Raw genomic sequence first — 125708 nt, forward strand, 5'->3', positions numbered from 1 at the left:
ATGCCTAAGTGCTGTGATAACTATAATTGCTTCTTGAGACAGTTGCAAAAATTTAATAGTAGCTGCTATTTGCCATCCAGAATGTGCATTCACTTTCTCTAGGATGATTTAAGCTGGAAGAAGTGAACTTGTCATCCTTATCAAAATTATCAGCTTGCATTACTTTCCATAAAGATAATTATTTCAACTCAGCTAAGGCATTTCTATGTTTTAGCCCTGAAGTACTTCATGGCCTCCAAAGAGTTGCTTGATGTTGGCCTCAGGGATTTTACAAGGATGAAAACGGGTATTTAGTGTTGTTAGCTTTTTCTTAAAGGATAGTAGTTTTGCTGTGGGTACCTATGACTGTATTTAATTGAGGGAGAAAATGCTTGAAAATGTACAGTTGGCTTCAGCTCTGTGATGTCTGAGACATGGAAGAATGAATCACCAGGGTGGAAGAATTGCTTGCTGTTTTTTTTTTTTCCCCTTGATAGTCCCAGCTTGGTGGCAGGCTGGAACCTGCAAATTTATAGCTTCAAACCAGCTCTGGATACATGGTTACCATTTGGATTCCTCGTTTGCTTGCAGATCAGACTGCAGGCCTGGCATGCTATGTGTGGGCTGCTGTAGATACAGAGGCAGAGCCATTCATGGATTCTGAACTGGTTTTCTGCCCTCTCCCTTGGTTCACTTACAGAAATACAGACTTATTTTCTGGTGGGGAATTTCATCACTCTAAGACTTTTGACAATTTGTCTCTAGCAAATTTAAAATCAGAATAATTTTGGTTAGAAAAGATCTTTAAGATCATCAAGTCCAACTGTTAACCTATGACTGCCAAGTCCACCAGTAATTTTGGAGTAAATAAATAGTAAAAAATGCTGATGAGGCCAAAGATCATAATAAAATTCTCCTGGAAATAGTGAAACCAGATTCTGAAGGACAAAGACTGATGTGCCTATGAATGGATATGGGTGAGTAGGAAGCTGCTGAGCACACGATCTGTCAGACTGACCAGAATTGCTTCATTGTCTCTTCTTATTCCCCTCCTTGTTGGTATCCATCTGTTGTCTCTTGTCTTAGCATATTAATTTAGTCTTGCAATTGCATCCCATCATCAAAGGGAAAAAAAAAAGAAAAAGAAAAGGCTTTTAAAATAAATGAGTGTTAGAATTTAACCCTATCCACAAAACACTCCACTCCCATTTCTATCACTCAGCTCTGGTCCTCAGTCCCACTCCAGGCTTTGCTGCTCTGCCAGACAGATACACTGCCCTGTATTTCTCACTACACTTGTTCACGCTCCTACCACCTTGCTCCTGTCCCCTCAGCCCACATGTCTCATGTCACTCACTGTGCACTGTCTTGAGGACTTCTGAGCAGAGCTCGGGGCCTGTGGTGTGTTTTTTGTTCATGGAGGTCTCCTCAAGCTGTCAGTGTGCTCCTGTTGAAGGGAAGATGGTAGAAAAGGGTTTATTTTGCATAATCAGTGACTAGACATCTAGTGTTTTCCTGCCCTTCTCTCTCTTGATATGCTTCTCCTCATTCAGTCTTGTGACCTCCCACAACCCACACAGTAGTCTCTCCCCTGGGAGCCTCCCAGGTGCCTTGCCTCTGAGGCAAGTTCACCTCATGAAGACACTCTCCTTGGTCTCTTCCAGGTTTCATGGGTGGAAGGAGATAGGAGTTGGTCACCTTTATCCATCTAGGCTTGGTGGAATTAACCTGCCCTCATAATGACACTCTCTGGATGGCTTTCACAGTGCTAAGGAAGAGGAGTGCACAGAAGGGAATGAGCAGTTGTCCCTCTGCCAAACTATCTTAAGGACTTTGGTGACTGATTTTCCTCAAGGAAAATCATGCTCTCAGAGAGTAGAGGACTGGTTGACTTGCTTGTACTGTGGGGACTTGAAGGGTCACATTATGCACAGAGGCTCTCAGGTGTTGCACAGAGGTATGAAAGGATGGAGATGCTGGCTCTGGGAGACTTGTTGGTGGGTTGAGAGGCTCCAGGCCCTGCTGCTTGAGTAATTTGGACTACATGTGCCCTGATCATCCTAGAAGGATCTGAGACTCTTGAGATGCCTTACTTCTCATTGCTTCTAGCTGGGAGGCTTCAGAGTGGGCTATTCAATCTAGTCAAGGTTTGTGGTGTTGGGGTTTGGCCTCAGAAGTGCTGCTGGGGATTGTGTTGTTACAGGGTGGACCTGTTCTCAGGTACCAGCTCCCTAAAGGGCCTATGCTCATACTTTAGCTGTGTCATTGCACTGCAGTATACTCTAGACCCTGATTTATGAAAGCCCTTAAAGCTGAGTCTGAGCACTCTGAATTAGACTTTCCTACCTCACACAATTGTTCTGAGGGGAAATAATAATATTCAGGGTATATTTGATCCTGGAGGGGAATGGAGTGGGCATGGAGTTGGGGAAGAAAACTAACACAAGGTGCAAAGAGTATTTCTGAGATAGATACTGAAAGTGCTTCTGTAAAGAAAACCTGGAGTAACAGTTTGGTTGTGGATTACTTTGTGTCTTTCATTGTTAATTTTCACAGGGGATTATCTCTACATTAGAAGAAAACACCAAATTAATTGTTCAATATAGAAGGTAGAGAATGTCTCTACTTGTAAAAGGTCCAAAAAGGTTCAGTGTGCAACAGGTGAGGGATGACCAACAGTTAAGGCTATGGTTTTGAGCAGTAGATGCTGAAATGATCATATTGCTCCTGCATGCAGCATGCTCCCCAGGATGGAGAAGGGCTGGTATTGGTGGGAGTGAAGTGCCTATACATAGTGCTAATGCAGAAACTGTTAAACTCTGGTGGAGATAGAGTTGGGATTAAAGCTGGGATAGGCAATGGCTGCACTGCCACCAGGGGTCTGGCAGGACAAAGGTGAATGTTTCACACATAGTCCCCAAGCTGTGACCATCTCTGGGCCCAGATTTATTTTCAAACAGTTGAAACTCAGGCTGTTCCTGTGGCATAATTTGTCCTAAAAATAGCTTCCAGCTTCACCCTGGTGATAACAGGCCACCATCTTGTTCTGTAGAATCTACGGATATGCCAGGACTGTCAGGACCTGGGCCCTGTTTATGTGACTGTTGGGAATAAAATGAGAAAAGAGATTGAAGGGGTACTTAAAGCAAACATTTAGTCCCTGATATCAACAGAGATGAAAGTTCATCAGCTTAAATTAAGCATGAATTAGAACAATGCAAAATAAGTGCATTTTGGGGGAAAGAAATGAAGAGCTGACAAGGCAAGATAAACCTAAAGTGGCAGGTAACCACCTTATGAGAGTCTGGTTCTGTATGGTCCTCTTAATTTTGAATTAGCCTATTATTTGCAAAACCAATTATAACTTAAGAAACTGAGGGGGGGGGGGGGGGGGTACCAGATAAAGATTTAAATTAAGGATGTATGACTTTTACAAAAAATGCTGGGTCTAAGTTCCTGTTACGTGCAAAATATTTTAACTCATTTGCCTATTCCTGCTTCTATCTGTCTGACAGCTATGGAGCTGATAACTACACTGTTTTTTGACAAAAAGCTTAAGTATAAGCAAGTAGTGTGGATAAGACATGCAGCCATGTTGTTTGCTGAAATATCTCGAGCAAGTGTGTGGTCTCACATGCACACAGGTGGGCCAGCTGCAGGCATGGGCTGAGAGGGATGATTCCTATTGAGGCAGGATGCTCTGGGCAGGACCTGCCACTATAAGAGCAGACTGGTACCAGCCACTTGAGCAGTAAGCCCTGGCAGCCTCTGCCTCCTTGCACCGCAGACAGAGTGAAGCAGCCTGGCTGGTGTGTCTGGCAGGAGCAGGTCTGATGATATTTGGTTCTTCTGTCTCCCTGGGCATGGTGTGTCCCACCACCAACTGTTGCTACCCTGCCTCAACACAGTGGCAGATCCCGCAGGGTTAGTGGCTCAGGCTTGGCTCAGATTTTCACAGCTGATGTGTGTATCTGATTTCCTGCCAGGGAAGAAGAGGTTTTCTCTCTTTAAAATACAGTATTTTCTGGTCTTGCCGCAACTAATATACAAGGCCTTTTGTCTTGTGTGTCAACACTGAGTTTTGCTTGTGCTGCTGGGCAATTTTGAACTAGCTCTGAACCTGTCTTCATAGGCACACACATGCACGCTTGTACTTATGCAACACCCATTAACAGGAAAGAACACTCAGTAGAAACACATACACACACAGAGCCATATGGACACATGCTCGTTAATTGAAACCAGGCCCATGTACTGAATCTCTTTGTTAGCATCCAAATCCTGCCCACCCTGCCAGTACTTATGAGATGCAAGACTGGATCACTTCCATTGTCTGTCACTTAAAAGCTGAAAATTATTTTGTTGGCCCCTGGCCTTTGCTCCCATATTCTTTGAGAAACAGCATTGATGTTTTGTTTGAATTTTCATGTGGATATGTTTACATTTTGTAAAGCACGTTACATGTAAGCTATAGCTAATGTTGACTCCTATGCATATGGTTAGCTCAGGCACGCAAATAACTTAAGTTGTCAGATCCAGCTTAAGTCAACAGAAACACAGTGAACTCCACAGGAGGGATTTTTTTCTTATAATGCACACACTAGAAAACAGTATTTTGATGATAAAAAAAAATTGATTTGAGGAACAATTTGAGTAACTGGGAAATGTCCCCATTAAGTTTGGTGTGAAACTAAATTAATTGCTTTGGCATCCCAAACGATTCAGCCTGATCTTTAAATACAAGAACACATGGTGTTTCAACACAGGACCATGCCTGACTGAACAGGCACGGCTGGAGCAGCTTTTGGGAGAGGTCAGAGCTCAGTAGCAGTAAGGACTGCAGAGTGCAAAGTCTTTACCTTAGTGAAGGGAATGAGATGGAGGTCTCCAGGCTGGAGACAGAGGTATCTTCGCGTTAAGGGCGTCAAGTGCTGTCAGGACAGCTCAGAGGCAGTGCCTGCCCCTGCCACAGCTTTCTGTGTGATGTTGCAGGGGCAGTCAAATCCCTGTGGCCATTCACTGAGGCTAAGTTTGTGTTTGCCATTTTACCCTCTTGTCAAATGAGAAAAGTATCTTTTGTGGCCACACATTATCATAAGATCTCCCTACAGTGAGTAGATCCCCGCATGCTGTGTAGTGCTCTATGGTCAGAAGATGCAGCTGAGTCTCGTGTCATGTACATATACATCTCTTGGTCATGACTTGGATGTGTAAAATTCTGCCCTGGATGCCAGGATTCCAGCAGTGTCTCTGGTGAGCAGTGCACAACCTTCAAACAGACCAAAGTCTAGCTTTTCTTCTTGAGATTTTTCCAAGAGTTTTGGTCTGCCTGTCTCTGCTAGAAGTGCCTTTCTTTGAAGGGGGCAGGGAACTGCAGTAACCAAGAGCGGTGTGAGCAAGCCAAGTTTGGCAAAATCTTTGTCTGGCAAAGGAGAGAGTCCTGAGCATGGAGTCTTGGGAAGGCTGGGCTGGCAGGGAAAACTTACTTGCAGGTATTTTAAGTCAGCCAGTTGAATCCATGCTCTGCACCAATGTTGCAGATCGTAATTTTCCTGAGGACTTTGTATTTTAAAACACACTGTATGTATTTGTTCTGTCTTCCCTCTAAAAGACGATCAGGAAGATCTGCCAGTGATTTACTGTGCCCATACTGGAGGGAGGGGAAGCAGATCATTAAGCCTCGAATACAGCCTGCCATCTGGATGGGCTCACTGTGCAAGAAGGCGTAAAGTTGGGATGCAAATGTGCAGCACTTGGTTCTCATCCAAGACAGAGCTTGTGCTCAATTGTTTAAAAGCAGATCTATGCAGACATGACTTATTGCAAAGGAGGAAACAGGCTGATGGGAGCCCTTCGGGTCTACTTTGCAAAAATCAGCACTGCAGCTGAAACCCATGGGAGCTGTGTCTCGAGTGCATGGAGATTTCTATACATGGGCTATTGGTGTCTTGATAGTGGCACCTAAGATGAATTGATCCTTTTGACATTTATCTTTTTTTCTTTTGTTTCCCATCCAGAGGGTTGACATTGGTGAGCAGTTTCCTGGTGTTTCTCATATTAGGAATCCTGACCTGAGGTGACTGGTGACTTATGGAGATGTATGCATTATTCCTTCTACCTCTGTGTGCAGGCAAGAAGATAAATACAGCTAGCCATACTGTGAACATTACAGTGCACTGTAGAAACCAGCTCTCTCTCTGCCTTTACCATGGACTCTGAATGTGCTGCTGAGCAAGTCACATTCACCCAGCTTTTCACTAGTGGCTGTGAGCTGTGTCCTTTGGTATGCAGAAGCAGTCAGCCACTGTGGTGGCCAAACTTAATGGTCAGCATTGCAGATTTTTAGCTGTGATCTGCTTGTGAATCAATCCCCCTGTCTCTAAAATGCCTGTCATAATGGTTTGGTTTTGGAGGTGTGACTGGAAGACAAAAGTCCTTTTGAGTTTGTTGGGAACTGCTCAGCGGTGATAATAACAAGGCAAGTTGAAAAGTCCAGGAGGGAAGCAGAGCTTTGTATGCTGTGCAATGCACTGCTGGTGTGCAGATAAATATGGCCACAGAGTGAATAAAGAAGATGGCCTCATCTGTGAATCACTTCTGTGTGTTGAATTAGTCCAGTAGAAAGGGGAAGAATATAGGATCAGTTAATTAAAGCTGTACCTCTATTATTATTTCTGTTTCTAGATTTTGGATCTTCTCCATAGTCCATTTGTTATCAAATCAAGAGCGGGTAGGAATAAAATGCTTATTTTTAGACATTCTTGAGAGGTTGTAACTTACGTTTGATATCAAAAGCCATTTCCTGTCCATATTTGAAGTTGGTATCATGCTATTCAGCAGCAGTTGCTAGTGGAAACTGTTGATGTGTTGGTACACTTCCATTATCCATCGTTCTGCTCTGCAGTTCAGGAACTGGAAGGCGTGCAGGTGGCTTCATTTTAATATCTATTTAAAGTGTAAATGGCTGTCTGCAGTGCCCTTTGAAAAGGCAAGAGCTGTTGGAAGCTTTCAGTGCTGGTGGGAACTAACAGGGCACATGATAGAGAAGAGTGGCAAACGCGTTGCAGGGTAATTGCCGATGGCTTTGAGGATTAAAGCTGAGATATTTGTCCTTTCAATATCTGTGGGAGCTCTGGAAGGTGGCAGCACTGGGATGCAGGAGGAGGGCAGGCCCCAAAGAAGCTGTGTGGTGGCGGGTGACATGGCACGTGTCAGGCAGCCCAGCCCTGGAAGGATTGGGGATCAGATCAGAAGAAGAGTGCTTTTGGTTAAATGATGACAAGTGGTGACTACACTGTGCTTGTTAGATTAAACTGGCTGTCCTGAAAGTGGGAATGCAGATAGTAGCCTTGTTTTACATATCAGGAACAGTCAGGCATAAGGTTTTGGTAGACTCAGAAGGCAAAGGTAGTATAATGTCTCTCATTCATACTAGAAATCTGTCTTCCCGGACCTGTCGGAGGTGGCTTTGCAGTCACATTCTCAACATTTGTAAAACAGGTTATGTGAAAGGATGAAAGTTGAGATTAATCCATGCATATAAAGGATGCTGTTATAAACAGAGCAATTCCAGACAGTGAAAGAGACAAGAAGCAAGAGGTCAGGGTCTATGGCTTCCCATCCACTGCAATTTCCTATAGAAAGAGCACTCTGATGAAAGAAGAGCTCCATTTTACTTACATCCCACTTAAATCAGTGATTCTGGGAAAAAGAGTAAAGTTACAACATAGGGAGATGGATTTCTTCTCTTGGCTCCACCTGGCATGACACATAGATCAGACTCTACTGTGGCACAAAAGCTAGGCTGATATTTGGAGACAAGTGCAACATATGAATGGTCAGAATGTCAGGAATAGACTAACTTTCTTGATTGTGGCTTCTCTGAGCAAGTAGCATGGTTATCTATAGCATATGTGTTGGCCTGAGTGGCACTGAATTTTTCCTGGGCAATAAAGGCCTCCTGCATGATGCCCAGCTTGCTGCTCTGCCAAAGTTTGCTTCCATCTCTGCAAGAGGGAGAGGGAAGGAGTCATCTAGGGAAGGATGAAAGGAAAAAGACGTGGTAGAAAGCATCTGCTTTTCATTAAGCTTTGCTTTAGAAGCAGATAGTGCAAAAATCTGTTTTTTCCCTGTGAGTGGAAAAAATAAAATGGGACAGAAAACCCAGCATGGGAGAATTTCAGTGTAGGTTCTTAGTATGAGTCAAAGCCATAGTCATCTGAATGTGAATATTTGTAAGGGCCAGTGTGCAGTAACATTCTGCTCTGAAGCATGCTGGATCTCAGTATGACTGTGCCTGATTCTTCATGACCAATATCTACCTGAGGATTTGTTAATCCTGATTTGAATGCCCCTGATTTAAATGCTAGTCCCATTGTGAAAGTAATATGGAAAGGTCCTCTTTGGAAGCCTGTCTCTTTCCACCACTCATCCCTGCTTGAGGTGAAGTACGCAGCTGCCCAGGACAGCAAGCAGGGAGGTGGTTAGTGGAGAGCTGACCATCACTTTTACCTGTGCTGGCACAAATCAGTTGTGGCCTAAAGAGCTGATCCCCACTCCTGCCCGAGGGCAGAATATCCCCTTTTGGCCTTCTGAGCCCTGTGCTGAAGAGGGAGGCACAGACGAAGGCTCTTGGGGTAGCTGGATCAGTCCTGCCTAAAAGATCTCTGCTGAAATGCCTGCTTTCCTTTCCCAGCAGGTTCCCTCTGATTTCCCACTTCTATAGAGGCAGGCTAGAAGGTCACAGCTGAGACAGCTGTGTTGAGGGTGCAAATAGCTGGAGGGAAAGGGAGGGTCTCCAACACCTGAGAGGTTAGGATGAGGGCGCAGAAGGTGTCATGGCCTTTTCCTGGATTTCTCTCACCTCTGCCAGACCTTTGATGACTGGATCAAACTAATGCTTTCTATTTTGCAGAATCCCCTGAATCTGAGTCAAAAAAACTTACCTCCTCTGCTTAGCTTCATTTATCTCCCATTATTTGGGCTCTACCACATTTCCACCCTGTTATTCCCTTTTCCCCAGCAAGAGAGCTGTTGTGCCTCTCTGTGGGCATGCAATTATACAGCAGGGACCACTAGATTTACTGCATTGCAAATACAAACTTTGCCTTTATTGCAGCAAGGTCATTGCAAATCTTCTGGTAGGCACACGGCAAAAAAAAATGACTTCTCTGATCTTTGTCGCACTCCTGTGGGGTTTCAAGGTCTCTACTGGGTGTCAGTGTTCAGTTTTTTCTGACTTGGGAGTTTGAAATGAGATGCTTAATTTGATGGACCTTACTGAGCCTCTGTTACTTCCACAGATTTCACTGGCAACTCATCAGTATTAAAACCACATCCTTGAAAGCTGGTTACCTTAATACAGATTTAACTCCTGGACTGCTGCAGTCAGTGTTTAGGAACCTAGGGTTTGCTCTTTGGGAAAATGAGAATAACCCCTGTTAAGATTCACTGGGAGTGAAGGCAGAGTTAGCTGGAAAGGGTTCCCTTCTGAAGTGAGAACTCTGCAGGTCCTGAAGGACTGTAACTCTTTCCATCTGCAGGCCACTCTAGCATCCCCTCCATTCTCTGCTTCCAGCCTGCTTGCCCTAGCTCGATGCAATTGCTCTGCCTCAGTTTCTCTGACAGTACAGAGCAGAGAGGATGGCATTAATCACAGGACTGAGGGACAAACCTATTTTCTTGACTCCAAAACATCTTTCAGTACCAAAGGGAGTTGAGCCATGGCCATCTGTGGAGGCCTGATGGCTAGAAAGTTTTTGCTCATTGCCCCAAAAGATTTCCTCTTCCATTTACATTTGCTGTGTAGATTCCTTATTGGCAATAAATACTCCCACAATGTTACCTTTTATCTGGGACAAGATGCACCTGACATGCCTCTTCCATCTTCTACGTGACATTCCACAGGCAAGCAGGAAGCCCCCCTAAGGGCTGCCAAATGAGCCTGGAGCATACTTCTATTTCTGATTTATTCTATGATAAAGCAGCACTGTCCCTGGCTGGGAATATCTATGCCTCTGATCACAAGATACAGTCAGCAGAAGCATTTGCTGGGCTTGCACTGACCTCTAGTGACAATGCAGGGGACCGGGGTCTTCAGCCATCAAGGGGTTGAAAGGGCACACATGGATTCTCAGTGGTGGACAGTTTTCAATGGTGCACCCCAGTTTTTGGCAGGGTTGTGCATGTGAGTTTCTGGTACTGCCTTGGGGAAGCCAACCTACTGCCTGATCAGAGTCTGTCCACTTGGTAGACAGTTGTCTACGGGTCTCAGGGGTCCCAAACTCCATACATCTCCCCACTGAACTGCTTGTCCTCTCCCAGGCCACCAGGGTCATGAAAGTCTTCAGATCTTCTGTGGTGTTTGTTCTTCCTGTCCATCTCTTTCTCCCTCTTGTCCTTACATCTGATCCTCTGTTTCTTTCTGCTGCCCTATTCCTACATGGCATCTCTTGACTCACTGCCATTCAACCCTCTTGGCTAGGTAGTGCCCATGTTTCTTGCTTCTGGGATGGTCCTGTGGACTTCACTCCTGCCTCTCACCTCTGCCTCCCCCTCCCTACACCTTGGCTCTCTTGCAGAGCCTGCAAGCCCTTTCCAGAGCTCAGATGCAAAGTGCAAGCATTCTGGTTTCCTTGCCACAAAACTGCTTGCTTTGCTGCATGGTTGGTCATCTTCTATGTGATGCACATGGAGGAAATCCTGCTTCAGAATGCTGTTTAGAAACAGAACCCCTAAAAATTATATTGAAGATGTGCTGAGACTATCTTGTACCTTCCAGAGTCTGTAAGAAAACATGGTAAGAGCTTTGGACACAATATTTGGAGATGCTGAGCAGCCTGAGCTTTTATGGGCATCAGAAGACCTGCTGTCAGCAGCTCCCAGGGAGTCCTGCATTACCCAGGAGCATGGGGGAGACCTGCTATGGCTTCAGTGTGAGGGGCATGGACAAGCCTCTTTGCCAGCTCCCCGCTCCATGACTCTGCATCCTGACTCCCTGCTCTCTCAAGCCATGCCTACAGCACCACATTTTCCTTGCTTGGCTAAGCTGCCCTGGTGTGTTTAGTCATGGGTTTTGTGTGTGGCTTCTGGGCACTGATAACAAGATACTGCTGGATTCAGTTGATATTCCCTTGTCTTTCTTGTGTCTCAGAGCTACACATCCCTCTACCATCCCAAATCAGTACAGCTCAGTCCTCTCAGTTCCATCTTACCATCAGAGCAAGGCCCAAAAAGCTCCAAAGTGAGCATGTGAATGAAGTGGGTTATTCTGGGAGTTGCTTCCAGAGGAAGAAGTAATCTATGATGATCCCACAAAACTCAGGAAATAAAGGTCACATCTGTCTTTGAACGCCAAGAGCCAGGCTTCTGTCTACCTGCAGTTTTATCTGGAAGGTGGAGAGAGGCAGGAGCACCTCCAGCATCCCTTCTCGTAGCAACTCTGACTCCATTATGTACTCCAGGTCAACTGTATGAAGTGACCATACTCACAGGGCAGAACTCCACAGCATTGCTCCTCTCCTAGACCTCACTGTAGATAGACCCAGCTCTGTTGCCCAAATCCTGACGCTGGGATTAACCTAAGAGACAAGATTAGGCATCTTGAGTTCTTTTAAATCTCTGCTGAAGAGTGTGTGTCCTGTGCCTGCCTCTGACAAGATGCTGGCTGGAGGCCCCTCACCCTGTGGATTAGCTTCTCTGGTCCCTGGCTAGCCTGGTCCACATGACAAGCCTGAGAGGGAGTGGAAAGGAGGAAGGCTGCCAGGTACAGACTTCCAGGGTAGGCTGAGCAGAAAGGCGATCAAGTTTCCTAAGCAACGTAATAGATGACAAGGTGTATATTTATACCAGATACCCACATACTTTGTGTGAACTGTACAACATGAGATTTGTCATCATGCATCAGATCACTGGTGTATCTAATCCAATACCATGGCTCTGACAATGTCAGGAGAGCTGAGCTGCCTGCAGCGATGTACCTCACCAACTGTGCAATGCGGGAACAGAATATCTGGGATTAAAATTCCTCCCCAGTTCCTCCAGCAATCAACTGGTATCCTGACTGTTCTTATTATGTGAGCAGGCAAAGCTGTGAATGTAAATAATGACAAGATTAGGCAGCTGTCTAAAGACAACTAGTACAAGTGCAGCATACATTTCTAGGCTGGCCTCTGGGCTGGATATATTTTGAGTGGGATAATATTTCATGCTGATTTCATTTACTTTCCTCTATTAAATGATTCTTGGGCTAAGTGTGCCCTGAATGCCAGCAGTAGACATTTACTCCAGTGCTGAAGTGACCCATAATCTTTTACACCACATGATCTTTTATACCTCTCATCATCTCTCCTTTCCTTCCCATTTGTTTTTTGCTGTTGATGGTGGTGGTTTGTTTTTCTCCATCTTCTTTGCTGCAAGGAAATCAAGCTGTTCTTCCGCTCTGGGTGTGCTGTCAGGCAGCTTCATTCTGTAACGGTGCTGCTGCCTTTTTGTTTGCAGTGCTGTCATCAACCCTTGATCCGCCCAGGGGTCAGTTACTCTGCTTGGCTGGTTTTGGCTTCTGCCATTCACAGAGCTCTGCCCTGAGCTGTCTGCAGAGGCTTTTGCAACACTCCCCTGAACATGTGCAGATGATTTCAAACCTGTTAACGTGAGCATTTACTGGACTGCTTCTTCCCAGCCTGCATAGCATGATGCTCTAGTCAAAGCAAGAGTGTTTCTTGTCTTCTTCTCTGTCCCATATTTTTAGCTCTTCCTGCAGCTCTCTGCTCTCCTTACTTTATAGTGAGTATAGAAGTAGCTTTTACCCATTCCTCCAGAGTATGGCTCATAAGATGGTCTGTGCTGGCCATGCTCCCTTATACTGAACACCTCCTGTTTGGAGAACTTCCCTTTATCTTCACTCCTTAGCAGCTCTCAGAAAAGTTCGGTCTTGCAGTTCTGTCTTCCACATACGGCCTCTGCTGGTGTGATTTTAGTCAGCATTAGCATGTGGTCCATTTATCTGGTCTGGCTGATTTAAATGCCCTGAATAAGCCAGTTGCTTGTCTATGGACAATCCTCTCCTCGTTGCATTGTGAGCTGCAGAAAGAGGATCAGGGAGGAGGATTCCTTTCCTTGCTCTGCAGTGAAGTCTCAGGCATGGGAATTGTTCTGTTTCTCTGCCTCTGTGCTGGTTTGGTTTGGTGGGTTTTTTTGGTAGCGGGGGAGGGGCCCGACAAGTGGCTCCCGTAAGAAGCTGAGACGCTCCCCCAGCTCCAAAACCAGCTAAGGAGACATTAAAGAGAAAATAGACGCGCCTCTGCGATTAACATACGAAAGAACTGAGATAAGAGCTGAGCAGTGTAAACAGTAGATAAAGAGCTGAGCTGGAGAGGCAGAGAGGTGCTGGTGTTTGGTGAGGAAGAAGGGGAGGAAAGTGCCCAAGCAGAAGTTTCCCTGCAAGCTATGGTGGGATGGCAGGCTGTCCCCCTGCATTCATGGAGCAACGTGGTGGAACATTCCCTGAAGGCACCAGGAGGGGTGGTCTTGGATTTGCTGCCAGTGGACTCTGATTATGCAGCCATGGAAGACCCCGGTGCCAGGGGAGGTGACTGTTCCCGAAGCAGCCCCTGACTCTGTGGGAAGCCCAGGCTGGAGCAGCTCCGGACCTCGTGGGAAGGGTTCATGAAAGAGATTCGTGGAAGACTCTCTCCCATGGGAAGGACCCCATGGGGAGGTAGGTGAGGATTGTAAGAAATCCTTCTTCCTGAGGAGGAAAGAAGCAGCAAGAACCACCAGACTGGACTGACTAAACCCCATCCCCTGTCCCCCTGTGCTGGGGGGAAGGAGGGAGAGAAATGGGGAACAAAAAAAACACTAAAGCATAACTCTTTATAATAAAGGGACTCAGATTTTATTTTTATACCCTCAAAGTTAAAAATATGCATTTCAAAATATTTACAATGACTATATATGAAATAACCTTTGTTAATGAAACAGCAACATACAGTACTAGAATATAACCACCAAAATTACAAAGTCTACTTAAGAAAATGTAACAGAAAGAAAGAGAAAGAGAGAGAGAGGTAAGTAGCATCCATTCACAATCTGCACCTGCATGGTTTTTCATATTCTCTGCCTTTTAGTTGTGGATGGAGTCAGAGGATGTTTTGACCTCTTGTCCCTTATAAATGCTACTTGTGACTGCAATTCTTCAATTTGACAGAAATGTTCAGGTTGCAGTAGTACCAATGTCTTACTTTCCCATGCCAACCTTTTACATGGGGACCTTATATTACAGAGTAGACTCAAAATCTCTCAGGAACCCTGGGAGGTAGGTATAGTTTTATGAAAGAATTTGGCACCAGATTAAGTGCCTGGCCTAAAGTTGTGCAGCAAGGAGCAGAACTCATATGTTCTGCCTCATCATTCCAAATATCTCAACAGGGAACACATTTCCTCTGCTCACCAGTATTATTTGCCTTTGAGATTAGCTGTGTCACAAGGTGGGGCTCTCAATTAATACCATGTCTTGGGTGACAATGTGGGAAAATCAAAACCCTGCCTAGAGATGAGGACTTGTCTCTATAAATATCTGTGATATTATGGTGCTATTATCATGTTCTGAAGCTGAAGAGAGTATTTTATTGTAGACACACAACCAGATTATTCCCTCCCTGCATGTGCATCATTGAGCAACTGCATCCTCTGTAATTAGGAACCCCTGTGTATCTTCATCCCCACATTTTCTCTTCCTCTATCTCTCTCTCTGTCCCTCCATCATACACACCTGGATATTTGCCCTTCCTACCTGAATCATATTCAACCATGGGAATGTCAAATAGTAAACAGAACAGCAACAAAAATTGCTGCCTTATTTCTATAGTAGTTATATTAATATTTTTAATATTAATTTAGTCTGATTTCTATTGGGTTGCTTCTCAATTTCATGTCTTTAACTTCCACATATGTGCATATATATATATATATATATATAAAATGTAACAAAAGGCCCATCCCATTTGTCTGAATGGACAAAAAAAGGAGTCAGAAGTCTCACTGCCCAACCCAGAAGGCACACCGAAAGGTAAGTGAGAAGGGCTCTAGGAAGGGAAAAAGACTTAGCCCTTGTTTTTCTGGTGCTCTTCAATCATCACTGCTGAGCTTGAAGCTATGTGAAGGTATGACATAACTTTGCAGAAAAGGAGAACAAGATGTCTGGGTCACCTGTAGATTTCTGGTGCAACAGCCCCAGGAGCTGCTAGATCAGTTGGAGCTGTTTCTCCCTGTCTTTGATGAAGGAGCTTCTTAGTATTCTAGCTTTGTTAGTGATTTTTCTGTGGTGGTGGCAGTGGTGATCATGATGGGTGTTTCCATCTTTTTCTATTGGCCCAACAGTTCTCTCAACAGAGCAATTCTTCCCCATTCCCAGTAGTCAACCCTCTCCCCTGGACACCCATCAGCCTTATTTTTTCCTAAGAACAAGGTAGAGGATGCCAATGATGAAACTGAAGCAAAAGCAGATCCAGGCTAATATGAAGCAGTAGCCGTGGTGAGTAGTTGTGGACATGGGTATCTTGCCTGTGAAACGAGCTGTGTAAATGGAGACTCCAATCAGAATGCACATCCCTGTGGGAAGAAAGGTGAAAAGAGAGTTGAAGAACACACAGAAACCAGCACTGCTGCAGGACTTCTAAAGTACCATTGTCCCCTGAGATAGTAATACATGACTTGTGCCTTATGAGAGGGGGGCTGCTGCCCATTAGGCTCATTCACAGAGTATTTCTCTTGCAGACATGATGCCACAAGGCACTTGGGGCTTGTATAGTGGGTGCCGTGGGGAATAGACCTTTGTTGGAACACAATCAGAAATAAGATTTGTTGACAGTTTCGTGCTGCGTGTTGAATCCCATGAGCAGAAGCTGTCTAACTGTTTGTTCCCATGTCCCCCAAAATACTTGAATCCTTTCTGCTGTCTTTCAGAGGTATTTTGCAAAACCTGCTGGTATTTTCTAATGAAAAATCTGGAAATATTTTAATTATATGCAGTGAAAAAAACAAACTTTCCAGTTCCTCAGTGCTTTGTCTTCTAAAAAAAAATGGGCCACTTGAAACTTTTAGCTGCCTGACAACTCCTAATGGCCATATGAGGCAGACATGTGGCTATTTGCACTTGTAGAGGCAGCAGGACACGTGCAGAGCCACCACCAGGCGTGCATACTTACAGCAAACCAGCATGATGGCTCCAGTGATGTAGAAACGTTTGCCTTTCTCCAGAGTGAACAGCTGGACAATGAACATGACAAGCGCGATGACGGAGAAAATGATCGAGAGGATCATAAAGGCTTGCACGGCTTTAAGGGAAGCTGTGAACACACAGGGAATAGATTTGAGAAGGTCAGGACTCAGTCTCAGTATTATTGTGCACAAACGTCCTGTAATCTATTGCCACCATGAAAATGCAGATGTAACTTACCCTCATCATCACTCTTGACGAACAGCTCCACGCAGGTGTTGTTGCACAATAGCCAAAGTCCTGATGAGGCCGTTCCAAAGCTGGACGAGCCCACCATCCAAACCTGAAACAGGGTGAAAGAAAGAGTCATGTCATGGTGGGGGCTGCCTTGCTCTTCTGGCTGCTTGTCAGACTAAAACCGTAAGGAAGCAACAGCAGTTCTACTGCCACAAGACAGAGAGCTGAAAAAGTATGGGCAGCAGATGAACAGCCAGAGTGAGTGGGAGATGATGTAGGCTTCTTAAACCCAGAGGCATTTGGTCCAGGCAAAACACTGGAGAAGTTTGTTCCCATGATGGAGGGGAAATAATCACAGAATCACTTAGGTTGGAAAAGAGCAGGAAGATCATTGTGTCCCACTGTAAACCTTAACAGTGTGAAGTCCGACTAAACCATGTCCCTAAGTGTCACAGCTACATGATACAAAGGTGGCTAAACTTGACATTATTTAACCTTGAAACACACCAAACCCTTGTGCTACAGGTCAATAAATCAGCCAGCTCCCCTCTTAAATGTGGCTGCATAGGAAAGTTACTCCTGAGTTACTGAGCTAATTCAGAAGAGTGAATCATGGTATGATACAAACTAATTCTGAAGCTGGTGTCCCAAAAAGGGAAAGCTCCTGATTTGTCTGTTGAATAGATCAGAAAATCAAGTTAAAGAAACTGAAATTGCTCCGACCATCCTCTCCCTCTCCCTGTCCCAGGCAGCAAGAGGGCACACCGAGGCAAGCAAACTACCCAGGAGTCTGTGAGGGTACCCCAAAATCCACCCCAGTGGGGTGGGGGGGGCACAGGGATACCCCAGCTGTGCCACACCCTGTACCTTCAGGGATGGTGACTCAATCACTTCTCTGGGCAGCCTGTTTCACTGCCTGACAACCTTTTAAATGAAGAACTATTTTCTAATATCCATTTTAAACCTCCCCTGGAACAACTTGAGGCCATATCCTCTTGTTCTATTGCTTGTTACTTTAGAGAAGAGACCAACACCCACCTCCCTCACCTAGAGACCTGAGCACCCCCCTACCTGTCCCTCTGCCAGCCACACAAAGGGCGAGCTACTGCTGTGGAAGGCAACAACCATGTTACATCTAGGGTGGTCTCTACTTACATTGGAAATGGTGGCAACAAAGAGCATGATGACAGTGGCGATGTGAACCACAAAGATACCAGCCAGCAGCACCAACATCTTGGGTCTCTTGCAGATGGTGTCACTGATACAAAGAACTGTGGAGAACAAGAACAGAAGGAGGTGAAGGGAAGGGCTGAATGAAAGAATAGCATTACTGTAATCTTTATTTACATGCAAGAAAACAGGTTGATCTAAAATCAATTTTGGAAGCATGTAGTCACAAAGAAAACATCTCTAAAACCTTTGTCAAAATCTGAAAGGCAGTTGCTCAAGAGGTTAAAGAAAGCCTGGAAGTAAAGGAACCAGTTTGGGAGGAGATGTAGAGCAGGGGTAGTCGGCTTGGGGGCATTTTAAAAATAGCCTGAGTATATACACATGTTGCTTAAATTGGTGTGTGGTTATGTACAGTAAAAATGACGTACTCCAGGCCTACAATCCAGGAAGAGGAGTTTTTGCCCACAGGATTCACAGAGGTCTGGAAAGATTTTTCTCTCCCTGTTCTCCCTTTCACTCAAGTGGCACAGCCTTCTCCAGCTGGTCTGGGACATGGAGAGGCAGACTGTGTGTTCCTGGGTGCATGAGGTGTTGAGCAGCATTGAAGAGTGGACTGAGGGGCAACCCCTACTCAAAGGCCCACTCCATTACATGAAGAGGAGAATAACCAGAACAGAAACATCACTGAGATGTTCAGGGGCAGAGGAAAATGCTTAGGTTTGCAATGAAAACTGCCTGTTTCCCTTCTAAAATTTGAGGCATGCAGATCACTGCAAATTACTGCAATAAGATTATCTTGTAATGCAAACTCCTCTTTGGTTTGTTTTGGGTTTCTTTTTCTTTTGCCTCTGTACTCTACAAGCTTTTACTTTTTGTAAAATTCCATGTCATTCATGAAGGAAAGGGAATGTGCTTTAGATAGCTCTCATGACACTGCTCATCAAGGCTGCTGACTTCTTCCAAAACCATGAAATATAAGAGAAAAAAATCTAAGCTGCAAGAGCGAGTGCAGACAACTCATACAAAGTGAGTGAGCATATTTTCCCTCCTTCCAGGCATTTCTTAGTAACAGTCAGAGAAATCATGCAGAAGAATTTACTCTGTCCACTCTGTGGCCAGTGAAAGACTGATTCCTAGAAAGTTCCGCAGAGCTGTGTTGCTCTTTCCCTTTTGTAGTGCTAGTGTGAAGAGCTGTTATCAAGCATGTGATTAAAGTTGGCTGTCAAGTTATTTTGGTCCAGGTGACTCAGGTAAGGTTTGATGCTGTCACCATTTGTCCAGGGTGTGGTAACATTGTCATGGAACAACGCAATTATACTTTATTATGTCTTTCATACAAACTGTAACAAAAGGCTTTGTAAAGTCCCACAAATATGTTTCGGTTTTTTTACTCAATGACTCCACCTTCTCCACTCCTGTCTTTTCTCTCATTGTGGTGCAGCATGGGAGTGTATTTCTGTAAAATGCTGCAGCTATTTCTTGCATTGCTTTGGATACAGTTTTCCAAACCACAGAAGACAGGCAGGCTTCTCCATCAGTGGCTCTTTGTCCAGTTCAACATTAGCTGATAACCAGGAGGAATTCCTTGATTTCAGGATCTCAAGGAACCAGCACTGTTAGGTCACTCCTCCCACCCAACTGAGGCTGCTCCTTAGAAGGACAGATCAGGTCCTATCTCCTCAACAAGAACTTATCCCAGTCACCTGGGAGAACTTTCTGAAGCTGTTTAGCCCCGGCTTATTGAACATGTGCTGGGCTTGCTTGTCTGCTTTGGGATGTCCTAGCAAATTTCTCATGCTCTATGGCTTGATTTGTCTAGATGGCCTGGTCACTGTGGCCTTCTTTTGTCACAGCACCTCCTGTAGTAATGATCTTCTGGAGAAAGTACAGCTTTCTTACGAGTTATTCCCTGATTGTAGTGATAGTCATTTATGACTTCAGCACTGCTAAAATCCAGGTTCTCAATACAACATGCAGGCTACCACATGAACATACCTGACCTAAGCATTAAACCTCTTCTTTCCATTGATTGCAAAAGGAATGAGGGTTTCAAAATACTGGATAGCAACAGATATGGAAACTGAGACTATACTGTTGTTGCCATGACTAAGTCTTCTGCCTTCAGCAGGTGCCTTGAATAGACCCTCCAAGTCACATCTTCCCATCCCTTTGACTATTTGTCATCCTTTTTCTGATTACCTTGGTTATTGCACAAACTGTAATGAGTGCTCTTGTAACGATAGCGTATCAGTGTGCATGCACCAAATTGTGCCAAATTTGCCTGCTCTAAAATTTGCCTTTTTGGAACAGTGGCTACACTTTTTTCTTTCTTAGATGGACATATTTCTCTATGGTCTCTTTAAAAACTAATTCAGCAGGTTTTTTGCCCATTATTTTGCTTCAAAAAAGCCTTGTACTTGAAAGACTAAAAAGCTACTTTCATGACAGCCCAAAGGACTAGAACAGTCCTTTTAAATGCATCTTCTGTTTGCATTCAGAAATGAAAATGAAGGATAAATTTTACTTTTCAATGTAAAAAAACCAACAAAACACACACAAACCCCAAACAAAGAGCAGCAAATAAGACCACTCACATGCAGAACTTCAACCAGTGCACTAAGAAAACCCTCAAATCCTTTATTCCCTTTGCTTTTCCTGCCCCATTCTCGCACTGCTTGAGAGCCCTGTTAGTTCAGGTGCTTTCATTGCACCTGCTTCCTGAGAACGTCAGAACTTCTCCCTGAATACACATGCTATCAAATGCAAACTCCCCTGGGGATACGTGCTCACCAACTTAGTTTTGATTCTTTGTCACTTAAAGCAAAAGCCTCCCTCTCTATTCATTCTCCTTCCCCTTCCTTCATCTCTCACTGCCTTTTAAATAAAACACTAGAGAATAAGCCTAAAGAAGCAGCAGGTGAATGAATGGCATTGAAATAGGAGTCATCTTTGTCTCTGATTATATGGCACAGACTTTTCCTCCTATTAGATGGAGAAGCTGGTGGAGCACTGGTGACTGATACACTCTTTCCATTCGTTAAGCCTGAGACATTTTTCTCCGCTACAGGGTGGGGTCACATTGCTGGAGCAATAGGACACAGTAGCATGCAAATGCCTTTGCTTCCATTCCCCTACCTAAACTGCAGCTGAATTTGGAGCTCCTCAGGCTCTTCTTGGGCTGTGAGTCAGTCTTAACCTTCCTAGAGCTGCCAGTTTTTTCCACTGACTCACACCACAGCTCGCAAAACCACAACTATTTAACCCTGCAAGTGTTCAGGACATTCTATCAGTTATAGGACTGCTTCTCAGGAACTAGTCAAGCAATCAGATTGTGAATCCTGCATTGAGCCTCCTGGTGCATCTTCCAGAGGAGAGACTCCAGCTAAGCCAAGAAAAACTGAGCTGAGACATGAGACTAGAATGACTACTGAGGCAGGATAGGCTGGTGGGGAAGGAGTGAAGGTCATGCACCTGCTGATCAGCTGTCATGACTCAAGAGAAGATCTTGCACTGATGACAGCGCACGGAGTTTCCTTTCCTGGGATGACAGATGAGAAGAAATAACAAGCCACACCAACAGTAACCATGAATAACAATCACCATAGCAGCCTTCAGCACAAAAAAACCTACAGATCTGCATGACCGACTCTTATCTGTGCAGAGACTATTTCTCTGACCAGGCAGGAGTACAGGTACTGGGGAATAACATATAGTTCTGTTGCGCCCTACTTCAAGTTCAAGCACTATCCATTAAAAACTAAGAGAAATTCTTCTCACATAGGCAAACTGTAGCCACTCCTATCACCCCTCTGTCTACTTAAGTGTTTTGAATCCTTCTATCTGGAGAGCAATCTGAAGAAGTGAGCCCTTGCCCTTGGTTTGCTGCTTTGCAAAGCAACAGGAAGGAATGCAAAGTGCCACTTGGAGATATGACAAAAACTGACGGTAGAGTTCCTCAAATAGAGGGAGTAGGTGACTCAAGAGGATAAACCAGATTAGGTAGTGGTCTTTTGCTTCTGTCAGAAAGTGCACTGCAGTGAAAGGAGTAGAGGGAAAGTGTGCAGGATGTTTCTGCAGAAATGATCAGGTTGTTTGGGGTGAAAAATCAGAGCACTCTCAACTGAATCTGAAATAAGTCAGATCTCAAGTGTTCCTAAGGGATGTAATACATCTGACTTCCATTCCCATTTTTCTCTCTGAACTGAGGTTCCTGCTCAGGACTGCCTCTCCCAGTGTGAGTTGGTGAGGAGTACTCTGAGGGATGCTGGCTGGGGGAAGAACTCAGCCAATAACCTGCAGCAGCCTATAGTGTCCAGGAGTAGAGGACATCTACACTGCACCACCTGTGAGCACCATAGTGACCTCTGACTAGTCTAAAACTCAGTTTTTCAGCTAAAGTTGCTTGAGTTTGTTACATTCTGTTTCTCAGCAAGGGAAAGATGGCATTTCAGGGAAAAAGCAAATGCTTTTTCTAGAATATCAACAAAAATCTCCATAGATTGAAAGCAACTGAGAAGACAGAAATTCTGCCTTTCCCAGCTCCCACCACAGAAACTAAGGTTCACAGTAGTAAGTCACACCAGTAGTCTGCCTCACCCAGTCTCTGATGGTGGCAGTAGGGGGTCCAATACTTAAGAGGAAACACGTGATTCTGGCCACTATCTGAGGTGGCACAGAGTCACACTAGGAATACAGACAGTTTGAATCAGGGCCAAGGCCACTTGAAAAGAAAAGGGAAAACTGGAGAGGGCAGGACAGAAAAGAAAATATATTTGATACTGTTTGAGACAGCCACAAACTGCCACCTGTCACTGATGCACTTCTTGGTGCCAAGGCAACATACAAACAGCAATGCTGCTGTGATGTTACCAGCAAAGGAAACTGTGGGGTGGGATAAAACCTTCTGCAGAATTTGTAGCTCTGCCTTTTGACTGAGCTGAGGCCCTGACTGCATCTTAGCCCTGCTATAACTGCACGCCTTGTCTTTGCATGCAACATGAGCATGAGTCGACACCATGCCCAGGGTCATTTGGCAGGATGCAAAAACATGAATATTTCTGTAATATTCTGTAATATTCTGGTGGCATGGTGACTCTGGACCCACCACATCATTACTAGAAAGCCCATGACAACTTCAAACAGCCACAGGAAAGGATCTTCCTGCTTTCACCCTTTGTTTTGTTTCATGCTTCAGATCCAGCTGAATTCAGAGTCCTTGCTGACTCCAGACTTTTATAAACCGCTGTAAGTCGGCACCGCTGTTGACAACCTGATTTGGACAGACCGGCCAAGTCAGATTTACAAGTCAGATGCTTTTTATAGACATGTGGATGAGTAGGCTGGTGCCTCTGGAAAGATATTTCACAGATGTGGGAAAAGGGTTGGGGCAGGAGGTGTACATGGCCACCTTTGGAGCTTCTGGTTTATGGCAGCAAGAAGATTTTGTGCATGGATGGGTGGTGGCTGTGGTGACCTCATGGCATACAGTGAGGCTGTAAAAGTAGCAGATGAATGTCAAACAAAAGGAAAGAATAGAGCAGCCTGAGGGGCTACAACTGAAAATAAGTTTAAGTAAATGGAAGATTTTGTCTGGTTCTTCGGAAGCTTTTCCTAACAGTATGGTCTCCAAGGAATCAGGGGGAGTTGCCTTCCCAGGGGACCGGTAAAGACTCAGATGTGAATAATTTCTTGTGGGACCAGACAAAGTCCTCAGGAATCCACCCTTGGTAATGAACCTTCACTTGCTGAGAAACAGGGGGAGTCACAAAAGATGGCACACAAGAGTTTTCCAGCACTCATGTTTGTGACTCATCTGAGAGTGGGGAAATACGGAGCTCCTAGGGCAGACACTGAGAAATAGGCATTTTCTCCAGAAGGAACCACCCTGGAGCTCTGAGCCATGTGACAACATCAACAGAAACTCCAGAGCTGGCTTGGTAGTAGGAAGGGGAAGAGACAGCTGCCTGGGGGCTGGCAGGCAGCCAGCAGCCGCTGCTGGAGGAAAATACTGTCACTCCAGAAGTGCCAAGGAAGGGCTGGGACTGATGGACAGTAAGAGGGAGGGGTGGGGAAGGGGACCTCAGAGCTAACAGGAGCACAGAAGTCTCTGGAGGTGTGATGGGGGAGCACCTTCACCCCTCAGCGCCGTGGATGGTCCCTGAGTGGGTTAATCAGACAGGGGAGGTGCTGGGACTGGCAGGGTTTCAGATAAGATGCCAAGATACACGAGAAACATTTGTGGGAGGACCGCTGGTCTGGGCGATGACGCGGTGTGCGTAGGGGTGTGCAGCTGCAGCTCTGCGCAGCTCCCGCTATGAATGGGAACGTGTCTGTGGATTCCCTGCCAGCAGGGCTGAGCCACATGCCCCAGCCGGTGTCTGTCGTGGTGCGTGCATGTGCGTGGCCTCCTTCTGGGTGCACCTCTCTGTGTGAGCAACTTGGACACTGTCGGGGCCCAGGTGGGAGAAACCACCTGACAACTCTGGCAGGAAAAGTTCAGGTTACACTGTGGTGTGAGCAAAAGTGCACAGTACATTTCTGGTGGGACCTCCTGCTTTTCCTCCTTGCAACTGCCTTTAGATAGAGGTGGAAGATCTGTAGAGCCCACATCAGCTGTGCTTTTGGCTGCGTTTTTAAATTAAAACTAAGTCTCTGATTTACATAGACAGTTTCATAAAGATCTTCCTTTTTTTTTTTTTTCAAGGGAGGGTAACTCTGGAAAAGAAGTGGCTCCTTATCAGATAGCATCCCTCTCTCTCAAGACTGCTAAACCTCTGAACATGCCAGTACAGCCTATGAGACACTGAGGTCAATGTGACTTAGGCATCTAAAGAGCCTGAGCTTTTTGGATCATTCTGCCTCCAGGGTGTCCTTGTTCCTGCAAGCCAGCTTGGAAAACACTGTGCAGGATAAAATTGCGAAATTGTGTGGTAACTGCTTCTTTCAACCCATAGTGCATGAGTGGCTGACTGCAGGGAGCAGGAGTGTGAGTATAAAGCAGAACCAAGAGGATGCTGTGCAGCCTGGAGTTTGTCGGTGCTTTGTGCGGGGTGAGGTATAGGTAATTGTGAGGTAAAATGCTCTATCTGGCTTTGAGAGGGCTTCTTAACACCAGTAATTAGTATGGGCTGGCAGAACAATATAAAGGTCTTTCTAGCTCATGTTATGTGTGGAAATGGCTGTCAGGAACTTCCCTTGTTGGGACACACCATGTTGGACTGGCTGCAACCACTGGAGGCCAGCTAGCAGGCAGGTTGGCTCAGTTGCCTGAGCTGGCACAACCAGCAGCTGTGCTAGAGCCCAGCTTTCCTTCAGCAGTGATCCGCGTTCCCAAAGCTGGTCTTCAGTAACCCCCTGACCAGCCTGCTATAGCTCTGAGCATTTTTCAGTTCTCCCCTCTTGCTCCCGTATCTCTCACGGTCCTACCCAGAGACTTGCTGGGGCCAATAGGGGAGATGTCTCTCAGGAATGAGAAGAATGTGGATGTTGGACCCAGTTATGGCTTCCACAACTCTCCTCCTTAAGCAGACTCTGCCCTGTGAGGGCAAAAGGACAGCAAAGGCTCTCACCCCGGATTTCCTCTAATCCAAATATATTGCCAGGTTTCCACACATCATAAGAGCTAAGCCTTCAGCATGAGTCACTGCTCACCCACCCTCAGCCACTGCAATGCTCTTAGTTCATTGTATTCCTTTGCATAGCTGGGGTTGACCTAGCCCAGGGCCTGCCCTTGCGCTCTCTCCTCATGGGTGTCTCCCCATGCCTGCAGCACAGACTGGCTTTCATACGAGAAAGGGGATAGATGTTAATTATGAGCTTTGTGCACTGGTCATTCCCTTGTATAACATAGGTTCAGGAGCTGAGTTATCCTAACCTGTCCCTCCCTGCTATGACAAGGCATGGGCTACGTTTGGTCTCACTCAGAGAAGAGCCTCTCTATCCTTCTGCCCTGCTGCAAACAGTTCAGGAGGAGGGGGTTGTGTAGAGCTGCAGATTTGGCCAGGGTTTCTTTTGTTCATTGTCCAGATGTTTTAACTCAGGAGGTACTTCCAAAAGTCTCCCAGTGGGGTTTGAAAAAATCAGGCTCTAGACTGCAGCCCCCACTTGTGCTGCTTTGCTTCCCTCCCTGCAGTGTAATTACAGAAAGCAGTTCAAGAAAGGAGGCACTCTAGATTTCCTTCTGGGCACTCTATATGGGGATCTGCTGCTGGACCCTGTGTCATCTCTTGGGATGTCTGGGTGTGGACTGGCTCTGACAAGAGGTTTTATATAGTCACCTTTGAGCTGGTGCCTTTATTCAGGACTAGTATTACAGCACTGTGGCTAGCAGTTAGTTATCAGTTCTGGCAGGGGCTGTCAAAAGACAAGGGCCAAGGAGAAGAGCCTCCTTTTCTGTGCATGTTGCTTTGTCTCAGCAGAAAAGACCCATGAAGTACTAAGCATTCATCTTCAGATGAGGAAATAGGAAAACTCCTTCCTTGCCCTCCCTTTTGGAGGTGTAAAAGAGCACTCCTGGGTCTCTGTCCCCTTGAAGGAAGGGTAAAGAAATATCAACTTTTAGTCCTTTTTCTTTTTTTTCTTTCTTTTTTTTTTTTTTTAAGAACAGGAGGAAAGAAAAAAATGAGTGCTATGCCCTGCAGCCTGCCGTGTGTTGTGTTGGGTGACAGTGGTGTCACCTCCTGATCGAAGGGCACAGGAGCCCATTGAGGTAAAATGGATTTAGTGGTGCTGTTTCTTGCCTTGTGGGGCACTTGAGTATCCGAGAGCAAATCCCAGCCTGGCATCAGGTGCCTTCCTCTTCACCATCAGGTGTAGCACTCAGTGAAGAGAGCACTCATCCAGCAGCTGAAGAGAACTGAGGGGTGAGCAAGTGGAAATGTGCCATGGGCTGGGTGCCACGGCTGCTGCATAGGGCTGATGGGGCTTGTGAAGCCCTGTGGGAGGAGGCAGGGCTGTACTCTGCCACCTCTTCTGCTTTTGCTCTGAGGAAACTCAAGCAGGCACAGGCTGACTGCCATGTGCCAGCTTTGCAGCTGGGAGGCTGTTGAATAAAGAGCAGCAAATCTCCCCCATCTCATTACAAAGAAGGCCCCGAGGAGGGTCTTTAACCAAAAAACACCAGCTATTATCAGCAGATCTCCCAGAACTGTTTCAAAATACAATCTCTGTTCCACCCCAGGCCACCAAACAGTAATTCCTGCATGCACTTGCACTGCTCACACACTGCAAAACTCAAAGACCACCGGCTAGGCCAGCAGGGCTGGTTTGCCCAGCCTGGTGCGCTCTGTCCTCAGCAGAGTACTGGGAAGCACTAGTAACCCAGCAGCTCTGAGGCACCCTTTCCAAAACTGAGTGTGTTGCTCCACCAGATCCCAGGCCCTTTCTCCGTTAATGTGCGCTTGGGTGTGGCTCGACTCCATCTCTCTCAGATGGCACGTGCCCGGTGGAGATGCCCAGCTCTCACCAGCTCTCACACCAGGCTGGCCTGGATGAATAGCTCAGACTGTGACACATGTTTGAATGGTTAGTCATAGCTGGGGGTGGGGGGGTTCCACTGGAGCCTTTTGGGAGGAAATCCTTAGGTGGGTGTGTAGAGCGTTGCATGAAGGAGCTGCATTTCAGTATGTGCTTCCAGGCACTGCAATGTTAGTAAGATACCTCAGGTTTGATCCTTTTCCTATGCTCATCCCCAAGGGAGCAAATAGAAATAAGCTGCCTTTAAGCCTGCACTCTCTCAGTGCACAGAGTCCCCAGGTTTGGCAGCTGTGTGAGGTGGGCTGGGTGGAGGCATTCCACTTAGACCCCTGTTATCATAGGAACAATTGCTAATGGGCTCCAACTTTTCAAACTCCTCATGCCCATCTCCCTCTTTTATGTTTGCTCAGAAAAGAATCTCACTCTGTCCAGAAATGTCAAGTGGGCAGTTCCTGGGCAAAGCTGCTCTCAGACATGCCTTGAGGAATTCAAAGCTTTTGCGTGAAAGTTGCTCTGTGGCCACAGCATTTATTTATTTAGTTAGTTTTCTGCAAACTGATTTCATTGTTCATCATGGTAAATGACAACTTCTGAAAACATATTCTACCCAGACTGATTGCTGACTGCCCTGGAAATGCTCGCTGCCTCAGTCAGCTTCCCTACCACTCAAACACACCTATGTCTCAGGCAGGAGGCACCCTGCACGATTGAGCCACAAGCTATAGGTCCAGAGAGGACCTCAGAATTCACAAAAACCATCCTTCTGCCACAAGGGTAAGGTCAGTTCAGCTTCTTGGCCATTCATATAATAACTGTCCACAGCACCAGCCTGAACCCCAGCCATTCCCAGCCAGCATAGGCTAAATACTGTTTTAGCCTGTTTCAGACCCATGAAACTGTGCAGGGGCGGGCTGGGTTCCTGTGACAGGAACCAAAGCCTGATGCCAACAAACTGGTTTTGCTGCACTCCCTTTCTCAGACCTCAAAAATAGTTCAGGGGTTTGACCACTGGGTACAAACCACAGCAGATGGATGAAGTGAGATAACTGGTGAAGGAGAGGAGGGGGACGTTGCCTGAAAAAAGGCAGGTGAATAGGGAAAATGGCCAGTCTCTGCTGTCCTACACTTCCCATCAGCACCTCCCCTCACCACACCCCACCCTGCAGCCCATGCTGCTCTTAGCAATTCCACTGGCTCCCCCATTTCTCCCCTCAGTGGTCCCCACTCCAGAGTCTGTGCTGCCGAGGAAGGTGCTGCATGCATTTGCTTAAGAACTGAGGGTTGGCAGACCCTGAGGAGCTGGGAGCCCAGCAGAAAAAGAGACTCCTCCCCGTTGTACCCCAACGCCTGCACATTTGGGGCCTCTCAGACTTCACTTGGAACAATTGCTGCTGTTTTAAATTAAAGCTTGGCAAACTACCGGTGGAAGGGAGAGAGACAGGCAGAAAAATACAAGTGAGAGCCAGAAACGCTGAACCAGCAAGCCCTAATTTTGAGCAGGCATTTTCCCACGTTTGTAAACAATGCTGCTCCAAAAGTGTGAGGCTGCTCCTGTGCCCGGGCTGTCCCAAGTTGGGCGCCCTGTGCCTAAGCTGCATGTGCCCTGGAGGTGAAAATAACATCGCTGCTGCCAGTGCTCTACGGTGGCAACCGGGGCACCTTGCAGTGCTGCTTTGCCCTGTGTCACAGCTGGATTTCAAAGCAAAAGCTGGAAGGTTAAGGTGCGACCTGTAGCCAGCTCGAGTGCCAAGTTGAAGAGAAGTGGCAGAGCAGAGGAGAAAAGCAAGCTGGAGCTGCTGAGCGAGGGGAGCAGCCTCCAGTGAGGGAGGAAAGGTGCTGAGGATTTTCAAGAGCTGCTCTTACCGTGTGGGCTGGGACAGGTCCTGGCACCTGTGGGAGCAGGAGCGTGTTGTGGTGCGCTGCTGGTGTCCTGAAGCACGGAGCTGTAGTGAAGGGGAGTGACCTGGTGGCGGTTTAAGTTTCCTCGGGTGGTGCGGGAGGGTGGTGTCTTTCCACTCTGTTTTAGAGGAGTTACTATGAATCAGTCTGCCTTGAAAGAGAGGGAGCAGGGGGAAAAAAAAATAAAAAATAAAAAGAGCTACGCCCTGCTTTGTTGGCAGGGAGTCAAGAGTCGCTGGGAGGAAACCAGCGATTCAAAGAAATCTGTTCGGGGCTGCATCTGACTCAGTGTGCAGTACAGAGACCGCAGCCTGGAAAAACGACTGACGCTGATCCAGCTGAGTAATAGAGGCCCACAACAGCATCTGTTTATAAAACTGAACTTCTGGTTGTCATAAAAAAACCCCAACAAAACAAAACCAAAAACAATACAAAAAAACCCACACCACCAAAAAACAACAGTATAGTTACAACTGTAGCAACGGGACTTCAGCAATACAATCACTCAAACAAACAAAGAGCCGGTTGGCAGGGGCACGGGGAGCCCGGGTGAGTCACCGCAGCCCTGGCTGTGCTGCGCAGAGAGACATCGCCGGGGCTGGGGGAATGCAAGTCAGATCTAGGGGGTTGGCATGGGCAAGACTTTTGGGAATATTACCAAGGAGCAGAGGTCCTCAAAATGCAGCTCTGGCCCAGTGGTGACTCTGGACCAAGTTGGCCAGATGGTGGTGGTTTGCTTCCACAGAGAGAGAGTAGGCAAGGAAGATGAAATAAGGATTTGTGATTCACAGTTTTCTGAGGTCAGCATTTCTTGTTGTCTTAAAGACTTCTAAACATAGATCCTTTATATTTGCAGAGAATCGGCTGGTGTAGTTGTCTCGTGGATGCTACAAGCAAGACTGAGTGGGGATGTGCTTGAGATGGTGGGTGAAGGGGGAAGAAGTTTGTCAGAAAGCATCTGGATTAAAACGTGATCCATATTGTGATAAGAGTTGGTCATCTGCTACTGCAAGGAATCAAGCCTGCCTTTGCAGAGGCCCAGAAAGAGACAAGCAGATACTGATAAATTACTTGGCAAAGGCCTTTACCACTTAAATGAAGAGGGCACTGGATTGCCTTTATTTGCCTTTAAAGGCAAAGCTGCTCTTCTTTGGAGTCTACAAAAATTAAAAACACCTTTCTATTTTTCATATTTTTCTTTCTCTCTGGTGTTACTGATATGTGTCTGCTGTAATTTTAAACTCTAGCAATGTGCTTGAAAACAGAGCTATGGATAAAACAGCAGCAAAGATGACACGTATGGTGGGATGTTACATTGTGCCCAGACAATCCCATGGGAATTCCACCACTGATGGAAAATAAAGACAGGGTTTTGTTCCTCAAGGATAGAATAAGCCTGTATTTAATACATATGGGCTAGGATGTGCTTCTTGGATATACATATATATATATGAATACGATATCCAAGGAAAACAAAATATATTTGCCCATCTTGCGTTTGCACTGAGCTGCACTATTTTCCGTTCCTTGTTCCCCCAGCAGAGTTTGTTGGAGTGAGAGATGCTCAGCTCCACACAATATACTGGAGCTCACAGTCCCAAAGCAGACTATGGGGACCAGAGTTCAGCAGTGGTGGGGCATCCTCTGCCCCAGATCTGTTCACAAGTGACTGCCCACCCGACAGAGGACAGCTGCCTGCACACTCATGGAATTGCTTTTCTGAGACCCAGCAGCCAAAGCATCTGCATCTAAAATGCATTCATATGGGGCAACAACAGTGGAAGCCCCCTAAAAAGCTGGGTATGAAGTGACCCGTGACTGGCAAAGCATTATTTGTCCAGAGAGAGCAAACTTGTTCTGTGCAAATTGCTTGCTAGCCTGGGAGGCCATGTCAGACAGTGGCCAACATCAGAGGCTTCTTAGGGCAGCCGTGGGGTTCTGCAGTGTCAGCTTGCCCACAGGGGTGTTGCTTCTCAGCTCTCCATCTGGAATGGTTGGTGCCCAGCCAGCAGAGGAAAGAAAAGCAACCAGACAGGCCACATAGGCTTTGACTGTGGCCCTGGAGGAGCACTGGTACCCTGTCATCAATTGGCTTCATCCCTGTTGCTGTACCTGTCAAGCCAGGTACGAGAGGGTGAAACAGTGAGTGTCAAGAGAACAAAAGTGCAGATTGCTGCTCCTGTTTGGGAGCAATGCTGCATGTGGGCAAGTGAAGACACCCTCCTCATGTCAGGGTACAATCAGATCAGGGAGAGCTCAGGGTAGAATTGAGAGAATTTCCTACCAATAGCTAAAGGTAGGAGAACATTTCAAGATTTGTCATGTTTTCTGCAGCCGTTTGTCTGTGGATGAAGCACTAGCTCAATAAGCCTTGATGTGTGTGTGACAGAGAACCAGCTGTATCCACCCTTCTAGAGAAGAAGCTGGTCTTTCCCCATGCCTCTGGCAACTTCTTCCTTTAGGGTGTGTGGTTTTCACAAGGCAGGTTGCAATAGAAAACCCATGACGTGAAGTCTCATCATAGGATCAAAATTCTAAAGCAAACTGCCAGTTTGACATAGTAAGTTTGTATTGCCTAAGATCCCCAAATCACAGTCCATGGTGTCCTTTGACCTAAGCACCACTTATTCCACAGGCTTTTCTGAATGCCTACAGCTGACTAATAGGAGATGGTCAGGACAAAACCATGAGAATTTAAGCTGTGGGAATCAGGATTGGCACTTCCACAGGCAATGAGAGAATGAAGCTTTCTCATGTGTGCCATGCCTTTGCTGAAGCTCTTCTCGAGCAAACAGCTTGCAGCTGCTCTACGTCTGCTTGTTCTGCCATGTCCCACACATTTGCAGACATCACTACTGTGTGTGAACAGTAGCCCTTGGTGTAACAAGATGAACATCCACCGTGACACAAGACAAACACAAAGCTTTTGCAAGCCTAGATCAAAGAAGGAATGAATGATAAGGACTGGTAGGTGGAATGTAGAGTTAGGGGTGGAGAGAATTCAGAACAGATTGTTTCTAGAGAGGGGGATGCCAGGGAAAATAGGCCGTGGTCTCTCTGCCCTTTCTTCACATGCCAGAATCTATCTTTGGGAGAGGTCTATAGCTGAGTTCTCATGCTCTCTGGGATGTTTTTTAAGGACAAATTCAACAGGAACTCAACATATACTATTTAGATATCCTTCTACACTTGCAAACACATTGCATTTTAAGCCCAGCCCAGTTTAAACACCATGTCTTTCTACCTGAAGACACTTAAACCCTTTCTTCTCTCTTATATGTGCTATTTACTCTCTGCAACATCCTGCTGGCTGCCTGCAGGACAAGTGGAAATATGCTCCATGCTGTTTGCTACCTCTCCACTTGTCTTAACATGGAGAAGGCGGGGCTGAGCCTGAGCCAACGTGGGTTTAAAAAAATAGAAACCAACAAGTTTCATACTGCTCTGTAGTGGTGTAACTGATGTGTTTGTGTGTGTATCCTGGGGTTATCCATGTGATACAGTAATTTGCAGAGACATATGATACATCGCAGAGCCATGTGATAAACTGCATTTGTCACGCATGACCCTACAGGGCTTGAGATGCAAAACATTCATCCATTGGGGAGGAAAGGGCGATGGCTCCTTTATTTATAGCTGCACTCAGTTCTGAGGAAGCATATATTGGTAGTCACACCTTTACGGTTTTGGCAATTTCTCTGATGTGTCTTGACATGTGCCTGTCCCCCCAAGGACTGCTAGACTTCCAGTACTTAGGGAAGCTGACTTTACAAGCTCAGTGGTACAAGAACAGAGTCAATTGCAGTCAACACTGAAGGAATGTAACTCGCCTGTGCGCAGTCTGGGTTTTGTTTGGGTTTTGCTGGTTTTGGTGGCAAAGATGATCCAAGTACTGTGGTAAACTGTATGAAGAACAAAACCTACAGAAACATCTACAAAATATTTTTCCAAAATCACTAAGGACTGCCAGACTGATTGATCTTTTGAAAGTAAGTGATGGGTAGGTTAAAAATGCCCTGGGTTTATAGTATTTGTGTAGAATGGTTTGTTACAAAGCTTTAACAGGCAAGAACTGCACTAGTTCCCTCCAGGACTTGAGCATTATGAGTGGGTTCTGTGCAAGAATGCATTCCCTGCATCCCATCTACCACATCTGGGAAGTCCCAAAACTTTTCTTTTGTCTTAACAGGAATAAAAAATGAATATGTGAAATATGGAGATCATTCCTACCATAATTTGCATAGTCATTAGAACTTAGTTTCGTCCTACCATGTGAAAAGGACTGTACACTTGGTTCTTATGTTGGAAATGGAGATGAGGATGGATTATGAATCCTCTGTGCAGTGGGTGGACTGACACCTCACACTGTCTTAGGGTACTGATATTCACATTGTGGTCTCTGCAACCCAGACTGGGTAAGTGACAATCTGATTGTAACTGGCTAAAGGGTTTGGACTAGTTCTCAGGGGGTCAGTTTGCCCAGAAGCGCCCTGTGCTGTTGGGTGGGCTACATGTGATCCTCAGGTTAAGGTTCTAAACTGGAGGAGGAAGCATGAGCTGGCTGCTGCTGGGAATGGAGACCTGAATCTAGGAAAACAATACTTTCTTCCATGCTCTGGAGCAAAAGAAGGTGTGGTGAGATGAGAGCCATCTGAAATGAGGTGGTCTTCACTTGTTTTTATGAGAGTGGGGGAACTGCTCTCCCCATCTCATTTTTTCTTACTTCAACCTCTACCTCAATCTCAGTCTGTCACCTTTTTTTTTTCCTTTTTTTTTTTTTCTTTTTCTTTTTTTTTTTTTTCCCCAATGAAAACAGCCCAGCTGAAGACATTTGCTTGTAATGTGCAAATGGTACCTCTGCCCTGGCAGACCCATCTGAGCTGTCACTTTTCCCAAGAACCTCTCCCATTCCACATCAAAGAGGTGGTGGCTGGTGGTATTCTCCACCTGCACATGAAGGCCTCTCTCATCCATTCTGGCAAACAAAGAGGTGTTTTTTTAATTGGTTTCTCCTGCTCATGGCTCATTTCTGCCTCTGCCTTCTGTAGCTGCTGTATTGTGCAGTACACACTACTGAGTGCTTAACTAGCAAGTTTTACCATGTTCATGGGGAAAAAAGAAATCATGCAAGCACAAAGAAATGGCATGAGCTGACAGTGCCTTATTGTTCTGCTTTCATTCAGAGCTGACAGAATGAATTAGCCACATGCCTGTCCTGTGTCCTAGGCTGTAACTGTGCCATTGGCTGTAGGAACAGATTTTGGTTAAGAAAGGAAGGCAAGGGCAGGTGCTGCTCATGCTGTGGTTGAGGTTTGATAACGGGACATTTTTCTGTTTACCTGCTGCTCCCAAGGGCTGTTTAGACTTGTTAATTATACTTAAGGGTTGCTGGACTTTCCTCTTAGAGCAGATGTTAGTGTCTTGAGAAAGTTGTAGGATCTCCTTCAGCCAGGGGTAAGGTTTAAAGAGTACATGAAGGCTAACTGTACTTGCTTCTCACTCTCTGCAGTATCTTGCTTTTTGTTTTTTTCTAATCTCAGATGTATTTATTTGAGTAACACTGTAGTGTCACAGGTGCTACATGTATGCAGAAAGGGAGATTGCCAGCCTAGGAAAATAAATGGCAGAGACTGCAGGGCACCTGGCCTGTGAACAAACCAAGCAGGCAGATCACTTACTCAGCTGAACTGAAAGAGAAGCCCAGGGAAGGCTTGCTGGGGGGGCAGTGGTACCTGTACTAGTCTCCCAGTGATGGGGGAGGGTTGGTGGGAGGGGAAAAACACCAGGCTTTGTGCATAGTAAGGATGGGAGGAGGAGGAAAACAGGGAAGCACAGCTGAGATGGAAAGACAGGCTGGGCATTGACAGGGTCAGGGCAGGACAGAAAGGGCTGGACGCCAAGGGTGATGCAGCCAATAAGGAAAGCACCTTCAAGCTCCAAGTCCTTGAGCAAAGTGCAGAGGGCTGGCAGGAGGCTGGGGAGTTCTCCCCCTCCTCTTGCTGTTGCATGGCAGAAGGGAGGGGAAAATCTCTAGCTTGGCTTTTTCATTCCCTGGCAATGAGGGAAACGATTCTTGTGCCTGCAGAGGCATGGTTCCCTTCTGAAAGAGGAAACATCTACACGTGTCACGCTATGGGCCAGCTTCCGAGTTTATTTGCAACAGCACAGAACTGGAACAACTGGCACTGGCTTCATGGCAGTCTTTCCGATTTTGAATCAGGGATTGAAGCAGTGCTTCCATGTCAAGAAACTGGTGGTAAAGAGAGAATTTGTGAGGAGGAAAACCTCTCACCTCAGCAGAGACTGAGTGTTGAACTAAGCTCTCCTTCCTTGCTCCCTGCTCCCCTACTTCTTGCCGGTTGTCCACTGGTCTTATGAGAGGGAACATAAATTATGCTTTGCTTCCCACTGTACACACATGCTCCTTATGCATTCCCAAACACAAAAATTTTCATTACTCCATTTCTTCTCCTTTTGTAATTTACAGTCACCACTTTCGTGGCTCCCTTGTGTTTGAGGCAGGATATGGGCAGGAAATAATAACACAAGATTCAAACTGGAAGAATGCAAACCTATTATCTGGGGGAAAATAAACCCAAAGTTAGCTATTCAGAGGGCGGGAGCCTTTGGAACTTGCAAGAGAAATAAATCTGGAAGCAACCTAAAAGGGACTGCAGAACAGAGAGCTGGAGAAGAGCTTGCAATGTGATATAGCACTTAGTGGGGGAGAAGGCACTCAGTGTAATTTAGAGCTCTTCAAATGCTGATATCCCTCTCAAATCCACAAATCTCAGAGCCATATTTCACACCTGAAGAGGCCCTATCAGTGGTAGTGACAGCAGAAGCTGAAGGTTCTCATTGCTGAGATGGTTTGCCTCAAATCCTATGGCAAAGGATTGCTCTAGTGTAGTCCCAGCAGTGCTTGTGCTGTGAGACCAAGGAATTGCCTGGCTCTGTGGTACCTTCGTACTAGTCAGAGGCATCATCTCCTGGTGCAGCTCCATGCTGGGAGTGTGGGGAAAGAGATGAACTAGAAAAGCAGGGGGAGATAGGGTGCATTCACCACATTGCCTGGTTCTGAGGATTATTAGATAGCACCAAGAATTAAAAGCCTGGGCTTTTTGACTTCAAGTGTGCTTATAAAGTGTGATGCTTTGTGAGGATAGAACAAAAATCAGCAAAATTTCTCAATGGCACAAAATGATTGCTTGAATTCCACTGGTGCATCTGGACACCACCATCTCTGTGAGATATATGATCAACCAGACAAAAAATGAAACTGAAAGAATTGAAGCAAAGGACATGGCAGACTGGTGAAGAGTAATCCCAGACAAAGAAATACTTAGGAGGTTGTGGTTATTTGAGGGGAGTTTTTGAACCTTAGACTGAAGTTTAAGAGTAACCCCAAAGCTGTAGGTACTGCCTTGCTAAGAGCAAATGTTACGTCTCCTGTGATATGCAAAAGTGTGTGTCTACTTTGTAATACTGGTCCAAATTGGACTAGGGAGAGAAACTGAGCAAAATGAGGCACAGGCTGAATAACCTGCAACAATAGCTTTGTCGTGGCTAGATTCAATACGGATTATGAGCTCAACAGTTCAAGCTGAAACACAGAGGAGCATGGGGCACCACCACCTTCATCACTTTCAGAAGAACAGGGCAAGAGACTCTGAGCGCAGGGTCTGATCGTCTTCACAGTGCTGTGTGTGTGTTGGGGTGAGCAATGTGCAGGCAGGGTGACAGGCCCCTCAACATCCCGTTCCTATTATTGTGGCCAAAGAGGCAGCAAGCCATGTGTTAGAAGCCACGTGTTAGGAACTCCTATGTAGTACTTGAATTACAACTCTTATTAGCTGGTTATGCTCCTTAAGTTGTAATGTTTTCTACAGGTGAGGAGGAAAGAGGCTGTTCTACCTCTTGTACCACCTGCAGAGCAGCTATTCCCACCAGGCATCACCAGCAGCTCCATCTGGCTGGCTGTGGGGTCCTTTTCTCTGTAAGAAAAATATTCAAGGTGGAGGGGAAGAAAAGTACTGATCTCCTTTGAACCCTCTAATTTTCATGGCAAAGATGGACTCTGTGTGACCCAGAAGCAGTGGTGCAGCTGGGCAGAGCAGTTCTGATCAGGCAGTGAAAGCTTGTGGGCTGCGCTGCTGCTTGTGGAGGTTCCTTGTGCTGCCTTGCATCTGCTTGTTCCAGTCACCCTCATGGCTCAATGTAGAGGCAACATCCATGCCATGGGCCAAAGAGTTGGTGTGATGGAGCTCTGAAAGTTAAAAGAGACCTCTGCATGTCACAGCTACCAAAATAAGTGATTGCAGAGTTGAAGCAATGTGAAAACAGCAATGAAAAATGGAAGCTGCAAAGTCTTTGGTAGCTGACATGCATCTCCATCTCTCAGAGGGATTTTACTGCTGCCTCTGCTGTCCAATTTTGGGGAATCAGGATATGTGGTTGTGTTGAAGACATGAATTCTGAGCCCTTCCCTTTGCTGGAAACCGATCCCACCCAACACTCACACAAGCAGCAACTGCTGGTTGTTCCACTCTCCTTGCCTGATGGCAACTGAATCTGTCCCAGCAGCATCAGATGCTGCTCACCAGCACAGGTCCACTGGGTGTGTGATGTGTCCCTCCTAAAATTCCTGGAGAGAGTTGCCAAGCTGAGAGATACTGAGTCACAGGAGCTCTTGGGGGGATTTCTCCTCCCAGGAGAGTAGTCTCTGAAGGCAGCCTGCTGCTCAGCCAGTGCCTTGCTGGGTACCATGTGCTGTTTGTAAAGCTGAATTGTTCACATGAGAAAGGCCAGCCTGTCACTGTAATTTAAAAACCCTTTTGCCATCTAGGGAAATGTCAGGAGGCAGAAACAAGTAAAGGGAGGGTTTGACGCAGACACAAAGAAGCTGTTGTTTTCTGCCTGTCCTGGTTGTCAGTGGTGTTGGGTTGCTCAATGCTGGTCAGGAAAGCAGCTCTGGAATTTCTCTGCCTTCCATGAAGGCTGAAGACATGTAAAGTGAAATGCTGCTGCCTGAATAAACACCTGCCAGACTGGCATGGGAAGAGCTGGGATGTTAAAATGTGACCGGGTGAGCACAGGCACCAAGCCTAAACTGGGAGTTGAGGAGAATCCTCTGGCAAAGCTGACACTTTGTTTTTAATTGCTTGGTTTCCACCTGCAGGTGTAATCAATACCCAGGTGTTGGAGCGACTAAACTTGTCCGCTGCTTTCAGCTGTACCAAGCAGTGGGGAGGAATAGAGAGGAGGGGATGGGTGTGAGAGAAATTCCTGTCTCAAGAACCATAGAAGCATTTTCATGCCTGGGATACTTTCCTATTTGCTTTCCCCCAAGGTGGCCCCTCTCACCTTGGAGATAGTGTGGCACCTGAAACCACGTGCCACATGAAGTTATTTACCGCTGCAAAATCAGGAGTAGAAGACATATTTTGCAGGTCAGAATCCCAGTTGGGGGAGTCTGAGGGGCTGGATGTGGAGGAGCTGGGGTGTATTAGAAGGGGATATCAGGGTGACATCCTGTCTCAGAGAGCCTGTGGTTTGGCAGAGGAAAGTGGAGGGTGTGCTGTACCCACACTTGGCCCACTGATCTGTTTTCTGATCCATCCCACACCTGATGGATGTTCAAGGAGGTTCTTTATGTGTGCAGGCTTGTTCACAGATGGTGGAAACTTGCCCAAGGCATCCTCGCCTGCCATCCCGAGCCACATAGTGAAAGGGAAGGGACCTATCAGAAATGATCCAAGTCAAGGGATGGGAGGAGCTGCAGTGGGATGGTGCAGATCTGTACTGTATCCTCCACTGATGTGAAGAGCCCCAACCTTTCCCATGTAGTAACTCTCTTTTTCCTGTACAGCCCTCAGATCTCCTGGAGGTCAGTAACACAGAAACTGGCAAGCATTTCTGTCCAGTTTCTTCCATCCTGGATTTGATAAATTTAAGGCCCAGGACATTTAAGTAGTTAGGTCTAGTTATCACAGAGTGTGTGCTCACATACCTGCTGTCTGAGAACACTGTATCTGTAAAAGGCTGGTGCCAGGCAGTCCTGTGTGTTGGACCCCTCTCAAAGGTGAGTCCTGGCTGTGGAGAGCTCTGCCAAATGGGTTCACAAGTAAGAAGACAAGCATCATCCTGAGCACTTCAAATGGTCAGTCTCGACAAAGAGCTCACCAGAAGGACCTTGCAGGGCTCTGTGCTAACACTAGTGCCATTCAACACACTTGTTATGGTCTGGAGAGGAACGTAAACAGCAAGTTAACAGTTCACTCGTGGCCCACAATTATGCCAGAGAGGCAATGGAAAGCTGACTTCAAAGGGCTGCAGAAAATCTGCTGGTACTGAGTGGCTGGGCACTCCTGGGCAGATGAAATTCAGTGGCAGCAAAAGCAAAGGAATTCCACAAGGAAGAACACAGCCTGGCTGTACAGCTACACTAAATGGCTCTAAGTCAGCTGCTGGCAGCAGAGAAAGAGATCTTGGATTCATAGCAGACAGCCTGCTGAAAAAACTCTCTCAAGGCTCTGTAGAGGTCAAAAAGCCAAACAGAAATGCTAGGAATGAGTACAGAAGAAAGAAAGAACGTGATTACATCTCTGTGTACTTCATGGTCCACCGAAAGTTTGAAAATTGTGAGTGCTTCTGGATACTCTTTTGAAGAGCATAGAGAAACACTAGTAAGAATAGAGGGGACATGAACAGTGATCAGAAGTAGGGAGATAGTTTCTGGGCAAGCACAGATTGCTGATCTTGGAAAAGAGATGCCTGAAAGGGAATCACAAATGGTATGGAGAATGTCAATAGAGAACTAGCATTCATGCAGCCTCATATCACAAAAACTAATGGCACCTGATAAAATGGCTAGGCAACAGGTTTAAAACAAACAAGCTACGGACTTTTCCACGTAGGCATCAAGGAATAATGGAACTCATTGCCACAGGCTGTTGGTGGAAGACAATACATTAATAGGTTGGGCACATCTATGCAGCATATTTCCTTTGCTGACTGTCGAATGCTACAGCACAGATGCTATCTTTGCATCAGAAGTGTCTTCAGCAGCAGGCTGATGGAAGGCCAACAGGTGTACTGGGATGTCATTTATGTTTCCTCTGTTTCTTATACTTCTTTCCTTAATACCTAATGCTAGAGAAGAGATACTGATTCTTCAGTCTAGGTTAGTACAGGTTGTCTTAAATTTTTAGTAAAACTTTTTTTTTTTTTTTTCATCATTTCTACAGTAATTTCTAAATTATGTTAATCCAGTGGAGGGCCACGAAGATCATCACAGGGCTGGAGCATGTCTCCTGTGAAGACAGGCTGAGAGAGTTAGGGCTATTCAGCCTGGAGAAGAGAAGGTTCCAAGGTGATCTCATAGTGGCCTTCCAGTACCAGAATGGAGCCTACAGAAAAGCTGGGGAGGGACTTTTTTCAAGGGCTTGTAGTGAGAAGACAAGGGGTAATAGATCAAAACTGGAAGAAGGTAGATTTAGGTTAGACATTAGGAGGAAATTCTTTGGTGTGAGGGTGGTGAGACACTGGAACAGGTTGCCCAGGGAAGTTGTGGAAACCCCTCAAAGTGTTCAAGGCCAAGTTGGATGGGGCTTTGAGCAACCTGGTCTAGTGGGAGGTGTCCCTTCCCATGCAGGGGGGGTTGGAACTAGGTGATCTTTAAGGTCCCTTCCAACTGAAACCATTCTATGATTCCATGATTCTGTGATGCCCTATTAGCTTTGCCAGGGCAGTAGACATCCTTAGACATTTAGGAGGTAGAAGAGAGACATACTCTTCCCTTGCTGGATGAGCAGTAAATATCCTTTGGCTGTCTGATCCAAACAGCTACACCTGTCCAAGCAGGAAATGCTAAGTTCCATATCAGCAATGAAATTTGGATTCTGCCTATTTACAACCATAAGTAGAACATTTGCAGAAATAACTGAGAATAAAATTTGTCCCCAGGGACGCTGGTCTTTCCAGCTTGCATGGATTCATTGCTTAGGGACGAATTTCAATTGAGGAAAATAATTTTGCATTAATAAGCTGGAAGGAGGTATAAACTGTCCACAGGCAATCTTTGCAGTGGAAAAGATAACCAGCTACAAGTCCAGGAGTGTGGCATGCTGGTAAGAAAAACATATTGGTTGTGGCTTAGCAGTTTCAACCAGCAAGCAGTCCTGGCCACAACCTCTCTGGGGGTGTTTCACAATGTCAGATCCTGTCCCAGCTTTAGGAGGGGGTGGAAATACTCTTTCTGCAAACAGAACCACTTTTTGTTTATTTGGCCCTTTCCATTTCAAATGCTTTGATTGCTGATGACTGCCATGTCATTTAATGACCAACCCCTACTCAGAGACTACAGCTTTTAAGATTATATGTGCCCCGAACCATTTCATCTGTGGTTCTGCTTTTTTTTCCCCCAGTCTGTTCTGCCCAGTTTCTGACTCCACCTTCTCTGCCTGCCCACCCTCCTCAGTAGACAATGTTTTTCCATTTAATTTTATGAGACAAACGCTAGGCATTCTCATCCCCTCCCCCAGTTCTGGAGAAGAAAAGTCCACATCTGGAGGCCATTCACAGCTGGAAGATCTCTTCTGACATTCCTTGCTTTGAAATCCAACCCGTGTAACCTTCTGTCTAAATACTCTCTGCAGGCATGGTAGAAAGGGGCTTTGTGAGGGGAGTCCATGAAGAAGCCTGTGACCCCTACATCCTTTTGCAAGTTCCAGGCTTCAAGATTACAGACTTTATTCCCCAGAAGGCAGTTGCCATTTGGGTTTAGGGCTTCCTAGTTTTGAGGTCTCCCAAATACTCACTTTGGAAGCAATTCAAATAGGGGACTTTGTTCTTCTGAGGTGTTAAACATGCCTAGAAACAGTTAAATGAAGCTGTCTGATGCATTGGGTAGGTTCCAACACCCACAACTGGTTTTGACCAAACAGTCCAAACCGTGGCCTGTGGGACGCATTTTGTCTGTAGAGTAATTCACCCAGACTTCTAGTGCCTTTTCCACTACTGAAGAGTAAAATCTAAGGTTTCTTACATACACCCTGCCCACTTGGAGTAAATTGCTGTAACCTGACCCAGGTTGCCAGGAAGTTTGATAATTTGTCATTCTATGTGAAATACCTTGGAACAGAGACTTACTTTTTATCTTTTTGTTTGCTTAGCCTGTATATGCTGTCATCTATGACTGCATTACAGAGTGCTTTACAATGCTAGCAACCACACTCATCATTGTTGTAAATGCCCCTGTCATGATTAATAGGACAAAGATCATTGAGCTGCAGGTCTGGTATTTAAGGCCTTTCACAGAGGAAGCAGGTGTGTCCTCTCCCTAAAAAAATAGAAGGGAGGGGGTGTTCTGTTTGTTTCCTAATTGGACTGTGTCTGCTTTTATGTTATGGTAACTACCAGCAGCTCTCTGTGCTTGGTAACACATCCTTTTGCTGGGGGAACTCACTGGTGAGGCTGTGCAACAGCCTGGGGTGTTTCACACTGTATCGGGTCTCTGGGACGTGAGTGGGTCCAATTTGTCCCTGCTCATGGCAGGGAGGTTGGAACCTGATGATCTTTAAGTTCCCTTCCAACCTTAACCAGTCTATTCCATTATTCTATGAATTTCCTTAACTCTTGGTATCTCATCAAGGTACTGTTGCACTCATATGCCTGCTTGCCTGGAAACATCTGCCTCAATGTTTCTTCTTGTATTGCAAATCTGAGCAGACTAGAGAAGCTATATTCTTCTACATTAGTATAATTTGGGAACTGTTTGTTATTGGCTGTTGAATTTTTGCTCTGAAAATAAGTGAGCCTTCTTTTGAGAAGACTTGATGTATGTGTGTGTACATGCACTCAAGAGGTCAAGAAATATATTAAAAAAGGGTTGTATCAATGTTTTAGTTCTTAACCTCTGGGAGATTAAAGGCATCCATTCACCTTTTTCACTGTTAACTATTACAGGATATGATTGATGCTGTCCTGAGTCACTTTATACTACTACAGGTACTGCGGTCATGCGACTTAGCTGAGGGGATAGTAATAAATTGCTGAACAAGAGTGACTTAAACCATGACACATTTTATAGGGACTTGCCTGACTCAAATTAGCTTTCTAGACTGCTCCATGTAATGTAATTTAATGTAATGGTCTGCATGTATCTGGGCCGTATTCAGCCAACATGCTACCTCAGTTTGACTCACATGTCATGACTATTCCCCTGAGAAGACTGCTGAGGCAACAAGGGGTTAGTAGCTCTGGGGTGTAAGTTACTTTCTTTTTCTTTTATCAAGCTAGAATTGGGTTTTGTGTCATACAACCACCAGAACATCTGGAATAGACATGTATTTTGGGGAATACAGCTGCTTGTGCCTAGGAATACCTTTGTAATGCTGGAATTAAATTTACACTGGTATGAAAGACAAGAACAATGCTCAGTTGTCAATACTCTTACTGACACCTTATTCTAACAGTTTGAGGAAACAAAAAAAATTATATTATTACTAATTATTATTACTTTAATCTGCTCTGTGACAATGCTGAGAACCTATGGCCCCAACATGCTAAGTGCTGGTCAGAAATATAATGAGACACCACTGTACTTAGAGGTAAATGTGATGCTGAAATGCAATAGTGATCACCAGCATGGCCGTCACAGAGATGTGGGTCCCCGTTTCAGAGTGCAAGGGTTTGCCTGGAAATAAGCCATTTTCTTTTCCTGTGGTCTTCAGTTTTGATACTTTGGGGAATATTTCTAGACATGGAGCAATGACCTTCCCATCTCGGTTATTCTGTTGCTGGTCACCACATGACTGTCATCAGGAGCAGTGAGACTTGCCTCTGGAGGCAACTAGTCCTGTCACACCAGGATTATAGGCTAATTGCCTGCTGTGGGCAGCTGGAGATGGTCACAGCTGCTGCTCCCACAGGCTGCTCTGAAACTGTGGTTTCTTATCACTCCTGAAACTCTGACATTTGCTCCCAGCACTGCCAGCACTGTGCTGCCTTTTGACAGGGGTGTGAACCCAGGCAGGGCAGAGATGGGACTGGCAGTGTTTCTGAAAAGCTGGGCTTGCATACACAGTGATGAAACCTTGTCTTGGAAGGATGGAGGCAAGTGGAATATGCTGCTTAAGGGACAAGATCCAAAAGAAAATAGCTGGAGTAATGGAAAGAGTTCGAGTGAAAGGAAATTTTCAGTTGAATATCAGGAAATCTTTGCTAGCAACTGACTGCTGTTGGTGTGTGGAGTAGCTTCCCAAGGGAAACCTAGTAATGCAAGCCCAGCCTGTCAGTTCTGGTCTCCAGACTGGACTGGACAGAGGAGAACACACTACAGGCCAGGAAATTAACTTGCTTTGTCTGGGACCAAGACTATGGGTGTGACCCTGCACAAAAAAAACCCAACAATGCAAGTGTTGCCAGTGACCTTAGGGAACACAGGCTCCTTCTGAAAAGTAGCCCAGTACTGATTTTGTATCTCTCTTCTGCACCCAAAGGTGTTTCTTGTCAGTGCAGTGGTTGTGGCACAGCCACCAGGCTATCCAAAACCATGCCTTTCCATTAAATTCTGCTGTTTATCCCTTCAGGCAGCTGTTAAGAAGTGGTGCAAGAGTCTCTGAGATGCACCACACATTAGGAGGACAGAGATAGATCTACTTCTCACCAGCAGGGATGGAAGGCAGCACATCTATGCTGTGCATGAGGCCTATAAAACTGTACATACTCAATTAACTGAAACTCACTCCAGCCTCTGATCTGGCAGAGGCAGGGAAGGAGAAAGGAATAGTTGCCTTTCTACCAGGCTTGGTCTTACTTCACTTGTGACCTCTGGTCCCCCAGGACTCCTCTGTCCAGTAGCCCTTACGACAGAGGCAGGTGACATTTTTTTATGCCTCGTGCAGATGACTGGCCCCAGTGGACTCCTCTGTCTCTTGCCCGGTGTATCCCCGAGGAGCCATCTTTCTAGTACTCTTTACAGTCCTTCCTGGTGTTCCCCAGTTAGGCTAAGGTGCGTTAGTGCTGGGGTGCACAGGGCAGCGTGAGAAGGGTGGAGGCAAATAACTGTGGTTTTAAAAGTAAATAATTCAAGCAACAATAACCTCTCCACCCAGGTAATCACAGTGAACAAACATTCTGCATGTCAAAGGTGTTTCTGGAGATAAGGGTTAGCACAATAAGTCTCCTGCTTTCTCAGCTTTATCTAGTGCTCAGCATTTAATGCCACCTAGCTCTCTGCTGAAGGCCAAGTCTTGTCCCGCTAAGCAGCAGTGCCCCAAAAAAGGTTACCTGTAATTTTTCAAGGGGAAGTCTTTGTGCTGACAGTAAGCTCCCAGTATGGCAGGTATGATGTTTTCCAATGGGCTGGATTTCATGCCTTTGCCCTTGACTCAGTGCAGTATTTGTCAGGGGAAGGACAGAAAAGGGCCACATACAGAGAAAAAAATCGTTCTGATGGCTATGAGGTTCAGCTTCATAGTTACAACCTGCACTTGCTCTTGCAAAGCAGGCTGAGGCTTTTGTTTTCCCTTTTTTCTTTTTTAATTACCCATGTGAATACGGCTTGCTGGAGATCTGTTTCCTCAGCTACCCAGCCAAGGGGAGCTCTATAGAAGAGGTCCTGGGGTTTGCCACTGAAGCTTTGGCCTTGTGACCTGCCTGCCTTGACAGGTCATTACCATGTTGTGATGGTTGCCTAACAAGGTGGTGACAATTGTGCTGAGGCACAGTGACAGCTGTGTCACACCAGAGGGCTGCTGAGGCTGAAACTCTGTAATATTTGTTTTCCAATGGTTCATTACTTGCATCAGTGTGCCCCCAAGTCACGAGTGCAGGTGTAGTGACAGTGACACTGTCTATGTGCTCACCTAACTTCTGCCACTGAGTGCCCTGCAGTGGCTCCCTGGTTTGGTGATACCAACATCCCTGCAAACAGAAATGACCAAGCCTTGCTCTGCTCATAGGGACAAGAGGTGGAACAACTGGGTGGCAGCTCTGTAGACCTGTACAGCTGGGCTTGGAACTGTGTTGAAGAGAAATGCCTTACATACAAAACCATCCTTTAATTTGCAGTACAGTTATTTTTGCCTTATGATGTAATGACCAAGACTGTGGTATCTAGGAGTCCATGGGCTGTGATACAGAAACCTTCTCATGGATGGCAGTGTTAGAAGCATGACCTCTGTTGCATGGCTGGAAAGCTTATCAGTGGTTAGACTCCAGAAAGTACCTGCGAAAGGGGAGACCTCTTATAAGCAAGTGCTTCTAGTGGGGTTCCAAGTTTTAGCCTGATTAACTCATTTACTGGGAAAATTTAATTGCTGGAATATTTGCTTGTCACACAAATAATAGCAGGGAGGATGACAACAGCAAGATCAGCTCAAATTACAGAGGCAGAGATGGATCTGGAGTGCATTTCCACAACAAAATGCCACAGCTACCTTCCTGTAGCAAAGTGTGTATGTGGGATGCACCAGGGATATGGGAGAAGATATCCTGAAACACAGTGCCCCTATAAAGGATATGGGCATCACAGTATATAATCTTTAGGCTAAAACCCCCAACAGTTTAGGAGGTACATAACTCCTAAATGTATAAGTGGAAGAGCAAGTGGGACCTTTTCATTATTTCAGTCCCACTAACCTCTGTGTCCAAGCTGAGCAGCAGAGGTGTAACTTGGCATGCTTTAAACTCTTGGTCCCTTGAGAGCTCATGTCAAGGATCAGACCAGTGTATTGTCCAGTTGGTGCACACCTATAGCATGCCTGACCCTGGAGATGCAGTCCACAGTTGAGGACAGGAGGACGTGTGCCTTTTGCTGTGCTCATAAGCGGAAGGGAAGATGGCAAGGTCCTGGCGTACAGGTGTGGCTGGTGAGATCCTAAGGGAGTATTGTCTTCTGTTCCCCTGTTTGTATTTCTCAAAGGATGCTGAAAACTGGAAATTACTCAAAATGTAGTTTATATAAGAGAAAGTTAAGAATTGACTTAATCACAATCTACAAAGGCTTCACATGGGAGGGAGATTTCTAATAGTAAACAATGGTGGCAGAAAAGGTCTTGTGGAAATCTTGGTTACACCTACGCTAGTAAATAAAACAATACAGGGCCAGTTCTCTAAACCTGAGGGCAAGTGGCACAGCATCCCTCTGAATAAAATTTATTCTTCTCCAAAAAAGGTAGCTTTGCCCAAATAAGTTGTTGGGAATGGTGCCCTCACCTTTGGTGTCAGACTCAGCCCTGCAGTTGTTAGGAGAGTACTACCTGCCACAAGCCAAAACTTGCCATGAAGCATGCTAACAGTTTGACAGTGCAGAAAATTACATGTCAGGGCTTGAGTGCATGGCCTGAATTGCTTAGCTTGCTAAAACAGAAGACACCTAAGAGGCTGGCAGTTGAAGGCCATCTAGAAATAGGGTGTGCACTCCAAACTGTGAGGCTGGTTAGCCAGTGGGATAGTTTAGGAACAGTAAGTTCCTTGTCATTTTAAGGCTTTCAGTCTAGCTCTGATGTCAACCTAAAAAGATAAAGATGTAAGAGAAACCACAGCTTCAGTGTGGGCAGGAGAGAGCCCGAAGGTGAATGCTGTACACAGGAGCAGGGCAGATGCCTTCAGTGTCCAGCAGATGCACCTGTATCCCCGGAGGGTGTGATCACTACAGGGAAAGACCCTGTGAGAATGTCCAAGTGATTGGAAAGGGAATCATTCTTCATCATCAGTGTTAGGAGCCCTGACTCCTGTGGAAAGCACTTGATTAAATCTCTCTGCCTCCAGGATAGGAGATGCAAGCGGCACTCCCTGTACTCCCTGCTGCTCTCTTCTGTGGGAAGTCTCAGTGTCTACACATAACCTAGTAGTCAAGAGGGGCTATGGGGGCTCAGAAAAAGAGAGAGAACAGCAAGAGGTGTTCCCAGGCTGAAATAGGAAAATGTGGTACAGTAGGACAGACAGACTTTCCTAGGGCTGGTTAAGGATTGCTCAATACAGGTTGGACTTCAGGTGTCCATTAGCAGAGGCCTAGGGCATCCTGAGGATTGCGACACAGACTTACCAGGAGTGGTAAAGGGCACCGGCCAGTGACCTGCTTTGAACCTCATGAAAGAGGAGCAGCTGACGTGTCACTGCATCCAGTCATGAACTGAAATGCTTAGAGATTCTGAAGGTCAGGATTGTGGTGCATTGGTAAAGCTGCATGTGAGGACTGATGGCAGTAATTAAGGATGTTTCTTGTGTCCAGCCCTGGATTAATGAAGGAATGAAAAACCAGCTGTGCAATCTCTGTTTTAATCCAACTGTCTGAAAGCTGATTTCAAACCAAGGCAAAACAGAAAATTCTTGCTTTAAAAGGAAGGAGGCTGGGAGAGAAGCCCTAATCAAATGTTCTGCTAACTCAAAAATCCTTTGGTGAAAACTAGCAGAGGAGAGTCAGGCAGAGCTGGAGATGAGCCTTCCCACTTCTTCTCCAGAGCTGAAGACTGACCATGAGTGACCATAGCATGCTTCAGTAGAATCACAGCTCTCTCAAATCACAGCTCTCATCCTTTTTACCCCTGACCTAGCCCCTAGTCCCCACCCTTGGTGTTCTCAGCATAGCCCCTTCGAGCTGTGTTCCCTCCTGTTCTCTCCAGCCAGTCTTTCTAGTTCCACAGCCTCTGCCAGACTGCAGGATTCTTTTTTCGTGAGTCATCCAGGAAACACACCCACCTCTCTCTCTCCAGCCCCATGTTCTGCCTTGCTCAGAGATTCTATAAAGCGTGTGAAGGAATTTCAAGCAATGCAAACTACAGCCAATTAAAATAAATAAAATAAATAAAATAAAATAATAAATAAATAAAATAAAATAAATCATAGAAATTAGAGACGGGAAAATCTTGGTAGCTCATTCAGTCCATCTTCTCACATTCTAGCCTGGCCCACTTCCTGCAAGATTCTTCCCTACAGTACATTTTCCAGTGCATTATCCAGTCTGGGTGTGCATGATTTAAGCACTGGGTGTCCTTTACTTCCTATGAGAGACTGTTCCACAGACGACTATTTTAACTGCTTGGAAGCAGTTTCTGAAGTTTTCTTTCTGTTCTGCCTGACCTAATTCTCTAAACTCTGCCCCTGGTAACAAGCTAGCCAAATGTTCTTCTTCCTTCATGCTTACCTTTTCAGGTGATGGCAAATAATTCCTGTTCAGCCAAGCTGTTTAGCCACAACACTTAGTTGTAAAGCTCAGCAATTATAATCCATGGCTACCTGGGAAAGGCTGATGTTGAGATTAGCATGTGAATGAATGTGCAGAACATAGAAGACATTGCCTCTTTAGTATAATAGTCACTTGACACATCCCATCACAAGGTTTGGCTTTGGTTGCCTTTGACTTTGCCAGACTTGGAAGCCCACATCTTCTAGCTCACATCTGGTTCAGCTGTTTTATTGGGTTCTTTTTCGGTTTTGTTTTTAATTTCAGTCAAAACCACTTAGCTGTTTCTGAGAACAAGGCTGGCAGGGGAATATTCTGTTTTACCCACACTTAAAAAGAATAAAATCTTGATGACTTTTCCTTTTAAGAAAACATCCTCTAAGCAGCGTCTTCCTTTAAAATAAATCACATTTCTTTCTGTCAGGAACATGCCTTTTGCCATCTATGACAAAATCCCTCCTGAATTTGGCTAAATAATGAGCCTTTGAGTAACTGCAGCTTGAGCCTGCTCAGAAAAAAATAACACAGTCAAGGAAGAACAGTTGCTTAATTTTTTTTTTTTTTATTTTTTTTTTTAAATGTGGGCCTGATGAAAATAGTAGCACATGATTTAGTGACTAAGGCCCAAGTTAGACTGCACTTGCACAAAGGACCCTGGCCCTGGCTGTGTCACCACTCCTGGACACCATCTGCTTGTGACCAGGGCTACCCTGGGGAAGTGATGTCCTTGCTGCCTGGGATTGCCCAGGCAAGCAGAAACCTGGCTGTGAGGAAACAGGGAGAAAAGCAGAGAGGAGGAGGAGAGAGAAACTAAAATAAAACAAAACAAAAAAACCCTCACAAAAACAAGCAAACAAAAAAAAAACACAACCGAAAACCAAAACACAACCTGCCCCCAAAAAAACAAACAAGAAAACCAAAACAAACACCCCAAACAAACAAAAACAAACAAAAATCCCCAAAGGAAAAAACCTCAACAAAACAGAAAAAACAAACCTGAAAAATAAAAACAAATTTAAAAAAACCTAAACCAAAGTCAATCAATCAAATAAACAAACCGCACCCCCCAAAAAAAGAAAAAAAAAAAAAAGGAAGAAAAAAGGAAAAAAGAAAAAAAAAAAGGGGGGGGGGGGACGACGACACCAACAGAGGAGAGGGAGACGCCCAAGTTCTCTGCTGGCCGTCTCCAAAACACTTCTCGTTTCCGTTTCCAGCGGCCGCGCCCCTCCCTTCCCTCAGGAGATGTAGGGAAGCCTGGGCACCCCGCAGCTCCCCAGCCCTGCCACACGCGTGCTCCATCCGCCCTGCGCCCACGGGGGCAGCATCGCCTGCCCTGCCACCCCCTCCTGCCACCGCCTGCCCTGCCACCCCCTCCTGCCACCCCCTCCTGCCACCCCCTCCTCCTGCCACCCCCTCCTCCTGCCACCCCCTCCTCCTGCCACCCCCTCCTGCCACCCCCTCCTGCCACCGCCTGCCCTGCCACCCCCTCCTGCCACCCCCTCCTGCCACCCCCTCCTCCTGCCACCCCCTCCTGCCACCGCCTCCTCCTGCCACCGCCCGCCTTGCCACCCCCTACTCCTCCCACCCCCTCCTCCTGGCACTGCCCACTCCCTCTGGGTCTCCAAGGTGCAGGTCAGGGCCCCAAACTTGTGTCGCCGCTGCCCTGTCCCCACCCGCCCCTCCCCGGCACACAGGGCGTGAGCAGCAGGGATGGCGCCCAACCCAGCAGGACGGTCTGTGAAGCCACAGCTCCAAAATGCCGTGAGGGAATGGGAAAGGATCAGAAATCTTCATTAAATCCGGGGGGGAAAGGAGGTACCCTCCATCCTGGATAGTTAGCGGAACATCCAGAAAGATAAAAGGTGCAATTATGATACCTAGTACCGTTGTTTTAAAATCACCCACTGTAACATAACCCTTCTGCTCAGTACTGTAAAGAAAGTTGGCTTTATGGTTCCCCTTAGACCAGCACATTAGACCTTGGCTCTTCTAACTTGTGTTCACTACTGTCTCTACTCCTTCAGGGAAGCCAGCCTGAGAAACTCAATTGTGCCCTCCAGCCACCCTGGTTGCTATACTTTTTGCCATGATGCCACTTTATTAATTAGTCCTTCCCCTGCCAGTTTTCTCTCCACCTTTTTTTTTTTTTTTTTTTCCTTTTCTTGCCAAAGCAAGGAGTTTTTAATAGCTAAAGAACGAAAACACCTCCCACGCCTCACCTCAGAAAAGCTAACTCTCTATCTTACTCACTCTTTCACTCTTTTTGATTTCCAAACCTCTCCTCCTAGCTCAGAGTCTTCCTTTGAAGCACTGGCTCCTCAAATACCCACACGTAAGTATAACTTTGGTAAACCATGTAGTTCCAATGGCCTCAGGGGGGCAATCCACGTGAGTAAATGATGCAGATTTGGTATGGAGACCATGGCATTTAGCAGAGATAGACAGACTTTCAGTTGGATATTGTGATTTGGTTGGTTACAAGGGAATATGCTGACTTCAATCCAGGATGGAGTAGTGTCTGCCTTGCAAAAAATTTCAACAGTAGGCTTGAAGGTCTGCAGGGTGCCTAGGTCTTATTGATGCAGATGGATTGACTAGATAGTATTTGGAAGCTTCCTCTAGGTTTGCTTATTCTGATTCACCATAGTGAAATGGAGGAAAAGATCAACTGAAGCAAAGAACAATTGCTTTGTCTTACTCGTTTCCATATATGAAACCAAAGCATGGTGTGGTTCAACTGTCTTGTTTAATTTTTATTTTGTTTTTTTGCTTTAATACTGATATTAAACAATTCTTTGACTCCAAGATCGCCTGCATATGTGATGTACTCTTTGCATAGATTAATTTTAGATCCTTGACTTTTGTCATTATCAAAACAGAGTGTCTCTCTCACCAGCTTTGTGCTGATTCCAACATCAACAAGGAATAGCCGTGCTGTAGATTTGCATCTGTGGGAATGACTATGAAGACTCAACTTTATAGTGTAGGGAAACAAGAACTATTTTTGAGCTATCAGTTCAGCCATGGCAATGTGGAGTTACATACAGCTTACTCCATTTCTGGACTGAGGTTTTTACCCTGCATTTGCACTCTATATTGCTGGAACAAAATTGCTAGCAACACCCAATTAAAACAAGCCCTGAATGTTTACTCCCCATCACTGCCACTGCTTTGACTGCAGTGTAAACCCACCACTAATGACTTGGCTGATGGGAGGGGAAAATTACGTGTCAGAGCCAAGTACAGAACCAGGAATTTGGGCTGTCAGCCAGCTTGTTAGATCACACTGTGTGCCTCTAATGAAATGCATTGATTTGTGACTCTTACAATAACATTTTTAGGAAATCATTTCAGTGGCTATTTATTTGTATGTTGGGGCAGCCTGATGAGGGTGGAAAACTAAAGCTTACAAATCAGGAGCAAAAATTTAAGAATGAGGTTAATTAAGCATTGCAATAACTTTTCTAAGGATGTGATGGGTTTCTGAAATATTCTGTTACATGGTCGATACTAGTTAGCTGTATGAAGTACATGCAATAGTTCCAGTAGAAGGTCTGCGTATCTCTAGAAATGACTGTCTGGAATTCTTAGGGTTCTGTTACACTAGAGATGAGACTGTATTGTTGTAATGGTCCCTCTTGATGATAAAAAAACCCATAAGCCTGTGACAGCCATTGAGTCTGGGTGCTTGTGATTCTGTGGAGTAACAGACTAAGATCCTGTAAGTGGCAGATTTAAAACTGACAACAATTTTCATAAAGGAGACTACCAAATTACAAAGACATTCTGCAGAAGCAGACATCCTGCCAGTCCTGCAGCTGATATAATGTGCCGTGATGAATTGGTGAGCTCAGAAAAAATTAACCCATCAATAAAATGTCTTGGTACATTTCAAAGCATCTGGTCAGATGTCATGGAATTTCTTGGCTGCTACATCTTCAGTCAGAGAGAAAAAACTAGTGGGGAGAGTCCATGACCACCCTGTAGTATTTCACTAGATATCCCAGGAGAGCGGGTGGGGATAGTGAGCAGTGGATAAGGTGTTTATCTGCTCTGGGATTTGTATGGACCCTTTCTCGGACTGATTCCTCTTTAATATCCTTACAGAGCTATATAAAAAAACTTGTCTTTTTCTTCTCTGTTTACAATTTATGATTGGCTAAATTTCCTAACTAACCTTTTTTTTTTTTTTTTTCCCCTTTGTGCCCAAATGTCCACATCCCAGAGTTGCCAGAGTTTAAGCCCTCTGTCAAAAGCAACCCCTTTTAAATAGTCTTACATTGCCTATCTAGAAATTAAGGCATCCAGAATCTCTAGTGAGTCCTCAAAATCTGTGTTGCTGCATTTGATTCTTTTTTTTTTCTTTCCATGTCTGCTTTCTCTGGGGTTTTTTGAATGGCAGATAAACAAAAATATTAGAAATAAATCCAGCCAAGTAATACTTGTTTTGAGAAAAAAAAAAAAATACAAAGAGAAAAGCAGAGGGGAAAAATGCAGTCAGGTCAAAACTGATTGCGAGATTGTTTGTTCATCTTTAGGATGCATTTACTTATTTCAGTTCAATCTTTGTTTCTCTTCTGCCACAGCCTTGATGTCTAGCAATGTAAGCTGTTCATGTTTAAGAACAAAATTCACCTTTAATTTTGCTTAGACTAGAAAAATATCCCTGTGAGGTCATTTGCAGAGCAAGAGTTAATGCACCACGCAAACAGCTAAATAAAGGTTACAATCTGAGTGGAATTATTCAGAGCTCAGGCAGAAATCTTTTTCTGCAGTCTGTCACCAAGTTTGAGAAGTCTGACTCTGTCAGTGTCATTGCCACCCAGAGAAATCCTGCTTTCTGTGTGGCCGTGAGGGGATGGCAGCACTGGATAATCTTCCTGTAAAAACAGCAAAAACAGGAGCGATGGGAAGTGTCCTGTGCAAGGAATGTGTGGAATGAGGGGTGAGTATGAGCCAGTCTTGGTGCAGGTTTATGGGTGTAAATAGCTGCTCTTCTTCCTCTCTTTTCCTCTTCAGGACAGCTGAAGAGCCAATGTCAGGAGAGCATTTGATCCCTGATATCCCTGGGGAGGATTGCTGCAAGGAGGGGTGTAAAGAGCTGTGTGCCTCTTGAGACCTACCAGTTAAGTATTGCAATTTTGGGGCCCTATCTAGTAAGGGCTCCTTGCCGTTCTTTTCCACCAATATCCTGGGGAGTTCAGGGTGTCACTTTGGATCAGGATACACCCAAATTAGGTATGTGACACAGCTAGGATAAAAATGCATCCCTTGTAAATGCCCGGGCGTTTTTAGAGTTGGCAATCTCTGTAAAGGTGTTGTGCTAAGATTGTGTTTTGCATTTAATTTCCTTGTTTTGTTTCTAAAAGCCAAGTGCTTGGCTGATTGCGCAGGAAATCAACCACTATGGGCATCCACTTCAATGGGAGAACTTTAAACGAGTCACCAGGGACTGGCTGCTGCTGAGTTCAAAGAGAAAGAGACATCCAAAACCTCTACCCAAGCCAACTTATGGTGGGAAATATCAGATACAAAGAGGAGAAAACTGGAAGGCAGAGTGGGGTGAAAGACATATACAGCTTGATTTTCCTGTCCATAATTGGTCAGATTAAGGCAAGGTTGGAATGGAGATCTTTAAAAAAAATTTTAAAAAATAGAATAACATTAAATTTTGCTAGCGGAAGTTTGTTGAACTCAGGAAATGTGTTCTGGTGTTTGTGTTCTATGGAGCTGTGTGCAATAATCTGAGGATGGGAACACACTGAGAAAGTTAATATGCTACTTAACAAAATATTGGAAAATGTATTAGAAATATTAATTCTGTGCAGGGCAGAAGGTGGAGCAAATGCCCTGCCAAGCTCCTCCATTCATTTATCTTTTTTTTCTTTTCCCAGTGATTCCAGAAGTCTTCCCAGGCTCAGATAACTCAAAAGTAACTGAAATACTGTGTCCCACCCCCCATATCCTTAGGTGAGGCAAAGAGGTTATGTTCATAGAAATGGAAAAAAAAAGAGCAAGTTAGAGGGGAGGAAAACATAAAGGGAAGGACCAGAAGTCCAAACTTGAGTCTTGCTTACCCCAAGCACACACTTGAGCAGCAGACTCCCAAAAAGAAGACTAGGGAAAGATTGCCATCTTCTGGAAGGATAAATATCTGTCATTCTTCAGAATACTGTCTGATACACATATCTTTTTAAAACCCTAGTATATTTATAATAAATTATTTTTCTAAATCTGAATTCTTATCCATATAAATCTAATTCGGTCTCATTTCATCAGTACATATGCTGTGATCCAGCTTTAGAAACTGACATAGCATCCTGGATTTTAATGAGACTCTCATCAAGCTTAAAATTCAGAACATGTTAACATTAAGGATTAACAGTAGAGACATGGACTTTATCTACTCTTGAGCCTGAAAACCAGGCTTTTGTTTACTGAGCACTTAGAAGCCAAACTTAAGGTGTCCAGATGCACAGAGACTGAGTAATTGAAAAAAAGTAAAAATTACCCCTCTCCTTTTAAATAGCACCAGCTGTTATTCTACCTGTTTCAGTAAATTAAGTGCATCTGTGTCAAACAGAACCTTTTTACTAATGAAAAAACCTGCAAACAGTCCATGGAGCATTGCTTTCACTTAGCCTGTCTTAGAAATGATTATCTACATTAGAGGAGCTTATGCAGTGACTAAGATTAAAATAACCACAGAGCTAGTGACTGTTCTGCTCAGGGCAGGAGGGGTCAGGAGCTCATGACAGCACAGCCCACATATGGGACAGTGACCCTGTGGGCTCCTTCTGTTGCCTGTGCTGCACAAGGGCTGTCCCAGGCTGTGCTGTCACCCAGTGTTAATCCTACACCTGCCTCCCAGGCCTTGGTCTCTGGTGTTGGATGCAAGGGCTGAGAGCAGATGGACCACTGGTTTGCTCCGTCTGGGCAGAGCAGGAGGGCAGGCATGCAGGGAATGGGCCCTGCTCCTTCCCAGTAGTGCTGGGAGCCACACCAGCTTGGCACTGGGCAAAGCCTTTGTGGGGTCAGATGGGGTGTGTTCTTTTGGGATGCTCCTCTCCCTTGCAGTTTGATTCAATGGGGCACTGCTCCATGCCCTCTAGGGACAGTTTGTCCTCTCATGAGAGGTGATGCCATTCTTAATTTTCATCGTTATGATACCAGACAAGGTGTATCAGCACCCTCAGGTATTGTGGGACAAACCTTTAGGATGAGAGCTCAGAGGGGACATTAGGTGAGTGTGAATCTTTCTGTCTCTCCTTACTATCTTCCCAAATTCATCCAATGTGAAGCTGCTGGGAGCTGGGATTCCTGGTAAACTTTGTGCTTTGGTAAAAGCTGTCACTAGGTGGGACACTGAAAGTTTTCTCCATGCTCCCATCCTTTGGACTTACTTGATTCATCACTGTTTCACATACCTCTGTCACAGTGGTGATGCCATTGTGCCAGTCTGCCACTCAGTGGACCTTCTGCTGAGGGACTTCTTTTGTCATTAAAATCTCCAGTCCCCAGAGGGAGGGCTGGATTCATGTCTTTTTAGGGAATTAAATAATCAGTCTTCAGAGCAAATTGAGTCACATAAACTTTCCTCTCCTTGTTTTTTTCTTCTCCATGTTCTACTACTGGCAGGTCTGGAGAGCTTGTCTGGATCTCCCACAGGTCTGGGGAGCTTGTGGCCTTTCCCACCCTGCTGAGACTCTGCACAGGGCAAGGTATGACCTGACATCAAGAGTGTTGGTAGCTTCTGAGCTAAGGTCACTCATCCCCTGAAGCATTGGACCGAGATCCACCAGCTCCTTCCATGCAAGCTCCCAAAGAGCCACTGCATGGAGATAGCTGGGATCATTCTGCATTTTACAGAAACTTTCTATTCAGTCAATACAGGTCACCCTTTTGTACTTAATCCCAGCCCACAGCACCAATCATTTCCTGTATAATCTCCCAGAACAGCTGTGCTGTGATTGCATTGTGGATTATAAAATGACCACTTTCCACAAAACAGCTGCTGGCTGGAGGGACAGCATTTAATGATCACTGGGGGGGGGGGGAGTAAGAGAGGAGGGGAGGAGATAAAGGAGAAAGCGGGTTTGAAACAATTTGGTTTCTTGGAGGATCTAGACATGAGCGAAACAGCAGACAAAGCGTGAATCTCCTTTCTGTGTGGATCTTCCAAATTAACAGGACTTTGAGGACTTGCTGACAAGGTAAATTCAGCTCTTTCCTTTTGTGGCTATCAAGATACTATGGTCAGTCATTGTCAGTAAGTGCTTGGCTTTTATACAGGGAAATTTTTCTGACAATGTTCTCATGAAGAAGTAGTTCAGATTTACTTCTCGTTTGCTGTATCTTCTGCATCCTTTATCCAGCTCCTTCTCTGAATCATTTGTTTCTTATCTTTTTTTGCCTTTTTCCTTATTACTTGCTCTGAAATTATATGACTTTTCAAATACTATCACAAATCAACTGGAGAGATTATTTCTCTATTGAAAGATGTAAACTAGAAATCTTCTATTGAATATTTAAATTAGAAAAATTATTTTTGTCAATATTATGAGTGGAAAGATTATTTTTTTTTTTTAATAAAAGGAAGCGCAAACTGAAACCTGCTGACAGCAAATCTTAAAATCAAACATTGATGAAAAACTGAAAGACTTTGTGTGCTGAAGGTTTCTATTTTCAGATTAAAAAGCCATGGTTTTGAGGAGAGCAATATTATCTATTATCTCCTTTTCAGTCATAAGCGAAATTTTCCACTCAAAAAACTTTCATTGCGTAATTTGCGACCAACCTTAGCCAGAAACATTCACATAATTAAGTGTTCCTACCAAGTATCTGCTCTGTGAAGAAGGCATCCAACATGCCTTCACAAGATGGAAGTCATGAGCTATGGTATCACTGAAACATTGCCATTTCCAGGGTGCAACATCTCCATTACTGAAAGAAAGAAATGCTCTGGGGGAGAGACAAAAGAAGCCAGAGCATAACACAATACACGAATTTTTTTGGGATCTGGGTATTTTCTTGCCTTCAGTGAGGGTGTTTTGGAGCAGGCAGTGTTTTCTCAGAGTGATGAGATGCTAATTAAGTCTTGCCTTCCAGGAGGAGCTTCATCATCTTTATTGACCTTGTTTCTGAGACAGCTGGTTAGCAGAATAAATGCCTCTAACTGCACCACTTTTGGCTGTGGTGCAGTCACAAACAATGCAAAGTTCAGTCTTCTGTCATTTATTTATAGTAGTGTCCACAGTACGCTAGGCCTTTCTTACACGTTCAACTTTGGGTGAGTCAACTGAAGCTATGTGAGGAGGACCAGCAGCAGGCAATGTCTGTATAAACCAAATTTATTCATGGCCAAATAGATTTTGAGAGTCATAAATAGGAAAGGGTGGGAGTATCTGGATGAAGTTGTGCCAAACATAGGGAGTGCCATGTGGGAAGAGGCATGCGTTGATTACATGAAAGTTGATGTGTGGGTAGATGACATCTAATCAGTCCATGGAGTGATAAGTTGAGGTTCTCAGAAGTCAGTGCAGGGTTTTGCAGGAAGTGTAGAATCTTTAGATTCCTTTTGAGTGAGAAAGACCACAGCACTCTGGCACACAAGCTGCTTTCTGATTTACTTTTTCTGATGAGATGAAACTGGGAAGAGTGTTTGTGGCAATGTTTGCACTTATCACTTTGTGTGAGAGCAGAGACACTGTCATCCCATTACCCTACTGATATGCAGAGCAGTGTTTGCTCAGGTAGGAAGTGCTGCTCTGGGGCTTGAACTTGAGCTGCCAGGTCTGCTATAGCTGGATGTCCTTTCTGAGTAGATCACTGCTTTGATGTGTGACCTTTAGTGAGCCAGGAACATTTCCCTGCCTTTCACCACTGTGAGATCCATACACTCCCTACTTCCTTAGGTACAGTAATGAACTGCTTGAAAAAGTGTTTTCAGACACTTGGCAGCAAGAATTCTTACTTAGTTGGACAGAGCATCCATCATGCCCCATCTAAAGGCAACACATGGTATTTGGGGAAGTTGGTTAGCAGCTTTTCCCTACCATCTCTGAGATGGAGGGAATATGACATCCCTTTCATTGTGCTCATGTGCTCACGCACCCCAGCACACTCAGCCCTGCTATGTCTACTGGGTTGTCGTCCCATTCCCAGTACAGATATTCACTGTGCTTTGAAATGCTTGGAGCTGATTTACTGCTCCACTTCCCTAGCTTTCAGGAACTGGTTCTTCAGTGCTGGGTGAGCTGTTGAGATATTGTGAGGAGGGCAGAGTATTCATTCATATCTCGCCCCCATGGGTGTGAACTGGGAAGAGCTGGGATTTGCAGGTCTAGGTGGGACAAATGGCTAGTGTGACAGTCTATCCCATTTATGTGTTGTAGATGGAGCTGCTGAAGGGATTACCATGGAGCCGTGCTTTTCTGGCTGTCATCCTCAACCTGCTGGCTCTAAGTCTCTCCACCACTGCCTTGCTTGGCAGCTACTGGTGCACTGGGACCCAGAAAGTGCCCAAGCCTCTATGTGGGAAGAGCAAAACCACCAAGTGCATCAGTGTCCCCATGCCACCTAATGAAGGTGCTAGCAATGTTTCATACCAGGATGTGGTGCACTACAGCTGGGAGACCGGGGATGACCGCTTTGCCTTCAGATACTTCCACACAGGGATGTGGCTTTCCTGTGAAGAGAGCTTGGAAGGGCCAGGTAGCGTCTTGCCCAGGCAGCCACAACTTCTTCCCTTTTTTTTGACTCCACAGGAGTTTGGAAATGAAAGGCGGGAGTCTGACAACACTTGGCAGAAGAGCCTTCTTCATTCTCCTAGATAGCATCAGCCCTGTGCACTGCTGTAGCCATTATATTTCAGTCTTTCATTGAGATGTTTACTAGAGTGGGGCAAGGGACAATGGTTGTCTCTGGTATCCCCTGTGGTCTGGAATAGGGACTGTGAAGTGCAAGTGGTGATGGTGGCAGTGAATTTGTGAGGGTGTCATTCATCCTGATGTGAACTGGAGTGAACCTGCTTTCCCTTTCCCCACATCTCCATTCCTATGCACAGCTTACTTCGTGCTCTCCAGGGCACATTTGTGCATGTCTCCTCAGAAATCTAAGCAGGGTGATTTTATGCACTGTTGTCAATTTATAGTCATCACTGTGAGGACAGCAGTAGTTGATGTTCTCCTTAATTCACCAAACTGAGAGGTTTTGTCAATTGAGCAGGGGCTGAGCTTTTCTTTAAAAAAATATAGATAGATAGATAGATAGATAGATAGATAGATAGATAGATAGATAGATAGATAGATCGATCCAGAGAAAGAGAGGTACTGCCTTAGAGACACAGAAAAAAACTCAAGGAACTGAACCCAGAGAAGCTAAGGCTTAGAGGCAAATTGACCTGAGAATTAGAGCTGCAGTATTGTAATTTTTTTAGTTGTTTTTTGTGATATTGTGACAGGTTTCATTTGTGATTTTTGATCATGTGGGACTGGCACTGTAAACCCTGGAGTGCCAGGAGCTGGTCATGCAGCCTGTACTAGACCTGTTTGGTGTCTCTCTTCACCCTTGACTTGCTCCTACCCAGCCCCACTGAAGTCCTTTTGCTGAGACTTGTGTCATGCCAGCACAGGTGGATGCTCTGCAGTGCAGAGATGCTCTTTATGGCCTGGCACATACATCAAGGATCAGAACTGACGCAGAAGGTGGCCAACAGGATTTGTATCTAAAGATACACTCATGAAAGTTGCTTTCATCAGGCCTGTTCCCCTGAGCCCACGTCCCTCTTCAGCTCTCCTCAAGCACAAACATCTCACCCTCTTTGACTAATCCACTCTTCTAGTACAGCATTTCTCATTTTCTTATCTGTTGTTGTCGGAGTTTGGAAATAAAGAACTGGTGAATAAAAGCAGATAGGAGGGGGGTGGGAGCAGGAGGGAATGTGCTTGAAACACTCACATCCTACTGAGAAGGCTGCTTTGTTATGAGCATTTCCAGGCATTCTACAGGAGGTGTGTTTATCTGGAACTGGTTTGGGCTGGACTGTGTTTTGATAGTGTTTATGGGAATGGGACTACATCCCTTGACAGCTTGTCTGGCCATTGGGCAGTCCTGGAATAACTCTGATGCCTGAAGGAAGACAGAGAGCTTGTTACATCTGGATCTGGATGGGGTAGAGCACATTGTCTCAGTCCCCTGCTTCCTGTAAATCAAATACAACCAACCCACTGCTGTGGGTTTTCAAAACAAGTGTACAGACAACAACAGCAGCAGAAAAAAAAAAAAGGGGGGGTGGGGGGGCTACTGTGAGCAAGTGAAGTTTGAGTTGAGCTGGGGAAAGGATTTCATTATTCAGCCTAATCTCAGGATTGGTTTAGATGAGCCATTACTGAATAACCTCATTAAAGTTCTAGGTGGAGTAGCAAACCACAAGTTAAATGAGGACTGCAGATGGCTCTGAACGGAGTAGCATCCTGAGAGCTGTGGATGACAGAATAATACAGGAGATTGGGAGAGATTAGAACTGGGGATAGAAATTAAGAAAATGAGGTTCTTACATGAAAAGCAGCAGACTGATAACTACTGGGAGAAAATACTGTGCCAAGTAGAGGAGTGGACCCTCAAATGTGTTAATGCAATATGCAGCAAGAGAGACTTACAAACAGTAATGATGAACCTTCAGCTGAGACAATAGTTTCTATCTGGCCAATGTAAAAAGCCAAAGCAAACAGAAAAAACATTTGTCCAAATAGCGTGTCTAAAGTATAAGGGCAGGCAGCCATATTCCTATGTGATTTTTCTGGCACAGAAGAGGGACTCACATCTCTGTCATGCAGCACTTCACTTGGGAAGACTGGGGATTTTTTTATGCTTTCTTCTTTAGGAAGCAGTGCTAGAACTGCTCTGTTGAGACTGGGGTGAGTAAGAATTCATGTCTTCAGCAGAAGTGGTGGGTATGCAGTCTGTTATAAGCTACAGCCTTAACAGGCCTGGCCAACAGTCATCTGAATGAATAGCAACAGATTTTTATATTCCCCAGGGGCTCATAAGATTAACAAATTGCTGAAGTTTTTTGTTGTTGTTGGTTTTGTTTGTTTGTTTTTGTTTTGTTGCTTTTGTTTTAGTCGTCGTTTTTTTTTTTTTTTTTCTGGAAAGGCCATTTCTATTCTTCCAGGCAGACATTACCTTCCCCTGCCTTACCCCAGTGAAGGTCTGGAGAGAGAGTCAGAAAGAGAAGATGAGAAGATATGATGGGTAGACTCAGGGGTGACTGGAGCTATGCAAAGTGAAAAAAGAGTGAGAGGAATAGATTCCATTTTTGCTTATATAACTTGCATTGTTTTGCAAACTAAAACCTTTGATTTTGTGTTTCAGAAGAGAAATGCCGTAGCTTTATTGAGCTTTCACCACCAGCAGAGAGAGGTAAGAGCAAATCCCCATACCTCACTGTAGCTGCCCAGTGCACCTCCCTTCTTGGGATGGGAGACCTGCAACATTTCATCTGTGTGAGGACAGCAGGGTGGGTCCCCAAAGAGACAGGCAGGAAATCCTAGCTTCGTGGTTGCTAAAAGAGCAAAGTTTTCCTCCCAGATGTCTGCCTAAACCTCTGCCATCCCCTCCCATATGAAGTGAGGTTCTCATCTAACGAGTTGCCTGGTCTGAGCTTGTCATTTTGCTGTAGTCAGTGGGAAGGGGTTGGATGCCACCTGAGGGCAGTCCCTCCCACATGTGCTACTTGTTGACTCAGTGCTTCAGTTTTGGGGTCTAATGTGATGATTCTGGAAGTCAAATCACCTCTTACTTTGTTGTAAGTGATGAGGACATCCAAAAGTTACACTTTCAGGGCGAAGTCCTTGCCTCATCAAATCCAAAACTTCATTTGGGTTGGAGAGCTCACCCCTCCTGTCATTGACACGTTTTAAATTACCCTGGGGATAATTTCATAATACCTGGATGTATGTGTACATATGCAATGGAGATTTTACTTACTGAAAGCTTTTCAGCTGGTGTGGGCTTGCTAACTATTGCCTGAGATGGAAGCTGGAGGCAAGTAATTTTGTATGTGAAGGGAAAGGCCTGGGGCACAGAGTCTGTATCAGCACTCAAGCCACGAGAGCAAGGGCTGAAACAAATGCTGAGGAATAGCAACAGCCTGCAGGAACATGAATACTTTCAGCGAGCTCATCTTCTTATTCTGCATTGTTTCCCCTTATTTAAAATCACTGTCTGACCTGTTTGTATAAAGTTATGTGAGGGGTCCAACGCGAGTGGCATACAGTGGCACCGCTGTGCAGATTAACCTGGGTCACTCTTGGCACAACAGCAGAGTAGAAAAACCTCCCCTGCTTATTCTTTTGGGAAGCAGTATTCACACGAATCAAGCACTGCTGGTGTTACAAGAACTCATGCAGGTCTCCACTTTGTCATAAAATTAATGACTTAACTGCATTGACTGAATGACTCTTGCATTTACTGCAAAATGCTCACTTCACAGGGAGTAGCATTGCATTTTTCTGCTTGCTCACTTTCTTGTGCTTCATTCCCTGCCCAGGTCTCTGGCCCTGTTGCTTCCAATGTCTTCCTTATAGACTGGTTTCCTAAGAAAAGAATTTTATGCAACCAGATTACATGTCTTTGTAAATATTCCTCTCTGTTCCACCTCATGCTTCTTCTGCTGCTTGCCTAATTGCAGCCCAGTATTGACAGGCCATGTTCTGTTAAGACATCAAGCTCTTGTAAACTAATTGGAAGATCACTGTGAGCTTAAGCATGACACACATAGTGACACTGTGGTCTTAATAGTCTTTCACCTGCTTTCATCCCTTCCAGCACATCACACCATCTTAAGGTGACCTTGACCTCCAGCACAGCTGCCATTGTGAAGTTGGGCCAGCCCTGGAGGAGGTGATGTGACTGCCGATTGCAGGCTGGGCTGGCTGAGCTGGGTGTGTGCAGGCAGCATTACAAGTCCAGATTGCACAGCATGTGTCGTGAGCCTGGATGCACAGGGAAAGCAATGCAGAGACCTGTGTGCATGTGTGGTGCCTGCAGCATCCATGACACTTTCAGCAGTCTGGCCTCTAATGGAATAGTCCCCCTGATTATGCTGCAGCAAGCAAGCCAGCTCCTTTAAACAGGGAAAGCAGCTCAACAATTCCTGCTAAAGAGCTTTGTGACTCTATGGCACTAATGATGCTGAGGAGTCAAGTCAGTGCAACGTTAATGAGGGTTTTCTTCACACTCCTTTTCCCCAGTTGAATGTCTCCTCTATGGCCATTAATAGTTGCTAACAGTAGTGTTCACAGTGCTGCTTCATTTGTCAGATTGATATTTCTTCCTCAGTGAATCCTGTGCTCTTCCACAGCTCAGCATTACAGTACCTTTTCTCATGCTCCTTCAAGTCCTACTGCACAGTGAGCTCAGCTGAGGACTGTGGTATCACTTAAGTCTCACTGATAATACCAGCGTGAAAGTACCTGTACACTGTTCAAGCAGCAGGGTGAGTGGTAAATGTTACTGCCCTAGCTGGATATCCACCCCGAGGAGTGAAGACCTGCAAGGGGCCTCCTGAATTGCAGAGGCCAGATCCCAGTCACCACCACAGATGAACCATATACTTCTTTTCCTAACCAGTTGAGTCTCAGGTTGAAAATTGTTTCCATTGCTGTGATTAGATACCTACTCTGAACATCACTACACTAATGGGTAAGAACCTTCTAATGTCCAGCTCAGATGTGTTCGTGGCCAACCTATGACCTCTAGGTCTTGTGCTAATACTCAATAGCTTTCCCCTTGCCTGTCTCCCCATGGCTTCTTCCTTACTGTTCATGAATAATGCTGGCTTGTTTACAAACAGCTGTTTCAGTTCCCTTCAGCTTCTGTAGTGCCAGACCAGCCAAGCCATCTTCTGAGACAGACTCTCTGTCCCCTTCAGCATCCTTTTAGCCCTCGCTCACAGGCTAAGGAGATTGCTTTTGGGTGCTTGTCATTTTCCTTCTTTCTCTTCTTTGCAAAGGACATCCTTTCAGGATTGGGTTGAGGATGTGTGGGAGGGACTGCCTCTTGAACAAGCCATCCTGTATTGATATGAGGAGTCTCTCATTCCTGGCAGGAATCCTGTGGCTATCGCTGGGATCAGAGATGTTGTACATCAGCTTGTTGCTCATCAGCTTCATCCTCCTGATGGTGGAAATGCTGCATACTAGCAATCCTGTCTGTGGGTTGAAGCTCAATGCCTTTGCTGCTGTCTCCTCGGTGCTGTCAGGTAAGTGTGTTACTGCAGGCTTGGAATCAAAGCAGCAGCAGAGCCTCCTCTCCCACACAAGGCTGAAGTATGCAGCTCTGGCTCCTGCTGTAACTTCTTTTCTTTGTTTTTTTTTGTGTCCAGGTCTCCTTGGGATGGTGGCACACATGATGTACAGCCAAGTCTTCCAGGCAACAGTTAATCTGGGACCAGAGGACTGGAGACCACACTCATGGGACTACGGCTGGGCTTTCTAGTACGTGAGCTCTGAAGCATCTTCACCTCCCCAGCCTTTTGGGCTTCAGACATGCTACACCCTGTAAAAACATGCTTCCTTCATGACCTTCTGTGCTTCCAAAGACAAGTGTACCATGGTTCTCCTACTGCTAATCACCCGTCTTTGCCTCATCCCCCGCCTTAACAAATAATTGTTGAGTTACTTAAATTAGTAGCTACCAAGAACTGGTAAAACAATGAGGTCACAACTAAAGCTGACTAGTCAGGTTTGCCCCTTGGCTGGTTTGCCCTGTTTGGTCTCCCCTGTGTGCAGAGGCCAGTGTCACACCTGTGATGATGCTGAAACATGCCTTGTTTTTCTGCAGTTTAAGATGCATCCTGGTTTGGCATCTTCGCTAACTGATGTCCAAAGGGCCTACTCTTGCAGCATCAAGTCTAGACACATGTTTAAAGATGTGGACATCGTAGCCAGGAGAAGCAGCTGCAAAAAGCAAGTGACTCAGGGTTCATTTCTTTAAAGGCTGAAGAAGCCAAGCACAGCAGATAAGCCCTTACTGATTGAAAAACAGTTGGATGAACTTTGCAAGTGCCCATGGAAAGGATGGGGTTAATTTGCGCTGCTGTACTGACACTGACCACATCGATTCTTATGACTTCAACACTCCAGTGCCATGAGCCAGCTGCAGACAGTAAATGTCAGCACAGCCATCTGGTTATGCTCATGGACATGCCTCGTGTCCAAGAAGACACTGAACAGCCCTGCCATGTAGGACTTTCTTCCAAGCTGTGCTGTCCTGCTCTGACCAGTTACAGACTTCCCTGCGGCCTTTATTTTCCCAGTATCCCTCCCTTCCCTGTGACAGGGATGATCAGTATTTACCCCACCAATCTAAGAAGAGTCTTGTGGTGGGACAACCCCTAAGAACCATGCAGTTATGAGCCTTAAACTTTCTAGTCCATGCCCAGCAGCTTTTGCCTGGCAAATCAGGGTGCATCACAGTGCACAGTTAAATTCCTTTCCCCACTTGGCTTCTCACAGCATGTGCTTTCTTGTGTCTCTCTTGTAGCATGGCCTGGGTCTCCTTCACCTGCTGCATGGCCTCTGCTGTCACCACTCTCAACACCTACACCAAGACAGTGCTGGAGTTCAAAAGAAACCACATCAAGGGCTATGATGAGAGCTTGAAGAATCCACCTCAGCATCACCGGTGCTTCATACAGAAGCAAATAAGCAGCTATTACGAGCCCCAAACCAGGCCCCTCCGTTCAGTTTCTGAAGGTGTCGACTTCTACTCTGAGCTGCAGCAGAAAGTGCTAAAGAGGGAACCAGAGCTTGAACTGGATGACATCTTGGGACAGACAATCGGGGAGGATCACTGTTAGGGTTGAGTGTGTAGGGACAGAGCAGTGGGGTTCGGGAGGCACAAGAGCTTTTAACCAAACACTGGCATCACTGTTAGCAAGTTCTAGGTGAGTTCTTCCTTCCTCTGCTCTTTGGAGAGTGAGAACTGAAGGTGGGCACTGGGCCAGGGCAATGGCAGTGCCAACAGTAGTAGGGTGGGTCCCCCCTGATCACAGTTTGACAAGTGTCCTCAGCTGGAAAGGGTGAAATTGGAGAGACAGGTTGGTGCCAGCTGTCTCCCAGCACTTTCAGACAGAGCTGAGGCAGTTATACTAATCCCAGCAGTCCTGCACCCGGGAATAGTCAGTGCCATCCAGCTGGCACATTGAAGCACTGGGTCTCTTTTGAGTGGTGTCACACTGACCTTCCAGCAACCCCCCTGGTTCAGGGCTATGGTGAAGGGCATCAGTGCTCATACTGATTTGCTGTAATCCTCTCTGAACACTCTATTTCTTCTTTATTTTCAGGACCAACCTCCTCTTCTCCCAGCCCCCAAATTAAAAATGCTGATGCAGTAGGAATGGGGGGTTGCTTTCAGACATCTCTATCCTCCTCTTTCCTATCTGTCATGACCCCCACATGCTCCATTCTTGCCTTTTCCCACAAAATCTCCCATTCTAAGGTACCTTCCTGTCTGTCTCTTTCTACTGTGCTTCTCCACAACCTTTAAAAATCCTTGGCTGGGCTTTTGATTTTTTGTTTCTCTTCATCTGTCCCCTTTTTCCCATTGTAAAAATATTCCAAACAAACCCCAAATCAAGCAAACTCATAATCTTTGAAAGGTGAAATACTGGTTCACATGAGACACTGATGCTGTACACAGTATTTATTTGCTCCACTGCAGTTCACAGTTCAAATACATTTTCCCAACAATATACAGACAGACTCTTTATTCACAACGGGGATGTGTGTTTGTCCAGGCATAGAGAATTCACATTATGGGGGAGCTAATGTCACTGCACTTGAGTATCAGTTCTCCCAGAAAGAACCTCAGGAAAGTAACTACTTCAGGAAACAGCCGCTTCACCTTTCCCAGCAAGGTGGTGGCTAGACAGGAGGGAAGGGACCCTCCTGTTTAATCCTATTTTGCTACATTTCCTCACATTTCCAGTTCCTATTATGCAGCTGTATTTACTGACTATATATTATACACATTAACCCCTGTCTGGAGGAAAATGCCAGGCCTAGAGCCACTGCTACAGTTGTGCTAATATATACAAAGCTATTTACAGAAAAATACTATTAAACATATACAAACTGTTCACAGGCTCTGACAGTAAGAGAGCAGGGCCCAAGTACCAGCCTCGGGGCTTGCAGCTAATCCTGAAGGGCTATCCTGGAAGCTTTATATGGAGATGTAAGGACAGAGAAAAGAGAGGGTGATATAGCAAGGAGAGGTGTCAAGAGCCCATGAGAGCAAATCCATAGCAGATGTGTCCATCTGGAGGGAGGGTCAAAGTCCTGCCATCACCTCACCACTCGGGGAAGTTTAGGCAGGCTGAAAGGACATGTGCCATCCCAGGAGGACAAAAGAGTCTTTTGCAATCCTCATCTCAGCCTGGCTCTGCTGAATATCAAAGGTCAGACCTCGAAAAACGCTGGGAAAACAGCTCCTGTATTGTTGCCCTGCAGTGTGGGAAGCTGCTGGAGCATCCAAACGGTTCCTTCTTATATGGTCATTTCTATCACAAGAAAATTCATGTAGATGCCCTGCAGCAACCACACAGGAGACTGATGGCACATTCAAAGGCACAGCTGAAAGCACTAAACGTTCTATGAGCAAATGTGCCTTGGGGGTAGTCCATTCCTCTGGAACTGCAAATAGGGCTGGGCTGGCAAGATAATGGTAAAGTTGAGCCCAGAGCAGGGGTCAAATGCACAGAAAAGCTTTCCAGTTCTGCTTCTGTCTGAGCCTCTGAACTCTGAAGCAGTGGTGTGAGAATCAGCTTTGCTGTGACTGGATCTAGCGCAATGTTTAAAATGCCAGTGGGGATCTGCTGGGAATCTGTCCCTAACGGGCTGTGATGCATTTGCGAAGGGAGACTCAGCCCATTGGACTGAAGTATGATGTTACACTGACATTTTGGATGAATGAAAAGCTTAGGGATAGACAGAAATAAGATGTGATCCTTTTCCTTGTGTATCACACACGTGAACCTGTCCTGAACCTGGGTTTGGGGAAAAAATATACAAGGGCTGGCAAATGCTGTGGGGACCACCTTTCTCTAGATCAGGTAACTTAGCCAGAGAGCTAGTTTGTCTGTGAGTTTGGGGGCAGAATGGAGAAGAGGGCTAAGAGAACAGGAATGGTTGTAGACAAGACTAGCCCTGCAGGAGCCAGACAGAGGCTTCTCTCCAAATATATAAAAATTAAAGAAGATGGCATCCTTTAGCCACACCATTGCTTGAGTCATCATGGCCCACTCAAGGCCTAGAGCTTGTTTGACTGCCTAGGAATACTGCTTGGACATAAAAAGGAGTGTCCTAAATCTCATTCATAAATTAAACATACAAAAAATATACATATATTGTATAAATTGATACATATATATATATAAAACCTGGTCATATATATATGTATATAAATCCTAAATTCACATTTCTGTGTTACCTGGAAGGAAGCATGCAAGAACAGCATATGGAGGAGGAGACTCTGAACAAGGTTCCTCTGGTAGAGCACAGGTCGGCCTAGGAAAAACCTGCCTCCAGCAGCATTCATTCCCCAGAGGGCTGAAGAAAGGGGAAGTGCTTTTAGCCCCCATTCCCTCTACACAGCAGTTTTCCTGAAGATCCACAGAGCAGATTCTTGTATTCCACATACCGGCTGCAGGTCCAACCAAAATCTGAGGCACCACCAGGCTACAGCTGAAGAAGGAAAGGCAAACAGAAACTAAAGCCAAAACTTACTATCATTCAGTCTGGTAGAGAAAAGTGGTAATTCACAGGACAGCAACTGAACCTGGCCACCACTACATGGAGGACTCTCCCTCTGTGAGTCTGTCCATCCGTTATGATCATCATCATCCCTGTTCTTTCTAAGATCCCCTTCTTTGTCCAACTGCCAAAGTACAGGTGGGCTTCACAATCTGTCCAGCTTATGCCTAAAGGGGCAGCCAGTGATGTTGCAGTCTCTCTGCATCCCAAGGAGCACCTAACTATGTCTATAATGAACAGATCAGATATTTCCAAAGGCCTGGGTTTCATTAGGGATTTCTGCACAATCTCACCTTTTGAGGAAAGTCAACAAATTTCAGCCGGGCAAGAAATCGCCTTACTTCTCCACGGCTGATTTTGGGAGTGGTGGTGTCCTTCAGCCACACCATTCGACCTTGACTCATCATGGCCCACTTCAGGCTCAGCTTGCTGACTGAGAGAAATCCTGGCTGCTTTTCAGAGGTTGCAGTTGTTGTCACAGTGATGTAAAATGCGTCCTTCTGGAGATCGTTAATTCCAACTGGTCCATAAGAAAAGGGACAGAAAAGATTGGTGAGGAGTAACTGATGACGTCTCTTCCAAAGGAAATCTTAACAGTCTTTACTCAGTCAAAACATCCACTGGTCTGCCGGTATATTCAGTCTGACTTTAAAACTACATGTACCTTAGTTAATCAGGGGAAATTATATTAAGTTAAAAAAAAAATAAATCCATGGAAATCAACTGAAATTTAGATCGGGAATTGAAGGGTTTGGTTCCAGGTGATGTTTTTGAACTTACTATAGGAGATGCATATATTTCAATAATGAGGTTCACTTTCAGAGAGATTTTCTTCCCACACCTGTTAGCAGGTATTGTTTTACCTTTATAGGAGGGGAAACTGGTAAAGCACGGGCAAGTCAGTTCACTCCAGTCACAGCATAATGCTCTGTACACACCGCAGAAAACCCAATTTCTAAAAAACCCTCTAAAAATGATACTCCATTCATTCTTGACCAAGCTGTGTTTTTGATACACATCCAGTTAGATCAATCACTATGTAGCAGCTTTTTTATGCTTCTCAGCCTACTGCACTCAGTTCTAGATGAACTGACCTTTTGTCCCACATCCTGTCATGTTCAACAGGCTGGCTGTTAGTTGAACTACTTCAGAAAGAACACAGAAATCCAACAGGGACTGTACAATCTTGTATAGAGACCCACTTTTCCCTGGAAACACACGTTTAAATATTTTTTATTCCTCCTTTCAAAAAGAAAAAGGAAGAAGCAGCACAGCTGCTATCCTGGAGAGCAGGAGGAGATGGCCAACAAAGGTAAAAATGTATCTGAGATGACAGAGAAAAGTTTGAGCGATTCTTCATGCACTGCCTTAAATCATAAATAGCTTCATGGAAAGCCAGGGAACTTCTCTGGTGTAGAACATGTATGAAATCAAACTTGGACTTTTCCTTACTTAAACACGTGCAAGAAACTTGGTGGGTCTTTTATTTGCAAAGTAGGGGATTGACATGACCTTCCTTCAGATAAATATTTGCCATTGCTGGCCTATGTGTGGTGGACTTCAGGTTCCACCTTTAAAAGCACAACTACACCCCGTTGTTTCTCATAGCTACCTCTTCCTCCATTTTTCTATTAGCATAGGTAGTTCCTCCTCCATTTGTACTCACCTGCTGAAGCAATGACTTTGTCTGTTGCATTGGTGAGGTCCAAAAGGACTGTAGGAAAAACAGGATGGAGGAGATAGAGATGGTGCAGCACAGGGCGCTCAGGTCTGGGACCAGGTTGCTGTTGGGATGAAGGACAAACAAAATGTTACAGCTGAGTAGTAAAGAGGGCTCTAGCTTTACCTAAGAAATAAAGAGGTTTTCTGACACTGTGCGGTCTTTACGAGAATCAGAAAATCAAAAACTCTATGGTTTTACAGAGATTAAATCCTGCAGGTTTTTTTTTCAAACTGAATTTGCTCCACACCTTCTGTGTGCTAAGACTGGGATCTGGCTCTGTCAAAGCCAGCTTGATGGGCCAAGCTACAGTTTGGAAGTTTAATTCTCCATGCTGACTTGGGTGCCTGCATGCAGAGAAGTTCTCTGCAGCTGGGAACAAATTTGCAGTAAAAATATCTCAAGTGTTGGGAAAAAAAAAAAAAGGAATTTGTGCAGAACATTTTAGTTTTGTGGATGAGCTTTCTGTCTATAAAGCCAGCCACTTGGTGAAGAATTTGCACACAAAAATTCCTGTGTTCAGGCTCAGAGAAGTCTGAGTGTCAAAGCAAGAGGAAAGACAGATTGTATGTGCCTCACAGAGGAACCTCAAAGTGAAGAAAGCTGTTTGCTTACCAAACTTTGTAACACAGGCTGTGCTTCATTGGCCCAGAAGAGAAAAACAGACTTCTTGTCCAAAGTCATGACTGACAATGCATCCAGTTGTTGCTTCTGCCATGGGAGTTCCTGGTTCCAAACAGGCAGGCCAGATTTGCCATCTACCACCACCACCTCAAAGTCAGGAGAGAGATACAGCATTAAGGGATGCTCAGGTGGGGGGAGGTACAGAGAGACCCCCTGCAGTGCCATGGCCTGTGCTGTTTGTTCCCTTTAACACCTGTGGCTGCAGAGTGTCAGTCACAGAAATGGGAATAGTGAGGAGCTGGGCATGATTGTCCCTTTCTACCCAAACTCCCTCACTCATATGTCGCCACCGCCCTCATTACCTTCACCTGTTTTACCTTTTTGTTCCCATCTCCGGTCTGTGCTTGCAACATGAAGTCCAGAGTTTGGTCAGCACTGAAGTAACCAGGTACAGGCTGGCTGTAAATTTGGAAAAAGAAACACTCAGTGCCATGGCAGACTAACAGGGATTTCTGATGAAGGCAGCACAGTTGCTTCAGTCCTTGATTCTGCCTCTTAAAAATGTAGGATTTGCCAGGCTAAGATCAGAACTGCTCTGACTGTCAGGAACCATTTGTTGGTGGATCACAAAAGTGAAAAATTATCAAGCAGCCCATGGTGCTTGTTAGCCATTCTTCAGAGCTGCCTGTGTTAGGGGGCATCCCTTGCTGGGCTGTGTAGACATCTGTTTATCACCCTGTGACATGACTCCATATTAGTCTTTCCTTAGTGTGAGAACTTGTACTGTTTTGCTGTTGTCATAAAAAACTACCCAGCCCTTTCAAAATGCATCGACAAATTTGACCTTCTGCTGAAAGGGTATTTTTGAGGCTGCCCAAGTTGTGTGAAATGGCTCTTAATATAGTCACCATTAATGTCAAGTCATGATTCCTTGTTTTCTTACTTCTGGCAGTTTTACAAGCCTTTTTATAACTTCAGCAGTTTAAATGAAGTCCCCTCTCATCCTTTCCCTTCTGGGTGGCAAAATACTACTGAATATCTCTCATTATAGCTGTTTTCTAACCGTCTTGCTTGCCTTTGGCTTTCTGAGTCTTATCTCTGTCTTCCTTAAATTCACAACAGCTAAACATTAGGTCCTAAATAAGCACAAATGATTTCTCAAAATTCACAGAATCAGAGATTTTATGGCAAGGCAGGATCACCAGAGTATGTGCCCCCTCCTCTTGTTTATGACAAATTTCTGTATTTCACCCAATAAACCAAGTATCAGTAGGCTGACTTTGATGAGATCTACCAGCCATGAGGCTTGCTACGGAAATACAAAGATGAGATTAATTCATCACTTCTCGTGACAGTCCGTTCTAATGATTAATCTCACCCAAAGAAACATGCCTGCATTTTCATTTTCTTGAACATGAATGGCTTTTCCTCCGAGCCACTTGTTCTTGCTACTGCAAGATTAAAATGCCTGTTAGCTCCCATTACTTACGCATGTTTATGAACTCACCTCTCAGGCTTCTCTTTGATCATGCAAACCCACTGCTTAAATCCTCCAAGCTAAAGCATTTTTTCCAGCCCTTTTTCTCCAGTTTTTCCAGCTTCCCCTTTAAAATGTGCATACCAGAATGGCTCCTGAACAGCAATGCCACATTACAGCAGTGGCTTGACTATTTATACTTAGTACATCAAAAAATGTCATTCACTTTACAGACACCTTTGGCAACCAGAACCAACACTTTGAAGGCAGCATCATGGGACACTCCTACAGCTTGAAAGCTCTACAGCAGCTAAAGGAAGTAGTAGGTAGTTCTATCCTATTGACACAAATGTAGAACACTTCCTAAGGTGCCTCTTCTCATGTCGCTTTTGGGTTACAGTCAGCAACAGATCCCACAAATTGAACGCAGAGAGACATATGTGTTTTAGATGCTACCAATCAACTGAAAAATCCCCTGGAGGGAGATTGAACCAGAAGGCTAGTAATTATACCTGCCCAACAGTAATCCCCACAGCAACCTGCTATTAATCCTCTCTCATCTGAAACATCCACTTAAAACACAATTTTCCACTGCTTACTCAATTTCATGGTCTCTGAACTTCACCCTTGTTTTATGACTACTGGTTCTCCTTTATGGTTTTCCAGGGTTTCTGTCAAAAGCTATCTGGAAATGCACCACATCTGCAGCAGCCAGGCTGTTTTTCTGAGACTGTTCCCAGTCTGCCTGGCTGGAGTGGTGTCCTTGGGGCAGGTTTACCCAGGAAAAGGGGAAATCTCAGCTGGCTCTGTAGGCTTTCTCTGATGAGGAACTTGATTTCAATCTGTTTGACTCTGCAGTGACACCCTTGAGCTCAATTTGTCCCCTAGCCTGTGTTGCTGAAGCAGAACTACTCTAAGTCCTGAAAAAAAACCCCAACCCTCTCAAATTAATACTTATTTGCAGCACGTTCAGTCTACCAGATCTCTTAACTCTGAGAAAACAGGCAGTACAGGACTTTAGGAGAGTGGCACTGAACAAGAATTGCTATCATTAATTTTCAATGCCTGTCTGGCAGCTTTTGTACACATTGTACTCTGTCCCTTGGAAGGTCCCAAAACCAGAAAAAACAGGGCTGCAGTGCTGCAACCTGGAATACGAGCTACCCAGAGAAGCTGTGGAGTCTCTATCCTTGGAGATATTTAAAACCTGAAAGCACACTGCCCTGAGCAACTTGCACGAGCTGAGCCTGTTTGAGAGGGTAGGTTGGACTGGACAACTTCCAGAGGTGCCTTCCAACCTCAACTACACTGTGATTCTGTGAATGGAAGAGGTAAAGCAGTTTCCAGTCCTTCTTGATTTGAATTAATTTACATTTTCCAATTAATTAGTGGATCCATTTAGAAATTTCTTGTGTATAACTCATTTTACAGCATCTATGAACTGGCTTTGCTTAGTCTGTACACACTGACCCTTTAAACTAGACCCCAGATGCACCTAAAAGACTGCAGACTCTGGGCCCAAAACACTTTTAGTCCATCTCCTCTCCCCCCTGCATGATGAGCTAGCCACAAGCCATTCCTAAAGCCATTGCTTATGTCACTCATCAGCCCTCAAGAATGCGGACATGATCTTGATATCAAACCGAGCTGTTTTTTTTTGCTTAATGAAGTTCCAGTGCCTCCTTCCTGTAGATGCTCTTGACAGAAAGGTAACACTGAGCTGAGAGCTGCTTTCTTTCCTCTAGATAGCAGAGGAAGCAACTTGTTTCCAACATAATTTCCCTCAACTGTGCCCAACTGCCCTTTGCAAATATTTAATACTGGGCAAGATGAAATTTCCAGCTCATATCAACCTGCAAGATCTGGCAAATTACTTAATTTCCATGTGTGAAATTAGAGAATAAATGGTATTATTTTAAGGTCTACTTTCTGTACAAATGATGTGCTGACTGCCATCAGAGTGCTTGTTTTCAACTTTCAATGAACTTTAAGAATTTAAGGCCATACACAGACACCTTCTTTACATACTTCACGTCATTAATATAACTGCTCCTCTCCACTGAGCTGGCAAGTGGCTGCTTGGGACACCAGATAGGCTGAATCACACACCAGTAATCCCCTGAATTCCAATACCATGACATTGCCAGGACAGCAATGCTGGGTACCTGAATCAAGCCCCTTATTCGTGGTCACTCACAAGCACATGGCTTATGTTTCTAGCCTTCTGTTCCTTGCTCCCCCTGCCCTCCTCACTTGCTCAGCAACGCATCTGCACACCTCCATCCAGTTCTCAGATTTCTCTGCAGACTTGGATAATTCTTCTTAATTGCTTTGTAAGGAGCACATGAGCTTAAAAGTGATAGGCAGGAAATGGTACAGGAAGAAATAGGACACACAAATGTTCCCATTATGTAACCTGCTGATGTTCTGCAATTCCAGGGTCCAGCAGGGCTCTAGGTCCTGTCCCCGCAGTAGGATCAAGCCCTCTTTGGTTGTGATGAGCAGGTTGCTGCAGTTTGTGTCAGGTGTCTTCATCATCTGCAGGAAGTCAACACCACCACTGGGACAAATGGAAAGCAGAGAGGAGATTATGAGGCTTGTATCTGCACATCTCAGCACTAGCTGCCTGTCCACAAGACAGTTCATCCTACCTATGATTTGAACTATCCCTAGAGAAGCCCATCATTTCCCCAGTGGAGCTTAGCTTCCTTTGGGGGTTTCTCTGTTAAGTGGGCTAAATTCAAGTGTGCGGTCTTCTAAACATCTTGAATTACTATAAAAGCATGGGATCTGGAGGCTTGCATTGGTTATGTCCTTTTATTCCTAACCAGGCTAAACTTGACCCCAATTTGGCAGTAAAGAAGAAGGAGACAAATCCAGGCCTACAACACTGTACACAGACTGAGCTTCCCAAAAGGACTCCATTAGTTGGGAACACTTTTTTTTTTTTTCCTCCAGGTATGCATAGGGGATGGAAGAAAGGAACAAAGAGTGGAAGCAGCAAAGGACTCCCTTTTATCATACTCTGCATTTCTTTTGCTAGGACAACCACAGGAGAGGGAGTAAACAAGGGGTTCCCCAGAGTACTGTTATCAACTAGACAATGGAAAGGACAGTAGGAGGAATCATCTCTAGGAGCACTAAGAGGTGTCTGCTTTCCACTTCCTCTCCCAGCAGAAGCAGGATGACAAGTCTGTCTCTTACCTGTAAATGTCAATGAGTTCTGACAGGTTGACAGATCTGCGCTTTTCCCACTCCGGCTCCTCCTGCTGCAGCATTGCAGGAAAGCTGTCCCGGTTTCTGGCTTGGGTAAAGATATCCCTTAAGGCAACTGCTTGAACATTACCTGCCAGGAAAAGTAAAGATGAAGAGTCCTACCTGCAAAAGTTAACGTCCTAATAGCACAGAGTTGTCCCTGGGACCACTGCAGTTCTGACAGAAGGCAAAGAAACGCCCACAGCTGGAACTTCCCTGGCATGACATGACTTTGAGAAACTCCAAGGTATTCCAGGCTAGCAGGTATTGGTGCTCCTACACTTTTCCACACCATGGAAACTTATGCAACACCATGGAAACACGCCATGCCCTCTACTCCTAGCTTTTACAGGAGAAGTCATAGTAGAGATATTTCAGGGATGCTCTGGGCCATTTTAATTAAATGAATGTCTTCTCAGTAAGGTGAAGTGCTGCAGAGGCAAGGTGCATCTTACCAAAACCAAACAGGATGTAGATGGCTCCTCGGCTGGTGATGTGGACTTGGGGGCCAATCACTTTCCCTTCTCCATTGGTTCTGTACTTCACAGGCCCACCCAATGCAGTCCCAGTCTTTCCTGACACCAAGATGAAAAACACATCAGGCTGCAAAGAGAGAGGTATTGGGATTTTTAGCAGTGCTTTCACACACGTGTGCTCTCAGAATCTTCTCTGGTCCCCACAGCATGAAGCTCCATTGCTCTTTCCCCCCACAGCAAGGTCTAGCTAGTGGTCTCTTTCTCTTTGCTCAGTTTGGCTTTCTGGAAGCCCTACATTCATGCTTTTCTCTTGACTGCAAAAAAAACCCCAAAAAACCTTAAGTTCCCTATAAACCTTAATGCTAGATTTGAGGGAAGGGATAAGCATAGAGGAAATCTGCACCTGAATTAATCCCACAAGCATTTATTTCTCTTGGATAAGCTGAATGCTCCTTTCTCCAGTGATCTATCTCAACATGGTTCCCTACACTGCTGCTAAACACTCACTTCACTGAACAGAAACAGGTATTTCTCAAGTCTCATCCAGGGGTAAATAATGACACTTCTGTTCATTCCCAGCTGATAAGAAATGCAGGTAGTGTTATTACTGCTTGATCTCCCTGCTCTGACCTATTGGAAAAAAAAAAAAAAAAGGTGCTTTTCAGCAAAATCTAAGGAAATGAAAATTAGGGGCTCTTGCAGCTCCTGGTACAGCCTTTCTACATTAGGCTCCTTGTTGTTCCTCTAGACAGTCCAGGTTCTTCCAAATCTTGAGCAGGGATATGCTGTACCTGTGTCTCTTTGAGAGCCAGAACAACTATATCCCTAATCCCATCTCCATCTACATCTGGAAGAGTTGCAGCTGGTGCAGCCAGGATCCCACTTGAAAGGTGGATGGAGTTCAGCGTCCAGATGGTCTTGCCTGTGGGAAGAATAGGTTTAAAGAGACCTGCAGCACTTGAGGAACCAGGAGGCATCCCCAGAGGGTTCCACAAAACCTTCTTGAAGAAGGGAGCAAGAGAAGTTGTTTCTCTCATTCTCTGAGAAGAATGAGACAAGCCTACAAACTGGGGCAGGCAGCAGTGGGAAGCAAAGTTATTCCCCCAGCATTTTCTTCAGACTCTCTTTGAGTCATGTGTCAAGTCCCACTATGCCTCCTTCTTAGCATCTTTCTAGAAAGACCTGAGCCCAGAACAATCCCTGAAACAGCAGAGAATATTAGAGGTTCACTCTTGGAAGGAGAACCTAAATGAGAGTGCTGCTCGGCAGGACAGCAGTTGTTTTTCTCAGCCAGTAAAGCCTGTAGGTAGATGCCAGGAAAGGGAACAGATGGGCAGTTCTGATATTCAAAGTGCAAATCTGTGTCTCAGTTAAATTCCCAGCAGCTAATAACCACTCCAGCATGGCATGCTCACTCCACCTCAGGGTAAAAGCATGTTAGCAGACGTAATGTCAAATGGTTCAGCAATCCAGCACAGACCCAGCTGGAAACTCAGTAAAACCTGATCTGCAAATTGGCAAACAAACACTCAAAGAAAGCAAAATGAAATTCAGTGCTTTTACTTTTCCATGATTCTTTTCCCAACACTTCTGCTTTTTCAATCATAGTTTAAAAATGCTTTTCTGCTGCTGTGTAAGATAGGGCTTGCTCCTGCATCACAAAGGAAACCAAAGGCCAGACCTACAAACATTTGGGTACATTAGTAACACTACTAGTGCTGGTAAAGGAGACAGCCTATGGTTCTGACCCTGCAAGGACTGTGCAATTAATCTTGTCCCTAAAAGCAATTTAAATAAAAGTGTTGCTGCTCACTGGCTAGATCTGTCACCTAAATCCAAGCTTCTAGTATCTCTCCATTCTCTGTTTTGATTCTAAAAGCATCCCTATACCTATCTATGAATATTTCTGCCAGAGAACTATGTGGTAGAACAAAGAGCAATCAGAGAATGGAGGTGCACATGATCAAGTGATTAGAAACACAATATTCATTCACATCTAGTAAATTCTTCTGTGGGCCAAAATACTTGGAAGGTTTCCTGGCTTGTTGTTATATAACTTCTCCACTAACAGTGTTTAGCTCAATGTCCTTTATGCCATGGGGATGCTACAGGATAAGATTAACACTTTGAAATGTTCTGCGATGGTAGGATGAAGATGGTGCCACGGAGTAGCAATGGTTTGGAATCTCATATCCCGTATATCAGCTCATTAGTGTTTTGAGTCCTTCCTGTGTGCCACTAGGTAACAGTCACCATGAAGTGCCCGCACAGAATCACTCATGCTCTTTAATAAAACAAAACAGCAGCAGCATATTTCGAATATGGTGATAGTTTACCTGTGGAAGCACTAAGAAGGCTGAGGAATTTTGATGTTCCTGTAACAAGGCAGACGGGCTCTGCGGCTGCCCCCAGTGACAGCCCTTTGCACTGCACATTCCGAGTCTCCTCTGGAAGCTGGATGGACCACAAGGTGCTGCCGTTCATACCAGAAAGGGCCACCACAGTTACAGAAGGCCTAGAAACACCTGGAAGAGGCAGGAAAGAGAGTGAAATCCCTTTGCATCGGAGGCTGTGTCCGTGCTGCCTTTGGTCTTTGAGCATCAGTTCTACCTCTAGCTTTCAGAGTTGAGTGGCTCAAGCTAGCCACATCCACACTGCCTGAAAGCAAAGGTCAGATCCCACCCCATGGCTGAGTCTCTGCCTGCAGAGAGCCCAGTGCAATAGGATGTCAGGGGACCTGGCAGTCGCTGGATAACAGTGGCCAGTATCAGCAGGATGCTACTATGTTACCTGAGGAGAGTGAGGGTTAACAGAGAAAGCAAAAGCAGCCAGGATGAGGAAGAAGGGTGAAACTTGCTAAACAGCGAAGCACAGTAGCTTCCCCACAATCAGCTAGTCTATTATCTGTGAAGAAACAATGATCTGGAGCCCAGCAAGTATATGGAGTGACCTGGAGAAAAAGGCAGCAAGGAGAGGGTGTTGCCTGCAACACCAGCCTACACCTGCTCCAAAAAAACATATGTAATGCTCCTTGCTGGCCAGCAACTGGCTAGTTCAGAAGAACCAGAGTGCTTCAACAGTCAGCTCTGCCATCACTGCTCCTGTTACCCATTAGTGACTAGGACACTGGACCACAGATTAGGAAAGAGTCGAGACTCTACCACTGAATCCCATCTGTGACCTTTGTAAAGCTGCTTCCTCTCTCCACACTTCTATTTCTGCATCTGGAAAATGGAGGTAGTTAAGACTGAGCTCTTTTGTGAAGGGCTCTGAAAGATAACAAAGGGGGGAAAAACCACCATCTTATTTCCAATTGCTATTTGTACGGCAGTGCTTTCTGACTGCTTTATCTCTGCCCTTAAACCAAGTGTGCACAAATACAAGATCAAGAGATGGACTTGCCCCAAAATGATATAAGGGGAAACAGATGATGCTGAACCAACAGGTATGGAAGCACACTTGTAATAACAATTATGACCAGCATGACAAAGCACAGGCACACCAACCATTTTAAGGAACTCTGGAAAGAGCAATGTAGTGGATTTGCAGTGGCAGGAACTCTTCCCGTGCATAAGCCAGAAGTACAGAAGTCTGTACTGAGAAGTACAGAAAGAGGAACGGAAAGGAGCTGTGGTGCTTACCCATGACACTAGCATTCATCAAGGCAGTGAAGACGATGAGGATGTCAGGGAGCCCATCACCGTTCACATCACACAGCTCCAGCGGGGATAACACACCACCTGCAACAGTCACACAGCATCACAGCACTGTTGTCAAAAAGGCCATCCAGCCCATTCTCCACACTGGGAGCAGAGGGCTGGCCCAGAAAAGAGACTCATGGATGGCCAAGCCTCACAGAGTCTGCCAGGGAACCACCAATGCCAGGAAGCTCCCACCACCCCATGGAAAAGCAAATGTTGCATCTGGGACAGAGAAAGGAAACGGGAAATTGGAAAAGCCAACAGAACAAGATGTCTGCTTCCCACCTCACTTTCTGAGGTGATGTGGGATCCACGTATCTTACAAAAAGTCTTAGCCTCAAGAGCCAGGGGAAGAAAGCAAGGAGGGAGAGACATATCTAGACCTGGCAGAAATTACTTCACAACCCACTGTTACTTTACTGCAGAGGTCAGAATCAGAGATACTTTAGAAATGTTACCAGTGGCTGGTATAGGATGACAAAGGATCCCAAATGTTGATTTACAGATTCAAGCAGGACAAGACAAAAGAAATAAGGTTAGTTAAGCCAGTTAGGAGACACAAAGACTTCTATCCCTCTTCTCCTGAATACACCCACACACTTCAGCATGGAGGTGCTGGTGAAACCCAGGATGTAGGGAGGAAGGCCCTATGTTTTCAAGTGGGCTGGGCCATCTCTATCTGGAACAGACTACACCATCCAGACAAAAAGGCAGGATGGGAGAAGAGTAAAAATGCTTTTTGATATTGACAGAAACAAGATTTTGTGGCACTGTTATCTACTGATGCCAGATTTCACAGGCCTCAGCTTGAAGAGTGAGCAGGACACAGCCGCCTGTCTATTACCTCGGAGCATCTGCAGTGGTGAGGAAGGGCCTCTGCTCCGAGCTGGCTCTCCCAGATAGGTCTCTCCCGCCGATGCCCAGCCTGGAAGCTGCCACCTCCCCCACGCCAGATGTTGTTCCTGGGGCTTTCTCACCTGCTCCCTGACCTAGGTTGCGGTTCCAGGTGTTATGCAAGTCTCTAGGGGGACAGGGAATTAGAAACGCACACACCAACACAAGAATCATCGAGATCACCACAGTGAGCAAAAAGATCGCTGTGCGCAGGTATGGCATGAGGGAGGGAACAGCCTTCTGCTCCAAACTCCCAGCTGTTTCTGCAGGATAACCCTCAGGTGCGCTCTCTGACGTGTGCTGCTTTGTCATCCCAACCTCCACATCGGAGTCAGGGTCCTGCACCTCCTCAGGAGGACTCTTCCCGTTCTTGACCCCCCCATTCTTCTGGATGTTGAGTACCAGGTCATCTTCACTTTCATCACTGTCAGCCTGAGTGAGGGGATCATATTCCCCAAGGTCTGGGCTCTTCTTTCCTGAGGAAAAAGATAGAGAGAGACAATAAAACATGAGATCCTCACTTTTGAAGGATCTCAGTGCACAAAAGGCTGCAGAGGATGGTGATACAGAAGGAAAGACTGTGTGGTCTGCATTTTGCATAGATCCAAGTGAGAGGTGTGAGAAAGAAGACATGTTTCAGAGTAGCAGCTGCTGGAAAAAAAGATGCCAATAGTTTATTTTCCCAAAACAAAGGTATATATATAAAATAAGTATATGCATACATATACACACATGCATGTGTTTGTGTATATATATATGTATGGAATTCACAGCTGATTTCATTCTAATACTTCGTGTTTGGTAATGAGACACACGGACATGAAGCCATGCTTAACGCTCCAAGTACCTAAACTGTAGTAGCACTCTCCTGACTTCAGACTCTGAACTCCTTTAGCATTTGCCAACCTCTATTCTCAACACGGGTTCTCACCACTTGCAGTCTGTGTATCTGCAACTCATTTTTTCCCTGCTCATCCAACCTGGTCCAAGCAGCTCTGCTGCCTTCTACTATACCCTTTTGGGTCAGTAACATGCTGGTGTCCAAAGTGATCGGGCTGCCTCTCTTAAGGCACCACCTTCTCTGTATGGCTCAGCACTGTGAGTGGAAGTGCTCCAACCCCTGCAGTGGGAAACCAGTGAACTGCTCTGCTCCTGCTCCCACCAGAGCCAACAACAGCTTGTGCTTGGCCTTGCCGAGGCAGGTAACTTAGCACTGATGCCTTCAGGTGGTGGTACGACAAAGTAGCTAAGCTCTAGGTGTCTCCCCCACAGATGCCTGGCACATGGACAACTTCTCCCCGAAGTCCTAGACATCCACAGGGCGTGTGACGAGGGCAGGTGCTGAGCCCAGTCATACATACTGGCATGAGGCCAGGGCCATCTGTTTATGGGAGCAGGCAAGTTCACGCAGACTTACTGCCCTGAGATACGAGTGGAGGATCACGTCTCAGGGAGCTGCCCTGTGCCACCAGGCTGGGCATGGAGCCATGGCCACCACTCTGACATCTGCAGGGTCTCAGCCTATTTCTCTCTCATATTTGAAGGCAGGATTTTGCTATCCCAGACATCTGCCTCATTTCCCTCTGCCTAAAGCTAATCCGAGACAGCTAACTTGTGCCCAAAGATGCTTTAAGTGATACATGCAAGCCATAACTAATAAGCAAAACCAAGCAAGCTGTAATGGCTCTCAGACACTAAGATGAGGGGAAGGCTTTACAAAGCAGAAATTTAAGGGCTTTCATGATATTCTTCTTGCATAAGATAATATGCCTTACTTCTGGTTTTCCTGCTGCAGGCAGACTCACAGTTACAGACCTACTGTAGCATCTAATTAGTGCAACATAACTACTTTGCATCACCTAGAATTTATTTTGGGGCACGTGGATCCCATTTCTTTCCCACTTCTTGCCCTAGCACTTATAAATGGCATTCTGTGACAATTTTAGGATTTAAGAAAAACTGTCAATCCCACTAAAGGCCAAACGCACCACACTAAGTGGGAGCAGCAAGGACAATCCACCCACACTGAGCAGAAGAGAACAGAGGTAACCAACCAGATCACATATCTAAACCAGACCCTTCCTTTTTGAATCAGGGGCTTTTACAAAAGACTCATGTCAAAACAATCTGGTGCACACATACTCCAAAAACCCATTCCTTGTGGAGGCAGAGCACCCAGCTAAAAGATACTACATTTCTATGGGATGATCCAGTGTATCCCTGTGAGACACTTCATTGCTTCACATAAATCTGCCCTAGATATGCATGTGGGCTTTTCAGAAGTCTTGATGACCCCAGCTTCATTCTGTGAGTGAAAAAGAAGGCCACCAACCCCAGTGGCACACAGGTCTCTGCTCAGAGACTGCAGTGACAGTGCAGTGTGATTCTCAGATGTCTACACAGTAGGTTGTACTGACAAGTTGCTGGAAGAGTACTCAGAGAAAACAAGAAGTTCCAGAGAGGACTTAATGGCAGGGTGTTTGTAGCTTCTCCCTACAGATCCAGATGTGCCAGTTCAAGCCAGGTCAGAGTGGCATGAAAAACAAATGCTGCTGGTCCAAGAATAAATAGTATTTATCCTGGGAAGCCAAAGTCATGCAGTTACGTTAACCAGACTGCTCCCAGTTTTGGAACCTGCAATGCTCTGAGTAAAAGAACTCAACAGCATACTTCAGAAATACTGTGATTTGTTTCATTATTTTAATTCCAGACAGTCAACCCCAAAGACTAAAACCTGCTGTTCATCCTTGGGTCAACTGAAAGTGTTAAAGGAAATGAGCTTTATCTGGAACAGATTTGTTCTGGATCTCTAGGAGATAGAAAGTACCTTGAAACTATGGGTCACCCACTCCTTGAACTGTCTGGGATTGAGATGCTGGGAACATGAATGATAGTGTCAGACACCACAGACAATCTGTAACAGGAATATCTTTCCTGCTGAGAACCAGTTAAGAAAGAAAATCCACTGATCAGAGAGTAGAAAACAGCTACTACACAGTAATGACTTACAGCTTTTGTTGATCTACACAGGAAAGGATCTATTGAGTTACAGAAGACCTATAAAGCAGAGAACTACTCAGTCTTATTTCATGTCTAAGCCAGACTTGGCATTCCTTCTCCTCAACTTTCCTCAAAAGGTTAGTTGGCACTCTCAGAAGGCAGAGCCGCTCAGTATGGTCAGGCATAAAATGCCCTGCTGATTTAAGCCAAAAGGAGGGAAGACACTGCCCTTTAACAATGGTTGTTGGAAAATTAACCTAGCACACAGGAAAACCAGTTGCATATCTAATCTCAAGAGGATTCAAATGCTCATCTCCCACTGTTTGGAGAGAGCCCTAACAATCAATCTGGAGGTGTTTTGGGAGTGCATCTGGAGGGCTGGTGAGGATGTGCTCAGCCCAACCTTCTGAGGCTGTTCTGCAATGCAGAGAAACGTAACTCATGATTCATCTGGCTGGAAAGAGGGCAGAAGGAACACAGCTCTTCTCAGATTTAGGCCACTTGCTGTGGAAAGGAGGGATACCGTACCTGGCTTCCACTAACCACTCCCAAGTGATTTTTCAATAGAAAAGCATAAGTAGTGACACGTAAAGAAGTAAACAATGTGTGGAAACAACAGCAGTCTCACGCCATTCAGAGAATTACAATTTATTGATAAGTGCTCCAGAAGTCAAATTCTTTTCCTTTCTAGTCATCAGCAAGGCTCAGGCTGGGGGAAGACAGTTTGTTCATCAAGAGAAAGCTAATACTGCCTTTGCTGCAAGTGATCAGCTGTCAGAAAATTCAATTCTCCCATGCAGTTTTCAGCTTTCCATCGTGGAAGCAGAAATACTAGGACCTGAGTTGGCCTCTTAGTCAAACTCTCACCCTATCTCTGAAACTATAATCACTGCATAACCTTGTGATAAATTAGTCCCTGCACTAAAGAAAACAGACTCCAGAACTACCTTGAGCACTTCTGTGGCCTTGTGTGTGTAACAGATGTATATAACTCATATCTTGTTATCTGTCTTTTGAAAAGTGTCACTAAGTGCATATAAACCTTGCACCAGTCTTACAGGGATGGAGTCAGTAAAGTCGGTTTCCCTGCTGCTTTGTGTTCTGTCCTACAGGTGTAGTAAATAAACCGCTTCTATTACATCCTGCTTTAAGTTGAATTCCAGCTTTTTCCAGAGCACCACTGATAAAACAGAGGTTCTCAGTCAGTGGCCTGTGGTAAAATCAATCTGAAGGACTGCTGTTCATGATCTGTGGCTAAATTACTGGTCACGTTGCCCTGGATTATTTTTTTTGCAACCATTAGAAGAAAAGGCAAATACTGAAGAGGGAGGTTTTCAAAGGGAAAAGAGAAAGAATGCCCCAAACTTAGTGACTTTCAAGGGCAGCTGGACTCTAAACTGCACTTTATGACTTTGAAAATCCCCTGTGTGTTTGCCTAATAGTACTTTTTGCACAGGCAGCTCTTTCAACTATTGCAGTAGAAGAATGTGACCTCTCACAGAAGAAAAGATAAATCATGTGAACATGATTTGGAAAGGAGGCATCTGTGAGTTGACTGGTGTTGGAATCAGGTCTCATAATGAAATACTAATTTCCAGTGCTGATGGCTTGAAAGATATTAATTGTAATCCTCTTTCTGTTATTGACTTACTGGAAAGGCTTTTCTTTGCACTCACTTCAGAATGAAAAGAGTAAATCCTGGTCTTTAGATAAGTACAATTTTCAGTGTGCTAGTCCAGTCATGACACACTGGTTCCAGTATCTTTTGGACTCAGTTCATGTTCTGTATATTCTTTTTTTCCCCAGCTGGCAGGCACCAGTCACTGGGTACTGCAGACATATTTCTAAACCTGTGGGAAGAAGAGTTGCCACATATTGATGTAATTAATTTAATGAGATGCAGCAAGAAAAAACAGCTATAGCAATAGGCTTTCTGCTTTCTCATCACTATTGAAAAGCTGCACTTTTGTTCAAGAGTTAACCACACAAACAAGGCATGATATACGCAATTAAACATAAGGACTGATGCAAGAGCTGTTTCTTAACTGGAGTTGCAAGGCCTGGGCTCTTTTCCAAGTCAGTGCCCCTGAACAGCAGATATCAAATAGATCACACTGGTTCCAGAGGTCCCAGAAGAGATCTAAACCTGTTATTGTACGGTTCTCCAGTGGTCACACTCTAACACACACACTTATACCCACTAGTTAGCACTTTTCCTAAATAAACTTAATATGAAATGTACTCCTTCCCATTTAGGCAAATACGTATATATAAACAGGAATAAGTTGATTTGCAACCACATCTTTGAATTGAGATCTAACCAGCACTACATAAACTAAAAAACAACTACTCGAGGTATGGGTCACTGAAAGCTGGTGGGAAGGGCCCTGAAGACGTAACTGTGATCTTAATGGCCAAGTGGAGGAGGAAAAGATAACCTGCCCACTGAATGTAGCTTCACAGACTGGGGCACTGCAGGACTATATGTGGTGCTGGGAAGGAGCCCTGCCCTGCCCGTGCACAGCTGGGCCCTGTCTCTGTCCCACAGCTGTCCCAAAGACAGGCAAGCAGGCAAGATGTGGCCAGAAGGGGCAACGAGGCATTTTCCCATTGGAGTTAATGCAGCCAGGTGCATTGGCACAGTCTCCAGTCCACCTAGCAGCAACTAGCACGCTCTCAAGATCTGTTTGTGCAATGTCTTTTCATTCCCTTTTAATATCCTCACTGAAGAGAATACTTGTCGAACTGCTGCTCACTGCCTTATCTTTTGAAAGATCTGGTTGCCCAAAACAATGGTCCCTTATACTTGAATATCCTTTCATCTCGCTGAAGATCTCTGGCTGGAAGGTATGCAGAGCTGCTAGGCTGACTTTTAAACATTTACCCGGATAATTGCAGCGGGACTTACCGCACTCCTCGCCTAGCTTTCGGGGGTAAAACCCGGCAGAAGACCAGAGAGGGCCTAACGCCTTCTCGCGGTGCTGGCGACTGTCCTGAGCCCCCTGCCCGCTTCTGCGCCCGCTCCCTCACGGTCCCGCCGCGGCTCTTCACAGGCCGAGACCCCCCTCAGCCGCCGCACACGACCCCCCGGCGCCGCAGCCGCTGCCCACGCAGCCCTCCCTCCGGCCGGGGACCCGCCAGCCCCCCGCACCGCTCTGCGCCCCGGGGCAGCCCCTTCCCCAGCGCCAGGCCTCGCCACACATCGCCACATCACCAGGGCCACGCACCCACCGCCCCCCGGCCGCGGCAACCGCGCCTCCTCGCAGCCGGCGACAGGCCCGAAGGCGGGTGCCCCGGCCCCGCCTGGCCTGGCTCGGCGCGGCCCGGGGCTCCCTCCTTCCCGCGGGTGCAGAGCCCTTACCCGGCAGCTTCAGCGCCCGGGACAGCACCGTAGCCATGCTGGAGAGGCGCAGTGCCCATGCGCGCCAGCCCGCCCCGCTCCGCGCCTCTCCGCAGCCTGCTGGGGGTTGTAGTTCTGCGGAGAAAGGGGCCGCCGGAGGGCCCCGGCTCTCCCTTCCCGGCACGGCGAGCCCTGCCACTTCTGGGGGAGAGGGGCAGGGATGTTGCGGGGCAGCCCCGGGGATCCCCGTCCCTGGGAGGCAGGGGCGAGGGCCTCAGAGTGGGCAGCCAGAGGTGAAAGGCTGGGGCGAGAGAGTGATGCTGAAAGAGATGCGCCGTGTGAATGTCTGCAGCCGCAGGAGGTGGGTACCACAGGTGGCAGAGAACAAGGAGCAGTTGCACTTACTGGGAATGCTCTCCCCTGAGCTGGAAGGACCCCTTCTCACAAAAGAACTCACCAAGCAAGCATGTAGACAACAGTATCGGTGCACATAAGAGATAAGACAAACGCGTATTTTGGGTGTATAAAAGAAACCCTGTATTACAAGGAGGGTGTGCTTGATTTGTGGGAGTCCACCAAGCCCACAGCTTTGTGCAAGCTGGCAATAAACAATGTCTTCTTCTGCAAGGTAGTCTCTTTGCATTTTGGGAGCTAACTTGAAACAGTAACAAGGGGTGCAGGCCCCGAGTGTCTGGTGGGGCTGCCCCTGTGTGGAGCAGGCAGGCCTCGGGTGGGACGGCACCAGCACCGTCACCTAGCAGGTGCCACTCTCCTGCAAAGACAGCCTCCCACCTAGCCTGAACTTTGGGATTCCCATCAAAACCAAAGCTCTTCACTGGCTCAGTCACCCTTCGTTTTCTCCCTGTTGTTTCACAGGGTCAGAGACCCACCGGGCACCGGGGGCTGCTGGCCGGGAGCTGTGACCAAGGACAACCCGCATGACGGTGCTGAACATAGACACATGCAAAAATACACTTGTTGTCCTAAGTGGTTTACGCAGCAAGAGCCAGTCCTTTAAGTTGTTCCTGATATAAATGCATGCCTTCGTTCATGGGAAGTTTTGGGTTGGAATAAATCATATGTTTTTATTTTGCAATTTTATTTTTCTTGCTTAATTACAAGAGAGTGCCAGGGCATTCTCCAAAGCTGTCCTCAGTCTTTACCACAGCCTTACGAGGTAAGCGAACAAGTGAACTTTCCCACGATGGGGAAGTTGAACAAGGAGGGTTTTGTGGCTTCCCCAAAGCCACAGGGCTCCAGCTTCCCAATTCCCGGGCCCATGCACAGGCCATCTGATACCACCATTTCTTAAAGAAATCATTTATGTGAGAAATCTTAGGGCTGACCCCTTTGTCAAAGAGAAAAGAAAGGAGTACTGGCTAAATACATCAAAAGAGAATCCAACTGGCTAAAGAACACAACTTGTTTCCTCAGCATCTTCAGCTGCTTTCCCCTGTTTCAGGCGCTATTGTGTATTATGTACTTACCCTTTCCTGTCCAGGTCTGACCTGAAACTCTTTACATCGTAACAATAAAGAAGGACCAGAAGAGAGACACCAAATGGTCTAGCTGGTGAAGAGAATTTTTTTAGATATTAACAGGAAAGAGAGTGGATCTGTTCAAAAACCTTTTTGAACCAGAGAGATTTTTTTCCACTGATGTCACAAGGCTTCAGATCAGAACCTTCCTGAGAACATAGCACTTGTGGAGGCAGTCCCAGGGGGCAAACTCTGGAGAAGCCATCAGAGTAGTTATTTTTGTTTCCCTTCCAGGTCTTTCTGAATAGAATCCTGTTCCAAATGTCATTTCCCCTCCTTCACTTTTTGATTTAAGAGCAGTGACGATCCTGTATCTATGTAAATATTTACAGGAGAGATCCTGGATCCTTTTCAAGTCACAGTTAGCAAAGTGTGTGATACAGAGGGACAAGAGCTGTCCAGCAAAGTGGCTCTTTCTAAGAAAATGCTTCTGACACCGACTAGAACTGGGAGCCAAGGTACGGCTGAAAACAGCCAGAAGCAGGAACTGGAAAAGCTGGTGTCCTCATTTGTGATCTTCTAAAATTTGGCACACACACATACATTGCAAGAACCCACAGTCTACAACCCTTGTATGCTTGCATAGCCCACTCTTAATTTCATGCATCCCCACAAAAATGGGCACATTCCCCAAGCCTTGAGATCTCTGTGAAGCCCATGGACAGCACGGACAAGTGATTTGTGGTGAAAACAAATGCTCTTGAGGAAGATATGACTAAGTAAAGTGTTCAGAGGTTGTAACGATTTGCAAAGCATGAGAAATTAAGTTTTCCTTCTCTACATTGTGAATGTAGGCTAATTTGCATACAAATTGGACTTGTCAAGTGTACTAGTATCAATCAAAAAGCTGTGAATATAAAGCTGAAGTTGCAAATAAATCATTTATTTATGTGAATATTGCTGTTTATTTTATTCATTTTTTTCCAAAGCAGTTTTAAATAGTCAGATGCTGACAAATAAGGTACTTGGGGCCGAGCTTGGAAGTCTGAGAGCTTCGGGTTGAGAGTGTGGTCATTTGGGAAAATGCTAGAAGCTAAAAATCATGAAAGCATGCACCCACCAGCCTTTAAAAAGTGCCCACACGGGCAGCTGCTGTTCTGGGTAGGGTGAAGACCATGCCTAAGGCAAATTTGCTGTGTCCTGCTGGATGCCCAATTCCTGACCTGATCCATGCCTTTTGAAATACCAGTGTTCTGGAGTTGCTGTATACAATATTCCCTCAACTTACACAAGTCATAGTGGTATCCAGGGTCCACCTAACAGGGCCAGTGAAGGAGACTTTGCACTTGGCTTAAAAATGGTGGGACACCCCATAAGGAGACCTTTTCAGGGTCACCTCTTTCAGTAACTTCTCACTGTCAGTCCACACAAAAGGAGAGGGGTGATGTCCCTGAACAGCAGGAACACAACATGGGGGGACATCTGCCTAGTCCAGAAATCCCACATAACTCTAGCCCTGCACACAGGTTGCAGCTATCTTCTCTTTTCCCCCTCCTTTATTTCTTTCTAGGACAGGCTGTGCATAATGCCCCTCCTCTCTCACAGTCACTTTGTTCAGTTGTCTTCTTCTTTAGCCATTGAACCAGCTGACACTGAATGTCCCAGCAGTGCTGCCCTTTCTGTGTGGTGATTTCCCTTGTACAGCTGCCAATCACTTAGTAAAAGATGGGGCTAACACAAATGGAGAAAGAGGTTTGTGTTGGGCTGCAGTAGGGCAGGGTTAACTGGTGAGGTCCCACACCCCACTGCTTTGTTTCTTGCCACCTTCCTGCCAGAAATTACAGCTTTTTCCAGCCCAGTGTTGTTCTACATGCTGTGAGCCTTGTGGCTGAGAGCCTAGAGGGCTCAGCGGTGTGTGAAATGGAGAAGCAATAAATTAAGAGAAGGAGAGGGTAGATACTAAGGGAATATGTTATGCACAAGGGGAAGAAGCATCTGCTGTAAAATTGTCAAGGTTTAATGCTGGGCCAGCAATTAAATGAATGACAGATGCTCCCTATTTACCCCTCTCCTTTCTCAGAAAGGGAAAAAGAGAGAGACTTGTGGGTTGAAAACCAAATTACACAGCTTTCATGAAAACAATAATGATGAAAAAGAAAATAATGAAATACGTTCAAATATATACAAAACCACTATTGCTCTCTCCCCCTCACTACTCCTCAGGGTCACCAGTAAGGCTGCAGGGCAAGCCATGGGAAAGTCCTGAATTGGGACTCCTGAACTCAGCAGCAGATGGAAACTGGATGCAGGAATGCATGGCTTCAGGAATGTGTTACCCTCAGTTACCCTCTTCCCTCTAACCAGTTTGGTCTGACAATGCCAGGTCAACACATTATGAAGTGCTCAGTGCCAGACCTATGTCCCCTCATGTTCTTTGTGGCTTCCTCTGACAGCCTTGCCTCCTCAGGTGAGTTCATGGTGATGCTGTGGGTGGTCTGCGTCCTGCTGCAGGTGCCTGTGCCTGGAGCAGTGACATGCAGGCATCCCAGCCTGGGCAAGGGAGGAAGCATCAGGCAACAGAAATATTTTGCTCACTGATTTGCAGCAGTCCAAAGCAGGTATGAAATGGCACCAGGGGAAGAGAGCAACACTTCACAGGTGCTCAGCAACTTGCCTTGATCTGATGTAAGAGGGAAATGGCTGCAGTCATGTGGGTGAAACCTCAAAGCAGTGGTGATTTGCACAGAGGCAGGCAGGAGAGCAGGCAGAGTGGTGGTGAGAGGTGACTAGCCCTGTAAGCCAGGCTGGGGAGAGAGGAGCCGTTTCAGGCAGGCTGCTCTCCAGCTCGTGTGCAGGTCTGAGGCAAGTCAGAGTCCAGTAGTGGCCAGCCATCCCTGGGGCAGCTCCAAAGATGGATGCTCCTAGAAATTGCACGGGAGCATCTGTGGCACTTCAGAGCTTTATTGAAATCCTTGGTGGCTCATACGGGGACTTTTAAAAGGTCTCCAGCCCTACAGCTGTTAACCTGTACGCTTGGGAGCCAGCCTGCCTTCTGGTCCCTGTGGGATGTCAGTAATTCCTCTGTGACTCCATCTCACTCATGGCACCCAGTTTTTGCACTCTGGGGGTATTTTGGCTCAGTGTGTGTGGCAGCCGGGACTGGACACAAGTGGCAATGTTGGGGAGATGCTCATGGCTGCTGCTCTCCCACGTGGCCCAGGGCACAAAACACCCTGCAAAGCACAGTGGGTTACAGGGAGGGTTTGAGCCTCTTTTGCCCTCAGCTTGCTAAATCTGCACCTGCCCAAAGGCTGCAGGCTGAACCACAGTCTGGGGAAATGAGCACAAATATTTCTGCAAAGGTCATTCTTGCTAGAGGGATTTTGCTGCCTCGGAGCTTTTGTGTATCCCGAGAAACCCTGAGACAGACGTGCAATAGCTTGTTTGCGTATCACAAGCAAACTTCATGATGAGGCTACTCAAGTTTAGAGAACTGACTGCAAGCAGCAGTCCTCATGCAGGAGAGCAGATCAAACACCTTGCAGTTGCTTACAACACAGTCACAGAAATGTGGCAATAAACAAAAACAATAACAAAAAACCCCAACAAAACAAAACAAAACAAACCCCACAACAAAAAACCCCAACAAAACAGAAAAAAAGGTGCCAAACCAACCAACCAAACCAAACCAAACCAAACCAAAACAAAAAGGAGTTTCTTGCTAGTTGGTTGTATTGAAATTCCCAGTATCTGCTTAGTGTGGTACAGTGGATCCTGGGTACCCCTAGATGAAAGCAGCCATGGTGGTGGCAGCGTTCCTTTCACATCACTGAAAATGTGAAGACAGGGAAGGGAAGTGCTACAGCTCCCTCCTGTCCTGCTTCCCCCACTAATCCCTGAGGAGGCACAGGGAATTTCTGTAATACACACTGCTGTCTTCTGAGAGCTGTGCTGAGGTAGCACGCCACCAGCAAGAAACTACCAGGCACACTTCCCCAGCACAGGATGGATTTGGACCAGGGTTTCAGGAGTGCCTTGCTGTGTCTGTGTGGGTTTCCCCATCAGGTTTGCTCAGTGGGTGTCCCCGTGTCATGTTGTGGACAGCTTCTTGCTTAGAGTGCTTCTCCATCCAGTGTCCTCATTCCACATTGACCGTCAGGGATTTATTTCCTCTTCGTAGTGAGTTACAAGGGCAGCATAACAAGACTGTGTTTGCTGTGTGCTGAATGGGGAACAGCTGGAGACAGATGATTTCCTGTTGCCTGGACATTCTGTTTGCTTGCTTGAGCCTTGAAAAAAATACGTTTCCAGTTCTTCTGGAGGCTGGTCTCTGTTAAGCCTGTATATTGTGGGCAGCTTTTGAAAACTGTGTTTTATAACTTTGCAAATGAGCGTCCTGCTGTGTCAGTGCCAAGGCTCCATAAACAAGGCAGTTTTCTCAGAAATTTCCCTGCCACATAGCCAGCAGGACTGGGGGAGCAGGAGCAGCCAAAACCACGTGCTTATGGTGTCAGAGAAGCAGATGCCCTGGAGTGTGATCCCACTTGGACCTCTCTTGCATAGATTTACGTGATTGGGCTGGGTGATGTTTATGGACTCTGCTTAGAAGGATGCCACTCAGCTTTCCTCCCAGTCAGCTCCTGACCGGGGGTAAACCAGCACCACTCTGTTGCAATCATACTGTGCTTGTAACTGCTCTGTCTGCAACACTTGCACTTATCCTCTGGCTCCTTACTTCTGGCTGTTTGCTTTTATTTTGATTCATTGAACAGTCATTCGCCTTGGGAGAAAATAATATTTTTTTCTCACTGCTGCATACAGACGTTTTGGCTGTGGAAAATGGAGTTAAATAAGAATAGGCTGGTCAGGAAAGAGAGAGAGTGTTGTTGCCAGCTGATACTGGAGAAGTAATATCAGGAAGAATGCAGATTTGGCCAAGGCACAAGAAGTGCTATGGGTCTAGTCGTGAGCCTGGATGTGCAGCAATTGTGCAGCTTTGGGCTGTGGTGGCTGCACATCCTCTCAAATCACAGCAAAATGTCAGTCTGACACAGACACTGGACCAGTGTCAGCTGTCCACCTCCTGCTTCACATCCCTTTAACACCTTGTGTTCCTTCAGAGATCTCTTTATTGAGTACTGACCAGACCTGAGCCTGTTTGATTTGGCAGGCATGGACCTGATGGGGATGTGTTGGGCAGGGAAAAAAAAAAAATAACACTGCAGCCGATTCATCCCTCCTTGTTTATTCCACCAGAAATAGATCTGGCAGAGCGCATCAGGAATGAACTAATCAGCAGGGACTTAATTGGCATGTTTGTTAAAAGGCAGGAACAACACAGTGAACAAACTCATGGCTGGATGGCCGGAGGGTTCAAGCAGCCAGAGAGAAGCGCTGCATAGCGGAAACTGTGACTGGTAAGAGAAGTCATACAGATGTGCAGGAGAGCCAGTGGTTGAGAGCTGCCCGAAAGAACTGGGGACAAAGATATACGGGATATCTTTGCAGATGAGCTGCTTTTGAGGAGGGCTCCATCACCCAGGCTTGCCTTCCCATAAGGCTCCCATGTGTGGGGGAGATGGCTAGCCTGCAGGAGTGGGAGGGAAGGGCAGGAGAGGTACAGCTGGAGGAGGCTCCACGGAAAGACTGTGGAAAAGCAGACAGCAGGGAGATAAAGAGGGACAAGTCACCCACTGCAAGCTGAAATGCAGAGGGGGTGGTGAGTAGGAGAAGAGCTGGGAGGCAGAGATTTGGAAGCCTTGTCACAGGAGGACTGGCCTCAAGAGCACAGGTAATGCTTGTATGCAATTCTCTGCCTTCTTTTCCAGGAATACTTTGTTTCTTCCTCTGGAGGAGACACATCCATGCACCTTGAAAAGGGCTTGTTGTGTTGAGGGATTCTAGGGCACCTCTGGGAAGAGCCAGGAGAGGAGGGAACATGTGCAGACTGGCATGGACTTGGAATTTGGAGGATTGCTACCTACATTTCCAGAGAACAGGTGTGAGCACAGAGTGAAAGAAGCAAGCAAGCAAGAGTGAATGAATTCTTAGAGACAGTCAGACAGGCAGACGTAGAGGATGTAAAGTCTGTGGATGCCTACCCAGGGAGAGAGAGGAAACTTCTTAAGAGGAAGCACCAAGCTCTGAATGAGAGATAAATGGAGATAAGACATATCCTGGAAAAGTAGATACACCTGGAGAAAAGGCAGAAGGTATTAATGCCTCAAAACCAACAGTACTTTATATTATGATTTGCAGTAGACGTGTGCTTTGCACCTGGATGGCGCTTTTTTTTTTTTAAATTTTTTTTTTTCTTCTTTAGCATCTGTATGCCTGCCTGCTGGCAGCAGCATCACACCAGCTGTCCATCATTGGGGCTGTCAATTAAATCCCTTTTCTTAGCAGGATGCTCAGGCTATTTGAGAGATTCAGGTACTCTGCTTTCACACAACATCCAGGTAGAAAATGAGCAGTATAACTCTGAATTATATGAAGTCACTATTTAACTCAAACATGTTGCCAAACTTGAAAGAGTCAAGATACTGTTATTCCTACATAACGCAAAGCTGGGTATGCACAAGTATCCAACATACAGCATTATACCCACACACACATAAATTGGAGAATAATACATTACAATAGATTTTTAGCAAGGACTTTTGAAACAGGTGATATTCTAGCAGTACCACTATGGCTGGGTTAATATTGTAGGAGCCAATTTTTAAAACTGTTTTTGGCATTTCTCTTGATCTTTCCACCATTACATAATGCTACAAGCATATGCTAATGTTTGTATTACCCTGATTTTTTTTTGCTTGGAGAGCTAACAAATGCCATCCGCTCAGCAAGCAGAGCTTGCAAATTCTTTGATTGTTCTGGACTCAGAATCTTGGCAGCTTTCTCTTCTAATGGCTCAGAGTCTTTTCAGTACTCCAGCCTGGGACCCATGGTAGAATTGGAATTAATTAAAAAATTGTGTGTGGGTACTATGTGGTTTTTTTTAATGTGAACCTTTTTTTATTTATAACACCTAAACTTACTTTGCCTTTATACATAAACCAGGAAATTTTGGTTGGGTGTATGTAAGTAATATAACCTTAAAACATTCTTAAAATATTACATATGGAAATAAAGATTAAAAAATTCTAACAGTCTGCAAAAATACCTTCATTATCTATTGAGATCCTTTACAAAATGGAAAATCTTAAACTAATTTTGATATTTAAATATCCTTTACTATTGTAGTGAGAGCTACATTTTATGTATTTATGATTTACCTGAGATCAAACTCCCTGATTAATTTAAAAGTATAATTTATTTCTCTGCAAATAACCCCAAAGTCAATATCATTCTTCAGCTTCAGTTTGAAAGTAGCTTGAAAGGAACTTGGGAAAATCATGAGAGGAGAATGGGTCTCAAAGGAAAACCACAAAGCTAATTCACTGGCAGTCCAATATTGCAGAAAAAAATTCCTCGTTTTAGGTATCACTACAGTGATTGCTAACTCTAATGAACAAAATCCTCTTCTCAAAGCAAACAGGCTTCAGCTAGCACACTGGGATGCTCATGCATGTCATCAGGAGAGGGTATGTGTTTAGAGAAGTACAGAAAAAGGCTTCAAGCCCTCTTGATACGCAAGGGGCAGGCAACCTCTGAATCGCAATGCAACATCTCGCATGTCTGCACAAGGAACAGTGTGTTCTCCTTAAGCTTCAGGGGAGAGAGTGTTCTCTAAAATGAAGCTGGGTTTGGCACCAGAATAAGATAATCCAGGCAACTCCCTCATACCTTAGCAGGCAGCACAACCCACAGGCAGTAGTGAACTCAAGTCGTCACCTGTTTTCCCTCACTGTGTCAAAATCACAGAATCACAGACTGGTTTGGGTTGGAGGGGACCTTAAAGATTACCTAGTTCCAACCCCCCTTCACAGGCAGGGACACCTTCCATTAGACCAGGTTGCTCAAAGTCCTGTCCAACCCAGCTTTGAACACTTCCAGTGAAGGGGCATAAACAACTTCCCTGTGCAAACAGTTCCAGTGTCTCAGCACCCTCCTAGTGAAGAATTTCTTCCTAATGTCTTGCCTAGATCAACCCTTTCCCAGTTTGAAACCATTACCTCTTGTCCTATTGCTACACACCCTTATTAAAAGCTTTCCTGTGAGCCTCTCCAGGGTACTGGAAGGCTGCTATAAGGTCTCCTCAGAGCCTTCTCCAGGCTGAATAAACCAGACTTTCTCAGCCTGTCTTCATGGAAGGGGTGCTCCAGCCCTCTGATAATTTGCGTGGCCCTCCTCTGGACTCACACTAGCAATTCCATGTTCTTCTTCTGTTGGGGGCTCCAGAACTGGACACAGTACTCCAGGTGGGGTGTCACCAGAGCAGAGGGGAAGAATCATCTCCCTCAAGCTGCTGGCCATATTTCTTTTGATGCAGCCCAGGGTATGCTTGGCTTTCTGAGATGAAAATCTGGGGCAGGTACCAGTGAAATCTCAGTGCTCTGTTGCTATTCCTCACTGTGTGAGATGAAGTATATTGGAAGAGCAAGAAAGAGAAAGGAGTCAAATCATGGCAGTTCTCTTTTGCTTTAGGAAGAGATTCAGGCTTGGATGGCACAGCTGCCAATCCTAGCAGGGCTGAGCTCAGGGTATTGAGGTAGCAGAACATTTTTATCATGCCAGAGCAAGGAACTGAGAGGTTAAAATAAGAAAAGAAAAGAAAAAAAGTATATATTGTGTAATAATGAGCTGAGTATGTCTGTCTTCATTGTTTGCAGATGAAGGGACTGTCCAGTGAATCACTGAGCCTACCCTTGCTGCAAGGGCAGAATATGATGTAATTTTCTGACAGAGAGCTTGACATATTATTGTAATTAGTAGTAACAATAACAAAGCTACTACGTTGTTATTGTTATTCTCTGGACTTAGAAAAGCCTTTTTATCCAAGGATGTAAGAGAGTGTTCCTTGCTTGTCAATCCATGTTCTACCCTGCCAGTATTTTCCAGTGCAGCACTGCAACAGACCTGAAGATGTATTTTCAATGGGCTTAGGATCTGGTTCCTATTACTAATGACCCTGCAGACTTTTTTCTGCTAGAAACCTTGGTAGTGAATATGAATTGCCTTCTACAATTCCACCTAAGAGAGGGGAGATTGCTCAACTTCTGTGTTAAGTGTCTGAGATACAGGAATCTATTTCAGAGACGATTGTAACCTGATGTTTACTATGATAATAAATTACAGTAGGCCCTCAGGAATGCAGGGAGCAAAGCTACAAAGAAACTGGTCCATGGAGTGACCTGCAAATAGTGTGTGTGGGTCGTGTGATTCATTTGGACATGTGAAGCTTTAAAAAGTTTGATAACAAGTAGGGTTGATTTTCAGTATCAAATATAGGTGGAATTCATCCCCACCTTTCTTTTAACAAACACAGAAAGATCAAAGAATCCTCGCCCTGGGGTATTGAAACAGGTGGGAGGTGGAAAGGATAAGGAATGGATAATCTCTTCAGCATGTTTCACAATGAGCTGGGAAGCCACACCAGGACCTTGATGTTAGCAGCATTTTCAAATCATTTGCAATTAGAGATGTTTGTGTCTGGTAAGTCTCTTCCCATCAGGGAGGATTAAAAAGGCATGTGCAGTGCATAGTCATCAAAAGAAAGAGGAAAAAACAAGATCTAAAGACTGGAGTATTTATCTTGAATTGCAGAGAGGCAGAGGAGCTGTGGTGTCAATCCAAATAGTTTCAAGTAGGTCCATGAAGACCTATTCATTACATTCCTTAGTGATACCATCAAACCTTCTTAGACATCTTTATTTTGGCAGCTCTGAGTTGGGAGGAAGAAGAGGCGAATGTGTGTGTGAGATAGGAAGAAGGTAATTTATTTGTTTCTTTTAAATGAATGTTTCCTTTAACTGCGGTTAGCAGAAGAATATTGAGCACAAAATGCATCCTGACAGGTGGAAAGTAATAATTTTAAAGTAGCATGACATTTGCCATCACTATGGCAAATTCATACTGCTATTTAAAGTATATGGAAAAATAAATGCAATTAAAATACAATAGTGATTGAATGTCAGAAAGGCACAAAATAAAAGGATTTATTTATGTACTGCTTTATCTGCTACAGATCCTAGCGGGTTTTGAGGTGGCTGAATTCTTCCCAGATGGTTAGGAGATGAAGGCTGTATCATATTCAAAAATAAACTTAATATCTTCATAATCTGCAGTGAGGTCTTAGACTTTTGATGCATGTACCTGAACAGGGGAATCATTTGTATTTTCTGAATGTGCCTACTTCTCACATGAACCCCTCCATCACTGTGACTAGAGATGACTGAAATAATAAGTAAACCCTGTGAATTTGGCAATGCATTTTTTTTGTTTTCTATGTGCAATATGTGCATAATTGGTATTTCCAGCCAGTTTCTACCACAACAGCTGGTCACGACATTAAAATAAAAAAGAAAAAAATACCAGATTCAACACTGAGGGACTACTTAATTAAGACAGAATGACAAATTAGCATGAATAAGCTGTGGAGAGACTGATCTGTCCTCTTACACTTAGAGATGGTACTTGTCCAAAAGGGCCTGTAGGTTAGGATTGACTTTTATTGGCTTGGGAATCGCAGAATGACAGAATCGTCACAGTTGGAAAAGACCTCTAAGATCACCAAGTCCAACTGTTAACCCAGAAAAAAAACTACCATGCTGGTAAACCCGAAAGATGAGGAGCTTAGGTCAATGCTCACATCAGTTCATATGTACATGTCTTGCCTACTCTACAGATGTGCTCAGCAAGACCAGACCCCCTCACACCAGGGCAAGGTGGAGACGGTACATGAGGGGTGAGGTTGCCTTTGAGGCTCCATCACTGAGCAGCATCTCAGTTATTGCCACTGGTCAGTGTATCTGATAAAAAATAACAGGTTTGTATTCCGGCCTCTATTGAATCCTTGTTGAATTGCTTCACTGGTTTGAACCTTGCTTTCCCTAACTGCAAAGTGGGGATGCAGCTATTCCTGTGCCTTGTGGCACCTCCTCCTGGCATTAACAGAACATCTAAAAGGCACTATCCCCACGTGGCTACATAAGAAGCAAAGCTACTTTCCTAGTTGTCAGCAGTTGATAAAGCATTTCTGTACCACTCAATGGCTTGAAAAAAAGTAAGGAGGTTTGAACATGTGAGAAAGAACAGTCCTTGTACTTCTGTAATAGCTAGGCTGAGCAACTTGAACAGTGTTTTAAAGAAATGCATCATCAGAGAGAAATTTTGTGTTGGGATGACAGGGGGAAGAAGGAGAAAAAGAGGAAAGTGAAAAATAAGGCAGTTAGCGAGATAATTTTTTTTTGTCTCCACAGAGCAGGGGAAAGTTAAGGCCCTACAAACAGCTATCATGGTGACTCTTCTTTTCCTCTTCTGTATCCTCTTGCCCTGCACTAAATCCCAGGAGGACTTTCTGGACCATCATCAGAAATGGAACTACAGAGAAGGCGGTAAGAGATGGTGGTGGGTCAGCCTGAGAGACATTCAGTAACTCAGAGATTATGATTTGCCTATTTTATCCTTGGAGTGGGACAGTGCTCATTCATGAGTACTCTTTCTTGATTCCTGAGCAGCTGCTTAGATTTCTGGAGAGAAAAGTGATTGTAGAAATATGCAGCTGAGGTGTCCAGTGACAGCACAAAACGTGGGCACCTGGAGGCATAGAACAATGCTGTGAGGGAGAGTTTTATGCTTTTAAATTTAGATCCCCCGTATGTTTAATATTTGGCATTTCATTGTGACTCAGTTCAAGTGATGGGGAGTGCAATCAAACTCAGACCACTGGCTCACGTTTTCTTGTTCTGTCACATTTATTTTCCTCTCTTCCATGGATGCCCTGTTAACCTAGCTGACAAGGTCAACATAGAAGGCATTAACAGCATTACTCAAACACTTGAGAAATGGGGGAACGGCATCTTCTGGCAAATGAAGCACACCCTGCTGAACAACCCAAACGCTTTACTGCCCGAGTTCTCCAGGTAATTCCCTTCATCTGGAAGTGGGATTCAGTCCTGTCCTGGGTGTCCTTCCTTGAGTAGGATTCATCTTCTTTACCTTTCAGATCACTCAAGTGTGGGGAGGTGAATTGCACTGACTTGGTGTCTGTTGTGCTAGCAGCTCTGATTACCCTAGTAAACTACATATTCTGCATACTATTTATTGTGAAATATTCCAGATTGCCATGACTATATTATAAGAATTATCCTGAAGAAAATGTAAGCTGTCCTCAGCACCTCACTCCTGTGAGAACAAACTGGAAAAATGAATTGTCCTAGAAATCCACACATGGCCACAAGACAGGGATAAGAAACTGAGCTGGCCCACGATGTTTTGATTTCAATCTCTTTAACACTCACATTTGAGAAAGCTATTCACTAGTTCATGTCCTCATATTTCCCCTTTTGCATTGAAGGAAATATTAACAATTGATCACACTCAAAAAATTTAATCTCAGACTTCCAGAAACAAAGTGGAATAAGCAATGAAAAAGATAAACGAGTAGTGAATACACGGAACTACTAGAAACCTATTATCACTTAAACCAGAGTTTTTCTAAAGCAAGTAGTCCTCTTCCATAACTCAGCTTTCTCTTTAAGAAATGGGGGAAAAAAAATAATCTGAAGAATCTGTCCACAACTGCTATGCACTCAACCAGTCAAAGAGGAAAGGCTAGAATAAAATGGCACTAGTCAGGTGATCACATAGTATCTGTACAAATCAGGGTTTCAAGAGTTAGTTACTAACTGTAGCTAGTAGATTGTGTGCTAGCCTTTGACATAAAATGGATTTCTCCCTGACTGTATGGTGGCTGTTGCTATTAGCACAGAATTCCTCACAACTTTCACACTGCCAGTGCTACAGTTTGTCAGTGTCCAATATGATCAGGGCCAACATTAAGTCATATATTTGGAAAGCACTAAGTTTAGTCCCAAGAGGTATAATGAGACTACTCAGCCATATTTAATGCACAGGGCTTTGAATTAAGAGCTTGCTGGTAAGAACATGGGATGATCCATTAGAAATGCTGAGGACTAACAGTAATCCCTCAGAATTATTGGCCCAGCCTCCATGTTTGCTCCTGGTTAACAGTGAGGCTAATTAATATTAGTTAATATCAGGTAAGATTAGAATGATCATCAGAGTTTTGTAACATCCAGAGGGAGACTAAGAGGAAGCCCTGCAAAGGAAGGGTCAGGGTTACCCCCAAGCATGCTGGTGCATCAGTGCAGCCCTCACTTTGCCAAATCCTAATGTAAGATCTGGCTCTCCTACCTCCCTCAGCTCAGGCAGAGGCACAGCCTGGAACAACCAGGGGGCTGTGCAATCACAGCAGCCAGCCTGGAACAACCAGGGGGCTGTGCAATCACAGCAGCATCACGGCACACAGCAGCCAGCCCTTCACTGGGAAGTCTTCATAGGTGACCCCATGTATTGCTGATCTCTTCTCTACCCCTACCCCTGCTGGTTCCAGCCATGCAGAATGGTATTCATCTCCCTCCTTAAAGCAGGAGTGCTGTGAAGTGCTCCTAGGAGCTCATAAACCAGCTGTCATTCTGCAAGGAGCCAGCTGCACTTTGGTGGCAACGGAAAGTGCAGGACCATCACCCACGCTGGTCCTGAACCTCACAGTTTCCTGTGTTCAGATAGGGGCACCTCAGGTGAGTTCCCACCACCTAAGGTGGATTTGGAAGCATCTTCTAATGGTTTCTTGCACCTTCCCCACCCAAATACACAAGGTCATGGTAATAAATTATGTTGCATGCTCAGGAACACTCCCCACACTGAGTTAGTCTCTTGTTTTGCTCTCTCTGTAGTCTCCGTCCTGTCTCTGCAGCTGTGGACAATCTCGTGAGGGAAGTTCATTCAATAAGGAAAAGGCTAGAAGAACTGGACGAACGCCTCAATGTCATCAGCAAAACTGTCCTTCCCATCCGAATGAACGCTCTGCAGAGCCAGAGGCGTGGAAATACTCAGCTGAGGAGTCTTCCAATGCATAGGAGAAGGTTGTATGCTCGCAGGAGACCTCAGAGGAGTTAATTCTCTAAAAAAAAAAAAAAGAAAAAAAAAAGAGGAAAATGTTTTATTTTCATCTGCTTAAGCCTTTCTCAGTGGGATGCTGCCAGAAAGAATGAAGTAAAGCACATGCAAGTCAGCTTTACTGAAGAGACCAGAACTTCTGCATTTTGCTGCTGCCTTTCAAACCTAGGTCAGTAGGTGAAATCTGACTCTGTTCTTCAATGATGGCTGTTTTGTGTCCCATTCAAAATGAGTTGACAAGCTCAGTCTGCTTGAGTGTGAATACCCTCAGTCATTCTTTCTGCTTACCAGAGGAAGCTCTTTCTATAAAGATCAGGTGTCCTATTTTTACAGCAGTCCACCTGAAACGGGTGGGGAATTTGGTCTTCAACTATGCTAAATGCCTGACGAATGCAGACAGAGAAGAAAGTATGTTTAACACAGAGCCTTAACCTATTCTCCATCAGTGCAAAGAATGTCCTGTTCACACATTCAGAGGGTGGGTAGGGTTGGATAACCTTGGTCTGTACATCATGTTTCAAGACTGAAGATGTGTCAGATACCAGGGACCAAATGTGAACATCTATCTTCTGCAGAGTAGTTTTTTAGACACCTGGAACTGGGCACTCAAAACCTTGTTATTCAGCAGGTATGTTTAGAATTTCCAGAACTCTGAAAGACATTGCACTGGCTTCTGACAAGATCCTTGGAAACCTGGGGATGTTTTTGCAAAACTATTTAGAGTGTAAGAGACAGCTCAGTCCCCAAATTCAGAGATAATAAATGAGCTCGTGTCTAATTTGCACAGTATCTTCTCTACATGCAAGCACAGACTTCCAGACATTTCCCAACATGCTGTAGCACTATTAAGATTTGTAGAAAAAGAACAGCTATGCACCTCAAGGACTTTGGCGCCTTGGGGAGTACCCAGAATACCCTGTCTTCAGCTTGTTTTTGCCTGTGGTTTCCTGACAATAAAACTGGTGATAAAGGAACAGTGCAGAAATCAAATTATGCCCTGAACAGAGGATGAAGTGGGCTTGCCCTTCAAGTCTCTGAAGGTAAATCCAAAACAGAGATTCCCATCCTGTGTTGCAGCCAACTACATACCATAAATCTATCAAAACATAGGCAGGAGAGTTGTTGTTTGTTTTTTTTCCAAAGGCCTGGATGAAGCAATTTATGAGAACAAAAATAAAGAATGGATTATGTCTAAATGGTTGTGGGGGAGGCTGGCAGGACAGATGTTTTGCAAACATTCTCCAGTCATAAACAATGAGGATGCAGACTAGCTATTTAAGGATTCCCAGGGCCTGAGTTTATGGAAAGAAGTTCAGTAACACTACAATAACCTCCAGAGAGAAAGGGAAGAACTAGTTTTACATGAAATCTTTCAAAATGAACCAGAAGTAACACAGTCATCATTTTGGCTGGGACTTGGGAGCTGAGTGGGGTAGATATGAGGCATGTATGAGACAATATGGTAAATATTTCCTGGATGTAGATTCTCTGAGTTTAGGTTTTCAGAAAATAACGGAACTCCAACTTGGAAGGTTTTTCTTAGGCTTTTGCTTGGGAATGTGAGACACTACTTAACTAGACAAAGGAAAAATCAAGCCTAGGAACAAGCTGATAAAAAGATACAGTTGGGCCTTTGGTGAAGTTGTCATAATAATTTCTCAGGAAATGTAGAGTGTTTTGATACCAGAATATATTCACCTAAGTTACAAGGAATCACAGGAGTGAAAGGTCCCATCAATCTCCCCCTTGTTATTCTCCATTCAGAGCTACTAGGCCATGCTGTAGCATCAGCTGCATGGTTGCACAGACTGCTGGTCCCTCCAGGGGATGCTTTACACACTTTGCTTAGGGCTGCTGGGACTGCTGGTCACTTTGGGTTATCTAGAGGAAGAATACATCATAAATGCGAGCTTTCGTGTTCATATTTTAGACTTGAACATTTTATCAGGCTACCTGAAGTTGTATAAAATGCAATGTGAAACAGAAGGATGAGAATTCTGGCTCAGGGAAGTCCCTCAGTCACAGATGGCTGGAGGTAGAAGGCCAGACCAGATCACTACATGCTTTTACTTTTTACCTAGATGTCCACTGCCAGCTTCTGCCAGAAAGAGAGGACTGGGCAAGATGGACTTCTGGTCTGACCCAGTCCATGTGTTCCTACATTGATATGTGCAAGTTGGTATTTTTGGCAAAACTTGGCAGCTCAATGGAGAAACTCACTGATTATTTTAAAAGAGAACAAATCAGCTGCAGCACTCTATGTATACTAGACTACTGCAATTTCTTGCGTAATGGTGAATAAACCAAATTATATAAATGGTTAATAAATTACTAGACTTGTGGCCTTGTCACCACTGATAGCACCCCTGTCATTCACTGTGAAAGTCCATGTTAGGCTCCAGCGCTGCTCCCTGCCCTGAACATGGCCTGTTTGAGAAAATGACTGTGGCTTTGACTTGTGTTTGCACCACCCTCTCTCAAATGGAAATACTTTAGTGTCACATCTATTTTATAATTTTCCTTTTTGCTCTTTAAAAGTATAGGAAAGTTATGCATTAGCCTGCTTCCACACCACTCTCCTTCTACCTGAGGAGGCAGAAGTCCATCTGAACAGACAACTCAAGGTGCCTTTGATTCAACCTGCCCGGGGTGGCTGGTCAGATCCATGGCTGCCCCAGGGACTGGTGTTTGATTCCTGCCTCAGCTACTGGTTTCTTCAACAACCCTGGACAAGCCACTTTCTTTACTCAGCACTTGTCCTTTGGCCCAGCTTATAGAACTAAAACCCGCTTGTGATCACGAAAGACCAAAGTCCTTCATGCACATACCCACATATCCAGCTACAATAGGCCATCTAAGCCCCCTCCTGTGTACATTTACATATATTTCTGGGAAGGGATCCGGCTGAAGTTTTAAATAGAGCTGGTGAGCTGGGCTGTGAACACGTGCAGAGGTCAGCAGAGGGAGAGAAATATGAGCAGCGCCTTCTGCGATCTACCCCTTAGCTAAAGCTTACGGCATGCCCGGAGAAATTACACACTGCCTTAAACTCACTGTTTGAAAGGACAGCTGTGATCCCCCTTAGTTCTGTTGATTCAAGAAAAATAAAAACAAGTAAGTTACAGTTTTGCAGTTTCAGGGGAGCTGCGCCCCTGCACGCGACACGAGACCCACTTTTGCCAGTGCTTCCCCTCCCCTGTATTTTATTTCCTCCAGACTTCCTCTCTCCCACCGACGGCCACCCCCTGCTCCCGCACTGTACTACACCCCACGCTCCCCAGCGCCCTCCATCGCCCCCCCCGGCGCCGCCGCTTTCCCGCTCCCGCCGGGTCCGCCCCCCGCCCCGCCGCGTCCCCCCGGCACCGGCCGCCCCGCGGCGCAGGCGGCTCGTCGGCGCCCCCTGGGGTTGGAGCGCCGCGCTGCAGGCGGCGGGGCGCCCGCCGGGCCCTCCCACCTCCCCATAGCAGGGCAGAGCCCAGAGCCGAGCGGGGCCGCGCCGAGCCGGGAGGTGGCGAGCGGGGCCGGGCCGGGCCGAGCCGAGCGGCACCATGTTGGGCATGATCAAGAACTCCCTGCTGAGCACGGTGGAGGCATGGCCCTACCGGGTGCTGAGCAAAGGGGAGAAGGTACGTGGTAGGACGGGCAGCCGGCCCCGCGGGGTTTCGGCACCAGCCGGGCAAGATAAGGTGCTGCGAGGGGGGGTGGGGGGTGGGTGTCCTCAGGGCAGCACTTTGCTCCCAGCCATGCTGGCTGGGCACCTGGCAGCTTCTCCATCCTCATCTCCTTCTCCAGGAGCAGGTCAGCTATGAGGAGCGAGAGTGCGAGGGCGGGTGGTTCGCAGCCGTGGAGATCGTGGGGAAGCCGTTTGACGAAGCCTCGAAGGAAGGGGCAGTCAAGCTCCTCAAGTATGTTGGAGGAACCAATGACAAGGGTGAGAGATGCTCCCCACCCTGCATGGGTGGGTTAGCGGATGTTTGTGGTTGACCGCTGCTGGTACAGGCTCGGTGAAAGCCGTAGATAGATAGAGGTGGTGGCGCCAAGGGTTTGTGGTAGGGATGGCCCCTTGCTGGTCAAAGTGTGCCCAGCCAAGCCATGCTGTGAGTCCACTCCTGACCCGTCCCTGCTTCAGGGCACAAATTTCAAAAGTGGTTTGTTTAAGGAGGAATGGGTTACTTTGCAGCTGGGATAGGATGAGGACAGGCACACGTTCACTTATCACAACTCCTTAGCTGAACAGTAGCTGATGAAATTCAGGGTAACTGGGGCACTTTGGTTCTGTGATACACCCCTGTAGGCCCTGTAGACCTTGATATTTTATCATATACTCTGGCTGTTTTTATTCATGGAAAGGTAATGAACAATGAGCTTGGTTTTTAGTGGTTCCTCATGTTGTTTTAGAATGGTACTTCCAGGTGACTGCTTCTAATTCTCAACCTACTAAAGTAATCATCCATCAAAGGTGGAGAAGACCACTGAGCAGTTCTGAGGCATAAACACTTTCTCTCACATCCTTCCCAGGCATGTGGTGGAGGGAGTTGTATAGCCCATATGAACATAGGAGCTAGATGCAGAGGGAAATGGCATTTAGAGCAGCATGTTTTGGGAAGGTGATGGTCACTGTTACTGCAGGAGAAGGGTACCTGCTATAATGTGGCACAGAGAATGTATGGTATCAAAGAATACAAATAAGTGAGAAAGATGGCTTGATCTCTGCTGGTTCTGTGCTTGCCTAATCCTGAGGGTTGGAGGTTCCCTTACTGCTGAAAGATTAGGGAAGAAAAATGTACTTAAGTGCCACGTGGTACCTCTCAGCAGGAATAAGCAGAAGTGTGCTTTCTTTGAGTGGTGGACACCACAGACAATCGTGCTGAAAGCTCTGAGTTTTGGGGCACTGGAACTTGGAGGATGCCTGGAAGCATTTGGAAGGGTTTAGGAGAAAGCTCCTGTCATCTCACCACTAAATGCAGGTGGTAACGATTTAAATACTGAGGTAGATCCAGATGTGACACTGACTCAAAATGTTAGATGTTCTGTTAGAGGTGATTTGTCAGAAGAACAGAATGCCTCAGTGAAATGAGATACATAGTTCAGAGCCACAAAACAGGACCGTTAATGGAAAGTCATTTAGAGATTATGTGGAACCCTTACCTCCCAAGGTCCCTGCATAGTCAGTGGAGAGAGAGGTTTGGCCCAAAGAGAAACCTAACGTGGCTGTTCTGCACAGAATGATTTGGGTTGTAACGGACCTTAAAGATCACGTAGTTCCAATCCCCCTGCATGGGCAGGGACACCTCCTGCTAAACCAGGTTGCTCAAAGCCCCATCCAGTCTTCAACACTTCCAGGGAGGGGAAATCCACAACTTCCTTGGGCAAGCTGTTCCAGTGATCTCACCACCCTCACAGGAAAGCATTTTTTCCTAATATCTAATCTAAATCTACCCTCCTTCATTTTAAAATGGTTCTCTCTTGTCCTACCACTACATGCCCTTGTTAAAAGTGCATGCCCCAGAGGGCCCCACTTACTCAACTGGCTAGGCAAGGAGTTCAGAATGAGGAGCCTTCCTAAAGTAAAATTAGCTTTTGTGAATCCCCTCTTAATGCTGTGAGTTCTTAAGAACCTAGGCTTCTTTAGTAATTTCTGTGTGTCTCTTAGGGGCTGGAATGGGCATGACTGCTCCTGTCTCCATCACTGCTTTTCCTGCTGAAGATGGCTCCTTACAGCAAAAAGTGAAGGTTTCTCTGCGGATCCCAAGCCAGTTTCAAGCCAACCCTCCTTGTCCTAGCGATGAGAGCATTAAGATTGAAGAGAGACAGGGGATGACCATTTATTCCACGTAAGGAATGCATTTCCAGTCCCAAGTGCTGAGGTCACTAGCATGCTTTGAAGAGCAGTGTTGGTTTTACTGGGTGACTTACTGAACAAAGGGTGCATGTGGTGCAAAGAAATGGAGGAGTCTTTCTAGACTGAAGGAGGGTGTTTTATGGCACTTCTTATCATTGGTCATGCTGCACCCATTTGGAATATGTATTTTTTTTCACTGGGAAAGCAAATTCAGAGGTTAGCCCTGAAAGGCTTCTTGTTTCACCTAGGGAAGTAAAGAGCAGGGGAGGGTGTTTATCAAGCTACTGAATTGTTCTTAATCTCTGAAAACTACTGTTTTTCCCACTTCCTGGGATCAGGAGGATTCTTAGTCATCAAGAATGTCCTTTGGTGGGGTTCACATCAAACTACAGGTGTCAGCTGAAGCCCCATTTAGATGGACTCATGCCAGAGTCCACTGTGGAAATAAGCAGCCATTGCATTGCTTCAGATCACCTTGGAATGTCTTTGGCTGTTTACTGACAAGCTGGACTCAAAACTGGCATCACAATAGCAATAAACTCTTCATCCTGTTTTTAGCCCCTTGAGTGTTTCACTATCTCCTTGCTTGAACTGTTTTGGCTGATTTTGAACTCTCTGGCTCCTCCCTGCCTGCCACTGCTGCCTGGCCTTTTTTGCAGGCGTGGGTCACTTCTGCAAGAACAAGCTGTTTTGTCTGGAACCTTGGCCTTGAGGCCGGCAGTGAGGTGCAGGCTGATGTGGAAACAGTTCCTCTTGGTGGGAGGTCAACATAAACCAGACCAATTCCAGCCTACCCCTTTTAAATAGCACTTGGTCTGTAATTGCCAAGATCTCTGTTCCCACCCCCCTCCCCCCCTTATACTTGGAATGGCTTCGTTTCATGATCTGGCTTCCTGCAGATGGTTGTTCACACCACTGTGAACATTGTTGTTGACAGCATTGGTGTAAGGACTGCAGGCTGACCGGACTTGCAGATAACTTTGTGCTTTAGGAAGCTGTTACTCTGATACAGTGTTGATTCAAAAGGCGGGGCTGTTCTGCTGACTGATAGACATGGGGCTGTTTGGGGCTGTCTGCTTGGGGTCTGCTAATGGGTGACTGCACCCTGGCTATGTAACTGGAGACCTAGCATACTGGTTCAGAGGGAACAGGACCTGCACAAGTGCATGTTGGCAGGACCTGGATCAAAATGTATGGCTAAATATATTGTGGCTATACATTGTTCTCCTTCTCTTCCTTTCTACGCTCAGCCAGGACTGCTCAGCACCTCTGTTTGGTTTCTTTGCAGGCAGTTTGGTGGCTATGCCAAAGAGGTGGATTACGTGAACTATGCTGCCAAGCTGAAGTCTGCTCTGGGGAGTGAAGCTACATACTGCAAGGATTTCTACTTCTGTAATGGTTATGACCCTCCTATGAAGCCTTATGGGCGACGCAATGAGGTCTGGTTTGTGAAGGAGTGAGCATCTGGCTCCTAGTGGTGCTGGCTTGCACTGATAACTTCCCCACCCTGTGTTCCTGTCCTTTGAAAATAAACTAAACATTTGGCAGAGGCAGAAGTCTGTCCTTTCCTCCCTCCCCCACCTGTGACTTGGTTTGTTATGGACCAGCCATTTTAGGAGAACACTGCAGAACCCCCTGATGATCCTCCTCCTTCCTCTGGACCAGGTCCTCAACCACACGGACTCTCATGATCTCTTGGCACTTTGCTTTTATCTCGTTCAGGCACACAGAGTTCAGTGTTGAGACAGCCAAAAGTACTTAATTAGCAAGACTGGTGCCTGACGTGAGTCACGTCCAAGTGCTGGCAGAGTGTTTGTCTCACCTAAGGCGGGCAGGGCAACATGATGGAAGTGCATACAGGGACTTTTTTATCTTTCTGAGCTTCCTGCAGCTGTAAAATGCTGCTTTTATCTGTGCCATTCCAAAAACAGTCCAAAGGGACATGGGCTACCAATACAGCACAGATAAAAAAAAGCATCCTTTACATTTTTCCATAGTGTGCAGGAGAGAAATGTTTCTGTCATTTGACTGTGAAATGTCATTCAGAGGAATATCCAGGTTTCTGTTTGCAGCTGTTCCTTCTGTTTGAGGTGGGATATTTTGGCGTGTGTTGTGTCCTGATCTCAACTGGCAGTTGCACAAATGTGGCATGGAGCCCTCAAGATAATTTTGTCACTTTTATATTACTTGTGTATAACATTTCTATAAAACCAGCACACAAAAGGGCCAAAGCTGAAATCCGTGTGGTAATCTAATTGAATTAGAAAAATACAAGCTGCAAAAAAAGCAGGTACCTACTGGTTGTGGTCTGAGAGTGTAATTGATGAATGGTGAGCATCTAATGGAACTACTGTGGGTGCTGATCTTTAAAAATCTTCTTAAATTGTGTTAGTTTCTGAAGGGCTACTCAGAGTAGCTCTCTTCTTTAAAGGCAGAGGAAAAGTGACTATTCTTGAAAACAGGGTTTTACATTAAATAATGAGTAGCCTTCCAGAAATTTCAAATGTGATAGTAAGGGCAGGTCTTGTTTTAGGAAGACCAGCAATGTTTAACTGTTGGCTGTCAAGCCAGCATTTTAGCTGTTGGCTCTGCAGGGAGGCAGCAGGGTGCCCACAGTGGGAACACACACACCACGCTACTGTGGGTGCCTGTAGAATTTGTTACCTCCACTAGAAGAGGTGTGCTTCTCTGGTGCTTAAGTGCCTCAAAGTTTAGGAGCTTTCCAAAAGCCATTTTCCCCCTGGAGCTGAAAGAGATTTGTCATCTCAGTTTCTGGATGGTTGAGCTGCTTGACGTGTCTGCTTTCTGAGAACAAATCTCAGCTGTAGAAGGAGAAAACCTGAGTGAGGTTCTGATGTGTTTTCTTTTCTCTCTTGCAGAGCTTTTCTGTGGACCTCAGTTTTAGTTACCTGTGTGTATGAGCAGCTAGTCAGGATGGGTAAAAACAAAGATATAATTTAATTTTCAAAAATCAAGGGAAGAGCTATTGGCTGCAGTTAGCGATTGTAGTACAGGGGAGGAGGAATCAAAAGAAAAATCAAGGCAAAGAGTTATGCTTTTGAAGGAGTTTTTTAAAAGAGCAAGGGCCCTTCTAAGACCATCTCTGAATGAAAAGGGACCTATCTTGTCCCAGATTAGTTTTACCTGTGTGAGTGAGGAATGGAGAGATACAGTGTTGCCCAGTTACTGCATTCCCAGATTCGTTTTTGAACTTGTGTATAGACTGTGGTTACAGTCCTTTCTGGCTACTAGTGATGAATGTCCTGCAAAGAGTAAAATCCTGACATTTCTCAGAATGTATCCTGTGAAATCTCAGATGTTAGAGTGACCAATAATAAACCTGATAATAACAGAGCTGCACATCTTAGCAACATGTTTTTTGTGGTTTTGGGGGGGGTTGGGTGGGGTTTTTTTGTGGTTTTTTTGTTTGTTGTTTTTTTTTTGTTTTTCATAACATGCATACACTCTTTCTGAGCAGAGAGCAAGAGTTTCTGACCTGACAGAGTAATCACATCTGTAGGCTCTGCCTGTGCAGCCCTGCTGCTGGCCTTTTGCATGCAGTAGGCAGGGTGGAGTTTCATGAGCAGCATTAACTGAGATCAAAAGCTTATGCAAACCAAATTGCCTTTTCTGTACAAGGAAAGATGCCTGTGTTCTGTCTGCATTTACTTGAGTTTTTAAATAAATAATACTGTGAATTACAATTTTTTGTGCTGATCATTTGAGCTCAGTGGGGATTGTTGATTTGAAAGACTAGGTTGCCACTTTATCTTTTTGTTTGGGGTACTAATCATGTTGCAGCATCCATAAATGGTCATGATGCTTTTTCCAATAAATTGCTATTTTAGGTACCCTGGTGTGGCCCTGCATTATCTGCCTGTGCAAGATGGGAGCTGATGGAGTAATCTCCTTTTTTTGTTGATTTTAGCCACTTTGACTGATATATTTGTGTTAATGTAGAAACTGGGGGGCCTGCTTATCTGAGGAAAATTGTGTATTCTTGCGTGTGGGTTCACAGTGTTCAGGCAAATCTTCATGACTGATTTATTTTCAACACCACCTATCTGGAAATGTTAGACCTACTGAGGTCCACCTAGTCCAGTGCCCTGCTGCCAGTCATGGGCAGTAGTGGACACCTGAGACAGATTACAGGGTCAGTGCAACTGTGGGATAGTATCTTCTCTAAATACTTCCCTCTCTCTAGTACATTGTGGCTCAGGGATTTTTTTATTGTGCTTGGTGGGTCTGGCTAGATGTTATCCCTTACATTTGTCCAGTTGCTTTTTAGACTCCAAGTAAACTTATTGCCCGTGGCATCCCTTCATCCTATAGCAAGGATCTCCTTGCTTGTGAAATATATGCTCTGGCTGAGGGTTTCCAGCCCCGTAGACAGCTGGATCAGCCAGCTTTTTGACACCCCTCCATCACTGCAAGTGCATGTTTGTTTGGACAGCCAGACTCGCTGTTGACATGAGAGAGTTTCCAGCAACCTCTTAGTGCTGGTGCCAGGAGTCAGAGGTGTGCTCTGGGTTTTGACCGGAGGCCAGCATGGTCACAGCCACTCCCTTACATGCAATTTACTCCTGAAGGGATGTACAAACAAACAAAAAAAAAAATAAAAAGGCTTTTTCTCTGCCCTCTCAGTATTTCTTCTCCACGGGAAAATAGTGCAGCAGATTGCAGAGAGACCTCCTTGCTTCTCTTCTGTGCCTGTGCAAGTACCCTTTTCTGCCTCCATCAAACGCTGAAAAGGGGACATTTTGGTGCTTTTCTGGTGCTCAGCATGATGTCGTAACGTTAACTGTGGTGTGTGCATTTAAGACGACGCTGGAAGGCAGACGTTTCTTCTTGCTTAGGCACCTTGGTGCTGTTGGCAGCTGCCTCGCTGGGGTGCTGGGTTGCAGGGGGTGTGTGCAGCAAAGGCGGCATCGCTGCCCGGGGCTCCTCCCTCCTCACCTCGCTCGGTGGTGGAGCATCTCCAAGGCTGCCAGCGCTGCCTGTTGGGCTGGATGCGCTCAACAGGGTAATGGCCTTGGGAATTATCTCAGGAGTGGCCTTACTGCTCCTTAGCAGGTGAGAGCAGGTCCCTCCCGGTGCTATGCAAAGCAGAGGTGTGATGGCAATAGTGCTGGACACAGGAAGGACCATGTCTAAACAGAGATTAATTCAAAAGCATAATCTTGCTGGGAATTACATGCATGCCACATACCTTTAGCTGTGTTGGATATACTGTCTTCCTAAGCTATTCCAGTTGTTAGTAACAGAATCTGTGAGGATTCTCTTGATGGCCTCAACAGCGGCAAACCATATATATTTGTATATGTGTATAAATATGTGAATATGTATGCGTGCATGTATAAGTACATGTTTATGTATATATGTCGTGTATATGTGAGTGCCTCCAGACCCCCTGCTTTTAACAATTTGTCAGCTTCAACCATCACTGAATAACTTGCTAATCCAAACACATCCACAGGGTGAACATTTGGAGACCAAGGTTTTAAGTCTGCTAGAACAAGAGCTTTTTTAGCTTTGGAAATAAATACTTTGTTTTGTAGACACATGCCTAAATATATCTAACTCTGCATAAAGAAGATGACAGCCTTTATAAAAGAGCTAACTGGTTAAGTTGTCTTTATAAATCTGGCCAGACTTATAATACTCTAGTCACTTTGAGGGGATTGGTGATTTATGGTAAATGGGGAAGTAACATCATTATTTCCTCATTTTCATCAATCACCATGGCAAAGGGTGCATAAGCAGCTATTGTGCTTCTGGTAGCAAATTTGCAGCTTTGCAAGGCTGCCCAAAGGCGATGGGACAGGAGAAGAGGGTGGTGGCTCCTAGCTCAAATCGTCAGTCCTGCTGTAATTACAGTAATACCTCTTTTACAATAGCACTCTGAGCAGCAACTCTCTTTCTTCTGTGACAGCATTTCAGCCACACTGAGCTAAAAAAGAAATGCATCTCTTTTAGTGAGACCGTAAGTAGCTTTGGATGTATAACGCCTCAATAAAACTGCTTGGCAACATGATTTATTGGAGTGGGATCAGTCGTAAAAGTGACTTCTCTGACAGTAATGGATGAAACACTTCCAGTGTAGCTACTCTGTCTCTGCTTGGTGCCTATGCCAACAGCAGGCTGGTCTCGTCAGCTCATTCATAATCTCTGCTTTGCTCTCAGCAGAATCTGTTGCACAAGCCAGGTTTCAGCCATGGCAGATGCTTTTTTTTTCTAGTCCTCTGTGGGATCTGCTGCAGAAGATGGGTCAGTGCAAATGCTGCTTGATTCCTCAGGTGCTGTCTGTCTAATTCAACATCCAGAGCCCATGTCTAGGTGAGAGCTGGGTGCATGCCACTCCCCTACCCCCTCACTGTTGCCCAAACCCCCAGTTTCTGTGAGGAGAAACTTCAGTTAATGGTGTGGAAGGAGCTGCATTATTCGTAGACTGAGTGTGAGATCTGGCTGATCAGCAGCCCAAGGTCCTGAGGCAACCTCAGACGTTTCTTCTCTGCAGTCCAGGTGAGAAGACTGGATTGAGGACCCTGAATTTTAGGTGAAGATTTTTTGAAAGTAGAAATGGAAGTGAAAGATCCCATAAGCCACACTCTGAAAGATACTGCTAGGATTTAGGTGTTTCAGTGTCTTTGAGGTTCTGGATTCTTATGCATATAGGTCTGCCACTATACACTGCATTACAAAGCACAGGATCATACCAGTGCCTTCTGTTTTACATCCCCTGCAGCCTGGCCTGCAGTGTGGACTTAAAAGTGGCATGGCCTTTCCCTCCATCCAGGATCCACAAACTGATGGAGCTGGATGCCATAAGCTGTGAGTTTCTCACCAGTCCCACTTGCTTTGTGGGACCAAGAGGCAGCAGAGATGCTCTGAAGCTATGAGGCCATTTGAGAGGCAGCTGCTGGGGAAAAGCAGTTCCTCAGCCATGTGCTGCAGTGCCCTGACCTGCGCCATGACTCTGGCCATGACTGCGTTGGGTGTGCAGTGTGACACGGGCAGTGTGACCTCACACCAGGGCCCCCTATGATGGGACTGCAGAGCCCAGACCTGTGCTGTGGTGGGCAGCTGCACCACCCACCCTGCCAATGCCTGGACTTGGAAGCTAAGTGAATTTGGGTCTAAGTGAGGTGTGTGTTTTGGGAGGTGTCTTCTTCAGCATATACTTCTGTTATCCCAAGAGAAAACAGAGAAGGATTGCCATAGCAACTATTCTCCCTTGAATATTTTTCCAGAGCTTTCCAAACTCATCCAATTTTTTCTATATCCCTAGTGCTTAATTTAAGGCCTTTCCTATTTGGAGTCTGAAGAAGCAATCAAAGTGTCTTCTACCATTAGGCAAAAAAAGTTCAGTCACCTTCCCACATGGCTGATTAAGTACAAAATCAGCACAATTGAACATTGCTGTAAGAGAGGAGAGGCTCTGAAATTCAAAATAGGTAGTACTCAGACAAATGAAACAAATAAAACCTTTTACCCAAAGCAAAGCATTGCAACAAAAGGTAGTGTACAGCAAGACAATTTTGGGCATATTCTCCTGCTGGCAGATCTTTGTAGCTGTTTAATCATCGATTTCAGAGTGTCTCAATCCTCTTTATGACTCAGCTTTGTAAACGAATATCTTTCCAAATCAACATGTAGCTGGCTCTTTGAAATCTCTTTCATGAGCTGTAGTAGTATTTAGCCAGGGTACCTCAAAGGGGGTGGTTACTGCAGGGCTATTTGGGGTAATTAGGCTCATGTAAAACCATGCCTCTCATTTTCTAATGCCTTGCTTCCACCTGCACACTGATACCCATGCATGGGAAATCCAAGCTGGAGGGAGAGAAAAAATGCTATGGAGGTGTTGGAGGGAGAAGGCTGATGCCCTGGTTGTGCTCTCTCAGTGGGGGCTTGGTGTGAGGGTGAGTGTGTTCGACATAGCACCTTAGGTGCCCCATGACTCATGTACTGGCCTTTTTACCTTGGCAGATGTTGGAAGGGGAGACTGCCAAACCCCTTCCAATAGGGTCTATGTTGTGATGGCTGCAGCACAGTTAAACATTTAAGAGGAACCAGAGGTGCCTCCCAGCTTCTCCAGCCCTGCCTTGAGCCACAACATGTCTCCTCCCTACACCAAGGTCCAGGGAACAAATATTTCCCTGGAAACCCCAGGCATAACTCTGCTCCTGCTGTGCTGCTGTCTGCTTTACACAAGATTTTGGTATACACCTTCAGAGACCAATACTCTTTCTCTGAGGACATCTTCAGCCCTGCTTCCCAGGAATGACGAAATCCTGAACCATGAGAGCAACTGAGACTGATCTGAACACCCCTCCCTGCCCCAGAGAGGGGAAAAACAGAAACACTGATTTTATGAGGTTCTGTGTCTTGGGAACCTGGCCTAGAACACCCTCCAGTCGGGAACTTGCCCAGGCAATTTCAAAAAGATGAAAGCAGTCCTGCAGGTTTTGGATTGCTTGCTTGATCTGAATGGGGAAAAAGGGTATGGAGAAAATATAGCTGGAAAAAAGGGTTTCAGACACGTGGGGTGCCCAGGGGTGGTTTTGTTCCTTCCATATGGTTGGTTTGTTGGTTTGACCATGTGTTGACCCTTACATAGCTTCATGCATCACCTCTCCCATCTCTCTGGACAGGGTGGTGGCACTACTCACCTTTGGAGTGGGCAGTGCCATCTTCCCTGCTTTGCTCCACAGATGCACACTCCAGGCATGGACGATACCAGCTTGTTGATGATTGCACAGCAGATTTCAGATCTTGAACCAGGGGAGTCCTTTGGCTGGAGACAGCTCTCCACAGAGCTGGTTTGTTAACAGGAGGCAGGAGTGAATTTACTTTACATAGTGATGGTGCTATTTCTGAACAAGCGAGAAAAACACAAGTTGTTGGTTTTTTGTTGTTTTTTTTTTTTTTTCTGTAGCATATGATTTAGTTTTTTGCTTTTAAAAATGTGTTTATTTTGAATTGAAGCCCGGAATGAGCAGAATGTAACAAAAGATGCATAGATACGGGCAGGCATTTTTGTTTCACCTTTCAAGTTACTCTTGCTCCTGATGGTAAGGCAGTAGCATTTGGAAGGACTCTGCATGTTTTTCCTTTCCCTGGAAAGAAGTACCTGAAAATAGCAATCCTGAAGAAACACTGGAGGCAGCTGCTTCAAGACAACTCTACTGAAAGCAACAAGACAGGACCAGGCACACCAGGGAGATGAGGAAACTGTCCTGGGAGCTGCCACCCAGCCAGAGACTTTCCAGGTGACTGCAACTCACTGTCCTGGGAGACACAGCAAGGGAATGAATGGGAGCTCCCCAGACTGTCCTGGTTTAAAGATAAATGCGATTGTTTTCCAAAATGTTTGATTTCATAATCCACAAACTCATTTATCAGAAATAGCCCTTGCACAGCCCACTCTTATGACAAACTCTTCTGGAATGAATCCAGCTCTAGAATTATGACAAGCTAAAAATGATGTCTATTCCCATGGCTATAGACAGAGAGCTGCTACTCAGCAACAAATGTACCATCAATTGCCATAAAAATAGCCCTTTTGGAATTATTCAGTGTTTGGGACTTGTCATTTCATAGGGGTAAAAGTGGATCTATTTTGTCACAAAATATGCATCATTTGTATTCACAGCTTTATAAATAGCACTTAAAAATTATGTGTATAATTTCATATTAAATTGACGCTGAGAAAACAGACAAAACAACCAACAAGAACTTAGCATACAAGTTTTGTTCTTTGGATAAATCTTGGTTGCTGGTAACACCTTAGCCAACTGTAAGACTTTTGCCTTAGAAATGCATATGTCACAAGAGATCTTCCTTCCCTTTTCTCCCCTTCCTTTCTTTCTTTAAGACATCTTCAGGGAAAAAAAGTTGAAATTACTGCCATCATGGCAAACGTGATGTCTGTAAGCTAAAGAAGCAGCCTGGGCCAGAGTTGTCCACCCCACAGAAATTAATTCCACAGCTTTATCTATTCTATAGGAGGGAGGTTTCCAAATGTGGGACTTATATCACTTGAGGTCCAAGCTTTTGCAAGTGGAGTCATAAATGTGTTGGAAGTACTGTTGCTGAAATAGTGCTCCCAGCCAGAACTGGAGTCAGTAGCTGGGATGTAGCTTGAACTGGCTCTTAAAGGAGCAATTTGGGACTGTGCTCTTTGGCTTCCTCTCTTGTTATTCTGCTTCCTTTTATCTCACTTGTCCTTGCAGCACTGATGGGAAGACAAAGCATTTGTACTGGTGGGTGAGGAAGATGAGGTGTCATTGGAGGCTTCTGGGCATCCTTTCTTTCCCACTTACTGGCTTTGCTGAAAAGGAGCAGATACAAGTAGGAAGGCTTTACTGCTGCCCTGCCCTAGGCTATTTCTGCCCTTTCTGGAGCCTGGCTGCAGGCTGAGGGTCCATCTTTACCTCTAAAGGCTCTCATTCACATCCCATATTTCCCAAAGTCCTAGGGAACGTTAGGAGCTAGGGGTAGGGAAGGAGGTATCCCGAATAAAAATAATGCAAATGTGGAGCAATAATGCAGCAGAAGTCATTGTGAGGCCCTATAGGAGAGGACAACTATTTTGTTTGAAAAAAGAACTCGTTTCATTAATTCACACATACCTGTAACAGACTGATGCCAGGATCTAAGTGGTTGTTTACTCTGGATTAGGTTGCCACAACCATCACTGATCATGCTGAGCAATCATCTGTGGCCCACCAGGATATGCAGGGTGAAGAGCTGGATGCATGTCCTGGAGGATGCCACCCCCAGACAACATCATGCCTTAGAGCTGTGTTTGTGTTGGTGGAGTCTCAGGATTTAGTGCATGAGAAGACATGGGTTGCCCTGTCCTGACCAGAGGGGATGAGGCGGTTTAAAAGGGAGATTCAGCAACAGAGGAGAATAAAATTGGCTTCCCAGAATGGTGCAACCGCACAAGACAGCAGCTTCACCAAACCTCTGACATAATTTAAATTACAATGCTTATCCTTATAAATCAGCATAAAAAAAAAATCCTTGTAATGGAATATGACAGTTTTCTTTGAATTTTTTAAAAAAATAATAATAAAAAACCCATATTGTAATTTAATTTCTCAAAAGTTAATAAATATTTTCTGGGTAAAATGACATCTCTCTTACCATTTTACTGAAATTATCAAATGATTTCCAGGACAATTTGCCAATAGCACTATGGTTCACATTTCTGCTTCTTGAGGGGTCAGAGAGGCCTTGGTCAGAGAAATCAAGGGATAGACAAAAATTTTAGAACTGTGCTTTAATGTTTCCTTGCCTCTTGCTAAAGCAAGAAATACTGCCTGTTAATGTGATAAAAAGGAGTGAGGCTAGCAGGGGATTTATGCCCTCCCAGAGACATGGTATGCTAGCTCTCCTCCAAGCTCTCTCATGCTATTTCCATGGCAACTCCATATAATGATAACTCCCACTGATTTTCTTCTTTTATCTGTTATTTTCGTCCCAGATAGTGATGGAGCTGAGGCATACATTTCTTTCACACCACTTGGTGCCCGTCGACAGTCAAGAGTAAATAATGTTCTCATTCTTCAGACCTTCAGGAAGCACAGTTAGTTCACAGTGCTTTCAGGAGTTCACCTGCAGAGCTGGACAGAGCTGAGATAGGAAAATAAGTGCTACAGATGATCAGAGGAAGCTGCAAAGGATGAACACTCATTGTCAGCACAAAGTAACAAGAATTCAATCCAAATCCTGCCTTTCTCCCTCCCTTGGCTGGGGGACCAGCTGGAGGCTAAGTAGGAGGCCACAGTGCAATGGGAAGCTGGATGATTTGGGTGCAGGAAGTCAGCTGTCCTACCCATGGAGACAGGAGATTGTTCTGCCTGACTGGGGAATACTCCCATCCCCCCTGCTATGTGTTCACGATTGCAGATATGATCCAGCTCATGAGGCAAGGGACAGTAGCTTCCTCCAGGCAGAGCTGCAGTCAGAGAAACTCTCTACCATGTGCCTCTAGCCCATGACTTCTCTCATGAAATCTCTGCAGCAAGCTGCTGATGACTGATTTTACAGCAGAAGTGGCAGGCACGTGGCTTATTCTGGGAAACCTGTGCTTGCTTCATCTTGGTAATAGGACAAGACAGGACAAATTGTCAGGGCCAGGCATTAGAGTCAACAGAGAGCCTCGAGCCCAGCTGCCAGCATAGGCTGCACTCAGCTTCTGGGCTTGGGCAGTGATTCAGTCAGTGCCAGGGAGGACAGGACAGTCTGAACAGGGAGGCCTATCCCAAGCATTCTTTTACTTCATGCTGTGAGAGCACTCAGATGTTTTGTCTCTCCTCATTTCTTCTTACAGAGATTCCCATTTAAGCAAATGATCAATCCCAGCTGAAAGGGCATTCTTCTTCACGAGGGGATCTTAAACCCCACTGACTTCCACTCAATAGTAGTGCCCCTTCTGAGTAAGGCTGCTGATCAGAAGGGCTGTCCTACTTTGTTTAGTCCTGTAATCCAGCTATTGGTGAGAACTTTGCTGGAGCTCAGGGTGTTTTAGCGGATGGAGAGGCTAATTGTGCAAGCAGTTATTCAGTTCTCTGCATGCAGAGAGGTTTGCCAGAATGGGAGCATGTCAAGGATCAATACTCCTCTGCTGTGACAGTGAAGCAACTGTTTGGAGTGGTGGAAAAGATGGCACTGACCATATCCCAAGTCTTGAGTCACTTGGGATTTGTGTTTCCAACTACTCTGGAGGCATGAGCCAAGAGGAGACATGTAATGTCCCTGCCTGGGTCACCACCAATCCACTGGGTCCCCCTTCTTTCCACCCTTTCAAAGAGATCAGGACAGCTTCAGGTCTGATATCTTTTGCTGCTTGGCTTCACCTCATTGATGCCCATTAACAAGAGTTAATCCTAAGAAAAATGGAAAATGAGCCAGAAACTGAGTGCTGTGGTTATCCCCTGCTCCCAGGTTAGACAATGTACTGGCTGGAGGGATCCAGTGTCCATCACTGCCCACATAATGCTGAGCCACTGGCTCAGCTGTGGGCCCAGCCTGTGTGTGGATGAGAAGATGTGTGTTTGCAGGAGCTGGAGCAGTTACTTTGGCTTCCTTGGAGCCACCTGAGTCACACCAGGGGACTGATGGCACATGTGATTATCCAGGCACCACCTCCATTAAGGGGAGAGGAAGGAGAGCTCAGTAGTGTGTCTTTGCCTGGAAGCAGCCCATGTTTGGGTCTCTTCTCTGAGTGACACAAAGCGACTTACCTGGGTGGGAGGTTGGGCAGCCACCGAGGCACCATGGAAATGTGCTCTTGACTTTGTGCCCTGCATGTGGGGATCAACATTTTCTCATCATGCTGGTGTGATGAAAGGATCAGCAACTGAAAGATCTCCTGTAGGACTCTTAGCAATAGGAACAGCAAAAACACAATAGGAGCATTACTAAATGCCAGATCTGAGGTCACCAGTACAAATTCAAGCCCAGCACCTTGTCCACATGTATTACAATCATCTCGTCAAACACAAACAATTCCTCATCCCTGAAGGGCAGAACTGGGGTTGAGGTAATGGAGTTAAACACAGCAACAAATCTCTGCTAAGATGGAGACCACAAGAACACATTTCTAAACTCCTGTATAAAATGTAACCAAAGTTCATGTTGGTTTTTTTTTTTTTATTTTTATTTATTTCTTAGGATGTTGCTAAGACACATATACTCATAAAGATGATTCTTTTCAGGCTTAGACATACATATGCTGCTAAAGTGAGAACTAAAGCCAAAGAAACTTTTGTCATTGATTTTTACCAGCAAGATTTTAGCTTTTTTTGTCCCAGATTCTAACTTCAAATGTGTCTTCATGCTTCTATTAATTTCAATGTGAGCATTGTATATACAGTTGGAGGCAGAGCATGCCCAAAAGCTGATGATATTTGAAGAGTGTACTGTGAAAGAGAAATCAGGTGAGGCACCATCAAATGTTTAATCTCTCTGGGATCCTGTAGAGGACCATACAGCTTCTTTCAGCATTTCCCCACTGATTCAATATAGACAAAGTTACTTCCACTTTTAGAAATTACCACCAGGCAATAAAGACAAAACATATTAAAAAAAAAAAAGGCAAGATGCATAATAAAACTTGTGGAGAGAGGACCTTCCCCTCCTCCACCCCATTTGTGTTCAGGATTTTGACATAATCACTTGTAGTTAGAGCCAGGGCTGGAGACCTCGGTAAATGCGGCGTTAGGACCCCTCCTGTTGGATGAAAAATGTGCTGGTTTCCAAAACACAAAGCAGTGATCTGCTGTGAACTCACTTCAGAACTCTGAACACGTTAAAAACGATTCATTAATCTATCTTGGTGGGTTCTGGGCAACTCAGCAGAAAAGGGGCGGTGTGTCCACAGTGGATGCATATCCCACAGTGTCCCTGCCTGGTTACTGAAGATCATGGAATAACAGATCAATATCATGGGAAACACAAGCTGGTTCAGTATTTCAGGTCCTCACACAGGACATGTTTTAGCTTGTATTTCAGGGAATACACTAAAAACCAGCGAGTGGCAGAGCCAGTCTCCTCCTCGGAGAGGAGCAGGGCAGCAGGGAGTGTGGCACTGCGATGCTGTGAGAGCCGCACAGGCTGGGGCCCAGGTCATTTGCAGCAGAGCTATAACTGCCCCACAGTCCTTCCAGCAGGTTAGCAGCATGCCGTGGAGAACTGAGCACACACTGGCTCACCAGACTCCTGTCTCACAAGCCAAAAGCTTGCCACATTGCCAGAAACTCACAGATAGGTCTGTTGTGCTGGAAAACCTTATGCTTTCATCTTGTGTGTAGACAACTGAGTAGGGCCAGACGTGAGTCTGTGCGTTTTTTTACTCTTTTCCCTGCAAACCAGCACACACCTCCTTGCAGATGTCACAACATCTTGTGAGGTGACCTGTTCTTAAGGGCTGGGCATTAAATCCTGGGCCTGCTAAGGTCTCATTTCACATAATTTACCATCTTAAACCCCAAAGTCTGAATGTAACAAAGGGAACCATGACACAGCCTCATATTATGATGAAGGTGCTGACAGGTAAGGCGGAAAAGGGAGACAATCAGATCATGTTATCTACCTGCAGCTCATTGCAATGTTATCTGCCTCCTGCTTCTCTGTGTAATGAAAATGTCCTGCTCACATTGCTGCCAGGTATCACTGCCTTTGCCACTGGGGATCTCCTGTCCTGCTCACTGCCACAGTCCCACCTAGGCAGGCCCAGGAGCTCGGTGGCCTCCATTTGCAAGCCTGAACAGGATGGGGAGCCGAGCTTCTGAGCCACAAAAAACTGCCTGGACAGCTAGGCTGCCAGCAGCATGCCCTCTTGCCTGCTTGCTGCCCTTGCCCCAGTGACTGTCCATCTCCTGTGACCCCATGAAGCACCAGAAGTCTGTAGCCCAGGGCCCGGGGTCTGACTGACCCTCCATGTCCATAGGTAGCTCACCAGAGCTGGGCAGGATGCTCTCCAGGCAGCCCTGGCTTTCCAGCAGCTGAAGTGCAGTCAGGCAGGAAGAAGTTAGTTGAAATCAGACCAAACTGAGCCTAAAACAAAATTAGTTCAGAGACAAGCTCTTTGTATTGCTGTCTAAAACAAGCTGAACGTCACAGTGGAAAAGCTCCCTTTTTTTAGGCTGGAAAGTTTGAGGCGTTCTTCTTTTTATTGGAACATGCTGAGTCAAGTAAATAATTTCAAGGAAGTAAAATTGCACATTTTGCCGAAGTTCAACCAAAGGCCGTGAAACAGCTTTTTTATTATTATTTAAAACAAAAAAATAAAAAAGGTTTGAATATTAAAGTTTTAATGAGATACGT

General features: G+C 45.5%; 5 protein-coding genes across 6 annotated transcripts; 3 read left to right on the forward strand and 2 right to left on the reverse strand.

The window, feature by feature from the left end:
• Window positions 1–13850: 13850 nt before the first annotated feature.
• On the reverse strand, window positions 13851–29107 carry EMP1 (epithelial membrane protein 1). The gene is made up of 5 exons (XM_051608320.1): window positions 28940–29107; window positions 17588–17703; window positions 16436–16538; window positions 16185–16325; window positions 13851–15588 (listed from the first exon to the last, which is right to left on the reverse strand). The coding sequence occupies exons 2-5, from the start codon at window positions 17663–17665 to the stop codon at window positions 15425–15427; spliced, it is 486 nt and encodes a 161-aa protein (XP_051464280.1). The 5' UTR covers window positions 17666–17703; window positions 28940–29107; the 3' UTR covers window positions 13851–15424.
• Window positions 29108–56869: 27762 nt separating this feature from the next.
• Window positions 56870–67825, forward strand: GSG1 (germ cell associated 1). Its single transcript, XM_051626007.1, has 6 exons — window positions 56870–56884; window positions 59558–59881; window positions 62543–62585; window positions 65275–65427; window positions 65551–65662; window positions 66711–67825. The coding sequence occupies exons 2-6, from the start codon at window positions 59558–59560 to the stop codon at window positions 67024–67026; spliced, it is 948 nt and encodes a 315-aa protein (XP_051481967.1). The 5' UTR covers window positions 56870–56884; the 3' UTR covers window positions 67027–67825.
• A 31-nt stretch (window positions 67826–67856) lies between these two features.
• FAM234B (family with sequence similarity 234 member B) lies at window positions 67857–88549 on the reverse strand. Its single transcript, XM_051625994.1, has 13 exons — window positions 88488–88549; window positions 82210–82602; window positions 81173–81271; window positions 79868–80056; window positions 78323–78453; window positions 77511–77658; window positions 77005–77146; window positions 76217–76360; window positions 72701–72782; window positions 72315–72470; window positions 71646–71763; window positions 70273–70499; window positions 67857–69910 (listed from the first exon to the last, which is right to left on the reverse strand). The coding sequence occupies exons 1-13, from the start codon at window positions 88522–88524 to the stop codon at window positions 69905–69907; spliced, it is 1872 nt and encodes a 623-aa protein (XP_051481954.1). The 5' UTR covers window positions 88525–88549; the 3' UTR covers window positions 67857–69904.
• Window positions 88550–95274: 6725 nt separating this feature from the next.
• On the forward strand, window positions 95275–106293 carry LOC127379970 (uncharacterized). Of its 2 annotated transcripts, none has more exons than XM_051608304.1 (4): window positions 95275–95361; window positions 101308–101442; window positions 101841–101970; window positions 103807–106293. In XM_051608304.1, exons 2-4 carry the CDS (start codon window positions 101343–101345, stop codon window positions 104027–104029), a joined length of 453 nt encoding a protein of 150 aa, XP_051464264.1. In that variant the 5' UTR covers window positions 95275–95361; window positions 101308–101342; the 3' UTR covers window positions 104030–106293. The 2 variants fall into 2 exon arrangements, with proteins under 2 accessions (XP_051464264.1, XP_051464263.1); XM_051608303.1 differs by lacking the exon at window positions 95275–95361 and adding an exon at window positions 95420–95735.
• Window positions 106294–107495: 1202 nt separating this feature from the next.
• Window positions 107496–111427, forward strand: HEBP1 (heme binding protein 1). Its single transcript, XM_051644049.1, has 4 exons — window positions 107496–107655; window positions 107822–107960; window positions 109683–109863; window positions 111160–111427. The coding sequence occupies exons 1-4, from the start codon at window positions 107578–107580 to the stop codon at window positions 111329–111331; spliced, it is 570 nt and encodes a 189-aa protein (XP_051500009.1). The 5' UTR covers window positions 107496–107577; the 3' UTR covers window positions 111332–111427.
• The last annotated feature ends 14281 nt before the right edge of the window (window positions 111428–125708 follow it).

Source organism: Apus apus, chromosome 1 (genome assembly GCF_020740795.1).
Source record: "Apus apus isolate bApuApu2 chromosome 1, bApuApu2.pri.cur, whole genome shotgun sequence".
NCBI lineage: Eukaryota > Metazoa > Chordata > Aves > Apodiformes > Apodidae > Apus > Apus apus.

Excerpts from the sequence above, each read along its gene's own strand:
- GSG1 (XM_051626007.1), top strand. The coding sequence starts at position 59,558 with ATGGAGCTGCTGAAGGGATTACCATGGAGCCGTGCTTTTCTGGCTGTC. Across the intron at positions 62,586-65,274 it reads TTCACCACCAGCAGAGAGAG|GAATCCTGTGGCTATCGCTG; the intron begins GTAAGAGCAAAT and ends CATTCCTGGCAG. Across the intron at positions 65,428-65,550 it reads TGTCTCCTCGGTGCTGTCAG|GTCTCCTTGGGATGGTGGCA; the intron begins GTAAGTGTGTTA and ends TTTTGTGTCCAG.
- EMP1 (XM_051608320.1), bottom strand. The coding sequence starts at position 17,665 with ATGTTGGTGCTGCTGGCTGGTATCTTTGTGGTTCACATCGCCACTGTC. Across the intron at positions 16,326-16,435 it reads CGTCAAGAGTGATGATGAGG|CTTCCCTTAAAGCCGTGCAA; the intron begins GTAAGTTACATC and ends GTGTGTTCACAG. Across the intron at positions 15,589-16,184 it reads AGCCATCATGCTGGTTTGCT|GGATGTGCATTCTGATTGGA; the intron begins GTAAGTATGCAC and ends TTCTTCCCACAG.
- FAM234B (XM_051625994.1), bottom strand. The coding sequence starts at position 88,524 with ATGGCTACGGTGCTGTCCCGGGCGCTGAAGCTGCCGG. Across the intron at positions 81,272-82,209 it reads CAACCTAGGTCAGGGAGCAG|GTGGTGTGTTATCCCCGCTG; the intron begins GTGAGAAAGCCC and ends TGACTGTTGCAG. Across the intron at positions 77,659-78,322 it reads TGGCTCTCAAAGAGACACAG|CCTGATGTGTTTTTCATCTT; the intron begins GTACAGCATATC and ends CTCTCTTTGCAG.
- LOC127379970 (XM_051608304.1), top strand. The coding sequence starts at position 101,343 with ATGGTGACTCTTCTTTTCCTCTTCTGTATCCTCTTGCCCTGCACTAAA. Across the intron at positions 101,443-101,840 it reads ATGGAACTACAGAGAAGGCG|CTGACAAGGTCAACATAGAA; the intron begins GTAAGAGATGGT and ends CTGTTAACCTAG. Across the intron at positions 101,971-103,806 it reads TTACTGCCCGAGTTCTCCAG|TCTCCGTCCTGTCTCTGCAG; the intron begins GTAATTCCCTTC and ends CTCTCTCTGTAG.
- HEBP1 (XM_051644049.1), top strand. The coding sequence starts at position 107,578 with ATGTTGGGCATGATCAAGAACTCCCTGCTGAGCACGGTGGAGGCATGG. Across the intron at positions 107,656-107,821 it reads TGCTGAGCAAAGGGGAGAAG|GAGCAGGTCAGCTATGAGGA; the intron begins GTACGTGGTAGG and ends CTCCTTCTCCAG. Across the intron at positions 109,864-111,159 it reads GGGATGACCATTTATTCCAC|GCAGTTTGGTGGCTATGCCA; the intron begins GTAAGGAATGCA and ends GTTTCTTTGCAG.